The 144,179-nt window shown below is 42.2% G+C and overlaps 2 protein-coding genes across 3 annotated transcripts; both read right to left on the bottom strand.

The window, feature by feature from the left end:
• Nucleotides 1–46,620: 46,620 nt before the first annotated feature.
• On the bottom strand, nt 46,621–100,300 carry Mccc1 (methylcrotonyl-CoA carboxylase subunit 1). Its single transcript, XM_048347036.1, has 19 exons — nt 100,139–100,300; nt 94,452–94,498; nt 93,141–93,277; nt 90,255–90,350; nt 82,207–82,328; nt 81,453–81,600; nt 81,244–81,365; nt 80,002–80,113; nt 77,369–77,450; nt 73,838–73,965; nt 70,246–70,429; nt 65,418–65,527; nt 63,486–63,702; nt 60,911–60,997; nt 56,467–56,516; nt 52,556–52,693; nt 51,122–51,232; nt 47,183–47,254; nt 46,621–46,946 (listed from the first exon to the last, which is right to left on the bottom strand). The coding sequence occupies exons 1-19, from the start codon at nt 100,219–100,221 to the stop codon at nt 46,818–46,820; spliced, it is 2,175 nt and encodes a 724-aa protein (XP_048202993.1). The 5' UTR covers nt 100,222–100,300; the 3' UTR covers nt 46,621–46,817.
• Nucleotides 100,301–108,897: 8,597 nt separating this feature from the next.
• On the bottom strand, nt 108,898–141,087 carry Lamp3 (lysosomal associated membrane protein 3). Of its 2 annotated transcripts, none has more exons than XM_048347039.1 (6): nt 140,900–141,087; nt 133,444–134,168; nt 131,781–131,909; nt 122,973–123,030; nt 120,733–120,900; nt 108,898–109,650 (listed from the first exon to the last, which is right to left on the bottom strand). In XM_048347039.1, the coding sequence occupies exons 1-6, from the start codon at nt 140,946–140,948 to the stop codon at nt 109,517–109,519; spliced, it is 1,263 nt and encodes a 420-aa protein (XP_048202996.1). In that variant the 5' UTR covers nt 140,949–141,087; the 3' UTR covers nt 108,898–109,516. The 2 variants fall into 2 exon arrangements, with proteins under 2 accessions (XP_048202996.1, XP_048202995.1); XM_048347038.1 differs by lacking the exon at nt 108,898–109,650 and adding an exon at nt 116,709–116,946.
• Nucleotides 141,088–144,179: the final 3,092 nt, after the last annotated feature.

Here is a 144,179-nt window from a genome sequence, read left to right as displayed (position 1 = left end):
TATTTGTTAAAATTGTCCTTATTTTTAAAATGGAAGAGTGTACTGAAGATAAAACATAAATTACAATATTTGATTAACAGAGAGATACTCATTAACAGGTTCCTGTTACTTTTTTTCATAGGGTTTCAAATATTTGACTTAAGGCTTTGAGTTTTCAAAGTACAGAATTGCTAAAGATTACCTTGTTTTGGTTTTTTTTTTTTTGGTCATTCGTGAGGCTTGAACTCTGGGCCGGGCACTGTCCCTGAGCTCTTTTGCTCCAGGCTAGCACTCTTATCACTTTGAGCAACAGCACCACTTTCTGTTTTGAGTGGTTAATTGAAGATAAGCTTCTCATGCAGACTTCTGCCTGGGCTGGCTTTGAACTGAGATCCTCAGATCTCAGCCTCCTGAGTAGGTAGATAACAGGCCTGAGCCGCTGGTACAGGGTGAATACTTTTTATAATAACAATCTCAATACAATAAGAAGATAGACACGCTGGGAATATGGCCTAGTGGTAAAGTGCTCGCCTCGTATACATGAAGCTCTGGGTTCAATTCCTCAGCACCACATATATAGGAAGAAAGCCGGAAGTGGCTCTGTGGCTCAAGTGGCAGAGTGCTAGCCTTGAGCAAAAAGAAGCCAGGGACAGTGCTCAGGCCCTGAGGCCACGCCCCAGGACTGGCAACAAACAAAACAAAAGAAGAAGACAGACACTGGTAGCTCTCCTGTAATCCTAGTTACACAGGAAGCTGAAATTTGAGGATTGAAGTTCCAAGCCAGTCCAGGCAGGAAAGACTGTGAGGCTTCATTTAACCACCAAAACATTATTTTAAAAAATGCAAGTTGCTCACTGAAAAAACAAAACAAAAATGCAAGTAGAGTTATGGCTCAATTGATAGAGCTGAACAAAGCCTGATATAGGTTCACAGTCTCAAGTTCCCTCCAAACTCACAAGAACCTTGAGTGAAAAAGCCAAGTGAGCACCAGGCCTGAGTTCAAGCCCCAGTATACATACACACACACGCACACACACACACACACACACACACAGAGAGAGAGAGAGAGAGAGAGGAATCTATGTGCTGGTGGCTTATGCTTGTAATCCTAGTTAGGAGGCTGAGATCTGAGGACTGTCAGCCTGAGCAGGAGTCTGTGCAACTCTTATCTCCAATTAAACACACACACACACACACACACACACAAAAAAAAAACAAAAAACTGAAGTAGACCTATGGCTCCAAGTGGTAGAGGACTTGCCTGGAGCACGCAAAAGGTCAGGGACAGTGCCCAGGCCCTTAGTTCAAGTCCCAGATCCAGGAGAGAAAAGAAAAGGAAGAAAGGAAGAGAAGAAGGGAAGGGAGAGGAGGGGAAGAGAGGGGAGGGGAGGGGAGGGGAGAGGAGGGGGAAAAAATAAACAATCCAGCTGAAATCTATCCTACCTCTGTTTACATGCACATACACTGTACCTATAACTATACTGAAAAATGTAGAGTATTTCTACATATGTGCTATTTTATAGTAAATCATTTAATCTGAAAATAATTATTGCTGCAAAAGCGTAAAAATTTATGTACAGATGAATATTCACTGATAAAATAGTTCTAATTTTGTTTTTTTAAGAAAACATAAAATGAAAGATCCTATATTTCTAGATTCTGTCTTTAGCACAAAGAGCACAAGAAATATGAAAGGACAGATTGCTAGCATTCCTGGTAGATCATCGAGCTAAAATTAAACCAGGGTAACTACATATAGGACTACGGTTCAAAGGCACTGTTTAAGATGTACAGCCAGCAGCCTCTTGCATTTAATGAGTAGTCTCAGTTTTGTCCAATATTTACATATCAGGTTAAGCTTGCCTATTTATACATATGTAAATTAGTGTCCAATGCATCCTATTTTGGTTTGAATTAAACAGGGCTTTCAGAGCTGTTATGTATATGTGTGTGCCGGTACTAGAGTTTGAACTCAAGGTCTTATGCTCTTGTTTGGCTTTCTTGCCTAAGAATGCCACTCTATGTCATGAACCACACCTCCACTTTTAGCTTTTTTCTGTTAACTGGAGAGAAGAGACTCTTGGATTTGTCTGCCTGGCCAAGCTTCAAGCAGTGATCTTCATTCAGATCTCAACCCCCTGATTTGCTAGGACTATAGCCTGGCAGGCACCTGGCTTGTGGTCAGTTTATCTGTCTAGAATTATGAAAAAATTGTGTCTCTGCTGGCAGTTGAATCCAAGGCCACATGCATGCTAAGCACACACTGTGTCACTGTGTTTTACTCCCAACCCCCAGAATAAAACAATTTAAAAAAATAAATAGATAGGATTAGGCATCAGGATTACACAAAGTCTAAGGTTGGGGCTATGGTCCCAAGTTCACTCCAAACTCTGAAGAGTTTCGTTTAGACATAAAAGCTTTCCTTTTTCCCCCACCCCAATAGACATTACCAGTGAAGCTGAAGGAATGACTGCCTGGGACTCTTTCCTCCACATTCTGAACCATTCGAAGAGGGCTCCTTAATCAGGACAAAGGGAAAAACCTCAGGGACTGTCCCCAAGAAATTAGGCATCATCAACCACTTCATAATATAAAAAGCAATATTCTCATAGATCAATTCTAAATAGCAAAATCAGAATAATCACCAGAGCCAGTCTGTCACCTCAAGGTACATGTGGATATGTTGATTTTAGTTGCTCCACACTCATGGTAGAGGAATGGACTTGCAGTAACAGCCAGGAACTGGAGGGCCAGCCATGGGCAACTATTGGAAACCATCATTGATGACCTCACAATGTCCCAGAGAATCTATCCTGAACCCTCTTGCCAAGCCCAGTTTGGTGATAACTAGATGAGACCACAGCTCAGCTTGAGGTGTTTATTCTAAACAATTCTGTTCAATAGCAAAAAAAAAAAAAATTACTGAAACAATAGTGACTGCGATAGATCCAAAGAGCAAGGTAGATGACACCTTCTAATCCCCCCAATAGAATCTGGGGTATTTATCCCTATATACTTTTGTTAAATTACTGAGACATTTTCCACTAATGGTGACAGGAATTCTGGAACTGAATCACTCCCTGCTTTCCTGTCTTAATCAGTGGGTACAGTATAGAAGGCATGAAAATTCCTCTGGGACTTGATATTCTCAATTACAAAATGAAACAGTTGTGTTGAGTTATAATACATATTCCATCAAACCCTAAATTTGTTGGCCTCTTTCCTACTAGACTATTGTGAGCTGCCCTCAAGTATCAGGAAATAGCACTCCTGTAATTCCTTGGGAGGCTGAGGCAGGAGGTCCTACTCACATTGAAAGCCAGCCTGTCAATAAATATATAAGTAAATAATCAGGTTAGAGTCAGTTATATTCACTTATTCTCAGTATACAAAGTCTCTAGGCTAGCAGGGATTGCCAAATATAATACAACCACAAACTCAGACTAAATGTAAAGTTTCATAGTGCCTAATAGTGACATTTAAATACATTTTAAAAAGGCCTTGTATATTTTTATTAACACAATTTAATCCAAAGTAGCTAAAATATTAGCATTTGAAATATTAACATTTCAACAGAGATTCAATGTAAAGTATTTCTGAGACATTTTTCAACCACTTCTCATAGTAAGTCTGAAATTTGATGAGTATTTTCTACCTAAAGTACATCAGAATTGTGGCTGGCCACATTTAAATGCTCAGTTGTCACATATAGGAGTGGTCCCTATAATAGTCTGCACAGTCTTAGGCAGTAGCTCTCTTCTTGAAGTAGATGCTCAACAGTTAGCTCAACAATAAATATTCTTACCTTCAGGAAAGAAAAGAAAATTGGAAAGTAAATCTGAAATATTAGTCAGGCCACAGTGGCTGATACCTATGATTCTAGCTACTCAGGAGGCTGAGATTTGAGGATCACAATCAAATCCAGCCTGGACAGAACTCTTATCTTCAATTAACCACCAAAATACCAGAAATGAGCTGTGGCTTAGGTAGCAGAGCACCAGATTTAAGCACAAAAGTTTTAGGACAGTGCTCTAGGCCTCAGTTCAAGTCCCAGTACTAGCATTAAAAAAATCTAAAGTGGGCTGGGGATATAGCCTAGTGGCAAGAGTGCCTGCCTTGGATACACGAGGCCCTAGGTTCGATTCCCCAGCACCACATATACAGAAAACGGCCAGAAGCGGCGCTGTTGCTCAAGTGGCAGAGTGCTAGCCTTGAGCGGGAAGAAGCCAGGGACAGTGCTCAGGCCCTGAGTCCAAGGCCCACGACTGGCCAAAAAAAAAAACAAAACAAAAAAAATCTAAAGTACTTATATATAACCACTAGGAAGCACAATAATGTTTAGTACTTGGGACATTTGCTTAGTTCAATTGGAACAAAACATTTGGTAAATGGAAAATAAGGAGTCTTTTTTGAAAAAGGTATTTCTGGGATGTTTTCAGGATATAGAACAAACCAGGAAAGCCATCTGTGGAAATCTAAAATGTCTTTGATGTGCAAATAATCTGCCTGACCTCAAACACAGAATTCTGCTAAATGTGATTCCTACCTGTGGATTTTTCAGTCAAAATAAGATATATGATGCAGTAAAACACATTTCACAAGCACTTCAGGACTATACAGGAAATAAATATCATTGGAAAATTTTAAAAGAAATTTCCCTTTGTAAACAGATGAGTGAATCCAGAGAGTATGGGAAAAGAAGAATTTTCTTTGCCAATATTAAACAACTGGAAAATAGAATGTATATAGTATATGTGTGTGTGCATGTGCACACACATATATACAGAAAGAGAAAAATCAACAGAGAAAATGTGAAGCCCTAGCGAGGCACAAGCAGCTCATGCTGGTAAATTGTAGCTACTCAAGAGCAAGAGGCTAAGATCCAGAGATCAAGGTTTGAACCCAGCCAGGGCAGTCAAATCTAAGAGACTCTTTTTTTTTTTTTTTTTTTTGGCCAGTCCTGGGCCTTGGACTCAGGGCCTGAGCTCTGTCCCTGGCTTCTTCCCGCTCAAGGCTAGCACTCCGCCACTTGAGCCACAGCGCCGCTTCTGGCCGTTTTTCTGTATATGTGGTGCTGGGGAATCGAACCTAGGGGCCTCGTGTATCCGAGGCAGGCACTCTTGCCACTAGGCTATCTCCCCAGCCCTAAGAGACTCTTATCTCTAATTAACCAGCAAAAAGCCAGAACTGGAAATGTGGCTCAAGAGGTAGAATACCAGCTATCTATGAGGATAAAAAGCTAAGCAAGAAAGTAAGGCCATGAATTCAAGCCCTAGTACTGGGGGAAAAAAAGTGGAGTCCACATAATTTGACAGATGTTTTGAGAGACCAGGGAAAATCCTCCTGTGACAGAAAAGAAACCACTATGGCCATAGATCACCAGGATGGCCCAAAATATTAAATTTTAGAGAAATTGAACTTCATTTGTTTGTTTGATTTTCAGTAGCGTAGAAGATTGCTTGATTTTATTGGCAGCCTGACTGCAGCTAAGACATGTCAGGTATGGTGTTGAGTGGGGCAAAAACAAGCACCAGGCCCTTGGGCAGGCCTGCCAGGTGAGCTCCAGGGAGATACTGGTGACAGCACAATTGGCAGATCAGGTCCAGCTGGAAAGAACAGCCAGTGGGAGAGGTTAAGAGACAGATTATTTTCATTCTTGATTGATGGGTTACAGCCCTACAGTGTAACAACATAGCTGTGAAGTGTGTAAGAGAATACCTCACTCAGTTTGTGCAAAAGTGACAGGGAGACATGCCTGGGGTAAAGTCTAGGGCTCAGAGTCTGAAGACATAGTCCACCACTTAGGGCCAGGTATTCTGTTTGGTTGGTTGATTTTGTTCCTGAAGAGGGCTGACTTTATTTCATTCTTTCTGATGGAGGAGCGTGTGTGTGTGTGTGTGTGTGTGTGTGTGTGTGTGTGTGTGTGTGTGTGTTAATTCTGAGGCTTGAACTCAGGGTCTGGGTACCGTCCCTGAGCTTTTTAGCTCAAGGCTAGCACTCTACCACTTAAGCCACATCTTCACTTCTAGCTTTCTGATAAGAATCTCACAGACTTCCCTGCCTTGGCTGGGTTCAAACTTTGATCCTCAGATCTCAGCCTCCTCAGTAGCTATAATTATAGGCATGAGCCACCAGGACCCAGCAAAATGGAGAAGTTTTCCAAAGAATGAACAAATAGTATTGATATTCAGCTATAGAGTCACTATAGTCACTACAGTTCAATGTTATTTCTATGTTATTTGAAGTCCAGATCCCTTGATATTCTCTTTTTACATTTTTATCTTTAAATTACTCATATGTTGAAGGATACCATCAGTTTTTGTAACTTCTCAAATGGGCCTATGGGTTAAATGATAGCCTAAAATTATTTTAGTTTGGCTTTCACCAGATGACCAGGCAGATCATACCTGCCTGCTTTTGTCAGTCCTCTTGACTGACAGCAAAAGTAGCTTGGATTCAATAAATTCTTGATTTCCTTTCCACTTCAGTTGCAATCATCCCTCAAAATTCCAGGACATTGTCATTGTTTACATTAAACTATCTAATTGAACATCAATTGAGCACCTTTGTGTCATCAGGGTGTGCTGTGCATGACAGAATCACATAGGCTTCACATCTATGTCCAAACTCCTCAATCCAGGGACTCCAGATCAAACAACATGGGAGCTATGGTAGAAGAACAGGCCTCTGAGAAGCCTACACAAGAGCTACCTATAGGGAGCCCCAGAAAACTATAAGCTGAGAGCTGTGTTTAGCAAGAGGGGACCTTAAAGACATCCAGAGCTCTGTTTGAAACATACTGTGATATTGATTTATTATGAAGGTGGTAATGACGTGTGTGCGCGCGTACATGCATGTTTGTACTTACACTAGGGCTCAAACTCAGGTCTCCTCTGACTTTCTTGGCTTTTTCACTCTAGGTTAGCACTCTTCTCACTGGAGCCACACCTCCACTTCTGGCCTTTGCTAGCTAATTGGAGATAAGGCTCTCATGGACTTTTTTCCTTTTTTATTGTTGTTATAAAGGTGATATACAGAGTGGTTATAGTTACATAAGTCAGCTATCATACATTTCTTTTTGGACAATGTCACTCCTTCCCTCACTCTCTCCCAGTTTTTCCCTCCCATCACCCCCCCCACAAGTTGTTATAGTTCATTTTCAACATAACGTTTAGTGAGTCTCATAGATTTTTGAACCATGATTCTCAAATCTCAGCCCCCTGAGTAGCTAGGGTTGTAGGCATGAGCAACCAGTACCCAGCTTTAACCTCTCTGAGCCCTATAATCTTCTGTTAAAAAAAAAAACAAACTACCTCATAGACTTTCATGTAAAGTAAATGGCACCTTCCATGTAATGTTTGTGGTAAACACTGGACAAGTAATAGTTGCTCATTTAGAAAAGGTGATAAGTAAACAGAGTTCTGTGAATGAACCACAGTAATTGTTGAGCTCAAGTGGTTTGATTCCATTTTCAGAAAAGGAGAACAATTTGAAGAATTACACCTTACAGCCAATTAAACGACTTGGAAAGAAACAATTCTTTCCATTGGCACCAAGTTCTCTTTCAAACAATTTGGCACATTCAGGTAGAAGCCCACTGTGCTTCATAGACTAAAGAATAACCCATATCAGCCACAAGCATAACAAGGCTAATGTTATACAAAGAGGACTATACTGACCAGATCCTCTCTCTGATCCCTTCAAACACCATGGCAACATGGATTCTTCTGTCAGCTGATGAAGCTCTGGCCATCTAGAGACACTTGACCAGCAGAGGCCATTTAATTAGCCATAATATCTGCATGACATTATCACATTTCTTTCCCTGATATCAAGGATGTATCAGAGAAGTTATGGTGCCTATTGCTAGTGACACTTAGGAAACATTTTAACCCCTCCATAACGCAGAAGAGAAGGAGAAGGAGGCACTTCCTCCTTTCCTGTTGGTTGGTGGTCAGAGGAGCAATTTCCCTCCAAGGCACTTAAGTCCTAGCATGCCACCTTCTTGGGTTCTTGTCTGCAACAAACATTACCAGCAGACAACTATAGACAGATTTTTCAGATGATGGACTGATTATGCAATGGTCAAAGTCATTGATACAATCTGTTTTATTCTCTAAAAATAATTTATAAAAATTGCTTCATACGAGGAAAAAGAAACATTAGCAACAGCAGAAAATACAGTGATGCTAATTTTCCTTACATATGCCTGAAGAAGTAAGGCAGATGTTGTCATTCTAAGAAGACAGTATTTTCCAGATTCCAATGCCAAAAAGAAAACATCAAGGAATTAAAGCCACAGACTAGCATCCTTCTTCAACATAGATGTAGGAAGGAAGAAAACTGCTTTAGAGATTATCAAACTGGGTGCTAGTGGCTTATAACTATAATCCTAGCCTTTGGGAGACTGAACACAGAAGGATCACTGAGGCCAGCCTGGACCAAAAGCTCAAGAGACTCCCTTCTGACTTGGAAAAAGTTATACTAAGTAAAGTGAGCCAGACCCAAAGAAATATCGACTCTATGGTCTCCCTCATAGGGAATAATTAGTACAGGTTTAGGCTAGTCACAGCAGAGGATCACAAGAGCCCAATAGCTATGCCCTTATGAACACAAAAGATGTTAAGTGAAATGAACTCCATGTTATGGAAACGAGCATTATATCAGTCTTGTAATTATTTTCAACATGCCATATGAAACTGTAGTTATTTTTTTGTTGATGATCCTCTTGTATCCCCTTCTTGGGGTTGTCCCCATGCTATCACTGTATCTCATCTGAGTACCCTGGATAATGTATATACTGGTATTAGAACTAGGGAAAGGAAAGGGAATATCAAAATCGAGAGACAAAGGTTAAAAAGACAAACTACTCCAAAAGCAATACTTTCAAAACCATTTGGTGTAAACCAACTGAACAACTCATGGGGTTCTGGAGAAGGAAATGGGGAGGGAGAGGGGGAAAAGAGGGAGGAGGTAACATTGTACAAGAAATGTACCCACTGCCTTATGTATGAAACTGTACATCACTTTGACAATAAATAATTATTTAAACAAAAAAAGAGAGAGAATCCCTTCTTTAATCCATAGGTGGAATCAGTGACACATGCCTATCATCCCAGGCTATGTGAGAGGCTGAGATTGGGAGGATTGATATTCCAAGACAGCTTGAGCAGAAAGTCCTTGAGGGTTCATCTCCACAGAAGGAAGTGAAACACAATGGTACACGACTTTAACCTCAGCATTTACAGGAAACGTAAAGTAGGCAAACTGTGGCTCACGCATCCACCTAGGTGGGAAGTAAGACTGTATCTCAAAAATAATGAGTAAATACAGAACGATAATGAAAATGTAGAATGAGGACAGACAAGTTCTACCAGATATCATGGCATATAACCCTGGGGCGGGTTAGTTGAAAATTTTCTCTATGTGAGTCTCAAAATGCAAAGCTCTCCCCTGGATTTTCCTAAGTGAGTAGAAGACTCTTAGAGAGAGAGGAAATAAAATTACCTAATTAAACTTTAACACATCATAAAAATAAACAAGTAAAGACAGAGCAAAACAAAACAGGGATAGAACCAGACATCCATGGCTCAGAGACTGCAATTTGAGGATGGAGAAGATTGAGAGCCAGCCTGAGAAGAAAAGTCCATGGAACTCTTTTTCTCTTTTGTCTTGTTGGTTGTGGGACTTGAACTCAGGCCTGGGTGCAATCCCTGAGCTGTTCTGCTCAAAGCTAGAGCTCTACCACTTTGGGCCACAGTGCCACTTTCAATTCTCTGGTGATTAATTGGAGATAAGAGTCTCACAGACTTCCTTGCCTGGGCTGGTTTCTGTGAGATTATCTCCAATAAACTACCAGAAACAGTAGAGCACTAGCCTTGAGCAAAAGAAGCTCAGAGATAGCACCCAGGCCATGAGTTCAAACCCCTAGACTGGCCAAAAACAACAAACAGGGTTAGAGAAGTGGCTCAGATAAATGGAGTGTCAGGCTTGAGGCCCTGAGCTCAAACACCACTGAAGAAGGAAGAGGAGGAGGAGGAGAAAGAAATACAAGACACTATGTTGGAAAATGAACTTTACAAATTGGGGGGAGGGGAGTCAGGGGGAGAGAAAGTGGGAAAAAGGAGAGAGGGAGTAACACTGACAAGAAATGTTCTTATTACCTTATTATTTTTTTTTTTTGGCCAGTCCTGGGCCTTGAACTCAGGGCCTGAGCACTGTCCCTGGCTTCCTTTTGCTCAAGGCTAGCACTCTGCCACTTGAGCTACAGCACCACTTCTGGCCGTTTTCTGTATGTGTGGTGCTGGGGAATTGAACCCAGGGCATCATGTATACGAGGCAAGCTCTCTTGCCACTAGGCCATATCCCCAGCCCCTCTTATTACCTTATTTATGTAACTGTAACCACTCTGTACATCACCTTTATAATAAAATAAAATTTAAAAGAAGAATTTCTTTACCATGTGCCTGAAAAGGAGTTATATCCCGAGTATATAAAGAAGTCTTACAAAATGGAAAGATAAGAAATTTATCCTTTTTTTTGCCAGTCCTGGGGCTTGGATTCAGAGCCTGAGCACCTTCCCTTGGCTTCTTTTTGCTCAAGGCTAGCACTCTACCTCGTGAGCCACAGCACCACTTCTGGCTTTTTCTGTTTATGTGGTGCTGAGAAATTGAACCGAGGGTTTCGTGCATGCTAGCAAGCGCTCTACCACTAAGCCACATTCCCAGCCCAAGAAATTTATCTTTTTTTTTTTTTTTTTATGTGTGCTGTTCCTGGGGCTTGAACACAGGGCCTATGTGCTGTCATTGAGCTTTTTTTTCCCCCTTAAGGCTAGCACTCTACTGTGTGAACTACAGCTTCACTTCCAGCTTTTTCAGTGGTTAATTGGAATTAAGAGTCTCATGGATTTTCTTGCCCAGGTTGGCTTTAAACTGCAATCCTCAGATTTCAGCCTCCTGAGCAGCTAGAATTACAGGAGCAAGCCAGCACCAGCAAGAAACTTATTTTTAAAACACACAAAAGATTTGAAGAGGTATTTTACCCAGAAAGATCTAGAATATTTAATGTGCATAGGGAAACAAAAAAAGCTCATTAGCTACTAGGAAAATGTAAACCATAACTCCAAAGAGACATACATCTTACATCTACATACCCACAAGAATATTCTTCCAAGTCTTGTGAGGACATAGAGAATCCAGAACTCTTAGACATTGCTGGTGGAAATTTACAATAAAAAGTGTTCTGGAAAAGTTTGACAGTTTCTTTAAAATCTTAAAGTTCCCCCATGAGACCTAGAAATTCCACTACTAGGTATTTAGCCAAGAGAAATGAAGGATGTGTACAAGTATGATTGTAGCATTGTGTATGGTATACAAAAACTGGAAACTATCCAAACACTTATCAGAGTGTAAAGAAAACATGGTCAACATCATACAATGGAAGACTGGTCAGTAATAATTGTGATTCTGTGTGGCTACTGTTCCTTTCCTTTTGCTTACAGATTGGAGTCTTCCTAGCCTAAACGCAAGTCAGGAGCGTGAACTACTTACTGGCTTTGATCTGGAATGGCAGACTCATAATGTGGAAAGTTCTTCAAACACAGAAAAGATATTTGGGTATCCTTAAAAAAAGACAAATCACTGACATTCTCTCCTTTAAAACCCTGTGATCCAGTTTAAATTTGCTAAGCTTACAAGATGAATGGACTGGACTATAGCTCTGTGGAAGAGCACTTGCCTAGCATGTATAAGGTCTTCAAGTATCCTACTCCCCTCACCTCAAAAAAAAACTTCTCCAGAAAAAATACACCAAATGGCGCAAAGGTACCAATGTCAAGGACAGTGGGTTACAGTATATAGTGCTATGTTGGGGACTCAGTTTTAGCCTTGGTGGGGAAGGGTGGCAAGAGCGAGATGCTGCCCTTCCCCTAGCCCTGGGACAGTGTGGGAGGGAGCCCCTCCCACCTTCCGGCCTCAACCAGAAAAGAAGCGCCCCGCCCCTGGGGGGCGAACACGTGCGCGCCACCATGATAGGGTTGTCCAGCCCACAAAGGAAGTTTCATGACATCATCTGATGGGCAGCTTAGCTTAGCCAATGGCCCAAGTCCTTCCCTTTCCCGCCATTACCACTATATAAGCCCCCCTCCCAATTAAAGCCTTTGAGACTCATTCAACCATCCAGCCGTCTCCCCGTTATCTTTGTCTTGAGGTTCCTGACACATTATGGGGGGCCGAGGAAGGGATGTCGGCATCCCATTTCAGCCTAGAGCAGTCCAGAAAGGACACGCCTTACTCCTTCTGCTGGTATGAGGGGTAGGGCGGAGTTTCTTCCATAAAATCGAGGTTCAGGCATTTCCCCCCGGGAGATGGGGGGGAAGGGGTCCTCGAGACCCCGACATTGGAACATCTCCTCCGGGGAAGGGAGGAGAAGGGGTCCTCAGAGATCCCGACAGTGCTATCTTCTTCCCTGAACATACAAAAGCAAACTTTAGGCACTGGACAATAGCCACAAAATTTCTACACATGGCTTTGCCACTTTCCTATCCACCCTGATCTTCCAGATTAACATGGTATTACTCTCCTGATATTCTGAGCAAAACAGGCCCTTGATCAGTTGTGCTTACCACCATGGTCCTCAATGTCTTTAAAGTCATTTTCACTTCCCACTTCTGACTCTAAAATTCCAATAGCTACTCATGGTCTGCATCATCCAAATGCTTTGACTTGATGTTTAGTAAATCTATTCTCTCTGACCATGACTTATGTTGGCTCAGAATGCATCTGAACTACCTCTCCCTGACTTCCCTTTTCTGTACTCTGCCTATCAGGGTGGACCACCACCAGAACCCGTTTGTGGCCCACACACATTTTGGCTGAACTGCAGATTCACTTCATTGCAATAATCATTTGTGTGTGTACACCAGTCCTGGGGTTTGAACTCCAGACCTGGGAGCTGTACCTGAGCTTTTGTGCTAAAGGCTAGCTGTGTACCATTTGATCCAGAGCTCCATTTCCAGCTGTGTGTGTGTGTGTGTGTGTGTGTGTGTGTGTGTGTTTAATTGGAGACAAGAGTCTCACAGATTTTCCTGTGGCTTTGAACCACAGTCCTCCTATCTCACCCTCCTGAGTAGCTAGGATTGTTGTGCCAAGTCGCAAGACCACCACCAAGAAGACCACCAAGACTCAGACATTCCAAAATGCAATAGCAAGGCAAGGCTTTATTTAAGCGAGCTGCAACTCGGGCCTTGTCCTACCCACCAACACAGCGGAGGTTAGGAGGGAGCCTTGAGCTGTGATTACATAGGGCTTATAAAGGCAAAGAACAAGGTTACAACAATCAGGTGTTCAAGCAAGCAAGATTAGGGCACAGGTACAAATCTGGTTGGCTCAGGGTTCAATTCTAAAATGGGGTTCACGTGGTAAAATGGGGTTCACGTGGTAAAATGGGGCCTGACTTCAAAGTCTGGCACTTCATTTCCCCCTTTTTCTTTTTGGTACCTTGGAAGCCAATCATGGCTCCATTCTGTCCATTTCAATGGCTTGCATGTCTAGGGGATGATATAGAGGTAAGGCATGGGCCAGTAGGGCCCAATGTAGTAACCAAAGGGCCTGTCACCATTTCTTACAAGTATAGTCTCTGTACTTCTGTTTTGCATACCTCTGGTTTATCCTGCCTCATCTTCCCAAAAACAACTCTGGTCCCTCGGTTTTAAAGGGGGGCTGATGGGTGAAGCTCATCCATCTTCTGTAACTTCTTCAGGCTGACTCAGGGGCGTTGACCTTACCTAGCCAGGAACCTATAACCTTATCTACTTTACCAAGGGACTGCAGGATTACTGCAAACTGAAAATTAACTGTCAGCTATACAGACTTACCATTAGCTGTATAGTGTTTAGTATCCAAATGTAAGCAACAAAATAATACATAAACTTCTCAGCTGTGCTCCAAGGGTCGGGTGGCTATACCCGTATTCCTGAGCAAGCCCAAAACTACCTAAAATAAGGGGCTCACCTCACTTTGGAGTGAGCTGCCAAAATAACATCAACACTAGCCAGGGTAGTAAGGAAAGAATGCAAAAAGAAAATTATAACAATATTCAGTCTAACTTTCTTTTCTTGAGGCGAAGGCGAAGCGGCTGAGTTGGGTGCTTGGAGACCTCCCATGTTCCACCACGGTAGTTGTCATCCAGGGCAAAGGGGTCAGCTAGCCTGGCATGGAAGCAATGAACCCAAGTAGCGATGCCGTCTAGGGTTCCTTCCACCGTGGTTCTAAGGATTTCAGTCCCCTGGTTTTTGAGACAAAAGCCTGTCTGTTGTCTGACCCAATGGTGGATGGGAAGCCATACCTGGGTAGGATTTCTTCCAGGATCTTCTTAGCCACTACATTCGCAGTCTCATGCTTTGTTGGATATGCTTCAATCCATTCTGAAAAGGTATCTACAAAAACTAGCAAATATTTGTAATTTCTGTGAAATCTACTTCCCAATACACGCCTGGCCTATTCCCACAGAGGCGAGCTCCTTTAGTAATCTGTTGATTGGGGGCACTGGCAAGCTGACAGGCCTTGCAATTTTTAAAAATATCTTCAATAAGTTGATCTCCTTGTCTAATTTTCACTTCGGAGTGTTGGAGCAAGTCCTGCATTTTTCAGGTTCCCATGTGAGAAGCTCAGTGGATTCTCTTAAGGATCCCCTTAACCAGCCCTTGTGGCAAGATAAGTTTCCCTTCACAAGTTTTCCACCAGTCGTTGTTTCCGTCTCTGTTCGGGGTTTTGTGGGCCATGGAATTTTTCTTTATCCACTCCAAGTCTTCTTGGGAATACTGGGGCACAGGAGGCAAAGCTCATGGCCCTGGGTCTACTGAAGTCTGTTCCCAGGTACTCTGACTTGTCTGGCTGATTTAGGCACAGGGATTTTCAGCACAGTCTACGTGCATCTGACAGCCAACGCTTGCCCTCTCTTAATATGAAGCCCAGATAGGTGACTTCAGGTTTACAAATTTGTGCCTTTTAACATTCTAGTTTGTAAAAGCATTTTCCTGACTGGCTGGGGAACTAATCTCTGATGACCTAAAAAAATTACCTATGCAGGCCTTTAACAGATCTCAATAAGGACACAATCTTAGGTCTACAAGCTTTCTTTCCTGAACAGGTGTACCAGCTTAAAATTGTCACTGCCAGTCAGAGTTTTGAGTAGATGTGGGGGTTGGGATTTTAAACTATCCTCTCATTTGACAAACTTACCCTTACTAACCACTATCACAGATGACTGGCAAGTTCCTGCCCAGTAGACAGACATGGGCATTAGAAAGGCATGCTTATGAACTATTCTTCTAGGACTTCCCAGCTTTGATTAACTTTTGAAAGGCCAAACAGGAGTGACTCTAGGATCTGACACCATCTCTGCCATCCAAGCAGTCGCTTACTGCCTCTGGATGCTCCATCACTTTTGTCCCAGGAGGAGTGACTTTCCACTGGACTTGAACTCAGGGCCTGAGCGCTGTCCCCCAGCTCTCCAGCTCAAGACGAGCACCCTACCACTTTGAGCTCCACACAACTCCGTTCCCAGCACTCTGCTGGCTACTTAGAGAAAAGTCTCTCACAGGGACCTTTCTTTGCCCGGGCTGGCTTCGAACCACAGATTCAGATCAGTGAGTCTTATAAGGGGCCACTTTACTCCAATTATAAGCAACAAGGTGGTCCACACAGAAGTAGTTTTTAAGCATGCTCTCTTACCTGGAACTTATTAAGGGTCAGTATTATATCTTGACAAACTTGTAGGAATCACCTGTGCTTCTCTGTGGGCCTGCTGGAAACGGTTACAAAAAACCTACAAAGAAGCTGGAATGGCAATTAAACATTTTGGTAGCCATAATTCTCCTTTTCTCACTTTGCAATAATTATTTAGGACAATTTTACTTCCAAATTTCTTATCTAGAAATGTATTCTTGATTTCCAAAGCCTTTTTTAGGTTTTTTTTTTTTTTTTTTTTTGGCCAGTCCTGGGCCTTGGACTCAGGGCCTGAGCACTGTCCCTGGCTTCTTCCCGCTCAAGGCTAGCACTCTGCCACTTGAGCCACAGCGCCGCTTCTGGCCGTTTTCTGTATATGTGGTGCTGGGGAATCGAACCTAGGGCCTCGTGTATCCGAGGCAGGCACTCTTGCCACTAGGCTATATCCCCAGCCCCACCAAAGCCTTTTTTAACACTAACACAACACTTTAGCTTTTATCTGCATCGGAAAAACTGAAGCTCACAGGCATTCTGAAACCAGGTGCCGACTTTGCCTACGAGCTGCTTGTTTCAAAAGAGCCTCTTTTTTTTTTTTTTTCTTCAGTCCCAGTTACTGCATGGCATGAAGACCTTCGAACTTTTCCTTAATGCAAGAATTACAATTAGAAATACTTATCCATTCAGCTTTCCAATATATTAGTGAGAAACATTGACCCATTTTGCCATTTCTTCCTACATACATAGAGTTAATGAGAGTTTACTTCTATCCCCATTAGTTTAGTATATATATATCCTTTTAAATCCAAATCTCTGACACTTAGCTCAGATTTTTTTAAATTTTAATTAAAGAACCCTGAGAAATCCTTTAAAGCATTTAGTAATGCCCAAACTTGATGACCCTTTGACTTTAAACTTAAACTTAGTTTTGCATCATACTGCAGTCTTGAACATGTTCACACTCACACATGCACACACACATACATTTTCAAAAGATCTTAAATCGCGCAGAATAAGCATCGGCCATACATTTTAAGACAAAAACCTTTAACAAATGATTTTAGCATTCTCCAGCCTCATTTTCCGGGGCTTGATAGTTATAGTAAAACATTTTTAGTCTTAGCAAAACATTTTAGCACACCAAACAATTTTCTGCTTAAGAAGGCTGGGTGGGGGTCCCCCTAGAGTTCTTTTTTGCGGACACTCTCACTGATTGACTGATTGTGGGCTGTCACCTGTACGTCTTTCCAGTGAGCTAAAGTCAAGTCCAGGGGAGTGGAGGGAACGTTCCCCATCATCCGTTTGTCAGTCAGGCACAGTGCAAGAAAGAAACACACAAAAATAATCACAGGCACAAAGACCAGACAACACTTACAGACAGACTTAGGGAGCCGCGGCTTACAGGTTCGACTGTGTTGCTCCTGCCCCTGTGAGGGGGCAGACCACACAGTCTCACTGAGTCTCTCCTGCCCCTGTGAGGGGGCAGACCACACAGTCTTGAGGCTCTCTCCCGTTCCTGTGTAGGAATGGACCAGACAACCCGAATATAGAGTGGACTAGACGGGCGCCCGTTAGAAGGGCCTCCCAGTCCAGTCCTTCAGGTTCAGGGTGGTAGTGGGAAGCCTGAGCCCCCTGTGGAGGGCTTGAGGTGTTTCCCAAGTCCTCCAGGACTGCCCATACGAGCGTGTCCACTCCGGCTGGTCCTTCACTACCTTCAGATTCAGATTCAAGTGGCTGGCCTAAACAGAAAACAAAACTACAAATCACGCCGACACAGACACACAGAATGAACAGCCCTATTTTCTTACCTTCGGAGTCTGGGGTCTCGGGGGTCTCTGGGGCCATCCCGGACGAGCCCCCAAATGTTGTGCCAAGTTGCAAAACCACCACCAAGAAGACCACCGAGACTCAGACATTCCGAAATGCAATAGCAAGGCAAGGCTTTATTTAAGCGAGCTGCAACTCGGGCCTCGTCCTACCCACCAACACAGCAGAGGTTAGGAGGGAGCCCCGAGCTGCGATTACACAGGGCTTATAAAGGCAAAGAACAAGGTTACAAGAATCAGGTGTTCAAGCAAGCAAGATTAGGACACAGGTACAAATCTGATTGGCTCAGGGTTCAGTTCTAAAATGGGGTTCACATGGTAAAATGGGGTTCACGTGGTAAAATGGGGCCTGACTTCAAAGTCTGGCACTTCAGGATTACATGAGTAAGCCATTGGTACCTGGAACCATTTTCAATATATAGAAGTCTTATAGAAATAGTTTAGTTAAAATTATTTCCCTTTACATATGATTATTACATTTTAGCCTGGTTTTAAATGTTATTCCAAACTAATTTTCAACTCTGTGTTTTTTTGTTTGTTTTTTTGCCAGTCCTGGGCTTTGGACTCAGGGCCTGAGCACTGTCCCTGGCTTCTTCCCGCTCAAGGCTAGCACTCTGCCACTTGAGTCACAGCGCCACTTCTGGCCATTTTCTGTATATGTCGTGCTGGGGAATCGAACCCAGGGCTTCAAGTATACGAAGCAAGCGCTCTTGCCACTAGGCCATATCCCCAGCCCAACTCTGTGTTTTTTTGTGTTTGTTATTTTTGTTAGAGTCTCTCTCTCTCTCTCTCTCTCTCTCTCTCTCTCACACATACAGACAGGACTTCTTAATATATACATTATATATATACGCATACATTGTAATGTACACATTACAGTGATCACTCACCTATCATGGAAGTTGTGTTTTAGAGAGCCCTGAAATAGATAAAAATCTGCAAAGTAGCAGCATTATATTTATTTTATATTTTAAGGCTTTATAAACCCCCGCAATCTGCTATAAACCTTTCCCACTCTCTTATTAACCTTTCCCACCTCTTATAAACACTTCATATGCTCTTAAACACCTTTTATACTCTTAAACCTATGTAATGTTAACAACATATACAGTACTGTGGCTAGGAATGTGGCTTAGTGGTAGAGTGCTTGCCTAGCATGCATGAAGCCCTGGGTTCGATTCTTCACTACCAAATACACAGAAAAAGCAGAAAGTAGCGCTTGTGGCTCAAGTGGTAGAGTACTAGAAGCTCAGGGAACAGAGCCCAGGCCCTGAGTTCAAGCCCCAGGATGGGCAAAAAAAATCTATATGGAGGGCTGGGGCTATGGCCTAGTGGCAAGAGAGCTTGCCTCGTATACATGAGGCCCTGGGTTCAATTCCCCAGCACCACATATACAGAAAGCGGCCAGAAGTGGCGCTGTGGCTCAAGTGGCAGAGTGCTAGCCTTGAGCAAAAGGAAGCCAGGGACAGTGCTCAGGCCCTGAGTTCAAGGCCCAGGACTGGCCCCCCCCCCAAAAAAAAATCTATATGGATACTTACCAGTATACTACAACTTGCAGGATGAAGATTGTGAGTTATGTCGCTGTGCAGTACTGATGGTGATGAAGGTGATGATGATGAATGTACTGCCCAGCCAAGAAGAGCGTTGCAGCACTTCTGAAGGCACCACTTCATCAGCTGCTTCATCAGGTGGTGTAGTATCTTTCCCCGGGCCATAACTGACCTCTTGTCTGAGTGATGAGCATAGTTATGAGGAGTTGCTGGCGCTGCTTTTCCTTCTGAGTGAGGTTTTTACAAACTGACATGCCACTCTTGATTGTATTTACGAAGTGTAGAATAAAGCATCTGGGGATCCCATTCTTCAGCCACTTGCTGAAGTTCTTTGTCCATGCTGACCATCGCTGCAAGATGATCCAGTGTTAGGCCAACCTCCTCTAACCCATAGTTCATCTTGTTCCTCATCCTCTTCTTCACTTGCTGACTTGGTCTCATCCATGTTAAAAACACGTTCAGCCTTTTTGCCCCTTCCTCAGTGCCATAGAACTAATATTCTTCTTTCTTTATGTAGTGAACAATAGATCTTTTTTTTTTTTTTTTGGCCAGTCCTGGGCCTTGGACTCAGGGCCTGGGCACTGTCCCTGGCTTCCTTTTTGCTCAAGGCTAGCACTCTGCCACTTGAGCCACAGCACCACTTCTGGCCGTTTTCTGTATATATGGTGCTGGGGAATTGAACCCAGGGCCTCATGTATACGAGGCAAGCTCTCTTGCCACTAGGCCATATCCCCAGCCCTGAACAATAGATCTATTGATCCCATAATGGTGACCTATAGCTGCGTAGCTTTTGCTTTCCTTTAATATGTCAAGAAGTTACACTTTTTCTCTAATGATAAGCATCTTCCTCTGGCACTTGGGTTCACTGCCAGAAGCCTTAGAAGGTGCAGAATGTTTGGGTGGCATTGTAGGGCTTGAAATAAATTCACACTTTTATGAAAATTTCACAAAAACAATACAGAGCAACACTATGTGCAGCAATCAGACATCGATGTGGACAAGGAGAGATGCTAAACATGTAGGCATAGTGAGGGAGAACAAACACACCGATGGATGCTGGGCTGGCAATATGGCCTAATGGTAAAGTGCTGCCTCGTATACATGAAGCCCTGGGTTCGATTCCTCAGCACCACATACATAGAAAAAGCTGGAAGTGGTACTATGGCTCAAGTGGTAGAGTGCTAGCCTTGAGCAAAAAGAAGCCAGGGACAGTACTCAGGCCCTGAGTTCAAGCCCCAGGTCTAGCAACAAAAACAAAACCAAACAAACAGACCAATGCTACAGTCACTGAGTCAATCAGCGCCCAGGATACAGGACAGTGCTGTGGTTGGTTGTCTTCCATTTCATCAGCCAATAATGTGCCATGTATAATCTCACATTGACAAGCTTGCACAAGAATAGTGGTGTACTGCATTTCCATTGGGTACAGTATGGTATTCTTCTGCTGATGAAATACATACTATATTTTATTTCAGTTTAATATTCTTTCAGTATGTTTGAAATAACCTTTTTATATTTTATATTGTTTTAACTTTTTAGGCAACAAATAATTACAATCATAACTATTATATAAACACCTATATACAGCAAAATCCTGTGATATAGCAAAAACTCTACAATACAGAATTGTATGTGTGTGTATTTTAAACCCCAGATACAGTAAACAATAAGTGAACTGTGATATAGCGAAGGATGACTCTGAGTATAATATATACGTACATACGCACACATATATGTAGTATGTAGTGTGTTGAGTGGAAGGTCTCTTAATAACAAGATCCCTGTTGGTAGAAATACAGAGATGTTACAGGGTGAAGAGGATGTGAAGCTGTAAACTAATATGTGTTAGAATAAGATACTAGAAATGACTTTCAAAGTATCAAATATTTCTTTCTTTCTCATATATAATAAACCTAGAATCATGTAATGGTGGCATCCATTTACTGTTTAGTAATAATGACTTGAATAATTGCAGAGATGAATGAGATGAATTGGAGAAAACAGTCTCAATAAAGAGAGTGTATAAAAAATGCTTTCTGGGGGCTGGGAATATGGCCTAGTGGCAAGAGTGCTTGCCTCTTATACATGAAGCCCTGGGTTCGATTCCCCAGCACCACATATATAGAAAATGGCCAGAAGTGGCGCTGTGGCTCAAGTGGCAGAGTGCTAGCCTTGAGTAAAAAGAAGCCAGGGACAGTGCTCAGGCCCTGAGTCCAAAGCCCAGGACTGGCAAAAAAAAAAAAAAAAAATGCTTTCTGGAGACCAAGCTAGATGTTACATTCCTGAAATCACTGCTACTGAGGAGATGGAGATGAGAAGATCACATCTAAGACTTTCCTGAGCAAAAGACAAGACCCTATCTGAAAAAGGAAAGCAGAAAGAATCAGGGGTACAGCCCAAATGGGTAGAGTGCCTACCTAGCAAGTGCCAGATCCTGAGTTCAATCCCCAGTATCACCAAGAAGAAAATATCCTCCTAGTATTTCATTGCTCCCCACTCCCCTCAGGGCTTCATTCAAGGACTGGCATCTACCACCAAGGGACCCTGCTGCTCGCCTTCTCCAGGAGGGGCCACATTTCTGCCTTTTACCCCTAATGCCGACGCCCCTTGCCAGCAGGAAGCAGCCAGAAAGAGTCTTCACCCTTTTTCATAACTATTAAAAGGCTGGAATGTTAGGTCCTCTCCCTGAGGCTCCATGTAGATGCCCCCACCTCATTAAGTCTCGACCCAGTTACCTGGGTAACCTGCAGACCTGGAGGCAGTTACCTCCCCTTTCCCTGAGGTCACATCCTAATCCACCTGGCCACACCCCTTGCCCCTGCCTTAGCTGGGTGGGCGTCACGCTCTCTCTCTCTCTCCTTTCTCTCGGGCCATGGATCATCTTGGCCACAGGCCAGCAGTTTGGTAATAAACTTTCTCTCCTGCCTGAATACTGAGTGGCATTCTCCTTTACCAGCTACCTACTTTCAAAACCTAACATTTCTGAGCTACACAAACAGCAAATATCTAATCAGATTTACAAGATCAATTTGATTGATAGATATTTTCAAAATTCTTTAAAAAGAAATAACTTCTGCCTTACTTGAAAAACTGCCAAAAATTCAGCTTTCATTTTGTAATTTTTCCATTTGTTTTACCGGAAGATTTTTTTTTTTTCTTGGCCAGTCCTGGGCCTTGGACTCAGGGCCTGAGCACTGTCCCTGGCTTCTTCCCGCTCAAGGCTAGCACTCCGCCACTTGAGCCACAGCGCTGCTTCTGGCCGTTTTCTGTATATGTGGTGCTGGGGAATCGAACCTAGGGCCTCGTGTATCTGAGGCAGGCACTCTTGCCACTAGGCTATATCCCCAGCCCCTACCGGAAGATTTTTGATTTGGTTATTTTCTTATGCTAGTTATATAAAGTCTGTCGATTAATTCAACCCAATGCCAGGGAAGGCAGGAATGAGATGCTGGCACAAGTTGGTGCTTTTTGCAGTTAGAATAACATATGGGAAGAGACTAACTGGTGGCTTCAATTAGTGCTTAGCATGAGAAAACTCATCCCAGAGAATGCAGATTCCACTGGCCAAATAAGCATGGACTTAAACTTCAGGTAGGAGTCAAGCAAGCACAATCTCTAGAATAACCAAACCTTCCTTCTGATCAGCATTTCCTTCCCAGTACAGGCACCTAAGACACAGGGCAGACACTGAGACTTCATCATGCAGTTGGCTCAGAGGCAGGCCGGATGGGGACCTGAAGACTGAGAGTTTCAAAAGGTGTGTGGGCAATCACTGAGGCTCCAGGAATATTTAGTGTTTGGGTTTCACAAGTGAAAACAAAATAAAGTGTAATTATTTTTATCCCAAAAGTCTTCAAATGTGTCCAAAAGTAGACCAAATAATGTAATTAACCCCTAAACATAGAGCTATCACTGAACTTCTAGAACTGCCTTCTCTCCTCTATACCCCTTTCATTCCTAAGATCTGTGTAATTTTGATGTAAATTTTACATGTTTCACTTGAAAACGCATAGTTCCAGTATTAGCTCACTTCAAAATTAATCCTTAATATTTTCAGATATCTAGTTTGCTTTTGTATTATTTTCATGGGGCATACGTGTGTGTGTGTATACGTGTGTACGTGTGCACGCATGCACATGCTCGTTCTGGGGCTTGAATGCAGGGCCTTCGTACTGTCCCTCAGCTTTTATACGCAAGGCTAGCATTCTACCACTTGAGCCACAGCTCCACTTCTGGCTTTTTTTTTTTTTGTGGTTAATTGAAAATAAGAGTCTTACAGGCTTTCCAGCCCAGGCTGGCTTTGAACTGCAATCCTCATGTCTCACCTACCAGGGTAGCATGAGCCACTGGTGCCCAGCTACTGACATATATTTTTTTTGTTTTACACACACACACACACACACACACACACACACACACACATTTTAGGAGATCTCTAAGTTATCAAAAGGAGGACAGAATATGCTTCTACAGATCAATTCTGAAGCACAATCGTCTCAATTCTGTTCCTTCTACAATGTTACTGACATATACCTTATTTATTTTTGCCAGTCCTGGGCTTGAACTCAAGGCCTGTGCACTGTCCCTGGCTTCTTTTGCTAGCACTCACCACTTGAGCCATAGCACCACTTCTGGCTTTTTTTGTTTATGTTGTGCTGAGGAATCAAACCCAGGGCTTCATTTATGCAAGGTAAGCACTCTACCACTAGGCCATATTCCTAGCCCGACATGTACTTTTGAAGGACATAAACTTCGAAAATTGATTCAAGTTTATATTTTTGGTTTTCCAATAAATGACAAACTACTTGAGCAGAGGGACCATGTTTTGGGTACAGTTATTTCTGAGTGTTTTGCCCACTTGTATGGCCAGACTTCACAGCAAAGGGAATGAGATTTATAATAAAAGTATCTTTTTAGTAACTTTCACAAATGAGAACAAAAATCATTATATCATCTGTTCAGAATTTTGGCACAGAGATGGGGCAATATAGATCCTAATTTTTTTGCATTAAATTGGAATGAAAATGGGGTAGCATAATTAGGTCATTGCGAATCTGAGAGGTTAGGCTGTTAAAAATCTCTCTTGAAAGTTACCATTGTAATGGGGTCCTCCCGAGGGAGGGGACCACAATGTAATGGGGTCTGAGGGTGGGGGGAATCCCCCATCCCTCCAAGAGTCCACCACTCAGAGATAGTCTCAAGTAAAAAGATGGATTTATTGGGGAAGAAAAAAGTATACTGACCAGCCAGGGTCACCAGACCGTGCGCCCTGGGCCACACTCAGGGTCGGGTTATAAAGGCAAACACCACATGGTCAGGCCTGCCACACACAGGTGGCCAATGAGGTTACAACACTTACAGAGCATGCCAGGTCACACACAGGTGGCCAATGGAGTTACAATCTGCCTCATAGCAACTGTTTGAACCAACCTATCATTTTAGTTAGACTTGGTGCTCAGATTTGGTGGGGCTCACATGATGCGGATACGCCTACTCATGGGAGGGCACAGGTTTAACCTTGAGCATTTCACTACTCAGATGGTCAAGCAGTTTACACAATCTTATCACAGCGAAGGGGAACTAACTTCCCTCGATAGGGCTGGGGAGATCTTAGTGAAGATGGAGTCAGCTTCTGCTCTTTAACTAATCTGAGATGGAATCAATCTGACATCCCTCAACAGCCAATGATGGTGATGGCCAGATCTGACCCCCATGTTACAACCATAATTTCTAACTATTTGAAAAATAAGCATTCTTATGTATGTTCATATAAGACTACTGTCGACATATTGTCTAATATCGACATTGCATTTAAAGCCCTAGGCGAATTTTCTTGGGCGCGGCCACGTGGCTACTGCATATGTTCTTGACACATTGTATATTGCATATATGTCTACCTGACCTAGAGAAGGAAAAGAAAAACAGGGCGTAAGATATCACAAGAAATGTACACACTCCCCTACTATGTAACTATACCCTTTTTGCACAACACCCTGTCCAAAAAATTTGTGTTCAATTAATAAATAAATTTAAAAAAAAAGAAAAATAAGCATTCTGAAGAGTAAACTGTTAGGTTTTTAAAGTAGGTAGCCGGTAAAGGAGAACGCCACGCGGTATTCAGGCAGGAGAGAAAGTTTATTACCAAACTGCTGGCCTGTGGCCAAGATGATCCATGGCCAGAGAGAAGGGAGAGAGAGAGAGAGAGCGTGACCCCCACCCAGCCCTGCCTTATATCTAGGGCAGGGGCAAGGGGTGTGGCCAGGTGGATTAGGATGTGACCTCAGGGAAAGGGGAGGTAACTGCCTCCAGGTCTGCAGGTTACCCAGGTAACTGGGCCCTCCTGGAGAAGGCAAGCAGCAGGGTCCCTTGGTGGTAGATGCCAGTCCTTGAATGAAGCCTGGAAGAAGTCTCATGAGGCAGGGGCTGGACAAAAAAAAAATATTAAGGCAAATGGAAGGGCTTAGGGCACAAAATTAAAAACTGGATGACTTGGATAGTTCTTATACTCAGGAGGTATAGACATTAGATTGATCCCTCGGCTCTGATTAATTTTGAAAGGGTGAGACAAAGCGACTCCATTTTGGATGCGATCATTTTCCTCTTACTCCACTCCATGGTACTTGTTCCCAGAACTGGCTGAGTCCCAGGGGTCTAGGTGCTTGTTGCTGGGATGGCTTGCCCCCACTGGCATTCACGAGGGTTGAACTCAGGGCCTGGGCACTGTCCCTGAGCACTTCTGTTCGAGGCTAGTACTCTACCACTTGAGCCACAGCTCCACTTCCAGCATTTAGCTGGTTAGAGATAAGTCTCTTCAGCCATGCTTCCAGCCTGGCTCTTCGCTGGTTAGTTGGGAGATGGAGTTTGAGAGATATTTTCTGCCCGGGTTGGCTTCGAACTGCAATCCAAGGCGTCTTTGCCACAAAAGCCCTTTTTGATTTCCAATTAAAACGACAAGGAGACCTGTACCTTGTCAAGAATTGACCAAATACTTGCCAGAATTCTGCAATGACAAAACTCAGTAGATGTGATAAGTTTTAGCACAGATATGTAGCTAGATGGACATATAAAGAATGGCATACTGGTTTTACATCAACAATTGTACAACAACTTAACAATCTTTGTCTTGTATGAATTTAAGACATACTCATACCATCTTCTTCCTACACTGTTTCTTCAGTTCCCTTTTCTAAGACTTCACTAACAAATGACGTTTACACAGACATACACACATGGAACACACATACACACTGTGCACATAGGTTTTGCAGCATGCAAAAATGAATTTCAGCAGTAGACTCTTTTGGAATTCCAATAGTAAATGACATTTTTTTAGAAAAACAATTTTGCTATCAAACAACAATTTTCAGATTATAAAATGGAGAAACCATATTTTGATAAACTCCAGTGGGATGCCATGTTGAGGGGGGTGGCAGGAGGACACAAACACACTAACAGAACAGGTAGCAAGGCATAATGGTGCCTGAGCTGGTGCCTGTGTTGTGCCAAGTCGCAAGACCACCCCCAAGAAGACCACCGAGATTCAGACACTCCGAAATGCAAAAGCAAGGCAAGGCTTTATTTAACGAGCTGCCAACTCGGGCCTCGTCCTACCCACCGACACAGCGGAGGTTAGGAGGAAGCCCCGAGCTGTGATTACACAGGGCTTATAAAGGCAAAGAACAAGGTTACAACAATCAGCTGTGCAAGCGAGATTAGAACACAGGTACAAATCTGATTGGCTCAGGGTTCGATTCTAAAATGGGGTTCACGTGGTGGGGCCTGACTTCAAAGTCTGGCACCTCATTTCCCCCTTTTTCTTTTTGGTACCTTGGGAGCCAATCATGGCTCCATTCTGTCCATTTCAATGGCTTGCATGTCTAGGGGATGATATAGAGGTAAGGAAGGCATGGGCCAGTAGGGCCCAATGTAGTAAACAAATGGCCTGTCACCATTTCTTACAAGAATATTCTCTGTACCTCTTGCATGTCTCTAGTTTATCCTGCCTCATCTTCCCAAAAACAACTCTGGTCCCTTGATTTTAAAGGGGGGCTGATGGGTGAAGATCATCCATCTTCTGTAACTTCTTCAGGCTGACTCAGGGGCGTAGACCTTACGTAGCCAGGAACCTATAACCTTAGTCTCAGTCTAACTTTCTTTTCTTGAGGCGAAGGCAAAGCGGCTGAGTTGGGTGCTTGGAGACCTCCCATATTCCATCACGGTAGTTGTCATCCAGGGCAAAGGGGTCAGCTGGCCTGGCGTGGAAGCAATGAACCCAAGTGGCGATGCCGTCTAGGGTCCCTTCCACCGTGGTTCTTAGGATTTCAGTCCCCTGGTCTGAATAAATGGGGGGTAGGGACAGAAGCAGAATCATATAATGCCTTAAGTTGGGGTCACATTCTTGTACACGAGCTGCAAATAATCGAGTTTACACAAAAATCCAGCATTATCCAAATCAGCAAGCAATTCAGTCTGAAAGCTAGGGATAATGGGTGGGGGGTACCCATACATTATTTCTAAAGGAGTAAAGCCAAGCTGATAGGGAGAATTTCTTACTCTAAGCAGAGCAAAAGGAAGGAGTGACACCCAGTCTGCGCCAGTCTCTAAGGCCAGTTTAGTTAAGGTCTCTTTTAGAGTCCGATTCATTCTCTCCACCTGTCCTGAACTCTGGGGTCTATAAGCACAATGCAATTTCCAATCCGTCCCCAGTGCAGCGGCTATTCCCTGACTTACTTTTGAGACGAAAGCCTGCCCGTTGTCTGACCCAATGGTGGATGGGAAGCCATACCTGGGTAGGATTTCTTCCAGGATCTTCTTAGCCACTACATTCGCAGTCTCATGCTTTGTTGGATAGGCTTCAACCCATCCTGAAAAGGTGTCTACAAAAACTAGCAAATATTTGTAATTTCTGTGAAATCTACTTCCCAATACACGCCTGGCCTATTCCCACAGAGGCGAGCTCCTTTAGTAATCTGTTGATTGGGGGCATTGGCAAGCTGACAGGTCTTGCAATTTTTAACAATATACCTTTGTAGGCCTTTAACAGATCTCAATAAGGACACCATCTCAGGTCTACAAGCTTTTTTTAAACACATGAGCTTAAAATTCTCACTGCCAGTCAGGGCTTTGAGTAAATGCGGGGGGTGAGATTTTAATCTATCCTCTCATTTGACAAACTTACCCTTACTAACCACTATCACAGATGACTGGCAAATTCCTGCCCAGTAGACAGACATGGGCATTGGAAAGGCATGCTTATGAACTATTCTTCTAGGACTTCCCGGCTTTAACTTTTGAAAGGCCAACAGTAGTGACTCTAGGATCTGACACCATCTCTGCCATCCAAGCAGTGGCTTACTGCCTCTGGATGCTCCATCACTTTTGTCCCAGGAGGAGTGACTTTTGACTTGGACTCAGGGCCTGAGTGCTGTCCCTCAGCTCTCCAGCTCAAGACTAGCACCGTACCACTTTTGAGCTCCACACCACTCCGTTCCCAGCACTCTGCTGGCTGATTACAGACAAGTCTCTCACAGGGACCTTTCTTTGCCCGGGCTGGCTTCGAACCGCAGATTCAGATCAATGAGTCTTATAAGGGGCCACTTTACTCCAATTATAAGCAACAAGGTGGTCCACACAGAAGTAGTTTTTTAAGCATGCTCTCTTACCTGGAACTTATTAAGGGTCAGTATTAGATCTTGACAAACTTGTAGGAATCACCTGTGCTTCTCTGTGGGCCTGCTGGAAACTGTTACAAAAAACCTACAAAGAAGCTGGAATGGCAATTAAACATTTTGGTAGCCATAATTCTCCTTTTCTCACTTTGCAATAATTATTTAGGACAATTTTACTTCCAAATTTCTTCCAAAAGGCTACAAAAATAAAACAATTAATACAAAAGGAGGAAAACACACAGGCCTAAGAAAAGTTACGAGTTGGAGATCTCCCAAGCTGGCCCACAACCTCCTACAAGGGTGCAGAAGGAATGGACCCGAGTTGGCCCACAACCTCCTGTAAGAAGGAGTGGACCCGAGTTGGCCCACAACCTCCTGCAAGGGTGCAGAAGGAGTGGACCCGAGTTACGAGTTGGAGATCTCCCAAGTTGGCCCACAACCTCCTGCCAGGGTACAGGAGGAGTAGACCCAAGTTGGCCCACAACCTCCTGCCAGGGTACAGGAGGAGTAGACCCAAGCAAAAGCAAAACAGACAGACAAATTACAGGACAAGACAAATGAACAGCGCTGTTTTCTTACCTTCAGAGTCTGGGATCTCGGGGTCTCTGGGGCTATCCCGGACGAAACCCCAAATGTTGTGCCAAGTTGCAAGACCACCCCCAAGAAGACCACCGAGATTCAGACACTCCGAAATGCAAAAGCAAGGCAAGGCTTTATTTAACGAGCTGCCAACTCGGGCCTCGTCCTACCCACCGACACAGCGGAGGTTAGGAGGGAGCCCCGAGCTGTGATTACACAGGGCTTATAAAGGCAAAGAACAAGGTTACAACAATCAGCTGTGCAAGCAAGATTAGAACACAGGTACAAATCTGATTGGCTCAGGGTTCGATTCTAAAATGGGGTTCACGTGGTGGGGCCTGACTTCAAAGTCTGGCACCTCACCTGTTAAACCCAATATCCACCACGTGGTCAATGCTAGAGAAAAGAACTTTTAGATATCTTTGCTGACAAAGCACATTGGTGGTCAAGCCTCAGTATCGGAGGTCTGTGAAAAGAGGCAGCTTTGTGAGCAAGGCACGTTATCAGGATGGTACGACTTGGAGTTTTTATGAAGTAAGCAAGTAAGCAGGCAGATGAGAGAGGGAGAAAAAGGAAGAGAAAGAGAGGAAAAGAGAGAAAGAGAGCCTGAATATAAGTGACTTCTGACCATTTACCATTGCCGTGGCAAAAACTGTATTTGTTTGAATATTTCGAGCAGGCCTCATTGCACTGTCAAGAGGCGGGCTAGCAGTGTCCCGGCTCCGGCGTGACTGTGATGTAAAACCCAAAAAGCATGGGAGGGAGGCACCTGGTGAGTGGATGAGAGCTTACCGGGCAGAAGCGGTGGACGGAGCAGCAGGGAACCGGAGCAGCAGCAGTTTCACTCACCAGGGTAGACAAGTGGTGTGGATGTGGAGGTCAGCAATATTAGTGAGAAGTGCCACATGGCATCTCGCAGCAGTTCGGTTCGTGGAAAAAGGGCCATCAGGACTGGGGATTCTCCCAGGAAAAGGAGAAAAATAGAGGGGAATTCTGCCTGTCCTGACTCTTAAGCCCTATCCGAGTCACGGCACCAGGTTTTTAAAGTAGGTAGCCAGTAAAGGAGAACGCCACGCGGCATTCAGGCAGGAGAGAAAGTTTATTACCGAACTGCTGGCCTGTGGCCAAGATGATCCATGGCCAGGGGCAAGGGGTGTGGCCAGGTGGATTAGGATGTGACCTCAGGGAAAGGGGAGGTAACTGCCTCCAGGTCTGCAGGTTACCCAGGTAAACTGGGTGGAGACTTAATGAGGTGGGGGCATCTACATGGAGCCTCAGGGAGAGGACCTAACATAAACTACTTTGCTATTTTTAGTAAAACACACAGTCATTGAAGAAAAGTAAGAGAAAATCTCTAACAAGAGAAGAATGAATGCTATGAATTTCAATACAAAACCTAAAAGTTGGGGCTGGGAATGTGGCTTAGTGGTAGAGTGCTTGCCTAGCATGCATGAAACCCTGGGTTAGATTTCTCAGCACCATATAAACAGAAATAGCCAGAAGTAGCACTGTGGCTCAAGTGGTAGAGTGCTAGCCTTGAGCAAAAAGAAGCCAGGGACAGTGCTCAGGCCCTGAGGCCAAGCCCCAGGATTGGCAAAACAAAACAAAAATAAAACCTAACACTTTGTCTGAATTAAATTAAGATTATAAATTTGGGTATCTATCTGTAAGAGATTTTTTTGGTATATGTGTGCCAGTCCTGAGGCTTGAACTCAGAATCTGAGCACTGTCCTTTAGATTTTTTTACAAAAGGCCACATTCTCACTTCCAGCTTTTTTGGAGGTTAATTGAAAATAAGAATTTCAAAGAATATCCTGCCTGGATTAGTTTCCAAATTTTATCATCAGATCTCAGCCTCCAGAGTAGCTAAGATTATAGACATATGTCCCCAGTGCCCAGCTGAGGTTTCTTTTTAGACTCACTATTTGTTTCTCCTATTTCTATTCCAGTTCTAGCTCTTTTGTAGAATGGATCAATGTAGTCATGAGTTTGGATAAAAAAAAATTGAGAGTAATGTGTCCTTGGGCATATGAACTCAATATGAAAAAGCAAGCAAAAGATGCCAAATTTTATAGAGCTGTATTATTTTATATTAATAAAAATTTAAATATTCTTAATGTGTAAGTATAGGAGAATGATAGTATTAATTAAATATATTTCCTACAAACTGCTAAGAAATAGTTCTGCAGGTTTTTTTGTTGTTGTTGGTGTTCTGAGGATTGAGCCTCATGAATGCTAAGCATTGACAAACTATGGGATTTGAGGGAATAGTTTATTGGCAGAGTTGGTGCCTAGCACACTACAGAAATTTTATAAATTTTGCTAAAGAAGTTGAAACCTTGGTGGGTACTTTCACAGCTAATTTTATATTTATAATTTCATTCATTTGTTTGCTTGTTTGTTTTGAGGCCACAGTCTTACTATAAGTCTAGACTAGCCCAGGCTAGACTCAAACTCAAGATGTTGCTGCCTTAGCCTCATGAATGTGGAGATTGAGATTATAGAATTGTGCCACCATGTCAGCCCACAAATTTACCTTTTCCCTTCTTTCTTCTTTCTCCTTCCTTTCTTCTATCTTTTGCTCAAGGCTAGCCTCTACCACTTTAGGCACTGTGCCACTTCCAGATTTTTCTGAGTAGTTCTCTGGAGATAACAGTCTCACTATACTTGCCTGCCCTGGCCAGCTTCGAACCACCATCCTCAAATCTCAGCCTCCTGAGTAGCTAGGATTACAGGCCTCAGCCAATGGTGCCTGGCTTTTCTTTTCTTTTCTTTTTTTAATTTAATTTATTTATTAATTGAACACAATTTTTTTTTGACAAGGCGTTGTGCAAAAATTTCCTTTTCTTTTATGTCTGTCTTTATATTCCTTTTTTGGTCTTTTTCTTTTCTTTTTCTCTCTTTTCTTTCATTCTTTTGTTTTGTTTTTTGTTCTTTTGCCAGTCCTGAGGCTTGAACTCAGGGCCTAAGCACTGTCCCTGTGTTGTGCCAAGTCGCAAGACCACCACCAAGAAGACCACCAAGACTCAGACATTCCGAAATGCAAAAGCAAGGCAAGGCTTTATTAAGTAAGCTGCAACTCGGGCCTCGTCCTACCCACCCACACAGCGGAGGTTAGGAGGAAGCCTCGAGCTGTGATTACACAGGGCTTATAAAGGCAAAGAACAAGGTTACAAGAATCAGGTGTTCAAGCAAGCAAGATTAGGACACAGGTACAAATCTGATTGGCTCAGGGTTCGATTCTAAAATGGGGTTCACGTGGTAAAATGGGGTTCACGTGGTAAAATGGGGCCTGACTTCAAAGTCTGGCACTTCATTTCCCCCTTTTTCTTTTTGGTACCTTGGAAGCCAATCATGGCTCCATTCTGTCCATTTCAATGGCTTGCATGTCTAGGAGATGATATAGAGGTAAGGCATGGGCCAGTAGGGCCCAATGTAGTAACCAAAGGGCCTGTCACCATTTCTTACAAGTATAGTCTCTGTATTTCTGTTTTGCATACCTCTAGTTTATCCTGCCTCATCTTCCCAAAAACAACTCTGGTCCCTCGGTTTTAAAGGGGGGCTGATGGGTGAAGATCATCCATCTTCTGTAACTTCTTCAGGCTGACTCAGGGGCGTTGACCTTACCTAGCCAGGAACCTATAACCTTATCTACTTTACCAAGGGACTGCAGGATTACTGCAAACTGAAAATTAACTGTCAGCTATACAGACTTACCATTAGCTATATAGTGTTTAGTATCCAAATGTAAGCAACAAAATAATACATAAACTTCTCAGCTGTGCTCTAAGGGTCGGGTGGCTATACCCGTATTCCTGAGCAAGCCCAAAACTACCTAAAATAAGGGGGTCACCTCACTTTGGAGTGAGCTGCCAAAATAACATCAACACTAGCCAGGGTAGTAAGGAAAGAATGCAAAAAGAAAATTATAACAATATTCAGTCTAACTTTCTTTTCTTGAGGCAAAGGTGAAGTGGCTGAGTTGGGTGGTGCTTGGAGACCTCCCATGTTCCACCACTGTAGTTGTCATCCAGGGCAAAGGGGTCAGCTGGCCTGGCATGGAAGCAATGAACCCAAGTGGCGATGCCGTCTAGGGTTCCTTCCACCGTGGTTCTAAGGATTTCAGTCCCCTGGTCTGAATAAATGGGGGGTAGGGACAGAAGCAGAATCATATAATGCCTTAAGTGGGGGTCACATTCTTGTGCACGAGCTGCAAATAATCAAGTTTACACAAAAATTCAGCATCATCCAAATCAGCAAGCAATTCAGTCTGAAGGCTAGGGATAATGGGCGGGGGGTACCCATACATTATTTCAAAAGGAGTAAAGCCAAGCTGATAGGGAGAATTTCTTACTCTAAGCAGAACAAAAGGAAGGAGTAACACCCAGTCTGTGCCAGTCTCTAAGGCCAATTTAGTTAAGGTCTCTTTTAGAGTCCGATTCATTTTCTCTACCTGTCCTGAACTCTGGGGTCTATAAGCACAATGCAATTTCCAATCCGTCCCCAGTGCTGTGGCTATTCCCTGACTTACTTTTGAGATGAAAGCCTGTCTGTTGTCTGACCCAATGGTGGATGGGAAGCCATACCTGGGTAGGATTTCTTCCAGGATCTTCTTAGCCACTACATTCGCAGTCTCATGCTTTGTTGGATAGGCTTCAACCCATCCTGAAAAGGTGTCTACAAAAACTAGCAAATATTTGTAATTTCTGTGAAATCTACTTCCCAATACACGCCTGGCCTATTCCCACAGAGGTGAGCTCCTTTAGTAATCTGTTGATTGGGCAATTGGCAAGCTGACAGGCCTTGCAATTTTAAAAATATCTTCAATAAGTTGATCTCCTTCTCTAATTTTCACTTTGGAGTGTCGGAGCAAGTCCTGCATTTTTCAGGTTCCCATGTGAGAAACTCAGTGGATTCTCTTAAGGATCCCCTTACCCAGCCCTTGTGGCAAGATAAGTTTCCCTTCACAAGTTTTCCATCAGTCATTGTTTCCTTCTCTGTCCAGGGGTATGTGGGCCATGGGAATTTTCTTTATCCACTCCAGGCCTTCTTGGGAATACTGGGGAACAGGAGGCAAAGCTGTGGCCCTGGGTCTACTAAAGTCTGTTCCCAGGAACTCTGACTTGTCTGGCTGATTTAGGCACAGGGATTTTCAGCACAGTCTACGTGCATCTTGACAGCCAACGCTTGCCCTCTCTTAATATGAAGCCCAGATAGGTGACTTCAGGTTTACAAATTTGTGCCTTTTATAAAAGTATTTTCCTGACTGCCTGGGGAACTGATCTCTGATGACCTAAAAAGTTACCTTTGCAGGCCTTTAACAGATCTCAATAAGGACACAATCTTAGGTCTACAAGCTTTCTTTCCTAAACAGATGTATCAGCTTAAAATTCTCACTGCCAGTCAGAGCTTTGAGTAAATGCGGGGGGTTGAGATTTTAATCTATCCTCTCATTTCTTCAGTCCCAGTTACTGCATGGCATGAAGACCTTTGAATTTTTCCTTAATGCAAGAATTACAATTAGAAATACTTATCCATTCAGCTTTCCAATATATTAGTGAGAAACATTGGCCCATTTTGCAATTTCTTCCTACATACACAGAGTTAATGAGAGTTTACTTCTATCCCCATTAGTTTAGTATATATATATATATATATACTATATATATATATATATACACACACACACACACACACACACACACACACATGTATATATCCTTTTAAATCCAAATTTCTGACACTTAGCTCTGATTTTTTAAAAATTTTAATTAGAGAACCCTGAGAAATCCTTTTTTAACTGTAGTTCTTCTTTAAAACAATGCAATAATACCTTTAAAGCATTTGGTAATGCCCAAAGTTGATGACCCTTTGACTTTAAACTTAGTTTTGCAACATACTGCAGTCTTGAACATGTTCACACTCACACATGCACACACACATACATTTTCAAAAGATCTTAAATCGCGCAGAATAAGCATCAGCCGTACATTTTAAGACAAAAACCTTTAACAAATGATTTTAGCATTCTCCAGCCTCATTTTCCAGGGCTTGATAGTTTTAGTAAAACATTTTAGCATACCAAACAATTTTCTGCTTAAGAAGGCTGGGTGGGGGTCCCCCTAGAGTTCTTTTTTGCGGACACACTCACTGATTGACTGATTGTGGGCTGTCACCTGTACATCTTTCCAGTGAGCTAAAGTCAAGTCCAGGGGAGTGGAAGGAACGTTCCCCATCATCCGTTTGTCAGTCAGGCACAGTGCAAGAAAGAAACACACAAAAATAATCACAGGCACAAAGACCAGACAACACTTACAGACAGACTTAGGGAGCCACGGCTTACAGGTTCGATTGTGTCTCTCCTGCCCCTGTGAGGAGGCAGACCACACAGTCTCACTGAGTCTCTCCTGCCCCTGTGAGGGGGCAGACCACACAGTCTTGAGGTTCTCTCTCTCCCGTTCCTGTGTAGGAGCGGACCAGACAACCCGGAATATAAAGTGGACTAGACGGGCGCCCGTTAGGAGGGCCTCCCAGTCCAGTCCTTCAGGTTCAGGGTGGTAGTGGGAAGCCTGAGCCCCCTGTGGAGGGCTTGAGGTGTTTCCTAAGTCCTCCAGGACTGCCCATAGGAGCGTGTCCACTCCGGCTGGTCCTTCACTACCTACAGGTTCAGATTCAAGCGGCTGGCCAAAGCAGAAAACAAAACTACAAATCACACAGACACAGACACACAGAATGAACAGCCCTATTTTCTTACCTTCGGAGTCTGGGGTCTCGGGGGTCTCTGGGGCCATCCCGGACGAGCCCCCAAATGTTGTGCCAAGTCGCAAGACCACCACCAAGAAGACCACCAAGACTCAGACATTCCAAAATGCAAAAGCAAGGCAAGGCTTTATTAAGTGAGCTGCAACGCGGGCCTCGTCCTACCCACCAACACAGCGGAGGTTAGGAGGAAGCCTCGAGCTGTGATTACATAGGGCTTATAAAGGCAAAGAACAAGGTTACAAGAATCAGGTGTTCAAGCAAGCAAGATTAGGACACAGGTACAAATCTGATTGGCTCAGGGTTCGATTCTAAAATGGGGTTCACATGGTAAAATGGGGTTCACGTGGTAAAATGGGGCGTGACTTCAAAGTCTGGCACTTCACCTGGTTCTTTTGGCTCAAGGCTAGCACTCTACCACTTGAGCCACAGCGCCACTTCGGGCTTTTTCTATATATGTGGTGCTGAGGAATTCAACCCAGGGCTTCATGTATATGAGGCGAGCACTTTGTCTCTAGGCCATATTCCCAGCCCCCTCTTTTCTTTCATTCTTGTATACGTTCTGAGGATTAAAATCCAAGGCCTTTGGCCAGATGCTAGGGGCTCATTCATGCCTGTCCTCCTAGCTATTCTGGAGGCTAAGATCTGAGTATCATGGTTTGAAGCCAACCTGTGCAGAAAATTCCATTAAAGAGTGGAAAGTGAAGATTTGGCTCAAGTGGTAGATTAGCCAGCCTTGAAAGGAGAAAGCTAAAAGAAAACTTAAGGCCCTGAGTTCAAACCCCAATACTGGCACCAACTGCGTGTGCATACATACACACATACATATTTTTCCAGGTCCTCAATCACACTCCATCACACCCAAGTTCTGACACTAACTTTCATATGTAGGGTCTTCTAAACTTGTTTCAGCTTCAAGACCCACAAAACTTGACTATATCCCTGGAACCAGTTTCCTGATGACTGGGTAGTTTTGCTTACAGATGGCTCCACAATGTAAAACTGCCCATTTCCCAGTATAAAACGTAATTATTTCCATGACTGCTACCCTCAGCTGCTCAGGGAGCTACTTAGCAGAGTGGGCCAGCCTGTCAGAGGGGCAGGAGTGGTTTGGATTTCTGATTCCCGGCTGCAAGCCACCAGGGCTGGGGTAGTGCCTCAGCATGGTTTGCTCCTTTGGGAGCAGATGGCCCATAGAAGGGCCTGGGCTGCCTCCAAACTAGAAATGCTCACCAAAAGCCAGCTCACTTAGGCCCACAAAACATTTATAATGAATTGGAATAGCTTGCTGAAGTGTACAAATCACAAGATTCCATGCAATAAACTCGAAGATATGACTACCATGGGCCCATAACCTTTCTTGGCTTGGCCTAGCACTAGCTGAGTAAAGCTGAGGAGCAGCTGTCTTTTGAGGTCTACAGGCTCCAAGCCTGCTTGTCAAGCTCTCCCTACCTCCACATTACTTCACTTGGAGGTGGAGTGGAATCTGTATGCTTAATCCCATTAGGTCTTTGCATCTGAAAATCTAGTGCTGACTTAGTATCTTGTATTAATAACAATGTTATTAGAGAGAATCTTATATTAATAACAAAATTATTAAATATAATTATGTCTATGAATTAAATTTGGCTGATCACCAGTGGCTCATGCCTGTAATTCTAGCTACTCAAGAGGCTGAGAGCTAAGGACTGAAGTTTGGAACAGCTTGGATAAGGTGAACCCCAGAAATTCTTATTCCCAAGTAATCTGCAAAAAGCCAGAAGTAGAAGTGTGGCTCAAGTGGTAGAGTATCAATCATGAACAGAAAAAGCTGAGAGAGAGAGAGAGAGAGAGAGAGAGAGAGAGAGAGAGAGAGAGAGAGAGAGAGAGAGAAGAGAGAGAGAGAGACTGAATTCAAGCCCAAATGAATGAGTGAATGAATGAAATCTGCAGCTAATAAGGACTGGTCTCCTTACATATACTCCAAGATGATTTTCTTGGCAATATTTTGTGAGCAATTTACAAAGGTCCTAGCAAGACACTTCCTCCTCAAAAGGTGTGAAAACAATGTAAATGTACAAAAGAAACAAAGAAGTTAGCAATGTTTATCTCAAATGAAACAACTTTCCTAGCCAAAGGTGTAAGAAGCAGCCAAGCATAACTACCAACTACAGATCTGCAGTTCTGGACATTTTGTATACCAGCACCTCACTGGGAGGCCTTGTTAGAACAGATCACTGAGTACTGGGAAGGTGGCTTAGTGGTAGAGTGCCTGCCTAGCATGTATGAAGCCCTGGGTTCAATTCCTTTGTATCACATAAACAGAAAGAGCCAGAAGTGATGCTCTGGCTTGAGTGGTAGAGTGCTAGCCTTGAGTAAAAGATGTTCAGGAACAGAGCCCAGGTCCCAAGTTCTAGGCTCATGGCCAATAAACCAACAAACAAGTAAAAAATTAAAAAAAGAAAGGAGAATCCCTCTAGCTCAAGAAAGAAAATTTTAATAAAATGGAGATGAACAAATGAAACAGAAAAAATAAGGCAAACCCAAGGGACAAGAACTGGTAGGATATCTCCAGCCACTCTGGGTGTCTGCTGTAGCAGGCCTGCATTCCACGTGTAAAGACAGACATCTCAGATCGCCCTAGCTCCCACAGCAAAGCATGCCACTGTACTCTATTGGTCTGGGTTCCTGCTCTTTTTCTGGATGAAGAGACTATATTCTTTAAGTGCTATAAATGGAACATTATACAGCTGTGAAATAGTCTATTGGCATAAATTTCTTTATTTTTTATTTTGCCAGTCCTGGGGCTTGGACTCAGGGCCTGAGCACTGTCCCTGGCTTCTTTTTGCTCAAGGCTAGCACTCTACCACTTGAGCCACAGGGCCACTTCTGGCTTTTCCCATATATGTGGTGCCGAGGAATCGAACCCAGGGCTTCATGTATTCTAGGCAAGCACTCTTGCCACTAGGTCACATTCCCAGCTCAATTGGCATAGATTTCTAAAAACTACTATAGAATAATAATTTTTTTAAAAAGCCGTTTAGAAGAGTGGACATAGAATTCTACTTTTTCTGTGAAAAGAATTCAGACTGTATAATCGTTCTTTTATTTGTTGTTGTTGTTTGTGTGTGTGTGTGTGTGTGTGTGTGTGTGTGTGTGTGTGTGTGTGTGTGTGTGTGCCATCCTGGGCCTTCTATTCAGGGCCTAGGCACTGTCCCTGAGATTGTTTTTTCCTCCAGGCTAGTGCTGTACTACTCAAGTCACATTCCACTCCACTTTTTTCGTAGAGTTTAATTGGAGATGAGAGTCCCACGGACTTTCCTGCCTGGGCTGGCTTGGAATTGCAATCCTCAGATTTCAGCCTCCTAAGTAGTTATTTTTTTTTTGTTTTTTTTGTTTTTTTTGGCCAGTCCTGGGCCTTGGACTCAGGGCCTGAGCACTGTCCCTGGCTTCCTTTTGCTCAAGGCTAGCACTCTGCCACTTGAGCCACAGTGCCACTTCTGGCTGTTTTCTGTATATGTGGTGCTGGGGAATCGAACCCAGGGCCTCATGTATACGAGGCAAGCTCTCTTGCCACTAGGCCATATCCCCAGCCCCCCTAAGTAGTTATTGTGAGAAAAATATCTCTTCTATCAAAATAGTCTGACTCCTTTCTGTTAATCTTGTGAGAATTGTTTTTCTGAAAAGTTCCTGCTTTGGCCCTTGTTAATTTACATTTTAGTTACTTCCTTTTCCTGCTGCACTTTAAGATATCCTGTTAGAAGCTCCTTGAATTTTACTTCCATCCTGTTAATTAGGCCATTCTTTTTCAAAATATGAACTTGAGTTTAGTCAATGGGAATAGAGGGGCAGATCCTTTTGTATTAGGGATAAAAAGGGAGCAGCCTGCCTGCTTCTGATGGCACATCTCTGCAGCAGTGATGTGTGTGTGTGTGTGTGTGTGTGTGTGTGTGTGTGTGTGTGTGTGTGTGTGTGTGTGTATGCTGGTGCTGGAGCTTGAACTCAGGATCTTGTGTTCTACCTTGGCTTTTTTGATTAAGGCTAGTACTCTACCAACTGAACCACAGCTCCACTTCTACTTTTTGGTGGTTAATTGAAGATAAGAGTTTCATGGGCTTTTCTGACAGGGTTGGTTTCAAACCATGATCCTCAGATTTCAGCATCTTGAGTAGCTAGAAACAAAGGTCTCTGTGTTTTTTGTTTTTGTGTGTTTGGTGTTTTGAGCACATAAACACTGGAATGTTGCAAAAGAATCAAATTAGAATGCTCTTTTGCTAGAGGGATGGGAAGCCTGGATGTCTGAGAAAGGAATTAATTACTGTACACCTTTTAATATATAGCTTTAGATTTTTTCCTGAATATTTGTATTTTCTTTAGATTATTTTGTACATGCGAAATAAATTAGTAACGAAGTTCACTTCCTTTTGGTTTCTTAGATAGTTTTACATTTTCTACCCATGAGATCATAGTATCTATTTAACAACACTTAGTTGGGAAGTGACAAATACATACTTACTAGCACAAGGAAGGAAATACTTTGCATACAGTAGATTTTCAGGAATGATTTGTTGCTTTGTGCTCATGTGACGTGGCCCCATGGTGAAGGTCTGACAGATGACCCCTGTGAGAAGAGTAGGGAAGACTGAGGGTAAAGACCACCATAGGCCATGCTGGGTGGGGAAGCAGGTTCAGACTGGCAGTTGAAGAGTGGAAATGAGACCAGATGGGCAGCAGGGCAAAGACTTAGGAAGGATGCCAGGCTCAACTACAGTGGGCATAGAGCCTTCTTTCAAAATGGAAAAAAACAAAACCAAAACAACCAAAACCACAATGTGTGTGTGTGTGTGTGTGTGTGTGTGTGTGTGTGTGTGTGTGTGTGTGTGAATCCTGGGACTTTAATTCATGGTCTGAGAGCTGTCCTTGAGCTTTTGTGCTTAAAGCACTCTCCCACTTAAGCCACAGCTCCACTTCTGGCTTTTTTGGTGGTTAACTGGAGATGAGAGTTTCACAGACATTCCTACCTGGGCTGGTTTTGAAAGGCAATCTTCCTATCTCAACTTCCTGAGTAGCTAGGATTGCTGGTATGAGACACCAGTAACTGACACAATTATTATTATGCCTGTAATATTTTATGATACAGTTCATAACTGAGTTGTGTCTGCCTCCATCTTCTGTGTGTGTGTGTGTGTGTGTGTGTGCATGCACATGCATATGGGGTGTGTGATTAAATCCAAGGCCTCCCACACATGCTAATTGAGTTCGGTACCACTGAACTACACTCTCAGCCCAAGTTATCTTCTTGTTAGTCTTTCTGTTTGTTTTGTTTTGGGTTGAAGATTGGTTTTGTTTGTTTGTTTGTTTGTTTTTTTGTTTTTTTTTTGGCCAGTCCTGGGCCTTGGACTCAGGGCCTGAGCACTGTCCCTGGCTTCTTCCCGCTCAAGGCTAGCACTCTGCCACTTGAGCCACAGCGCCGCTTCTGGCCGTTTTCTGTATATGTGGTGCTGGGGAATCGAACCTAGGGCCTCGTGTATCCGAGGCAGGCACTCTTGCCACTAGGCTATATCCCCAGCCCCATGAAGATTGGTTTTGAAATGAAAAATCTTTTTTCTTTCTTGGATGGTACTCTAATTTTTTTTCTTTTTCTTTTCTTGTGGCCCACAACAGAGGTTGAACTCAGGCTTTGCACTTGCTTGACTGATGTTCTAGCACTTAAGTCATACCTCCAGTTCAAGTTTTTGCTAGTTATTTTGGAGTTGTAGTCTCATAGACACACTCTCTCTCTCTCTTTCTCTCTGTATGTATATGTGCGCGCGCGTGCGCGCTGGTCCTAGGGCTTGAACTCAGGGCATGGGATTTCCCCTTGAGCCTTTCTTTCCTCAAGGCTTTTTCCAGCTTTCCAGTGATTGATTGAAGATAAGAGTCTTATCAACTTTCTTGCCTGGGCTGGCTTTGAACTGTGGTCCTCAAATATGTGCTACCTGAGTAGCAAGGATTATAGACATGAGCTACTGGCACTTGGTATCACAAGATTTCCTGCCTCAGCTGGCCTCAACCTTCAGTCCTCCACAGGTTAGCCTCTGGAATAGCTACAATTATAGATGTGGGCCACAGGCACCCAGCAAATCTTTCTTTTGTAGAATGTGCTAGGGGTTAATCCCTGGGTCTCACACAGGCTAATCGCAGACTCTGCTACTGAGCAACATGCTCAGCCTCTGCAGAAAGATCTAGCAAAAATGATAATGAGGGATCATATGTGCAAAGAATGGGATCTGCCACTCTTCAGAGGGAAGGCACTCCTGTCAGTGTCTGGCTAAGGCTGACGCAGGAGTGCACTCTGTACCCAGAACTCACCATGGGAGGCTGAACTTGTTGGAAGCACAAAGACACTTGATTCCCTGGGGATCCAGCAGATGGGAAACAAATGCCAGAGTGGCAAGGTAATCATGGGTATCAAAGCTATAATCTACTGAAGGCCGGGGCCCCCCGTGGTCCTCAAGGCAAGGTATCCCTAGAGTTATTGAGGGGTTTTGGGAGACAATCAGAGAGACTGCCTATCTCTTGCCTACCATTTGAGGGCTGTAGCAGGGCCTCCTGAGATGGGCTTTACCACTCAGTGTCAGCTGGGGAGGAACCCCAAGGCCTCAACACACAGCATGGCATTTGCAGAGAAGAGCAACGACCTTTTAGCATTCCTTTTTGGGGACCTTCATCTCCTCCCCTTTCACCCACAGCTTAAATCATGTTTTCCTTTCTTCCTGGACATTTTGAGGCTTAGTGTGAATACTTAACAGTATTTTCCTAAGATCCTGTGAGGAAAGAAGGTGCAATCCAAGTACAAAGTGTTACTGTCAACACTGTAAATATTTTAACAACGACAAGAAACTTGCCATGGCTAGGCAGTGTCCAGGTATGCGGTTCGATTTCTAACATTCCTATGAGAGCGACTTGAGGAGTAAGAACAGCGAGTACACAAGTGAGGCGAAAAGCTGGGTGGGGAGGACAAAAAAGTGAGCTAGGCTAAGAGATGGCTCTGAGCTGCTGCTCAGCTGAAATTGTGATTTTTTTTCACTGATACTGAGGTGCAGGTGACACAAATCCCTTCCTCTAGCATCAACTACACACGGACAACAACTGATTAGAGCAGATGGAACAAGCCTAAGTCCAGCTTTACTGCAAGAGGAGTTGCCCCTGGCCACATTGCTGTTCTCTCTGCACACAGGCTCTAGTGATACGCCAGGTTGGCATGCAGGCTTTCCCTGACAGTAACACAATCTGCCTGTGGTTGACAGGTGCCATGGAGACACTGAAACAGGCTACAGCTGGAGAAGGCGAGAAGGGGACTGGCCGCTGCATGTCCAGGCAGAGCTTCCATCACCCAAGGACCTGCCTGGCATGTTTATTTTCAAGAGAAACCAGCCAGGTTGAATTTAGAATCCCTCCCCCTACAGCCCCCCCCCCTTTTTCTTTTGCAGATCTGGGAATTAAACACAGGACTTCACCATGGCAGGCAGATAGTCTACATCTGAACTACACCCCCAGTCTGGAAGAAGTACTTTTACATTACAGAGATGTACATCCAGATCTGTCTTTCCCAACCTACCCACCCATCTAAGGCACCATACTTGGTGTCTCCTTTGGACTGTCTCTCTGCTTTCCAATCTGCACTCTACACTGTGGTCATTACACAACTTGAAATGCTTAAGCTGTTTGAAAATCTCCAGGGGCTCCCCCTACTGCATCTAGAACAAAGTTTGAGGCAGGAAAAGCCCCTCTCCCTGCTGGGCAGCTGTTCCCCAGCGCCTCTGCCAAGCCCCTTGTGACCCCAGTCTATGCTGGAACGCTCTGTGCCCCAAATACACTGGGGCTTTCATGTCGTGCTGTTATTATTAGCTTCTGCTTAGTCGCTCTGCCCGCAGTGGCATGGGCTTACCACCTCCATCTCCATTTGGTTGGCAAAGGTCTGTCTTTCAAAGCTCAGCTCAAATATCTTTTTCGTTTTCATCTTTTTCCTTTTTTTCTGTCTCCTTCCCTTCCTCCCTCCCTCCCTCCCTTTCCTTCTTTCTTGTGCTGATTCTGGGTCTTGAACACAGGGCCTGCATGCTATCCCTCCGCTTTTTTGCTCAAGGCTGGCACTCTACCACTTGAGTTGTAGATCTATTTCCATCTTTTTGCTGGTTAATTGGAGATAAAAGTCTTATGGACTTTCCTGCCTGGGCTGGCATTGAATTCTGATCCCCAGATCTCAACCTCTCAAATAGCTTACAGGTTCGATCCACTGGCTTCCAGCTTTCCTACCTTCTTGACTCAGAGTGCAACCATACCACCTATCTGGCCCCCCATGCATCTAGTGCATGGCTAATATGTAACAATTACTTTTTATGTGTGTTGGTTGTGGGGCTTGAGTGCGGGGCCTGCATGCCATCCCTGACCTCTTTTTGCTCAAGGCTAATGCTCTACCTCTATGAGTCACAGCACCACTTCCAGTTTTCTGGTGGTTAACTGGAGATGAGTCTCATAGACTTTCCTGCCTGGGCTGGCTTTGAACTTTGATCTCAGCCTCCCGAATAGCTAGGATTACAGGTGTGAGCCACTGGCACCCAGCACAATTACTATTATATTACGTTTTCCTATACAGCTGGATCCCTTTCTCATTGGCTAGCTTGAGTTGGGCACAAACCATTTCTTGGTAATCTTTGGCCGTGGTATGCAGCAAATGCTCTCTAAGTGTTTGTAGAAGAAGCATGCATTTATGTACAGAGGAACTCTACCTGTTAACCAACTCTAGTCCAGCTGTTCCCCACATGGCAGGCCAACTGAGAGGCCAGAGCAAGAAAGGTGACTTTATTTTTAAAAGTTGACTGGAAAAGGGCACGGAGGACTCCTGTCATAAAGTCTATCCTGTTAGAAAGCTGGTTTAGAAGTGGTTTACATGGGTGATAGGTTTATTTTTAAAAGCTGACTGGACAAGGGCATGGAGGACTCCTGTCATAAAGTCTATCCTGTTAGAAAGCTGGTTTAGAAGTGGTTTACATGGGTGATAGGTGTTCCCAGATTGGAGTATACGTTCTCTCATAACGGGCTAGATGTTGCACATCTGATCTTAATCACCTATTCATGAGATGCTTTGCAGTTTGCAGATCTCAAAAACAAGGGTCATTATTTCCATGGGCGATCCTTGTTACTGTCTGGTTTACCCATACACAGTTCCTGACACATTCATTACACAAGGGACAGGCTAGTGGGGAGTTGCCCTGAAGCCCTCTTGCTGACTGTCACACTCTGCTAATAAAATAATTCAAAGAAAACGAACTTGGCTTGATTATTTCTATGGGTCAGATAGAGATACGAATTCCAGGTTGCCTTCTCAGGTTGGAGAAATGGCCAATCTAAGGAAGGACTCACCATTTTCAATTTTAGCATCTGGTACCTTTCTTACTTATTTTCTTGTTGGGAATAGCTGCTTAGCAGAGGATATATCCACTTGGGCTTTGATATTTTCCCACATAATATCACCTTTGACATGATGTTTTATTCTCCAAATTAAATTATAGGCATATTAAAATAGAGACTTTTTATATTCCTTTGTATTTTCCACAGCATTTAATATAGTCTTATGTATTTGGCAAAAACTACAATTCATTTTCAATGAATCTATGGAAATGCACGGGACTGAAGTCATAGTAACATAAAACCTAGACAAAGGAGGAAATAAAATTGAAATAAAGTTTTTTCTTTGTAATAAGAAAAAGGTTTTCCAGATAAAAGTCTACAGAAGCAGCTAGGTGCTGGTGGCTCATGCCTATAATCCTCATTATTCAGGAGGATGAGATGTGAGGATCATGGTTGTAAGGCAGCTTGGGCAAGAAAGTCTGTGAGACTCTTATCTCTAGTCATCCAGCAGAAATGTGATAATAAAGGTGTGGCTCAAGTGGTACAGCACCAGCCTTGAGTAAAAAAGCCAAGAAAGAGTATGAGACCCCGTGTTTAAGCCACAGTACTGGCACCAAAATACAAACAACAACAACGCCATGTATAGAGAAGTAGAGCCTTTTTTATACCCTGTGTAAAATTCAAATTTATTCAAGTTAATATTAATGGACATATCCTCATATAACACACATTTTTTTTACAAGCTGAAAAAGCATAGTATAATAGATGTCTAGAGAGAAACCAATCATGAAGATTAGAGGTAAAATAACATCCTAACTGCCTATAAGTTACTCTTTGCCAATTAAAATCTTGGTTGATCTGAGAGCTTTATGGCATCTGTATCTGAGACACATTACTCTGTATTTTCATCATGATTGTAACTGGGAAGTAATTCCTGGACTTAGTGATTCCTTCTCTTTCAAGAATTCTTTTGAGCAAGTTGTTGCTCAGCCCTGTTTGTAAAGAATGTATATTTGCTACAATGTATAAAATGGTAAGGCAGATACAAATAACACTGGCTTCAAATACAAAAGTAGAATTCAATTTATCAGTATGAAAATCTTTTAAGATAATTTATTGTATTTGTGATCCAAGTATACGATTCTCAAATACGAAAGTTCTTTCCTGCCCCATTGGGCTTCAAACTGAATGAACCTTGATTGCTCCTCAGATATCAGCCTCCTGAGTAGCTAGGATTGCAGGCATGAACTACCTTCTATCAGCTAGTACATGTGTTCTTTATGAGATCCTGGGACCAGTGGGAGGGCCTTTGTCTTTACACCACAGGTTAAGATACTGCTCACTTGGCTTCTTCTTTGATGTTGTTTACTGTGATTCATTTTTATCAGATTTCTCCTCCTCAAACTCCACTAAAGGAGTGTGTCTGCTGGCCTGAGAACCTTCTTTGTAGAATACCTTCTTTATTGTGCCATTCTTTGGAGCCTTTATGGTATGCTGCAAAGACATAAGACCCAACAAACAATGGTGGCCCTATTAATGAGGGCTGGATATACATCATCAGGAAAACCAGACAAAAGTGACAAATGAACCAATTGTTTTGATGTTCTCTCTCTCTCTCACACACACACATATACACACACAATGGTATTGTTACTAAATAAGGCAAAAGAACAATTGGATCTGATAGTTCACAAAGTTTACTTGGCCAATGAACTTGTGGTCTCACGTACCTCCATCTTCATGGCGATCATAACAATCAGAGAGTCCCCAGCTTTCACTCTGTCCCCAACTTTCACTAACACCTAGAGATTCAGAGTGACAGGTTAATATTCTAAAACACAGAAGTCTTTCTGGCTAGGTTGTCTGCCAAAGACAAATATGCTGGTGCAAACTAGAGCTCGTTAGCCACTCTGGCATGAGGCACAAAAGGGTTAGTCAGCAGCACTGCCCAGAGCCCTCCTTCCCCCAAACCACTTAGTTTGCTTGAATAAGAAGACTATGCTCTATATATTTTGCATTCTTTTCATGATAAGATAAGCAAGATATACCATGCACAGGGAGGGACAAATGTATGTAAATGTCTTCACAGAGTGGAGGGGTGATTGTCCTGGTTTTCTAGTTCTGGAATTGTCTAGGACAGGATGTAAAATCAGAACAGCTTTCTGCATTGTGTAGGCAACCCTTGCATAAAAGAAATAATTTATTAGAAAGTCCACAAAATGTTTCTATTTTCTTTTTTACACGAGACAAACTGGTATTTTCCATATAGGCTCATCATCCTTTCGGTTAACCCAATTACCAAAGAGTTTTGGGTCCCAATGTAGTGGCACCTATCTATAATCCCAGCTACTTGAGGAGTAGGGGGTCAGAAAGATCATAGTTTAAGGACACTTGGGCAAAAGAAGTTAGAGACCTCTATCTCACCCAGTAAACTAAGCAGTGGTGACATACACCTACAATCTCAGCTCCAGGGGAAGCTTATGTAAGAGGACTGTAGGCCTGGGCAAAAATGTGAGGGAAAATGTGAAAAAAAGAGGGCAAGGGGAAGCCGGGTGCTGGTGGCTCATGCCTTCAATCCCAGCTACTTAGGAAACTGAGATCTGAGGATCACAGTTTGAAGCCAGCCTGGGACAGGAAAGTCTGTGAGCCTCTTTCCTCCAATTAATCACCAGAAAACTGAAATGGAGCTGTGGCTCAAAGTGGTAAACTGCTAGCTTTGAGTGAAAGCGTTCAGTGACAATGCCCACACCCTGAGTTCAAACCCTATGACTGACAATTGAAAAAAAAGAGGACAGCAAGTGGAGTGGTTTAAGTAGTAAAGCACTTGTGTAGCAAATGAGAGGTCTTGGATTCAAATGAGAGAGAGAGAGGGAATTAGAGAAAGAGAGAGGGAAGGAGAGAGAGGAAAGGAGGGAAAGGGTGATGGAAGGAGAGAGAGAGAGATACAATCAATATAATCTGGGAAGATAGGAAGCATTTTTGAAAGCCCCACAAATCACCTGAGCCTGATGATGCCAGTAGTACAGTGCAGTAAAACCAGTGCCTTATCTATATTTAAATGCAATGCTCTCTGGAGGAAGCCCTATTTGGAGGGTTCATAAACTTGGTCTGTAAACCTACATACACCTGGGTGCTGATAGCTCATGTCTATAATCCAAGCTACTCAGGAGACTGAGATCTGAAAATCATGGTTCTAAGCCAACCCAGGCAGATAAATCTGAGAGACTCTTCTCCCCAATTAACCAGCAAAGAGCCAGAAGTGGTGCACTTCAAGTGGTAGAATGCCAGCCTTGAGCATAAAACCTAAGGTACAGCACCCAGGCCCTGAATTCAAGCTCTAGTACAAGCACGAAAAACAAAAACAAACATAGGTAGAGCAGGTCTTTAGGTTCACCCTTCCTTGGTGAAAATGTTTTCAGAGAACAGTGGGTGATTCCAGTATTGAACTTCCTGCATTCTTTGTGGGTTCTAAGAACACATAGCTATTTTTTGTGGTACTGGGGATTAAACTCAGGGCCTCATAATATATTAGGGAAGCACTCTACCCCTGAGTTGCAATCCTAACCCATAGATGAATTTTTATGACTGACGTATATTTGAAAGGCTCTCCTGTAATCAAATGAATAAAAGCTGACTGATGATCTTTCCCCATTTGAAATTGTCAGTCTGTGTTATAGGCTGAATGGTGGTGTCCTTGGAAATTCGTATATGAAATCTGAACCCACAAGGTAACAATATTTGCAGTTGGGGCTCTTGGGAGTCCATTAGGTCATGAGGTTCTGTATCATAAACAGGATCAGAGCTCTTATAAAAGAAACTCAAGGGAGGTCCTGTGCTCCGCCTGTCATGTAACAGTGAGATCATTCTTTTCATGAAACCAGGGAACAGACACCAGATTGGCTGGTACCTTGATCTGGGATTTTTCCAGCCTCCTGAACTTTGAAAGTAAATTTCTCAGATATAAGCCACATAGTCGATGATTCTGTTACAGTTGTCAAAATGCACTAAGATAGTTTGGATCAATTCTGAATAGGTCTTGTATTCAACATCCAACCGCAGTCTTCTTCACCAATACCAGCCTTTCAAATTTTACTTTGACTAAGATATGAATGTGTATATTAGAGAAAATGCTTTTATTTCAGGATAAAATTGTCCCAGTTAACATTAAAAACCTGTCTTTTGGGATAATGCTTACTGAGTACTCCATTTTAACCCATAAAAATTATTTGAGCTGGGTTCAGTGACATTCCCTTGTAGCCCAAAACTTCAACATCAGCCTGGGAAATAGGACACTGTAATAACAACAACATCAGCAGTGGCAGCACCCAGACAATTTGAACTTGCTTTTTGGTGCTGGGGCTTGAACCAAGATCTTTGTGCATGCTAAACACATGCTTTATCACTGAACTAGACAGACTTCGGGTTCAGGATTAGCTTTATTTACACATACAAACACAGACACACACACACAGACATACACACACATATAAATATGTGGGGTGTTTTTGCTTTTTGAGAGTCTTTCTATGTTTCCTAGGATGGCTTCCAACTTCTGGGTTCAAGTGATCCTCCTGCCTCAGCCTCTGGGATAGCTGAGAGCACACCTGTTCAATCCATCACACCTCACACAGGTGTACTCTGCTGTAAATTTCACTTTCAAAAATAGCAGTCTCAGGGGCTGGGAATATGGCCTAGAGCCAAGAGCGCTTGCCTTGTATACATGAAGCCCTGGGTTCAATTCCCCAGCACCACATATGCAGAAAATGGCCAGAAGTGGCGCTGTGGCTCAAGTGGCAGAGTGCTATAGCAGCCTTGAGCAAAGAGAAGCCAGGGACAGTGCTCAGGCCCTGAGTCCAAGGTCCAGGACTGGCAAAAAATAAATAAATAAATAAATAAATAAAAATAGCAGTCTTAGCCAGATGTGGTGGCATAAATCTGTAATCCCAGCATTAAGGACAAGGCAAGAAGATCATGGGTTTGAGGCTAGTGTGGAAACCCAATGAGTTCTAAACTGTACAGGGAGATCTTGTCTCCAAATCCAACGAGCCAGCCAGCCAACCAATCAAGTTCCCTTCAAAGAGTAAAAATGAAACAAAGCTGGGTGCCGGTGTCTCACTCCTAGCTACTCAGGAGGCTGAGATATGAGGCTTGTGGTTCAAAGCCAGTCCAGGCAGGAAAGTCTGTGAGACTCTTATCTCCAATTAACGACCAGAAAACCAGAAGTGGAGCTGTGGCTCAAAGTGGCAGAGTGCTACCTTTGAGTGTAAAAGCTCAGGGATAGCACTAAGGCCCTGAGTTCAAGCCCCACAGTTGACAAAAAGAAAAGGAATAATCAGCAGTCTTGGGCTCAGAGGATAGCTCAGTGGTAGAATACGCTTAAGTATGCAAAATGCCTGGGTTCAATCCCCAGTACACACACACACAGACACACACACACACACACCCAAACAAAAACAGTAACAAAAATACCCAGCAATTTCTTTCTCACAAATTATCTATATAGGTATTTTCACTTAAAACTAACTGAAACTTAAATTTATAACCAATCCTCTCATCATCTTGAAATGTGCTTTTACTGAGCAGGATTATCAAGGAAGGGATGCATGTGAAGTTCAACAAAGACACTTATTGGGCCTCTGGACACGATTCTACAGATGTCATATGCTTACCTTTTCAATGGTTCCAGTCATTGGAGCAATGGCACCTCCTCCTTGGATTCCTTCTGAGCTTACAGAAGACAAGTACTTGGGTACTGGAATGTCAATCTCAGTACTACCTTCCTACACAAAGAAAACAAACTGAAAATGGAATCAAAAGCCCCCCCACCCCACTGTATTTTTTTTAATACATCTGAGCTGATACTTCTCAAGTTACCAATTAACTATTAGTCATCATGGATGCCAGGGTTCTAATCATGCTTTGTAGTCTTGAACAAATTACTAAATGCTCTCAGTTTTGGTTTCCCATTAAAAGGAGTAACATTATATATCCTCATAGAGGGTAAGAGTTGAAGTGAATACTAGGGTAACAGAGGCACTGCGTGGAAGTGGTTTTCAGAAGTATCCCCACTAGCTAGTGCTTAATTTATGCCAGGAACTTAACATTTATATTTACTATATCACCATATATAATATCTATATATATTATATCATTAATCATAAAAACAACTCTATGAAGTACATACTGCTAACATTCCTATTTCTAGATGGAGAAGTGAAGCCCAGATAGTTTAATGATGGGGAAGCCTGCATGTAGATGGTAGATGGCAGGGCCAAGATTTGAACCAAAAGCAGTTCTGCATTCCAGAACTCAAGCTTTTCACCACTCCACATAGGTGTCTCCCACTATATTGATACAGCAAGGTTGGCTTTGAAAGGGAGCATTTGGTAATGTGGATTCATCTTTGACTTCACCCTATGGGATATTAGAGCCCTCTCATCACAAAGCACTTGGATCTAAAAGATGGCTCCCAGATATGAGAAGACCGCAAAGAATCCACAGTTTAATCCATTGTTCTTCTGCCTGGGAAGAAGGACTCATCAGTCAGCAGGCTCCTAAACAAAGCCATGATGTCCTTTGATCATCAAGAGATGCTTGTAAGCCCACTGTTCACTGCTGGCCCACAGAATCCTTTCCCAGAGGTCACCTCCCAAATCCCATAGGTCACCAACTCCCAAATCCCAGATTCCAGATGTCAGGAGTAGGGTGGCTGGGGGAAGTGTGCCAGCATCACAGCCCAGGGAACTACCACTGAGTAAGGCTCTCTGACAGGGACAGGGTAAGTCTTATTTCAGAAAAGGGAAAAAAATGGCTGTGTGTCCAACAATGAGAATCTGTGTGAGGAAGAGAGGTGAATGGAGAAGAGGGGAAGGCAGGAGTGTGGCAGAGATGTGGAATGGAGAGGAAGTGAAGGGAAACACAACCAGAGTAGTGGAAGGAAGAAGAATCATTTGTTTTGTTTTTGCCAGTCCTGGGCTTGAACTCAGGGCCTGAGCACTGTCCCTGGCTTCTTTTTGCTCAAGGCTAGGAAGTAGGATCTTATCATCTCTTTTAGTGAAATGCTCTGGTGGGCTTTCCCTCGGCACCCCGAGAAGACACAGTACCATGGAAAACAGGTAAAGCGTGTTGTCCAGGATAACCAGCTTAGCTTTACTGGCCACACCATTGATGGAACACTTGAGGTATGTGCAATCTCTCTCACTGTGAAGCTCACCAAGGACTTGGAAGGTCTTATCTTCAATCTGAAACAAACAGAAAAGAGCTTTAAAATGAACAATCGCCCAGAATGAATAAAATCATAACTAGTCTTCACTCTAAGTAGTTTCAAAAGGTAACATATAAAATACATTTTTAAAGCCTCATAGGAACTTTCCTTTAAGATTTCTTATTAAAATACTTTAGATAGAAACAGCAATAAGACTAAAAGCAAAAAAAGTCATATAACCTGCCCTTAGCCTCATAATGCTACAGATAAAAGTTCATTTAAGAACAGAAAGAATAGAAATACAACTGCTTTGTTAAATGGCAGTTCCTTTGTACAACTACTTAAAGACAATATTTTTTAAAATCACATTAAGCTAGTTAATTAAAAAGTACTCAAATTAATTAAAGTCATTAAAACTTATTAAGGGTATATTATATGTTAAAACACATTTCTCTCTGTGTGTGTGTGTGTGTGTGTGTGTGTGTGTGTGTGTGTGTGCCAGTACTAGGGTTTAAATTCAGAGCCAGGGCTTTTTCACTCAAGGCTGGTGCTGTACCACTCAAGCCACAGCTTCCCTTCCTGCATTTTTGCTGATTAATTGCAAGTTAAGACTCTCGCTAACTTTTCTGTCTAGGCTGGCTTTGAACCACCATCCTCAGATCTCACCTTCCTGAGTAGCTAGGATTACAGATGCAAACTATCAGTGCTTGGCTATTAGTTCTTATTTCTGAGCACCTCAATTAAAAAAAAAAAACACCCAACAAATCCCAAACCTTAGTTTTCCTGTGCCAATGTTGATAATGAAGAAAATCAGAATCATATGATTAGGTGGTATGTGTTCTTTTATATCATTAACATATACAGATCAAGTTCATATGTTTAGGTTGTGATTTAAGAAGGTAAGTTAGCTGGAGACTGAACGCAATATTTATTCTGGGAGACTGAATGCCAAAGAACAGATTTTACATTGAATGTTTTGAGGAAGCTAATAGAAACACATGAAACTTTTGTGTTTTGAGGATATTTTCTCATATACCCACTTAAGAAAAAAATTTCCCTCATCTGAAAAAAAGTCTATTTTAAATCTTCTTTTTTTTTCATTTAAATTCTTTTGTTGTTAGTGCCTAAGTTCTGTGGCTATTCTTTTCCTACACATTATATAGGCTAAGGCAAAATAGGTCACACTGCAATCTTTAGACCTTGGTTTTCATCTATTCTAAGTTCAATGTGATATTTTATTCTACCCTGTAGCCTACTAAAACAAGCATTAGAATGTCTGTGAAATTCTCAGGATATAAGGGTTGGATTGGAGATAGGTTTGCTTAAAGATTCACAAAAGCATTGTGAATTTGTGAATTTAGTTCAATGAGCTAATCAGAACTGGCAACTTACTTTACTAGTTACCAGGAACACAAAAGGACCCCAGAACCAAAGTCACTAATGTAAATGCTAAAGCTGGTAGATGTCCATGGTTCTTCAAATCGCAGGAAAAGAAAACCATCTTATCTCAAAGTCTTGAAGCCTACTATCACTGATAATTCTATTTTACAGGACTTAAAGTCTCTAAGCTCTTATAAAGATGATATATTCTATTTCTTGTGTTTGTTCCTTGCTATAGGAATTTGATCAAATTCCTATAAGTTAAAACCTTCTTACTGTTTCATTTTGCCAATGCAATGGCCATCTTTTAATTGAGGGCTATCATAAACTTTACACTAGAGGTTATTAAATATGATCTTCAGATTCCTTGGGATTCCTAAGAGACATTTAGAGATCCATGAAGTCGAACTATTTTTCCTAAACAATGAACATTTTATTTGCCTGTAAAACCCTCATTTTCTCAGGAATATCTGGTGGAATATTCTAGAACCTACTGGACATTTGGTAATGCTATTCTTCTGACGGCTGATGGAATGTGAACTTGTATAATCTTAGCTTTTCAAATCGTCTCCATTTATCCTATAACTCAATAGTAACAAAATAACTAGGTTAAAAAACAGACAAAGAATCCAGGTGCTCATGGCTCATGTTTGTAATTTTAGCTACTCAGGTAGCTGGGATCTGAGGTGCATGGTTCACAGCCGGCCCAGGTAAGAAGTCTGTGAGATTCTCATCTTCAATGAACCACTAAAAAGCCAGAAGTAGAGGGGGAAATAAAGCCCTAAGTTCAAGCCCTAGAACCAGTATTATTTATATATATATCTCTCTCTCTTTCTCTCTCTCTCTCTCCAAAGAAATCCAGGTGCTGTAACTCATGCCTATAATCTTAGCTACTCAGAAGGCTGTGATCTAAGGATCTTGGTTTAAAGCCATTGGTTTGAAGCTAGCCTGTGCAGAAAAGTTTGTGAAGCAAAGGATTTGAACGGACATTTCTCCCAAGATATACAAGTGGTCAACACCTATCTAAAAACATGTTCAACATCCTAAGTCATCTGCAAATCACAGTCATGATGTGACACCACTTCCACCCACTGGATGGCTATTACTACAAAGCAGTAACAACGAAACAGGAGCTAGAAGTGGGTGAGATGTGGGGAGCCTGGGCCACTGGTGTGCAGCTGGCGGAGTGCAAAATGACACCACTGCTGTGGAGAACAGTACATGGCTTCTCCAAACCTAAATAATGGAATCACACCATTATCTCACAATTCTACTTCTTGATAGAACCCCAAAGCATTTAAAACAGGGCTTCAAAGAGCCACCTGTATTCTCATCTACCTAGTAACATTAATTCACAATAGCCAAGGGTAGAAATAACCTGTGTCCACTCACAGATGAGTGGATAAGGAAAACGTGATATATACAAATAATAAAATGCCTTAATGAAGGAAGAAAATTCTGACACACACTACACTGTGCCAAGCAGAATATGTCAGGCACACAAGGAGAACTACTGAATGACCTCAGTTATATCAGGTAGCCAGAACAGTCATACTCAAGACAGCAAGTAGACTGTGATTAGTGGGTATCAGGAACAAAGGAGAAAGAGAGTTGGAGTTAACACTACTGAATTTTGGTTTTAGAAGGTAGAAGAAGTTCTGGAATTGGATGGTAGTGATGACTATGCAACAGTATGAATGTGATAACATGGATCTGGGTTAAAAATTACTAAATTGCTTCATTTTATGTGTATTTTCCCACAACTAAAAAATACGAAGTGCTGATGGCTCACACCATCAGGAGGCTGTCATCTGAATGCTGCAGTTCAAAGCCAGCCCAGGCAAGAAAGTCTGTGATCTCCAATTAACCACCAAAAAGCTGGAAGTGGAGCTGTGGCACAAGTAGCACAGCACTTCCCCTGAGCAAAAAGTTAAAGGATAGTGCCCCGGCCCTGAGTTCAAGCCCCATGTCTGGCAAAACAACAAACAATTTTTCTCAGTTAACTTTTCTAAATGCTAAAGAACTTTACTTGAAACTGATTATTGTTCTTTGGCGGAGGTACAAGTTCCTCAATAATTTTTAAAAGTGTACAAGGTTTCTAAGATGGAATACCTGGGAACTGCTTTTTGATGTAAATACACAGACATACTTGAAAGGCCTTGTTAGGTACATGATTCAAAGCTATTTACTGTTTGCCAAGTTTTTATTCTCGAGGGAACCACAACCACATCCAAAAGGAGTAAACAACGTGTTAGAAACTACATAGGGGGTAATTACAGACTAGTCTCAAGTAAAAGCACATGACATTCTCCTAACTACAGTTACAATAGCCCAAGCTTACAAGAAACTAGAGAGTGAAAAGAGACCCTATTCAGGATGAGAGAGATCAGATTTAGCTCCAAACTAAAGAACAAAAGCCGTAAGGCTTACCTGCATGCTGTATGACCCATCTGGGTTATATGTTACAGCGATGGCCACATCTTTACAGAAGAAGGGGAAACATTGAAGAAAAATTAGAAGACATTCAATTATTTCATAACTGAGCTGCCAAAAATCTTCCTTTCAATCATCTTCTGGTTCCCTGGGGGTACACTCTTTTCCTTAGGAAAACATCTGTCAGGCAGGTTTCAATGAAAAGTGAATTTTCCCCATCTTTATTTAAAAGAATGGACTTTTAGATATTTTCACAAGTCTCTAATTTCTGAACTATTAAATATGTATGAGACTTAATGATGATTAAATAAATGCTAAAGCCTTCCACAAACTGTAACAGACCATACAAACCAAAGAAATCATTCAAACTATCCAAAGAAATATGCTGACGATTATTTTAGAAGTTGGAAATCAAAGTGTAGCTCAGTGGTAGTACATATGCAAAGCCTGAGGTTCAGTTCCTTTCTTTCCCCAGCAAGAAAGGAAGGAAAGAAAGGAAGGAGGGAGGAAGGGAAGCAGGGAGGGAGAAAGGGAAGATGGGAAGGAGGGAGAGTAGGAGGGATGGAAAGGTAAAGGAGAGAAGGGGAGCAGAAAGGAGGAAGGGAAAGCAGAGGAAAGGAGGGAAGGAGAAAGAGAGCACAAGGGAAGAAGAGAAGAGAGGGAAGGAATGTGGGAGGGATGGAAAGGAAAGGAGAAAGTAGAAGAGGGAGGAAAGGAGAGAGGGAAGAAAGGAAGGGAAGGGAGAAGAAGAAAATGAAGGAAAGGAGGGAGGTAAGGAGCAAGGCAGGCAGAAAGGAAAGAAGGAAGGAGGGAGGGAGGAAGGAGGGAAGGAAGACAGATCACATGTTGTGTGGCAGAGAATCCAGCTCAACATTACTTAATCATATGTCACCTCCTGATACTTCAATCATCATTTTGATGCTGCCAACAAAAACTTTTTTGTAGCTCCAACTTCCCTTCTCTAAATTCTGAATATTCATTCCTAGCTGGATGCTGGAATGGCACTCACTCCTTTACTACACTGCTCTACCCAGCAACAATGGCACAGCATACCTCCTCCACGCATGCCTACTGTTCCTGGGAATTATCTGCCTAGGAATTCACTCTCCTTTGGACATTTATTCTTTTTTTTTTTTGGCCAGTCCTGGGGCTTGGACTCAGGGACTGAGCACTGTCCCTGGCTTCTTTTTGCTCAAGGCTAGCACTCTGCCACTTGGGCCACAGCGCCACCTCTGGCCATTTTCTGTATATGTGGTGCTGGGGAATCGAACCCAGGGCCTCATGTATATGAGGCAGGCACTCTTGCCACTAGGCCATATCCCCAGCCCCTGGACATTTATTCTTAATGCTAGCTACTTAGGAGAATAAGGTCTTAAATCTTATTCTTATTATCTTATGGATAATAAAGTTGACAATAATAACATTGGACTGTTCTGAAAATGCAAATGAAAAATTCTATGGAAAGTGTTTTCACAAAGTAAAATATTCAACAAATCTTAGCCATTTTTATCATAGCAAGTCAGGCAGGGCTTTGTGAAACAAGCCAATAGTAACAAAGTAAAAAAAATAAATTCTTAAATACAGAGCTTAAAATATCTGCCACTCTCATTAAGATCTGAAAGGGCTGGCTCTACTTTAGAGTCACAAATGCCTCTGGGATTCCTGTGTGGTGTACTCTTATCTAACCAGACCCTGTTGACTCATGTCAGACTCACTGCCACATGCCTGAAAGCTATGATAGCCGAACTGCATTACTTTATGGAATACTGTCATTGAATGTTGTAAACAGCAACTATGTTGGCTTTTCAATTCTATTTGTCTCTTTATCTTTATAAATACAAACATACACACATGTATATATGTGTATATATACATTTTTTATTTAAAGTTATTTATTTTTGTGCCAGTCCTGGGGCTTGAACTTGGAGCCTGAGCTGAATTCAGATGTGAGTCATCAATGTCTGACTTTTTTTTGGCCAGTCCTGGGCCTTGGACTCAGGGCCTGAGCATTGTCCCTGGCTTCTTTTCTTGCTTGAGGCTAGCACTCTACCTTTGAGCCACAGTGCCACTTCTGGCTTTTTCTGTATATGTGTGCTGAGGAATTGAACCCAGGGCTTTGTGCATGGTAGGCAAGCACTCGACCACTAAGCCACATTCCCAGCCCTGACTATTTAAGTAATTTTATTTTTATTATTAAGGTGCTATACAGAGGGTTACCATTTCTTGAGTCAGGTAAGGGGTTTAAAAATACTACTCATTACTGAAGATTTATGTGAGACAAATAAGAGAATTGGCTCATCTTAAACACAACCACATATATGATTCTTTTCCTTAACTTAGGTTGAAGATGCCACTGAAACTTTCTTGCTTCTGATTACCTGCATTCATATAAAAGTGTCTTCGGTGTAATGTCCCTACATTTTGGAGGTATGGTTTTAGAATGAAATGAGAAAACACCTCAGCATACAATGCACTTGTGGAATGCCACTACATAAGGGATATCCTCAAACTTTCTTTAGTTTTTTTTTTGGCCAGTCCTGGGGCTTGGACTCAGGGCCTGAGCACTGTCCCTGGCTTCCTTTTGCTCAAGGCTAGCACTCTGCCACTTGAGCCACAGTGCCACTTCTGGCCATTTTCTGTATATGTGGTGCAGGGGAATTGAACCCAGGGCCTCATGTATACGAGGCAAGCACTCTTGCCACTAGGCCATATACCCAGTCCCCTCAAACTTTCTTTAAGAAGGTGGAGAGATCTGGGAGCTGGTGGTTCACACCTGTAATCTTGCTTACTTAGAAGACTGAGAACTGAGGGTTGTTGTTCAAAGCCAGACGGGGAAAGAAAGTCCATGAGATTCTAATCCCCAATTAATCAGCAAAAAGGCTAAAATGAAGCTGGAGCTCAAGTGATACGGCATTAGCCTTGAGTACAAAAAGCTCAGGGACAGTGCCCAGGAGCTTGGAAACATACCCAAGGCACTAAAGGTATTGCCCACGTGGCCTTTGGATAACAAAAAAGCTTCTTGAGAACAAGTTGTAGGTACCTCTCCCTTTCCACTGCTTTCCTGTATGCTGATCCAGGCTTGACAATCTCAAGTCTGGTTGGCTCTGTGCAAATACTCCAGGATGTCCTGCTTCCTGTCTCAACCCTTCTAGGTATAAATCAACTGATTCCTGTGAAGGGAGAGTTTGACTCCAAGTGAGTAGGTATTTAGAGAGCTGAAGTAAGGAAGCTCCTACTCTGTTCAGAGAAGAGGGTGCAGGGATCAAGTTGGACACCTCATGGTGAAGGTTATCCAGTCTCAAGTCTGCCCATCTGGCTTCCTATGTAACCTGCCCTGCAGCAGAAGGGCCATGCTCATCAGCGCTCACAGGATTCTGGACCCTGTGGTACACGGCACAAGTCATAAACTGCATTTTGGCTTAGATATCCTTCTGACTACAATTAAAATAAAAATGAGCTTCTACTTTGGGCCTATGCAAGATATTTTGTAAAAACAAATGTTCCATAGGGTAAGTGGGAGAAACAGCATGAAAGTCTGTTAAAAAGGAGTGGGTATCAATAAGGCTCTATCAGATTCAGGCCATTGAGTAAGTTACTTCACCTCCTGTGCCTGTTTCATCACCCATGGGTGGGTGTAACAAGGTCTCCCCCTCATTAAGCTGTTGTGTGACAAAACCTGACATATGATAAGACATACTAAATTATAGCTCTTTACTTTAGTGACCTACTTCCACCTGAAACATCTGAAACAATGCTTGAGCGATGGCTAATCTGCCCTTCCTTACATAGTTTTGCATGTTGTTTTTCTTATTGAAGATCAATACATTCTCAGCCAGGCATTGGTCTCATACTTGTAATCCTAGATACTCAGGAGGCTGAGATCTGTGGATCATCACAGAAGTCCATGAGACTCTTCTTTCCAGTTAACCTGCAAAAGGCTGGAAATGGAGGCATGGTTCAAGTGGTAGAACACCAGTCTTGAGTAAAAAAGCCAAGTTAGAGCATGAAGCCCTGAGTTCAAGCCCCAGTAGGGGCACACACATGCATTCAGTGTGCGCACCGCCCCTGCCCCCAACAAGCAATAAATCCTTATTGCAGAAAAATTGCAAAGTAAAATAAATACCAAAAATTGGAAAAAGAGAATGCCTTCCATCTTACCACATATGGTAACTTTGCTAACACTCTGGCATTTTTCCTTCAGTTGTTTGCTGGGTATATTTTACAGTAAATTTTTAAAGTATTTATAAAAGGCAGAAAAAGTGTAAAGAAAAATACATATAATTAATTCTATTACCCATACCCAATCAATTCTAATTTTGATATATTCCCTTCAAACATTTAGGATTGAAGAAAATGACTGACTAGGCTATAAATTTCTTTTTCAGTTCAATGTGATCGATTTCAATGTCGCATATTTCTCTTTCAATAAAATATTACTTACTGTTTTTACCATCTTTAAGAGTCATATTTCTGGTATAACAAATGTTCAATCTTCTTCCACTGCTGAATGAAAATGGAGAGAATTGATCTGGAAAAAATTTAAAATTCAATAACTAATTTACACACATCAGATCTACTAAACTTGTACTTTACAAAAGGAAACGTAAGTTCTGGGCCCAAAACTGGCAGCTCAAACGTGCTTTCTTTGTTCTCCCTGTTGTGTTAAATTTAGTTGTTTATTTTTGTGCTGATACCAGAGCTTGAACTCAGGACCTGGGCATTGTCCCTTAGCTTTTTCACTCAAGGCTGGTGCTTTACCACTTGAACCATACTTTTGGCTTTTTTCTAGTTAAATGGAGATAAAGTCTCATGGATTTTCTTGCTTGAGCTGTCTTTGAATTGCAGTCTTCAGATCTCAGACTCTTTAATAGTAAGAATTATAGGTGTGAGCCACAGGCACCAAGCTGTGATAAATTTAAATGATATATTTTCATTTAAATTTCAGGAAGTCACATATACAATCTCTCTCCTTCTGTGGAAGAATTAGATCATTTACAACTTACTCTTATTCTCTGGTGGCAAAAACTATTCTGAGGTCACCCTTTTCATAGGGCAGATACATTCAAGAACCCTCCTCTACCCACCCCCCCGTCCAAATCTCCACCACTATTTCTCTTACTTGTGGTCACTTTTACTCTTCAGTGTTAATGGTCCATCCACTACAAGTGTTTAGGTGTATACCCTCTGTTGAACAAAATCCAGGAGCATAACTAAACAAAAGCCATTATCATGAAGCTTATAACTGTAGCACTTAAAAGCTTAAAAAGGGGCTGGGGATATGGCCTAGTGGCAAGAGTGCTTGCCTCGTATACATGAGGCCCTGGGTTCAATTCCCCAGCACCACATATACAGAAAATGGCCAGAAGTGGCGCTGTGGCTCAAGTGACAGAGTGCTAGCTTTGAGCAAAAAGAAGCCAGGGACAGTGCTCAGGCCCTGAGTCCAAGCCCCAGGACTGGCCAAAAAAAAAAAAAAAAAAAAAGTTTAAAAAGAAAGTTGTTAGCAAGAGGACACTCCATTCTAGAAATGTTGTTTCCTTATTTGAGAAGAATACATTCTAAGGTCTGGTAGCTTATGCTTATATTCCTAGCTATTAAGGAAGCTGGATATGAGCTGGAAGCTGGAGATGAGGGTCATCAGACAAGTCCATGAGACTTACTTCCAATTAACCAGCAAAAGTTGGAAGTGGAGGCATGGCTCAAGTGGTAGAATATCAATCTTGAGTGAAAAACTAAGGCACATCATAAGGGGGACATTTCAATGAAATTCTACTTATGGTAAAAGGACAAAATAAGCAGAGCACAGCTGGCACTGGTGGCTCACAACAGTAAACCCAGCTACTCAGGAGGTTGAGATGTGAAGAGCACCATTCAAAGTCAGCTCGGGCAGACAATTCCAGGAAACTCTTATGTCTAATCAATCAGAAAAAAGCTGGAAGTAGAGGCATAGCTCAAGTGGAAGGGCCCTCAGCCTTGTGTTTATTTGTTTTGTTTTTGTTGCCAGTCCTGGGGCGTGGACTCAGGGCCTGAGCACTGTCCCTGGTTTCTTTTTGCTCAAGGCTAGCACAGTCACTTCTGGCTTTTTTCTATATATGTGGTGCTGAGGAATCGAACCCAGGGCTTCATGTATACGAGGCGAGCACTTTACCACTAGGCCATATTCCCAGCCCCAGGGCCTCAGCCTTGTGAATAGGTCAAGTGATGAGCTAGGAATATGGCCTAGTGGTAGAGTACTTGCCTTGTATACATGAAGTCCTGGGTTCCATTCCTCAACACCACATAAACAGAAATAGCCAGAAATGGCGCTGTGGCTCAAGTGGTAGAGTGCTAGTCTTGAGCAAAAAGAAGCCAGGGACAGTGCTCAGACCCTGAGTTCAAGCCCCAGGACTGGCAACAACAACAACAAAAGAAAGGAAGGAAGGAAGGAAGGAAGGAAGGAAGGAAGGAAGGAAGGAAGGAAGGAAGGAAGGAAGGAAGGAAGGAAGGAAGGAAGGAAGGAAGGAAAGGTCAAGTGAGAGGACAAGGCCTTGAGTTCAAGCCTCAGTATTGGCAGACACACAAAAAGTAGTGTTTATGGTGTATCCATGATATGTGAAGAATTCTCCTTCACAGTAAAAAAAAAAAAAACACAGAAAAAAAGCTGACTGTCAGGGACGCAGATCTGTGCTACTCAGCTACTCAGGAAGATGAGATCTGAGGATCTCAGTTCAAAGCCAGCTCAAGCAAGATAGTTTATGAGATGCTTATCTCCAGATAACTAATAACTAATAAAACGCCAGAAGTAGACCTGTGGCTCAAGTAGTAAAGTGCTATCCTTGAGCAAAAAAGCTTAGGGATGGTGGCCAGCTGCTAAGTTCAAGCCCAGGACTGGCACCAAACAAACAAACAAAAACAACCAGAGAAGAATGTCAGCTGCTGACAGCAGAAAAGGGAGTCCAGGATGGCTTTTAGGGAGAGAAGGCTGTGTAACAGTGACTACACAGTGTCCCAGGCAGAGAGAAGAGAAAAGCATCCCATACCTTGCGTCTGAAGTTTGAAAGCATCGGTCATAGCTTTCTCTTTGAGTATGAGGCCCAGAGCTGCCTGGCATAAAGACTCTTTGGTTGTGGCCCTCCCAGCAGGCAGCAAGTCCTTGTGGTGTTGGGGGATGAAGTCAGTGTGCACATTCCCAGCTTCAAAGTCTGGGTGGCTGGACAGGCGGAGCAGGAAGTCAATGTTGGTGCGCAGTCCAACAATCTGGGAAGAGAATTAAGTTCCAGTTCCTACTAAGTGCGCAAAATAACATATTCACAAAAAGCCACCTGCTTTCTTCCTTTAAGTATTTTCTGACATGTATGACTCATGATAAATGAAAAATCTATTATTCCAGGTAAAGGCCACAACTGTTTCTGTATGCAGCACTGTATGTCTGGATTTAACATGTGATACTCCCTTCCAATAAAAGAGAATGGCAAAGCTGGGCACTGGTGACTCACACCTGTAAGCCTAGCTATGCAGGAGGCTGAGATGTGAGGTTCCTGATTCAAAGACAAAAGCGGGAAGAGTCCCTTAGATTCTTACCTGCAATTAAACACAAAAATCCCAAAGTGGAGCTGTGGCTCAAGTCGTAGAGCACTAGCCTTAAGCAAAAGATCTCAGGTATTGTGCCCAGAGTTCAAACCCCAATACTGGCACCAAAAAGGGGGGGGGGGAGGGGAGAAAATTACGTTATAGAAGGTAGTGTAAAACATTTATTGACTCGAGTTAGGGAAGTGGTAAATGCTGAGATAAGTGAATTCACATGCAAGACACTGAAGATATAACTCAGAGCACTATTGCAAAATAGGGTGATGACAAGGATCAGATTGGAGGCAACAATAAGGAGAAAATAGGATCAAAACACCTCAGAAGTGCTACCTGCTGGACATTGGTGGGTCAGCCTGACACCCTAGCTACTGAGGAGGTTGAGATCTGAAGCCAGACTGGGCAAGACAGTCCATGAGACTCTTAGCGCTCCAATTAACTATCAAAAAGCCAGAAGTGGAGTGGAGGTGCAGCTCAAGTGGCAGGGGCCAGCCTTGTGCAGAAAAGCTGAAGGACAATGCCTAGGCCCTGAGTTCAAACCCTAGTACTGGAATACGCACACACAAACACACATATCCTACTAGTTAGAAATATTAAAACCTGAATTTTATAAATTGATATGAAAATTTTGTACAGTGATATTATTTTTTTTTTGTCAGTCATGGGCTTGAACTCTGGGCCTGGGCACTGTCCCTGAGCTCTTCAGGTCAAGGCTAGTGCTCTACCACTTGAGCCACAGTACCACTTCTGATATAAAAATTTTATACACTGATATAAAAATTTATACAATGATGTAAAAAGAAAAAAATTAACCCAAATCCAGATGACTAATGGGATCAGAGGTAAAAATAGCTATTTGAGCCTCAGGTTCATTCAGGCATTGATTCATCCATCCATTCACTGGGCACTTTTAGGTGTCAGTCTCTGATCTAGGTCTGGGGACAGTGAGGAATGAGCAGACAGACAAGGGCCCTGTCCTCTCAGAGCTTATATTCTAGGGAGACAGGTATAAAGAATATCTCTATGCAAATACTTAATATAATGTCACATCAATGAATAAAACTAAGGCTGGCTAAGGCAACAGAGAACAGCAATGGGTCCTATTTCAAATAGAGTGACTGGGGAAGGACTCCAGAAGTAAGCAGGGCTGAGGATGATGAACTGGGAGCCCTGCGATCATGAGAGGGAGACCATTCTGGAAGGAAGAACAGGACCATAACTCCATGCTGGATGCATCTGAGGAAATTCTCTAATGCAACATTATTGTGTTTGTGACATATAGGCAATTGGTGGAAATAGGCTGGCAACACCAATGTCTGATAAGGGAAAGGATAACTCTGATGCACACCAAAGGGATGAGGATCACTGATGTACCGCAGATCACTCACGTTGTACTGAAGAAGGCTGTACCTCAGTTTCGACAAGGCCGCCTGCCGATCAGCAGCCCAGACAACCAGCTTTGCAATCATGGGGTCATAATGAACTGAAACTTCATCCCCTGAAAGTGAGAAACACAGGAAACTCTTACAGTCAAAAACTAAAGGGACGAAATATAATTACCAAGATACTTTGCTTAATACATGTCCCACTTAATCCTTATAAACTTCTGAATTACCACTGTTGGACAGATAAGGAAATGGAGGCTCAGAGAAGTTTGAAAAAGTACCCAAAATCTAATGAGGATGTGACCACCCAAAAGCACCTGGCTCTAACATAGTAATTTAGGGCCATACCAACTGGTTTTCCCAATCCTATCTTTTTTTTTTTTTTTGGTGCCAGTACTGAGACTTGAACTCAGAGCCTTCTGTTCTCAGCCTTTTTGCTCAAGCTATACCTATACTTCCAACTCTTACTTTAATGCTAGTCCTAGGACTTGAACTTGAGGCTTGGGCACTGTCCCTGAGCTCAAGGCTAGTCATCAACCATTTGAGTCACAGTTCAACTCCTGGCTTTTATTCTGGTTAACTGGAGCTAAGACTCTCATGGACTTTCCTGCCCGGGTTGACTTTGAATCCACAATCTGAGCCTTCTGAGTAGCCAGGATTACTGGTGTGAGCCACTGACACCTGGCTTCATCACCAACTTTTTGCTTGCTAATTGGAAATAAAACTCTCAACAGATATGTCTGCCTGCACTGGCTTTGAGCCACAATCCTCACATCTCAGACTCCTGAGTAGCTAGGATTACAACAGGAATGAGTGACTAATATTGAGCTCATCCTATCTTTTCTTAAGCTTTCTTTTCCTCATTTTGAAAGTCAGGGCAAACTCCTATCCTTGCACATTCCACTTCCTTCTGCTCTTAGCATCCTCCACCCTCCACTTCTCAGTTTCCTCATCAGTAAAGACAATAGTTTCTGCATCCTGTAGAGTTTATAGGAAGAATACTAGAAAGTGCCAAGGGCCATATATAGCAGTAGCCATCATTACTACGATTGCAGTCTGAAGAAATAAAAATCTGAGCCATGACACATTCTACTGTTTACAAACAGTGAAGTATCACCAGGAAGATTGTCCTAGGGACTTTTCACAATTGTAGCAGATCACTTGACCTCTCAGACCAGAGGATCCTCATCTCTAATGTCAATGAAGTATAATACACTCACATCCATTTGCTCACCTATTCATCCATCAATACATCTTGGACACCTACTAGGCCTAGGCTTGAGCTACAGGTTGAAAATGCAACATGGAAGACAGTCTTCCTGAAGTGTCTCACAATCTAACAAGGAGATGACATAAAGACTGCAGGATTGCAGCGCTTTGCCTACAAAAGAGGAGTCTGGGAGAGCTTCTTTAGCTCACATCTCTGCTATCCTTTCCCACTTTGTAGATGCTTTGCTTATCCTATAGAAAGAATAATATTAAAGTATTTGCAAAGAAATGATGTACATGGAAAAAATAGGTTACATGAAGGAAGTTAGGCCCAGAGAGACACAGGGCACATGTTTTCTCACATATGAGGAAGCTAGAACTAATTTATAAATGGACAAATAAACACATATGGTGTTGTATGCAAGTGTACACAGATGTATTAGTCTTAGTATGATATTTGCAGGGGAGAATTCAAATGGTGTAATTCCTTAGAAAAACTCAATCTAACAAAATGAATACCAGGAAACTGGCACTCAGAAGGTACTGGGTAGAGGTCAAAGGGAGTAGAGTAGACAAAGAGAGGGTGGGGAAGAATAGAGTAACAGTATCAATGCATATCCTATGAAATTTAAGAAAACTGAAGGGTGGGGTTAGGTTGGGAGGGATAGGTAGAATGATGAAAGGGTGACTTCAACCAAAACGCATTATACTTATAAACTAATTTGTTGTGTGATGACTCCTTTGTATTAAAGATAATAAAAATATAATTTAAGCCAGGTGCTCATGGCTCATACTTATAATCCTACCTGCTCAGGAGGCTGAGATTTGAGGATCACAGTTCAAAGCCAGCCTGGGCAAGAAAGTCTGTGAGATTCTTACCTCTAATTAGTCACTAAAAAGCTTCAAGTGGAGCTGTGGCTCAAGTGGTAGCACTGGCCTTAAGCAAAAAGCCTAAGGGCAGTATGCAGGCCCTGAGTTCAAGCCCCAGGAACAGCACAAAAAATAAAAATAATAATTTTTTTTTTTTTTGCCAGTCCTGGGCCTTGGACTCAGGGCCTGAGCACTGTCCCTGGCTTCTTCCCGCTCAAGGCTAGCACTCTGCCACCTGAGCCACAGCGCCCCTTCTGGCCGTTTTCCATATATGTGGTGCTGGGGAATCGAACCCAGAGCTTCATGTGTAGGAGGCAAAGACTCTTGCCATTAGGCCATATTCCCAGCCCTAAAATAATAAAATTTTGTTTAAAGGTTCTTGCTTTTCTATTGCAATGTCTTTGTTTTTTTTTTTGCCAATCCTGGGACTTGAACCCAGAGTCTGGGCACAGTTCCTGAGCTTCTTTTGCTCAAGGCTACCACTATACCACTTGAGCCACAGCACCACCTCTGGCTTTTTCTCTGTATGTGGTACCAAGGAATTGAATCAAGGGCTTCATGCATGCTGAGCAAGCACTTTACCACTAGGGCACACTCCCCACCCTGTCCTTTTTTTTTTTTTTTTTTAATAAAAATCTTGGCAAAGCTTTATTGAGTAAACAAGTAAGCAGAGAGACAAGCAAAAAGGCAGAGGCACACTAAGTCCAGAGTATGGATGCTATCAAAGAAATAGACCTGCAGTGTCTTCTTTTGTTGCTTACATGCTCTACTGAGAAGTTAAAATTTTTCCCAAGTACCAATCCTTCTGCCAGTGCTCTCAAAATGCTGTTAATTTGTGATTTACAAATGCTAATTCTGGTTAAGTGCTAGTGGCTTATGTCTACCATCCAGGAGCTATCCAGCTATCCAAGCTATCCAGGAGGCTGAGATCTGGATGATTCCATTTTGAGGCCAGCTAGGACAGAAAAAGTTCACTAGACTCCATCTTCAAATTAACTAGCAAGAAGCTGGGCAGCAGGTGTGGCTAGACTACCAGTCTAGCAAGTGCAAGGTGCTAAGTTCAAACTCTAGTATAAAGAAATAAAGTCCTAATGATTCATTTTGGCTTTCAAAACAGTTTTTGCAAATATATAATTTGTCTTCAACCTATGTCTCCAGCTGTATCTCCAACTACACACTTACTGTGTGTGTGTGTGTGTGTGTGTGTGTGTGTGTGTGTTGACAGTGGGATTTGAAAAAAGGGTCTTGAGTTCTTGATTGGCTTTTATGCTCAAGATTAGTGCTCTACCATTTGAGGCACATATCCACTTCTGGCTTGTTGGTTCACTGGTGGTCTCTCCAGTTTATCCGTCCAAACTGGATTTGACCTAGGATCCTCCAATCTCAGTCTCCTGAGTAGCAAGGACTACAGGTTTGAGTCATCAGTGCCCAGCAGACTCTTTTCTTCATTATACAGTGTCTCACAGTTCTCTTTTCTTTGCTCCTCTACCACTGTTAGATTTGCCTACTTATCCCATGCCAGACTTCCTCTTATACTCCAGTTCAGATGATGTCAGCATTAACATGACTTCTGATTCTTGAGAACTGTTGCATCCCATCACAGTGTGGGACTGCCATTAAGGAGGTAGTAAACAGCAAGATGACCTTGGCCAAGTCACTTTACTCATCATCCAAAGACAGGACAATCATGTCTACACATTGTGTGATTTCATGGTTTAAGAAACCCTCATAGGAATCATACGCCAAGTTGTATGGCACTTGCACTACTATCTTTTAATATATTCTATTTATTTTATCATTGTTTAGTCTATACTGAATTTATATCTTAATCCTTTAACTTGACTTTTAAGATACCCTCATTTCCTTAGATACTTTTAGCATTTGGCAACAAATAACATACACAACACAACACAACACAACATACATACCTTGCACCTTAAAACAAGTTTGTATTATTTCAAATGGAAACATGTTTTTTGTTGTTGTTGTTGATGATGATGCTATTTGTGGTGGAGGCATCATTTTTGTGGGGTTTTTTTTTTGCTATTATTGTTGCTTTTTGTCTTTTTATGTCCTGTTACTCAGTATATCCTATGTGGAAAATGAACTATGTAACTTGTATGCAGGGATGGGAAGGGAAACTGGGGGAAAGCAAAGGACGGGGTAATACTGTTTATATATACACATATATATGCGTATATACACATTTAAGTTTGTATTATTTCAAATACTAGCTATGCTTTAAAAATATTCCAGGAGGAGCTGAGCAGTGGTGACTCATGCCTGTAATCCTAGCTACTCACTAGGCTACTCAATCATGGAGGATTTTAGTTCAAAACCAGGAAAGTCTAGGAAAGTCTATCTCTAATCAGCAAAATGCTAGCCTGGAGGCATAACTCAAGTGTTAGAAAACCAGTTGTAAGCAAAGAAGAGAGTCTGAGGTTTTAAGTTCAAGCTCCAATACCAGCACACTGCCTCCCCTGCCCCATAATCGGAAGGAAAAAGAATAAACATTTATGAGAAATCAATTGAATTCTCTATTTTAAGACATCCCTATGTCTCAAGGATATGACTGTATCCCCAAATAAATAATGCACTAACGTAGGATAGCGACACATAAGTATGTAGTTGTAGCTACTCAGAAGGCTGAGGCACCAGGATCACTTAAGCTGGGCAACACAGTAAGACCTAGCCTCAAAAAAGAAGTATTGAAAGTTTAACAAGAGTGAGACTTGGTTTTACTTCACTTCACCTTGCCGTACTCCAGTTTCGATCCTAGTGGAAAGGTCTGCTTGAGGGGAAGACAGGTGCACCAATGGGCCAGCTCCTGGCATGAAGTTGTTGTCAGGATCTTCTGCATATATTCGAGCCTCAAAGGCATGACCCTGCAGACATATTTCTTCCTGGCTCAAAGGAATCTTCTCTCCTGCTGCAATCTGGCAATAGAGGAATGCTTCTTATGAAAATCCACCACACAACAGCTATGAGATTTAGCCAGTCATGCTTTTCCAACAGAAAATATACATTTGGATTTTGTAATGCTGCCAGATAAAATCTGTGCCTTTACCTATTTGCTGGAATGCTAGGAAAAACAAACAAATTAAAAACACAGTTTTGGAACAGTCTATTAGTTACAATGGATTTCTCAAGTTTTTTTAATAAAGAAAATGCAAATTCACAATCTGATGACTACTTTATAAATATAAAAATCAGTGTTTTTAAAAAAAAAATCAATGTTGGGCTGGGGATATGGCCTAGTGGCAAGAGTGCTTGCCTCGTATACATGAGGCCCTAGGTTCGATTCCCCAGCACCATATATACAGAAAATGGCCAGAAGTGGTGCTGTGGCTCAAGTGGCAGAGTGCTAGCCTTGAGCAAGAAGAAGCCAGAGACAGTGCTCAGGCCCTGAGTTCAAGCCCCATGACTGGCCAAAAAAAAAAAAAAAAATCAATGTTTGGGCTGGGAATATGGCCTAGTGGCAAGAGTGCTTGCCTCGTATACATGAAGCCCTGGGTTTGATTCCCCAGCACCACATATATAGAAAATGGCCAGAAGTGGCACTGTGGCTCAAGTGATAGAGTGCTAGCCTTGAGCAAAAAGAAGTCAGGGACAGTGCTCAGGCCCTGAGTCCAAGGCCCAGAACTGGCAAAAAATAAATAAATAAAAAATCAATGTTTGAGCTAGGAACTGGAGGTTCATGCCTGTAATTCTAGCTTCTCAGGAGGTTGACATATGGGGAAGCGGTTTGAAGCCAGCCTAGGCAGGAAAGTGCATCAGACTCTTATTTCTATTTAGCCAGCAAAAAGTAAGTCAGAAGTGGTGGTGTAACTCAAGTTGTAGAACACCAGTCTTGTGCAAAAAAGCTAAGAGACAGTGCCCAAGTCCAAGTTCCAGTCCCAGTATTGACACACACACACACATACACACACACACACACACACACACACAAATTCATGTTTATTTAGTATAATGGAAATAAACATCTTATTGGCAAGATATTCTTTTCATCTGAGGTATTAGAACTCAGTTCTCAAATCCATCCTTTCTATAGTAAAGTATTAGCTTGTGTTCAGTCATGAAGAAGATGGAGCTGGCCTTAGCCATCCTACAGTGTCTCCATCAGGAGGAACCTGAAAAGCAACAGGAAAAGGGGAACTATACTACAGAGGCAAAAGTCTCATCACTTTGAACATATAAATAGGAAATATCAAGAATCACAATAGCTAGGAACAAAACAAGTAACTAAGTGAAATGCCTCCTTGGCATGATATTCTCAGCCTCGAAGCCATCGTGCCTGGTTCAATTCTGTCTCTACAGTCACTGAACCATGCCAAATCCTCCAGCTCTCCATGTTTTGAGAACAGCACCGGGTGTACTGTAAGTGCATGCAAGCATTAGCTGATACTATTTCATCCCTATTCTTCACAATGAAATTGTCTTTGATGTTTTAACAGATTCTTTTTTGTCTAAGATGGAAACTCAAACTCAGTACCTGACACTTTCATTCATTGGCCTACACTCTACCAATTGAACCACACCTCCAACCTCAACAAACAATTTTATGTGTACAAATATTTTTAAAAAATTGACCATGTACCCATATTGCAAAAGGTAAGCTTACTTTTAACTACACAGACCCATTGCAAACTGACTTGTCTTATTTTCCTGGGCCAACTAGGCCTGTGGTTGTTGGGAATTTGGTACACCTGGGTTCTCTCAGGCTTAGATGCCAACTCTTCGAAACCCTAACCTCACTTCTCGGGTCACAGCTAGCCATCTGCACCTGTGTCTGGAATACATGAACACATCATTGAACCCGCTCTCTAAGTTGTCTGGCTCCACAGGCGTATCCTGGAGCTCAAGTTCTTGACTCATCAAATGAGGAGCTCCCTTGCTTTTCCTCTGCCTGGAAGACACACTCCATATATACCTAGGTACAGCAGTTTCCATAACCTGTGGAGTCTCTTCACACATGATAAAAGCTTGTTTCTTTTTCTAAAAAGCAGCTACTAGAATCTATTTTCCTTCTTAATTTTTTCTCTGCTAGTCCCAAGGCTTGACCTCAGGGCCTGCCTGCGTACTGTCTCCTTTCACTCAAGGCTGGAATTCTGCAACTTGAGCCACAGCTCCACTTTTGGCTTTTTTTTTTTTTTTTTGCCAGTCCTGGGCCTTGGACTCAGGGCCTGAGCACTGTCCCTGGCTTCTTTTTGCTCAAGGCTAGCACTCTGCCACTTGAGTCACAGCGCCACTTCTGGCCATTTTCTGTATATGTGGTGCTGGGAAATCGAACCCAGGGCTTCATGTATACGAGGCAAGTGCTCTTGCCACTAGGCTATATCCCCAGCCCCCATTTTTGGCTTTTTTGGTGCTCAATTGGAGAGGAGAATCTCACAGACTTTCCTGTCCATGCTGGTTTTGAACTGTGATCCACAGATCTCAGTCGCCTCAATAGCTAGAATTACAGATGTGAGCCAGTGGTGCCTATCCTATAATTTATTGAGTTCCAGAATAAAAAATGTCTATTGTTTTTGGTCTTGTTTTTGTTTTGGTGTTACTAGAGTTTGAAATTCAAGCTTGTTGGGCATGCCTTCAAACAAATTCTCATGCTCTGGGAGGCCACCATCACCACCTATGAGCTAGGAGGACACCAATCTGCTCAACGTCATCAACTTCCATTAGCTCTCAGAGTTATAGAAGAATCTTTTGGTCCAATTAAAATCACTTATCACTCACTAAAGGAACATCATATGATTGTCCACAGAAGTTCAAAAAAGACAAAATTCTTGAAATGATTAAGACTTCAAGCTGGATGTAAGTGGCTACACCTGTAATCCTAGCTACTCAGGAGGCTGAGATCTGAAGATGATGGTTCGAAGTCAGCCCAAGCTGGAAGGTCTGTGAGACTCTCAGCTCTAATTAACCACCAAAAAAGCCAGAGGTGGAGCACAAAACCTCTAGGACAGTGCTCAGGCCCTGAGTTCAAGCTCCAGTACTGCAAGAAGAAAAAAGTAAAAAAGAGTGCAATCATAGCATGGCCCATAACACTTTGGTCTTGAGGCTTGGTCTCACAAGCATGCATTAGGACAAGCCTTGGTGACAGCAGCTCACCTGTTGGCTGCCCAGTGCCTATGGGTAATTGAAGGTAAGTGACAAATGAGGAATCAGAGTCCCTAAGGTGCCATTAATATCATAGCATCAAATGTAAGCTTTATTTTTCACCTTCTGTTTTCCTGTTTCCTTCACAACCACTAAAAAATGATTCCTGTCCAAAGTGACATGTCTGTTAAAAGGAAACTAGGAGGTAACCTCTGCTCAAGATTGATCTTTAGCAGAAGAATTCTCACCCGGAGCTGCCACTCCACCAAGTCCGTCCCTGTGATCATCTCAGTAACAGGGTGTTCCACCTGCAGCCTTGTATTCATCTCCATGAAGTAGAAATTGTGCATTGCATCCATAATAAACTCCACAGTTCCTAAACAACAAAATACCATGGTCAAGCAGGGTACCCATGGCTCACAGCTGTAATACTAGCTACTCTGGAGGCTGAGTCCTGAGGATCATGGTTTGAAGCCAGCCTGGGCAGGAGAAATCCTTGAGGCTGTATCGCCAATTTATCAGCAAAAAGGAGGAGGTGTGGCTTAAGTGGTAAAGTACCAGCCTTGAGTGAAAAGTCTAAGGGAGAGGACTTATGCCCTGAATTCAAGCCCCAGAACTGGCTGAAGAAAAAAAATACAATGGTCACATTCCAATTGCAAATAATCAGTATCAAGTCAAGGTCTTCCATGATGTAGCATACTGAGTTCTGCTGCTGAGTTCACTTAATGCTAAACATTTTGCAATTCATAAGGAAAGCATCTCACATTTTATAGTAGAAAGCCTTGAGTAAAAAAGGCTGAGTGCATGAGTCCCTACCCTGATATCATGATACACACACACACACACACACACACACACACACACACACACACACACTACACCAGCAACAACAATGAAAACTTATACATATTTTTTTTTCTTTTCCCTCATGGGGTTGGAGATAAAACCTAGAACCTCATGCATATTTAGGCAAGTGTCTACTAGCTTGGTTAAGGTTTAATTTTAGAAAATAAACTATTTCAAGTGTAAGTGTGCTCATTTTGTCAGTTTAATATAATTAGGATACCTGTCTTGCAAAAAATGTGAAGTTCGCTGGGAATGTGTCTTAGCAGTAGAGCGCTTACCTTGCATGCATGAAGCCCTGGGTTCAATTCCTCAGCACCACATAAACAGAAATAGCCAGAAGTGGTGCCTGTGGCTCAAGTGGCAGAGTGCTACCCTTGAGCAAAAAGAAGCCAGGGACAGTGCCCAAGTCCTGAGTTCAAGCCCCAGGACTGGCAAAAAAATAAATAAATAAAGAAGTTCTTCAGAGAGAAGACAAAAGATAGAGCTCAGCATTGGAGAGTGAATCAAGTGAGGCTAAAGAAAACCTTAATTTTCTTATTATTGACTGATTTAACAAAAAACAAATAGCTTATGTGCACCTTCGTATATATGCTTATTTATGCATGAATGAGATTCATGATGACAATAACAGAAAGGACAAGAGGAAAAGTTAAGGCTCTTTGTTTTTGGTGCTGAACTCATGTTCTTGCACTCATGTGAGTCACACCTCTAACTTTAGCTTTTTGGTGGTTAATTGGAGCTAAGAGTCTCACATACTTGCCTGCCCAGGCTGGCTTTGCACCTTGATCCTCACACCTCAGCCTCCTGAGTAGCTAGGATTACAGGCTTGAGCCACTAGTGCCCATTTCTCCCTGAACCTCTTTGAGGGAGAGAGAGATGACTATACTTTTTTTCTTATTACTAAAAAATCTAGCTGGGCACCAGTGGCTCAGAACCAACAACTACTCAGGAGGCTGAGATCTGAGGACTATGGTTCAAAGTTAGCTGGGGCAAGAAAGTCCATGAGACTCATATCTCCAATTAACCACCAAAAATCTGGAAGTAGATCTATGGCTTAAGTGGTAGAGTGTTAGCCTTGCAGCAAAAAGCTCAGGAACAGAGCCTTGACCTTGAGTTTAAGCCTAAGACCTGGCATGAAAGAAAGAAAAGTAAAGAGAGAGAGAAAGAGACAAAGAAAGAAAAAAAAGAAAGAAAGAAAGAAAGGAAGGAAGGAAGGAAGGAAGGAAGGAAGGAAGGAAGGGAGAAAGGAAGAAAGAGAGAAAGAGGAGGAAGAGGGGGAGGGAGGAAAGGAAGGAAGGAGTTCAGTTCTACGACTGTCATGAAATCTAGGCTCTGAAAGTTAACCATGCTCCATTCAATTTTCTGGTCACAGCACTGTCATTGCTTCTGACCTCATATGAAGCCTTAGATGTATGAGTTTTCACTACTTCTGGAAAAAGCCAAAGATATCTGTGTAGGGGAAATTTTTAGAGAAGACAATGACTCTGTCTTCCCAAAAGATGAAACCTCCACTTTCCTTTATGAGGAAGATAGCAGCCCCAAACCACAGGCAGGTTGGGGCCTGCGCAAACCTCAGTGTTTTGTTTTTTTTTTAATCTTTATTTCTTCTTGTAATATCAATTTTGCTTTCTTTTTTCCTTTCAAACTTTTTCCTGTTGTTGTTGGTTTTTGGGCTTGAACTCTGGGCTTGGGCACTGTCCCTGCGCTCTTCAGCTCAAGGTTAGTACTCTACCACTTTGAGCTGCAGCACCATTTTTTGAGTGGTTAATTGGAGGTAAGAGTCTCACGGGGACTTCCCTGCCCCAGCTGGCTTTGAATGGCAATTCTGGCATTTTGCTATTAATTGGAAATGAACTCATAGATTCTGTGTGTGTGTGTGTGTGTGTGTGTGTGTGTGTGTGTGTGTGTGTGTACCAGGCTTGAACTTAGTTAGGGCCTTGTGCTTTCATTCAGCTTTCTTGCTCATAGCTAACACTACCACTTAAGCCATGCTTTTAGTCTGGCATTTTGCTATTAATTGGAAATGAACTCATAGATTCTTCTGCCTGGGCTGGCTTCAAGTCTCAATCCTACAGGCCTTAGCCTCTCAAGTAGCTAGGATTACAGGCATGAACCACCATTAAAATTAGAACTTTTAGGGAAAAATAAGGGACCAGTAGAAAAGAGTGAAAGGAGGACAGGAAAAGGTGGAGGGGAGGGTACACATGGTCAAAATACAATACATGACTATATGGAAATGTTACAGTGAAAACCACTAGTTTGAACAATTAATATAGTTTAATAATGACAATTAAAAATAGGCAACATATAGTATCTGTTCTCAGAACACAAAAGATGTCAGTAACAGAAAGGTATCTGAAAAACCAGTATCAAGAAAAAATTTTATAATATTTTTAAATTAAATGAAATTGAAAATACAACATCAAAAGTTTATGAGATACAGTAAAACCAATGTCTAGAGGGAAATTTACGGCTCTAAATAAATATATCGGGAAAGGAGACAAAATCAGTAAGCCAACCTTCCAACTCAGAATACTAGAGAAACAACAGCAAATTAAATCCAAAATAAGCAAAGGATAGATGAAATTTTTTTAAATAGAGCAAAAAAAAAAAAAACCAAACCCCAAACCCAATGCAATTGAAAATATAAAGTCAGTAGAAAAAGTCAATAAACCACAAACTAGTTCCTTGAAAAGGAACTGGGCTGGCCTCAAACTGGCCTCAGATCACAAGCCTCCTGAGAGCAGCTAGGATGTCAGGAATCAGCCCCTGGAGCCTAGCTTGCAATTGGTCTTAATATAAAATTTATTTTTTCTTGTGAATATGGTTAAAAGGTGGAACACTACTGATTGTAAAGCTATATACATCTTTTAACTTCTGAAACAAAGATACACTGATTTCTTCTCTTCTGTTAGAACTGAAATTTAACATACCTGCTCCAACATAGTTTACGGCTTTAGCAGCTCTGACGGCAGCTTCTCCAAGTTTTCTTCTTACTTCAGGTTTAATACCAGGCTAGGAAAAAGGATTAAAACACATGTGCATTACTATTTTGACTTTCTAGAAATCTCCATCAAATGTAATATTATATTTTAGCAGGCATGGTACTCAGCAGACACTATGTAGAAAATGAACTATATAACTTGTTGGCAGGGACTAGAGGGAAAAATGAGGAGAGAGCAAAAGAAAGGGGTAATATTGTCCAAAAAGGAATGTACTCATTATCTGTCTTATGAAACAATAACCCCTCTGTTCAAAACCTTAATAACAATAAAATTATATATATATATATATATTTTTTTTTTTGGCCAGTCCTGGGCCTTGAACTCAGGGCCTGAGCACTGTCCCTGGCTTCTTTTGCTCAAGGCTAGCACTCTGCCACTAGAGCCACAGCACCACTTCTGGCCGTTTTCTGTATATGTGGTGCTGGGGAATCGAACCCAGTGCCTCATGTATACGAGGCAAGCTTTCTTGCCACTAGGCCATATCCCCAGCCCCAAAATTATATTTTCTTAAAGAGAAGAATTATAGATATTCAGGAGGTTGAGGGCTGAGGATTGTGGTTTGAAGCCTGATGGGTAACAAAGTCCCTGAGACTTTTATCTCCAAATAACCACCACAAAACCGGAAGTGGAGAGCAGGCTGAAAGTGGTAAAGCACTAGCCTTGAGCAAAAAAGATCAGGGTCAGTGCCCAGGCCCTGAGTTCAAGTCCCATGACCAACAAAAAACAAAAAACAAAAATAAACAAAACCTCCAATAAGGATTAAAAAGCTAATATTAAATACTTCAGTAAGAAATACTATTCTGCATCTTAACTGTCACTATCCCGAAGTTTAATGTTTTAATGTCTGTATTACAGATACTAATTGGCATTAATTACATCCTTATCCTTTGTGTCTAGTTAGTAACTTTCATAACTATATGATAAATATAAGAATCAGTAGGAAACTCACTGATCTCACTGATCTCCATTTTCCTTCAGGATGATATAGAACAAAGGGACTTCTTGAGATTCCATCTTAAGAAGTAAGGTTCAGGGCTGGGGATATAGCCTAGTGGCAAGCAAGAGTGCCTGCCTCGGATACACGAGGCCCTAGGTTCGATTCCCCAGCACCACATATACAGAAAACGGCCAGAAGCGGCGCTGTCGCTCAAGTGGCAGAGTGCTAGCCTTGAGCGGGAAGAAGCCAGGGACAGTGCTCAGGCCCTGACTCCAAGGCCCAGGACTGGCCAAAAAAAAAAAAAAAAGAAGAAGTAAGGTTCATAAAAAGAAGTGTAAATAAGTAAAATGTTTAGTATTTTAAAAGAAAGCTCAATGGATATTTAAGCAATCCCTGTTTATTGAAAAATAAGCATTTGCCAATTGCTGGCGGCTCATGCCTATCTACTCATGAAGCTGAGATTGGAGGGTTACCGTTTAAAACCAGCCTACGCAGAAAAGTCCAGGAGAGTCTCCAATTAACCAGCAAAAAAGCTGGAAGTGGAGCTGTGGCTCAGGTGGTAGAGCATCAGCCTCAAGTAAACAAGCAAATAGACAGTATGAATCCATGAGTTTAAGCCTCAGTACTGGCACAAAAAAAATAAAAATAAGTATTCACTGAAATTTTACTGTTGACAAATACTTCAAATAGTACACGGTATACTATGCAACAGGAGTTACACTTGAACTGACAAACTGATTAACCTCAGATCCTTTCTGTTTTAGAAATACATATTGAAAAAGAACATGGATCTATACCATGGCAGTAGCATGCCAAAAGAAATATAAATCTTGGCTCAAGGACAGGACTACCAACTGGGTGCTGGTAGCTCGCACCTGAAATCCTACCTACTCAGGAAGCTGAGATCCAAGGATCATGGTTTAAAGCCAGCCCGGGTAGGAAAGTTGTGAGACTCTTATCTCCAATAAAGTAATCAGAAGAAGCTGGAAGTGGCTCTGTGGTTCAAGTGGTAGAGCACTAGTCTTGAGAACAAAGAGGCTCACAGACAGAGCCCAGGCCCAGCAAAAAAAAAAAAAAGAAAGAAAGAAAGAAAAAAAAGAAAAAGAACAAGACTACCTAAAACAATTAAGAAGATTCAGAGAGACATAACAATTAATGTTAAAGTACCAAGCAAGAGTGACTCTCTGCTACAAAATGATCAAAGATGGGGAGATACCTAATGCATTGTAGAAATACCAGAAACAGTTGTTAAAAACAAGTTTTTGCTGTAACAAAATACATCCAATTAATCTGATCATTCCATTCCACGCATGTAACTAGTTCAAGTCAATTATAATTTAAAATGGGCAAGAAAACCTCACTACCCAGCTAGTACCTCTTCAGCTGACAGATGGGACTAGATTTCCTGAGAGTCTCTCTGGAAGAAACATGGTCCTAAGGTGCCTGGCCTTGGGAGCATCAACCAATTCCACATCCCCAGCCCTGAGATAAGGTCTCATGGTTCCACTGCTGCTGGCAAACTGGTGTCAACAGGACTCTGAGGGGTGGGAGGCACTTCCCAGACTGATGGGAATAAGGTGTGCATTCCAGGGAAGTTCAGAAAGTTTCATTTCTGGATTCTTACCGCTGGGGCCTCCTCAATGATCTTCTGATGTCGCCTCTGCACGCTACAGTCTCTCTCAAACAAGTACACTGCATTGCCATGGTGATCGCCAAACACCTGGACCTCCACGTGCCTATTTAAAAAGCCAACACACAGGTAAGAATCCTTGGTTAAGGGTGATAAATATCCCATTGCAAATGGTCAGCCCTGGTGATTGGGATTCCTCCATTTTCATGTTTGTTTCTTTTAGGTTAGAACTGGTATTCTGACTTCAAAATAGACTTGGAAACAGAACTATAATATTGTCAAATCTCAATGTAAAAGTTTTCATTTGTACAACAAACATTTGAGAGAAAAAATAATATTTATATATGACATGACTGGAAAACTAAAGACTGAAAATGTAGAAAACTCAAAATACAAGTGAGTCATATAAAATTCAAATTGTTAAGGGAGACTGGCAAATTTGACTACACAAAAATTACAAATTACAGTTATCTTTCATATAACCACAAAGGATCTATGATAACTTTATAAGCAGCCTTTAAAATTCTTTTTACAACAGATTTCATAAACCATGGAAAACTGTAATCAAAATGTCTCATCCACAAAAAATAGCTAAGAAATAAATTAAGTGAAGCAACAGATAAATATCGACTACTTATTATTTTAAGAATATGCTTAACCTGGCCATATGAGTTTACTATCACTTTAAGAGGTTGGATTTGAACATATGACTTTTGGAAAGACCCAAGCATTCCAGTCGTAGAACATGGTAGTTAGGGTGCAGGGGAGGAAAAGCAGTCTTATTATAAATTAGATTAAATCATAGTCTTCTTGTGGGCCTGTGCTTGAACTATAACCTTCAGTAGTGGTGCCTAATTTTTTTCATTTTTCTCCCTTCAATGAGCCAGGAAGTACAGAGGAGGTTACAGCTGACTAACTTCCTCCAGGGCAGAAAGGGCTTTGGTGGATGTTTCCCAGGGAATGAGGACTTAGTGATCCTTTTGTTAGGAAGAACAGAACGTTCCCCATCTATTGCAAAACAATTACTTTCCTTCTCACTGGATATTCCTTGTGAGAATCTAGCAGAGTTTCTGGAGGTAAGACACCACTAAGGAGAGTGAGCCAGCCCAGATGAGTAGCTAGGTTTAGGCGTGAGCTACCAGCACCCAGCTCCATTTTTATACTTTACAGAAAGCACATGTGCATTGCTTTTGTCATTTAGTTTGAGAACGCAGAATCAGAACTAAAGCTGTCTACCTTGGTGTGTCCACAAACTTCTCGATTAGCATGGCATCATCATTGAAAGACTTCTTTGCTTCTCTCTGAGCGGATTCTAACTGTTCTTGAAATTCTTTTTCTGATCTAACAATCCTCATACCCTAGGAGAGAAAGGATGGCTATGACTGCAACATAAGTAAAAAAAGATGACTTGGCTGAATTTGCAAAGGTAAACACCCACCCCTCACCTTTCCTCCTCCCCCTCGGACAGCTTTAACCATGACTGGATAACCAATTCTCCCAGCATGCTCCTTCAGGCACTGGGTGGACTGGTCCTCGCCGTGGTACCCTTCTACAACAGGCACTCCAGCAGCAGCCATGATGGATTTGGATGTGCTGTAGAGTGAAAACACCGAGACACCCTGATCTATGAATTCTTTCATATAGGAGAAACACAAATACAGTCCAGCCCATCAATTTCAATGAACTCTAAGGAAACCATCCCACAGGCACAGAAGACTATACATAGTCTGAGACAATAAATACTAATATACCCACTAAACTTGCTTGTTACTTTTTCTCACATTTTTTGGTGTTTTTTTTGTTTGTTTGTTTTTGCCAGTCCTGGGGCTTGGACTTAGGGCCTGAGCACTGTCCCTGGCTTCTTTTTGCTCAAGGCTAGCACTTTACCACTTGAGTCACAGCTCCACCTCAGGCTTTTTCTATATATGTGGTGCTGAGGAATCTAATCCAGGGCTTCATGCATGTAAGGCAAGCACTCTACCATTAAGCCATATTCCCAGCCCCTCGCATTGTTTACTCTACAAACTAATTAGTGTGCAGATTAGAATCCCTAAGTGAATATTTTCTGTAACTTAATGGTGTTTTCTTATATGGGCAGGTAATTCACTTATATCTATGACAACAAAATGGTATGATTATGCCCATTGTAGGTAAAGAAGAATCTTTATGTACTATACTTAAAAAGATATAAACTCATACCTCTTTATTCCCATGTCTCTAATTGCAGAAGAAGGAGGACCTACAAAGATAATCCCTTCTTGCTTACAAAGTTCAGCAAATTCCATGTTTTCTGAAAGAAATCCATATCCTGGATGGATAGCCTAGAGGGAAAAATAAAATGACACCATGGTCAGTTTTCAATAGGCCCAGCTTTGATACCAGTAAAGCTGCCTTCCTCTAGGGAGGCCTCTTCCCTGGAAGACACATTATGGCTGCTCAAAATCTGCTTCCAAAGATGCCTGAAATTTCCCCCAATAAAGTGCTGAAACCTGGCCAGAAGAAGACTTCTTTGGGAACAGGGAACTGAAGCTCAGGGCCTTTGCACAGGCTAGGCAAGGAGGCTACCACCGAGCTACATTCTCAGCTCTGTATTTCTTTTTATTGTTATAAGATATACATAACTTAAAATTTACCTCTTAACCTTTTCTCCCCAGTACCAAGCTTTGAACTCAAGAGTCTCAAGCTCCTGTTTGCCTTGCTCTCTCACTGCTGGCAATTAGGCCATGCCTCTGGCCTGCTTTTGGCTGGTTGTTTTATTTATTTTTTTATTTAATTTTTGGCCAGTCCTGGGCTTGGACTCAGGGCCTGAGCACTGAGCACTGTCTTTGGCTTCTTTTTGCTCAAGACTAGCACTCTGCCACTTGAACCACAGTGCCACTTCTGGCCATTTTCTATATATGTGGTGCTGGGGAATCCAACCCAGGGCTTCATGTATACAAGGCAAGCACTCTTGCCACTAGGCCATATTCCCAGCCCCTTGGCTAGTTGTTTTAGAGATGGAGTCGCTTTTTTTTTTTTTTTTGTCCCTGCCCTAGCTGGCCTTGACTTACAATCCTCCAGATCTCAGCCTCCTGAGTAGCTAGGATTACAGACATGAGCCACTGGTGCCCAACAACACTCACCCTATGAAGTACATAATTCAGTGGCATGGAGTACATTCATACTGTCGTATAGTCACCATCACCATTCATATCCAGAATATATTCATCATCCCAAACAACTCCCATTTCCTTCTCTCTCTAGTCCCTGGAAATCTCTATTTTACTTCACATCTCTATGAACTTGCCTAGTCTGGGTACCTCATACAAATGGATTTATACAATATTTGTCCTTGTGGGTTTGGCTTATTTTATTTAGTATATTGTTTTCAAAGTTCATCCATGTTGTGGCAGGTATCAGAATTTTATTCCTTTTTAAGGCTGAATAAATTTCACTGTCTGTATATAGTCTACATTTTATCTATCCATTCATCTGCTGATAGACATATGGGTGACTCCTACCTTTTACCTACTGTGAATAATGTTGTGATGGACAATGGTGTACAAGTATCTGTTGATTCCCTGATTTATATCTTTTTAGATACATAACTAGAAATGAAACTACTGGGTCACATGATCATATGGTAATCTAGAGCAAATCTGTATTTTAATTAAAATAATACTGCTATTAGGGAAGAATGCCAAAGAGCAAGAGCTTCAGAGTGCTAAGCGTGATGTGTTTGCTCTGTCTCTGTTTGTGTAAAACTAGCCTGAAATTGAAACCATAGTATCTAAAAGCTGAAAAGAGCACATTGGGACAGTAATGCCCTATTTTCTTCAAGTCATAACCTACAGTTATCTGTCTAGAATATAGCCAAGAAGCCAATTCAATAAGTCATATATACCACATCACACATACACAGAGGGCAGGAGAGAGAAAGAGAGAAAGGGCTTAGTGAAAGAGGAACCTAGTCACCTCTAATTTACTTGGAATTTTAACAAATCTGCTTATCTGGCTCTGAAGGGAAAGCAGAACCTGAAGGAGAGAAAAACTTTGAAAGAGTAAAGGCACCATCAGCAAATAAGGATTAGGCAAAGAAAGGAGGGAGCAGAAGTGACTGTCATACTTTAATGAAGGATAAAAATTTATTCTTTTACAATAATACGTGTATTATAATTATAAACAGAATGCAAAAAGAAACCAAAGCTTAGCCAACAGTTAAGTTCAAAGAGCATTTCAAAATTAAGAGGGTAAGCTTCAGATGTGGGGTAAACTCATGAACATAACAACACATAGCATTCTTTTGTGTGTGTACACTAATTGTACAAGGAGGGGGTGTCATACTATTTCCCTAGTCCACAGACCTTATTTTAACTTGATTTATCCCCTCCATTGTTCTCTTCCCTATCCCCCTATTGTTCAACAACATTCACTCAGTTCCCTTATGTCATCATCTCAGAGGCATTGTATTTCAGTATTATTCATTCTCTTTCATTTTCCTTTCTTCTCCCTCCACTTTCATGTGCTCCAAACTGTCCCACAGTTACATTCTATTACAGTTATATTCTATTACATGCATAAATATATATATGTATTAATATTTGTATAAATCAGTGAATACACATATCTTTCAATCCTAGCAAAAATCCAATATTTGGCTTTCTGGGCTTAGTTTATCTTGCTCAACACAATCACCAAGCCATGCTCTGGTGGCTCAGACCTGCAATCCTAGCTATTCAGAAGGCTAATATTGAAGGTCTGTGGTTCAAAGCCAGCTTGGGCAGAAAAGTCCTCAAGACTCTTATCTACTATTAACCAGCAAAAACCTGGAAGTGGAGTTGTGGCTCAAGTGATAAGAGTGCCAGCCTTGAGTGAAAAACTCAAATGAGAACAAAGCCGTGGAGTTCAAGTCCCAGAACTGGCACAAAAAAGCAAAGTAAAACAAAAGCAAGATCTACAGTTCCATCCATTTTCCTACAAATGACACCTTCTAGCGGGAGTGGGAACAGAGGGATGAGGAAGGAGGGAAGGAGGAATGAGCATAAATATAGTTGAAGTATTTTATACGCATGTACGAAAACAATAAAGTTTGTTGAAATTATTTTAAGAAGGGCAGTGGGGAGAGGGCAGAAGTGAATTACATGAGGATGCAGTGTGTGCACGGATGGAAGATGAACTCCCCTTGTACAACTAATATAATCAAATAAAAAATGTAGAAAGAGCCAGGCATTAGTGGCTCATGCCACTAGTGAAATCTGAGGATTCTAGTTCCAGGCAGGCAGGAAAGACCATGAGATTTATCTCCAGTTAATCACAGAAAAAGCCTGAAGTGGCACTGTCTCAAGTGGTAGAGCGCTAGCCTTCAGCATCAAAGAAGGCTCAGTGACAGTGTCCAGGCCATGAGTTCAAGCCTCAGGACCTGCCAATAAAAAGGGAAAAAGAAAAGAAGGAACAGAAAGAACAGGAGGGCTGCCAGCATAGCTCAAGTGGTAGAGTGCCTGCCTAGCAAGTAGAATACCTTGAGTTCAAATCATAGTACTGAAAAGAAAAAAAGAAAAAGAAAAACTTACATCCAAGGGACAGCAAAAACAAACAAAATACAGATTAAAACTTCACATTTTGCTGTTGGGGTTTCAACTTTTCTATTTTTATGTAAAACAGGTCTACACAGGCCTCCCTGGTTATGTTTCATTTTCTGTCTCTTTGAAGAATAATTCACCAATTTATAAGTTGATAAATTTAGTAAATTCACAAAACTGTGCAACTATCACTATAATCCAGTTTTAGGACACTTCCTTTATTCGAAATGTTCTCCTATAGCCACATGCCTCTGACCTACATTTCTCTCTGTTTTTGTTTTTTTGGTGCCAGTATTGTGTCTTGAACTTAGCGCCTGAGTGCTGTTCCTTAGCCACTTTGCTCAATACTGGCACTCTACCACTTGAGCCACAGCTCCACCCTTCATTAGTTAACGGGAAATAAATCTCTTAGACTTGCCTGGCTTCAAACTGCAGTCCTCAGACGTCAGATGCTTGAGTGGCTAGGGTTACAGGCATGAGCCATCTGTGCCTAGTTCTGCTTTCTTTTAGTTTTGTCTTTATAGCATGTGGTGTGTGTGTGTATGTGTATGTGTGTGTGTGTGCGCATGCGCTCGCGCGCGTGTAATGGTCCTGAGACTTAAAAAGGGGGCCTGGTCTGGGTGTTGTCCCTAAGCGCTCAAGACTAGCACTTTACCACACGAGCCATAGCTCCCCTTCTGGCTTTTTGTGGTTAACTGGAGATAACCAATTAGAACCCCAATTCTCAGATCTCAGCTTCCTGAATACCTAGGATTACAGTGTGAGCCACCAGCACCCTGATAAAATTTTTTGAGGTTCATGTTTAATAAATGCCAGTAGCTCATTTCTTTTTATTAGTGCAGATTATACTGCATGAATACATCCCTCTTAGTTTGCCCTTTTATTAGGACTTCTTTCTGATATTTGTACCCTTTGATCTGAACTTTTCTCCACTGCAGGCCCTTTGCAATCACCTAGAACTCCAGGAAAGAGTATCTCAGATGAAAAGACAAACAAAGCAATGTCTACTTTTCTTTTTTTTTTTTTTTTGGCCAGTCCTGGGCCTTGGACTCAGGACCTGATCACCGTCCCTGGCTTCTTCCAGCTCAAGGCTAGCACTCTGCCACCTGAGCCACAGCGCCACTTCTGGCCGTTTTCCATATATGTGGTGCTGGGGAATCGAACCGAGAGCTTCATGTGTAGGAGGCAAACACTCTTGCCACTAGGCCATATTCCCAGCCCCCAATGTCTACTTTTTAATCATCTTAATCCAAGCTACCAAAAAACTCTGTAGACACCCACCAGGCAACTAGTTTCAGTTCTCAACCAAAGGTAAATAAAATGTTAAGAATTCTTCAAAAGTCTTCAGAGGACGAAGACTGAGCTAAAAGTCAATCAGGCCACACCAGTAACCTGGGACTGTTTTTAACTCTGCATAGCTTTCTCACCCCTCAGCCCCCAATATTTTACTTGAAGCCAATGTCTGTATCCCTGAAGATGGCTGAAGATGTATACTGAAGCGCTGACTTTCCATGGCTGCCATGTGATAAATCTCCTTACTCTGCCCTTCCGCATGTCTTTTTATTTGGCATATGAGGGCACTTGGCTGGATCTAATTGCTGAACTTTGGGCTTGGGATCTATAAACCCTATTTCGCTATTATTACTTTTTTTCTTTTACTGTATGTAGATTTTGTAAACCATCTGAACTATTGACTATTAAGGCAAATGCCTATTTTTAAAACTACTTTATAATACTTCCTAATACGTATTATCCATGTTATTGTTTAATCTAAACTACTAATAACCTAAATAGATACAGAGTTGATAGATTCATTTAGAGAAGAAAGTAATAGTAAAATATGAAGGAAGCTGAATGCCCTATAAGAAATCATTTTTAACTAGCTGTAATTTCTAATTAAACAACTCTCCCCTTTCCTAAAATGCAGGGCAAGGAGGATTTTCTGTTTAGTCAAGTCTGATGAACAGGGAAACAGGGCTGTGAGTCGGGAAGTTTTTCTCGGTACCCAGTTCCGGAGCTTGAATTCAGGGTTTGTGTGCTGTCCCCTCCCTTAGCTTTATTTGCTCAAGGCTACAACTCACACCTCCTCCATGTCAGGCTCTTTAATGGGACATGAGAGTCTCAAGCACACTCCTTGGCTGGCTTGGAATGTTGATCTTCAGATCTCGGCCAAGAGAGAAGCTTAATCTTTTTTTCAGTGGTTTCAAAGCAACTGGGGATCTTAAAAACTCAAACTATACTCCGTAAAATGGAAACAATAGGTTTTTTTCTTTGTTGTTGGTTTCTTTTTTTTTTTTTTTTTTTTGGTCTTGTCAGTTTCTTTCAGAGGGTAAGGGGGTCATGGAAATGGAGGGACAAAGGACAAACAAATGCAGCAGTGGTCCTCACTAGACACTATGTTGAAAATGAACTATACAACTTGTGGGTGGGGATGGGAGGGAAAAACTGGGAGAGCCTGAGAGAAGAGGTGATGCTGTCCAATTGTAACCCCTCTGTACATCACCTTTATAATAACATAAAACTTTTCTTTAAACACAAACTCCATATAAAATTTAAATCACAGTGGGGCCTATAAGTCTGCATTTGTAAGAAGCTCCTAAGTGGTGGTTGAAGAGGTAAACACCATTTTCAGGTAGCCCCCGTTTTGTTGTCTGTTTAAACTATGAATAACCCAGGCCACCAATTATCCTGGCTAGCAGGACAAGCTTATTAGGACCCAGCTGGTCAGGAAACTCCCTGCTTAACTCTAACTGCCTGGGAATGCTTAACTCTAACCGCCCCGGAATACCTTGAGCCCTGAGCCAATCAGATTTGTACCCGTATCCTAATCTTGCTTGAACACCTGATTGCTGTAACTTTGGTTTTTTTGCCTTTATAAGCTCTGTGAAATCTCAGCTCAGGGCCTTCCTCCTAACCTCCACTGTGTTGGTGGGTAGGACGAGGCCAGACCTGCAGCTCGCCTGAATAAAGCCCTGCTTTTGCATTTCGGAAGTCTGGCTCTCGGTGGTCTTCTTGCGACTTGGCCATAACAGTGGTAAGAAGTGTTATTCGAACTACATGACATGGCAAGAGACTTAATGAATTTTGAATAATATCATGCAGAACTTTTTGTGTATTAGATTTTACATCTGTCTTTGACATAGTTGTACCATTGCTAGACACTTGGGAAGAAGAGAAAACCCTGTGCTGTATTTCTTAGCACATTTGGGGATTTCTGCTAACATGAAGAAGTTGGAAATTATCTCAGTGGAAAGGATATTGAAGGAAGGGATGGCCCAAAGTATGGGCTGAATATCTTCCCACCTATCAAAAACTTCATCCAATGTTCTGGTTTAAACTTCATGATAAAAAGTAGAACAAAATAAATGTCAGGTCTTCTAAAAAAAAAAAAAAGATTTTACATCTGTAAAACAGATAATACTGTGTCATGTAATTTATATTGAAGGACATGGATTTCTACCAATAGGTATTATCGTCTACTTTTCAGCCTAAGGGTCTTTGACTCTATGTATTAAGAAGCCCTTAAAAGTATACACAAAAACCTGTGTTAAAATTATGCCAAAATTACTTAGTTTACTACTGCAAAGTCTACCATACCAATCAGATCAGTTACCTGCCGAAATCTTCCAATGCAATACAAACTCCTTGCCAATGTCCTAACTACATAGACTCCTTTAATGTCCTAAAATAATAATGCTACCCCATCTTGTGCTTCCAGCCCCACTTGTCAATTTCTTCCTCTGAGTAGATTTTCTCGGCAACATGCTCAACCTTCCATTCTGGGCTTTGAAGGAGGCTCTGAAGTTTTGCCAGGCGGGTTTGGTTGGGTTCTTTACCAATAACCATTGGAAATGGTCAGTTTTCCTATACCTCCATCTTGGGCAGAAGCAACTGATCCCAATCTTCAGCTTTATTGAAACTCCTGATAGGAGTTAGTAGAAAAGCCTGGGGTCAGAGAATTGTAGCCTAAACTTGTAGATGACAGGATAGGCTGGTAAGACAAAATGATGCTAGAAAAGAATGAGGAAGTGTTTGTGTGGAGTTAACTTTGCTTAGCATCGTCTTATGCAACTGTTTGAACCAACCTATCCCTTTAGTTAGAATTGGCGCACAGATTTGGTGGGGCTCACATGATGCAGGCAGAAATGCCTACTCATGGGAGGGCACAGGTTTAACCTTGAACATTCCTTGATGGGAGGGCACAGGTTTAACCTTGAACCTTCCACAACTCAGGTGGTCAAGCAGCTTACACAATCTTATCACAGCGAAGGGGAACTTCCCTGGATTCCCAGCAGACAGGGCACACTCCCAACCCTGAGGCTCAGGGGTGGGGAGATCTTAGTGAAGATGGAGTCAACTTCTGCTCTCTAACTAATCTGAGATGGAGTCAACTTCTGCTCTCTAACTAATCTGAGATGGAGTCAATCTGACACCCCTCAACAGCCAATGATGGTGCTGGCCAGATCTGATCTTTCTATTACAAGACCCTCCCTCAACTTATTCCCAAAGACCTAAAGAGCTCAGGATGTAAGGAGTATAGTAGAGCAACTGAGGACTCAGAAAGGTCACACTTAGTATAAAACGATAACTCAATCATCACATATAAAAATCTTGTCTCAAAAGAACTTGTATAAGTAACTTGGAATACACTTACTCCTTTTACATTATAAAACTTCCCACAACTCTTACCTGTGCAGCAGAGATCTTGGCCACTTGAATGATCTTCTCCATAGACAGGTAACTCTGTTGTGAGGGAGCTGGGCCTATGGAATACGCTTCATCTGCCTGTTTAAGAATATTACATGCTTAAAAGATGACATGGCTGGTACACACTTGGAGGCATAGAGAACTGCTTCTGGGTCATTCTGTTACAAATGAAAAATGCTGTACACGAGGATAAGAACAATGAACGACAATGAGCAAGGCATTGGGAAGTAGATGCACCAGCTCATAACTGTTATTAAAAGTCCAGCTTCGGAGCCTTTAGTATGAACAAGGTGCCCAAGCTGGATAATTCACATAAAAACTACACTCTAGAATAAAATTAAAAGATTCACAGACTTTTTAAAATGGGCATTAGTCATGACATTATTTGAAACAATAATAATTCAGATAGATTTACTGCCCAAAAGTTACAATTTAAAAACAGACAAAATGTACCAGATATAAAGAAAAAAAGTTAGAAATGTTATATAGAATGTAATAATGCTCCTTTCATACATTTGAGAAATATTCTATAGTATCCTTTAAAACTTTTACAGTCATAACATTCCTTGAAGTAGATCAGAAAAAAACCCATACATTTATTCATGTATTCATGTATTCATTCAAAGACTTACTAAATGCACACTATATGTCATGTGCTTTGAGGCAGGAGCTGTCTGTACAGCAGTAAACAAGATCATGCCCCTGACTAAGGATGGGACAGACATTACACTCACACATTTTTTGACAGCTGTGATAAAGGTTCTAAAGGAAAGTTAAGCTAACGATGTAAGAGGAACACAAGAGGAACACACGAGATGGTCTGAAAACCATCTGAGAACAGCTGAGAGGAAGGTTCCCCAATGATGATCAGGAATTGGCCTGGCAAATGGAGAAGCTTGAATGGGGGACAGGAATGGAGATGAAGAGGAGCCTTCCACAGAGAGGAAACAATGTATATGGGAAAGTTCTGATGACAAAAGGAATCTGGCCCATTTGGGCAATGGACAAGAGGAGAGATGGGGCTGGGTGGTGGTAGGAAGAAGACACTGTATAATTGGGGGTAGGTTAGAAAGTGTTGGGTTTTCTCCTAAAGAAATACAAGGTATTTTCTTAAAGGGGGAGGGACAGTTTAAGCCTTTGATTTTATAAAGCACAAATCCAATCCATTCACATTCTAAAGAATATGAATGATGGTAAGAAGGCAAAATAGCCTTCAGTGCTGCCTCTTCCCTTCCACACACTTCATTAGAACCAATTTTTACATTTAAAAATTATTTTTAATCTAACAAGTCACAGAAGGGGTTACAGGACTTAGTGCAGAGGAATAACAAGAGCAAAGTTTTCTATTAAACTCTCAGTCTTGCTGAAATGTAAGAAGGGGCCAAAAGAGGAAGTAGGAAGATGACTTTGGGAGGGCAGGCCAGAGGTGACTGTGGTTTTATTGGGGGTACAGGTAGTTTGAGAAGCAAGAAGAAGTGAGCAGAGGTGTCTGGGATAGAATTAACAGCACTGATGATTTTCTAGATAGTAGGAGGGTGAAGGATAGAGGGGGGGGAAGATTTTAAAAGATGCTCAGATCTCTGGCAATACTCTTTTTAAACAAAAGTTATTGCCTACTGGGGAGGAAACTGGGAGTACAGATGAAACAGCAGGAGTTCAATAATAGACATATTAGTTTGGTACTTGTGATATACAACAAAGTGGTGATGTGAAGTGGACATCTGGGTGAACAGAGAAAAGAGTGGGAGAAAAGAAAAAGAGCAGCACAAATGATTCTTAAGTTGGTGATAAATGTGGAAAAAAGAAAGCAATGTGGATAAAAGGTAATGTAGAAGCAGCAATCGTTACGAAGATGGACGATTGATACTCTATTAAAATGCTTTTAGGAAAAATCCAGTGGAGAATTATTAAAGACACATCACTGAAAATGGAAATAAAATGAGGTAAGGATATACCCTTTTCTTTAATGATTAATATTTTAAATCAAAAAACCATTAATTGCATATATGTCAAGAAAATCAAGACAATTCACATATCACCTGGCTTTCTGACTTTTATGGTTAGACATCTGAAATCCATGTTCTTAGCTATCTGAAGAAAATTCATTCTTTTCTTTCTTTCTTTTCTCTTTGAACTGGGATGCTGGGGATTTAACCCCGGACCTGGATGCCAGTCACATGCCCTACCACTGAGCAGCACCCTGAGCCCAGGTGAATTCTTACAAAGGCAAGGAGAAAATGCCTCTAGAGCCCAGGCAGAGGCCATCCAAGACGAGAACAAGATGGAGACAGAGACAGATGGGCCAGCAGATTCTGCACAGGAAGTTCAGCTCTGTGAAATCAAGATTGTCTGCTGAGAACAGGTGGGTAGAAGGAGAATTAGTGAGATTGGAATGAATCAAAACAGGTTTGAAATAGTCACTGCAAAGAAGTGGCCAGTGGGCTCCCTGGGCCTGCGACACAGATGAAGCTGGTTCCCAGGAATGGAGGCTGGTGCTTGGAATCTCAGTAGAGATGCACAGAAGGCCAACAATCGAATTCATCGAGGGTTGCTGTTGTTTGGAGGGTAAGAACCAACAATAACCCCAAACATGCAAGAACATCAAGGAAGGTGGGTCTTCTTAGTGAGAATTGGACATGTGCCACCCATTGGGTGACCTGGCCTCGCCTATATAGATCAGCTATGCCACTGAGCACATTCTGGTTCAACTACTATTGTATTTTCAAGTGTTGCCAAGTGGGAGTAGTTTGAGCTTACACCCATCTTAAACCCTGTTAACTCTAGCAAATATCATCATCAGAAAGAAGTCTGACATAATAAACAAATAAGTGATCACTTACAAGACTTATCCCACTTTTAATAACATACCATATCTACATGCATGGAATTCCGGTCAGCCTCACTGTAAACAGCCACCGACTGTACACCCATTTTTTTGGCTGTTCGTATCACTCTGCAGGCAATTTCTCCTCTGTTTGCAATCAGGACCTTGGTAATGTTTCTTCCTGTTCAAAATACCATAAAGACCATACACATGTTACTGAACAGCAAGAAATAAGAAGGAAAATGTTATAAGGATTTGTTTTGGTAAAATTCACATAATGGAGCCTAAAATTAAATACTAAAAAGCTCATTTTTTTGATTCATTAAAGTTCAAAATATCCTTACTAATATAAACTCTTTATGTGTGTGTGTACACACATGTAGCACTCTGCCACTTGAGCCACAGCGCCACTTCTGGCCATTTTCTATATAGGTGGTGCTGGAGAACTGAACCCTGGGCTTCATGTATACGAGGCAAGCACTCTTGCCACTAGGCCATATTCCCAGCCCTGCTTTAAGTCTTATAACAAAGACTGAGCCTTGATTTTAACCCTTACTTATTATTATTATATTATCTTCTTTTTGTGCTGGTATCAAGGCTTGAACTCAGGGCCTGAGTGCTGTCACTGAGGTTTTTAGCTTGAGGCTAGTGCTTTACCACTTAAGCCCCAGCTCCATTTCTGGCTTTTTGGAAATTAATTGGAGATAAGAGTCTCCTGGACTTTCCTGCTTGGAAGGTTTCAAACTTGAATCTCAGATCTCAGCCTACTGAATAGCTAGGATTACAGGCATGAGTGACAGGCATTTGGCTCCTATAATTTTAGTGTTTTCCAATGAGGATCTATACAGCCCAAGCGTTGTCACAAGTCATAAGGGGCTTCTGAGATCAAGCATTTATGTGTGTTTTGGGGGAATGGAATAAACAGGGTTTACAGATAAATAGTCTATACTTTTAGTGCACTTTCCTAGGTCTTATAATTTGAGTATTCCATCTAAAATTTTATTTGAAAAAAAAGACTCTGCTACTTAAAAGAAATTATTTTATAAAAAATGATATAGACCATCCTAATTATGTTTTTCTAATTAAATATATTATAATGTCTAACAGAGAGAAGTAGTGATATAAATGGAAGATATTCTTCATTATTACCTTTTATATTTTAGGCTCAATTGTAAGAGGGATTTGATATAAAAGAGATAGAAACTATGACTTAATAATTAGCAAGAAAATTATTGTGAAAATCTAATGATTCAAAAGTAGGTTTATGAGAAAAAATTCAATTGCATACAAATTAAGGATTAAACATTTCTCTACTGCACAGTCTGAAGCAGTCCGAGTATAATGTCTTTCAGTACCTGTGGTTGTGGCATACTTCATGGTTCTTTGCTTCAAAGCACACTTCCTATTAAAAACAAATCCAAACAGAATCATTATTAATCAGTATATCCCCCCAAAAAAACATTCATTGTTTTAAAAACAATGACTTGAAACTTGAAACCAAGGCCAGGTATAGCCTAAGTAAGCCTCAAGCCCACTAACAAAGTAGTTTATTAACAATGTCATTGGTGGGGGGGAGTGGAACCAACAAATTAAGAATAAAAAAAATTAAGGTATCCTCCCAGCTGTTTCCCTTTGTGCTACAAGTCCTTGAATAAGTCACCTAACCTGTTTAACACTTGAGGCTGGCATTTGACCAGAGTAAGAAATGATTAAACAGCCAAAGTTCTCCAAGATCATGTACTTATATAGTTCGTAAGATCATGTATTTCCAAGTTTGAAAAGGCTTTTTGAAAACTTTTTTGAAAAGGGTTTTAAAAACTTTTTTGACTATAAGTCACAGTAAAAACTACCCAGTATGCATCATGAAAGATGACTCACCCATCATTTTGACACTGTTCTACTTATTAAATCAAACATACTTGTCAAACTACAGTTTGAAAAAAAATCAATTGAATTCAAGCTTCTGATAAGGTTTGACATTACAACCAAAGAGTAAAGGGAAGAGAGCTGAGCAGGGGAAGCAGAAAGAACAAGTGCAGCTGTGAAGCAGGAGGACCTGAGTTTTCCCCGGAGAGCCCCTGCCATTGCCCTCCCAATGAGAAAGCTTAAGTACTAAGGGATAAATTCTAGATACAGTTGAGCTCCAGAATGATAAAGCATGATGATATCTAAGCGTTTTTACATTTTATTTACTTTTTTTTTTGCCAGTCCAGGGGCTTGGATTCAGGGCTTGAACACTGTCCGTGGCTTCCTTTTTGCTCAAGGCTAGCACTCTACCACTTGAGACACAGGGCCACTTCTGACTTGTTCCGTTTATTTTATTTATTTATTTATTTATTTTGGCCAGTCCTGGGACTTGGACTCAGGGCCTGAGCACGGTCCCTGGCTTCTTTTTGCTCAAGGCTAGCACTCTGCCACTTGAGCCACAGCGCCACTTCTGGCCATTTTCTGTATATGTGGTGCTGGGGAATTGAACCCAGGGCCTCATGTATATGAGGCAAGCACTCTTGCCACTAGGCCATATCCCCAGCCCCTTGGTTTTGTTTATGTGGTGCTGAGGAATCGAACCCAGGGCTTCATGCATGCTAGGCAAGTGCTCTACCACTAAGCCACATTCCCAGCCCTTGTTTTTACATTCTTAAGAACTTTAATGGGCAATGCCATCCCAGCTGAGAATGATACTTTATGTCTTGATTCAGTGTTCGTACACTAGATCTTCAAGATCCTTCAGTTTTAAAAATATGTAACTTATTCCAAGTCCTTGTACTAAAAGAATGGCAAAACGACTTGCTGGACATGTCTGAACTAGGAAGAAGAATGTGAGGGTACAACAATTTAAAGTTCTAAAATAGCTATTTATGCGATAGGTCAACATTGAAATGTCAACCTACAACTAATGGAAAGCAGAGCACATCTGCTCTGGTAATAAAAAAAATTATATCTATTAGAATTCAAGAATTCAACTGAAAATAATACACTGGCATTATCAATCAGCTGGATGAACCCCTTTTGCTCTATCTTGATACAAATCATGAGGAGAAGCTCTTTCTGGAAATACTAGAGCCTTGAGTACCCAAGGCCTATATGTGGATTGGCAAAGCCAGCAGATTCAAGCCACAAACCCTGAGAGCCAGGGGCTTATTGATCCAGACTTTAGAAGCCATAGATGTAGGTCTCTAGGTATTCAGGTTGGAGACTTATTGCTCTGGGGCTTAAACTACTAGAAGTCCTAGCTCTTGGTAGCTACTTAATCTTCAGTTTCCAGCAGCAGTGAGTAGTGGTCTCGGACAACAGCAAGCAGAAGCAGGTGATGCCCGCTGCTGTTACAGCTCTTGAATAAGCCTCAGGTATTGGGATTCTCAGTCCCACACAGACAAGTGTTACAACCATTGGGTTGCTACTGTTAGAGCTCTTGGGTCTAAGATGTCTGAGGCTTAGCAGTTCTCTGGAACATTCTAGTGACCAGGGCCTGTAGTTTCTCCTGTTTAGCTCCTTTCAGCCCCCATCGTCTGCTTTGTTCCAAGTGGTTTCTGCCCATTTGCTCTCTGGAATTTCAGGTGCTGCTCACTGTTATTGCTGCTGTTGCTGCTGCCTCTGCATCACCTTTGCTATTACTACTGCTCTGCTGCCATTTCTTCCCCCTTCATGTTACCAGTATTCTACTAGTGGTAAAGATCAAAAGTGAGTGAGAAAATACCACTGAAGGAATCCTTTTATCTGGTGTAATGTTACAACACCAGGGGCAACACAGGCATGTGTTTCCAGCCAGCTTGAAAAGTGAGTCAAACATCCTGCCTCGCTAGAAAGGGTTATAGCAAGGATGTATGCTCTCTGGGCAGATATTCATGTAAATGAGGGGCTGTGCTTGCACCAATCACATCATAGCCCATCATGTAAATAAAACATTACATTTGCATGAACCACAGGCCTTCTGCAGGAAGTGCTTCCCCAGTGACCTAGGTGGAGATAATTGCAGGGTCATCTAGGGTTGTCTTGCTTAGAGTGCCACCTACACAGCCAGTGCAAGTTGTTTGGGACATGCCTTCAGTCTTGGTTACACTTGAATTCTGCAGCTGCTAGAATGTCAGGGTAATTACAAAGTGTCCAAAACAGCCAGGTTGGCTTGAAGTCAGTCTAGCAAGTTACCAGTAACAGGGCTGAATGGCTGACAGTTCTCTATTTAAGATAGCCAGAGGGCTGGGGATATGGCCTAGTGGCAAGAGTGCCTACCTCAAATACATGAGGCCCTGGGTTCGATTCCCCAGCACCACATATACAGAAAATGGCCAGAAGTGGCGCTGTGGCTCAAGTGGCAGAGTGCTGGCCTTGAGCAAAAAGAAGCCAGGGACAGTGCTCAGGCCCTGAGTCCAAGCCCCAGGACTGGCCAAAAAAAAAAAAAAAAAAAAAAGATAGCCAGGGCATCAGGGAAGGGTCTAATAGTGCTCATTCAGGGAGTCAAATTTTCCTGGTCCCCAGTAGCTTAGTTTATTTAAAATAAAAAAGTAAACATTAAAATGGGTGCTTACATGTCCGAAACCACCTTGTACAACAAAAAAGTAATAAAAGGGGAGCTTACAATAAAGGCCTGCCATTAATAACACTGACTTAAAAGTGTTCTAATGTTTAACTCCTGTCCCAGTGCCCCAGGATAGAGTGGGCTCCTCTAATCTGCCTTATTGGGAAATCACCAAATTGCAGAATCAGTTCCACCTTATTTCTTTTCCATCTCTATCTGGAAGATGTGGCAAAGCCATGATTATGAAGACTGACAATTTAAAATCATTCACAAGGCACAAAATAAAAATCACTCTGTACACTAGTACAATGCAATTATGTAGCAATGTGTATATTTTGCACATAACTAGGCAACTGAGGAGGGCTTTTTCACGGTGGGGGGGCGGTATACGGGGTACAGAGTCACCATAATGCTTCTGTGCACTCAATCACATGCCTCCATCCATGAAGGGAGGACCCACAGCTACCAAAATGCATTCCATAAAGCAGCTTCTGTAGGAGGCTGCTGTCTTTCAAATCCTTTCTATTTAGCAGATGGAGGAAGTTAACTTCCTTACTCTTCAAGAAGAGAATTATTTTTCCTGAGCTTTAGAAAGTGTTTTCTAGCTCATAGCACCTAATTCCTTCAAACTCTTCAGGCAGGTATCTGATAAAATTAAGGCCTGTCTGGGGAAGATGTGTTTATAAAATGATTGATTTTTGGTAAATCCAGCTTAAGACCCTAGTATCCAAGGTCATTGTTGACCTAAAACTTTCTTTGGCTGTCTTCTAGTAAAGACACACGCACGCGCACACACACGAAGTTGCTTCTAAGAAATGTACTCACTGCCTTACATACGAAACTGTAATACCTCTGTACATCACTTTGACAATAAATAAATAAAATATTTTAAAATGAAAAAAAAGAAGTTGCTTCCATGAGATAACTATACTGATTTTAAAAAAAAAGCTTCAGTTTTCATGCCCATAAACCCAACATTAAAGACTCTTTCCTCTGAGCTATTAGAGAATCAGGACATAAAAGGAAATGTAAAATCTTGAATTTTTAAATTCTACAAATTATTAGTGATAGCTACCTCAGAATGATTCATAGACAATAGATGTAAACTTTGAGGGAGAAGAAAGAGGATTTGCAGTAGTTTTCTGAAGAACCCAAGACAAGTAAGGAGAAAGAGAACACAAACATTACTTTCGGGAACTTTCTTATTTGGCTTGGGGATAGGCCTCTAAATTGAAAATGCAAGGTGTAAGGTCCGTCCAGGAAGGCTCCATGTAGATGCCCCCACCTCATTAAGTCTCCACCCAGTTACCTGGGTAAACAGCAGACCTGGAGGCAGTTACCTACCCTTTCCTGAGGTCACATCTTAATCCACCTGGCCACACCCCTTGCCCCTGCCCTAGATAAAGCAGGGCTGGGTGGGGGTCGCCCTCTTCTCTATTCTCTCCCTTCTCTCCAGCCATGGATCATCTAGGCCATGGATCATCTCGGCCACAGGCCAGCAGTTGGGTAATAAACTTTCTCTCCTGCCTGAATACCGCGTGGCGTTCTCCTTTACCGGCTACCTACTTTAAAAACCTAACACAAGGCTTCTATAATCCCTTGCAGAAAGTCCAAACAAACAAAAAGTTGATCTAAGTGCTTAGGTCTGCAAAGTCTGCTTTGTGGGTTGTCTCTCTCATGGACCACATTCAATTTAGTGTCCTTATTCTTCCTAAATTAGGAAATTGAGAGATTAAGTAAGTCAGCCAAGGTCACATCTAAACTGCAGTTTGTGTCCTTAATCAGGAAGCCACATTGTCTCTGGAATTGTGGTACATGATGGTAACAATTAAGCTACCAGAGCTACTCAAAAGTCTGAAGGTATTTTCACAGTAACTGAAGCTTAGAGTCCAAAATTTGGCTCTGGAGTCAAGTTACTATAGTGAAACAAAATGGAACAGTAGTTCACTGAGAGTTCTTGACACAACTTCTCAGCACTCTAGAGGGAAAATTTGCTCTTGTTAATTAGATTCACTCCAACAATGGGAAAGAACCCCCAAGAGTCTGCCTCCGAACTGGGGAATCGCTGAATGTAAATACACACGGAGGGGGTCCTGGCTCCCAGTTCTTGGTCAGATTTTGGATTCCACTTTATCAGAGTCCGGATTGTAACAGTGCACGAGCATTGTTAACGAGCATGTGCAATGTAACAAACACGAGAGCAATAAACATGAGCCATGCTGGGGCCTGTCAGGGAAGAGGAGGGAGGGAAGGTGGGGGACCTGGCAGGCCCAGTCCCACCTCTCCCCCAGTCTTCACTCAGGAAAAAACGAGGCAGGAGCGGGCTGAAGACTGGGAAGCGGGAAGGCTGGGCGAGGGGACGATTCCTTCCCGAGGACAGGGCGGACCAGAACCGCGGTAAAGGGGGGGTGCTCCGTGCTCCCCTCCCTCCCCCAGCCTTGGTCCTTCTGCACCTCGCACGGCTCACGCGAGTCTGCGAACCCTAGCCCAGGCGCACAGACCCACCAGCCCTCCACCCACTGTTACCTCGGGGGCAGCAGAATCGGGAGACGCTTCCACCGGTTCCTCTCTGCTGCCAGCAGCAGCACTGACCCTGCCGAGGCCGCCATCTCCTGGAGTCGGACGCGGATGGACCGGAGGCGCCGTCCCACACACGTAGACTCTAGTCTCAGCCCCGCACGCCCGCTGTCCTCTGCCGGCCACCGTCCCACCCAGGCGGGAGGGGGCGTCTCCGCGAGAGCCAATCAAAGCACAGAGGCGGGTTTCCGTGGCGGTGATTGGCCAGTAGGCTCCTGCCCACGGGGGCGTGGTCTCTTCCTTCTGTGTCTAGGGTCTAGCGGGTAGGGAAATCCTGTCTTCAGTCTTTGCTGAGTTTTGCTCTGGGCTGACATCAGAAAGACGCACCCCCGCCACCTTTAAGATAAAAAACCCGAAACCCTCCACTAACAGAAAAGTTGCAAGACCAGTGTTTTGGCCTAGATTTCTCAGAATGTATTTTTTGCTTTCTTTCTTAGATCTGCCCTTTCTATGTGTCTATCTATCAATCATCTATCTCTACCGAATCAGAATGAAAACAAAATTTAAAGAACTTTTAAACTGTTAGGAAGCAGGACTTACTCAATGCTCACTTGCTGACTAGGAAGGTGGCAAGCATCTGGAACAAATGCCCAATTGCATTGTTCAGAAAAGTTAAAGATGTAGGCACAGTGGCTCGTGTCTGTCATTCCAACTACTTAGAAGACAGAGATAGAGAGGATTCTAGTTTGGAATCTGTCAAAAAGATAACAAGAAAAAACTGAAAAAAACTCAGAAAAAAACACTGAAAACATAAAAACCTGGGCATGGGCTAGGAATATGGCCTAGTGTGGCAAGAGTGCTTGCTTTGTATATATGAAACCCTGGGTTTGATTCCTCAGCACCACATATACACAAAAGGCCAGAAGTGGTGCTGTGGCTCAAGTTGGAAGAGTTCTAGCCTTGAGCAAAAAGAAGGCAGGGACAGTGCTCAGGCCCTGAGTTCAAGCCCCAGGACTGGCAAAAAAAAAAAAAAAAAAGAAAGAAAGCACAAAAAACCTGGGCATCAGGTGACCCTAGGTATTCAGGAAGCATCAGTAGGAGGATTACATTCTGGTCTAAAAAAGGTGAGAACCTATACAAAAATAACTAAATTTAAAAGGGTTGGAGGTGGAAGAGCAAAAAGAAAGCTTTCAGAGCCCATCATTTGGGACCCTTGGTTAATGACACATGCTTTAGCTGAAAGTCTGCAAGGCACATTCTCATAGTCACCACAGGCCGAAGCACAGGAAACAGAACTATTCTCTTCTGGGCTCTCTTTCTCCTCATTTCATCATAAAATGAATAGAACGGTTAGAAAACAGCAGGTGACTAGTGTTGTGAAAGTGAGCAAGGTGCTGGGATCCAGAGTGACTAGGAGACAAGTGCTGGTGGTTCACATCTGTAACCCTAACTACTGAGGAGGCTGAGATCTGAGGGTTATAGTTCAAAGCCAGAAAGTCCATAAGATTTTTTTGTTGTTTTTGTTTTTGTTTTTGCCAGTCCTGGAGCTTGGACTCAGGGCCTGAGCACTGTCCCTGGCTTTTTTTTTGCTCAAGGCTAGCACTCTGCCACTTGAGCCACAGCGCCACTTCTGGCCATTTTCTGTATATGTGGTGCTGGGGAATCGAACCCAGGGCCTCATGTATATGAGGCAAGCACTCTTGCCACTAGGCCATATCCCCAGCCCCGATAAGATTTTTTTATATAAAATTCTTAACGAATACTTTTATTGTTATTATTCTTTTCATTTTTGTTTTTTGAGCTTTTTTTCTATGTCTATTTTCCATTATTTTTTGCAACAAAGTTTTTTTTTTTAACACTTCATGACATCTTCTATTAGGTCCTTACATTTCTCTCCAATCTTTAGTTTCTGATTGTGGGATTATTCTGCATTCCAGGTATTGAAATAGCTGTTGATAAGGGGAACTAGATGGTTTGTGTTTTCACATTTCAGTTCATAATTCTTTTGAACTCTTTGGATTTTAACTACTTTACTATCATGAGAGTCTGTTGTGGAGTTTTGACTTCTTTCAGGAGTTGTTGAGGAGTTAGTTTCCCTTTTTTCCATAAATATTGTGTTTCTATGTTGAGATTTGTATATTTGAAGCCACATCCTTAGTTGGTTTTTTCCTATATATGTGGTGCTGAGGAATCAAACCCTTCATGTACACGAGGTGAGCACTTTACCACTAGGCCATATTCCCAGCCCCTGAAGCCACATCCTTAGTTGGAAATTCTAATCATTTGTAGTGTTCCTGTGAGGTCTTCTCAATATTCAGGCAGGACTGTTTTACTACATATGGTGGAATACAGTTTCTCACTCCTAGCCTGGCAGTGCTCAATAGCCAAATATTTGCCCAGAACAGCAGACTGGGTCCCAGCACCACCCAGAGGAACTGAAATAAAGTGGAGTCTCTTTTCATTCCTAGTGTATGAATGAAATGAAGTGGAATCTCTTGTCATTCCTAGTGTATGAATGAAATGAGGTAGAGTCTCTTGTCATTCCTAGTGTATGAAATGGGGAGACATGTGGCCTGGCAGGAGGCCAGGTAAGGGCCAGCTCTCTATTTCTGGTTGCTCTCACTTAAGATGCCTCCCTTCTTTGTCTGTCAAGACACCAGTCTCTGTCAGTTTTACAGTCTGGAAACAAGGCAGCTTCCCACTTGGCCTACGAGATGCCCAGTTTGTGCCTCCAGCAAGAACAAATATCAAGGACTTGTGTGTTTCACAAACACCTTGAAGAGTCAAAGGAGCAGTCAGTTCTGCAATGGTGGGAAAAAACTGAGGAACTCAGACTCTTCTTGTTGTTCTCTTTGATTTTATTTACCTTTATTTTTTCATTTCTTTTTTTTATTTTGAAGTACCAGGGTTTGAGCTCAGGTGTTCTTTCTCACTAGTTAGGTGCCCTATCACTTGAGCCATACATCTACCTTCAGTGTTTTGGCGCCCCCTTCTAGAAGTTCACAACCAGTGGGAAGGAGGTAATCATGTGGTATCTCAGGTCCTTGGTGTGGTAAGAGATATGAAGTAATCCCTCCACTCTGTGAGGCTGAGGCAAGAAGATCATGAGTTTGGGTCCAGCCTGGTTTACGTAGTGAGGCACTCCAGCACGCACCAGCGATTAGGACAGAAATCCTCCAGATGGCAGCAGACAGATGCAGTTCACAAGCAGAGAACCAGAGGAAGCGTGAGTACTCCACAAAAGACAATCTCGCTGAGACTGCACCCACAGAACGCCATTGGGAAAGTAGCCCTTCCTCTCATCCACCATAGTGAATCGCCATCTTTGTCCCTGGCATAGAAGACCCCATGAGATTCTTATCTTCAAGTAACCACCAAAATTCCCGAAGTGGAGGTGTGGATCAAGTGGTAAAGCTTTGGGTAAAAAAGCTAAGCAAGAATAAGAGGCCTTGAGTTTAAGTCTCAGTACCAGCACACACACACACACGACCTCGCACACACACGCATGAGTGGCTATGTAAGTCAAGACCCTGCTTGCTGCACCTTGAAAACATAAGGCTGGAAGCGGGCAGGGCACAGCTCCCAAGGAGGCTCCACCCAGGATGGATGGGAGTCCACACAGCTTGTGTGGTGAGCCAAGGGAAAGAATGGGTGGGGAGAAGGGAAGATAGGACTGGAATTGGCTGGTTCCAGAAAATCACAGTGGAAAACCATTGAAAGATGTTTTACCAGAAAGAAAGGTGTCAGGATCTGACATGTTTTTAACAGAGGACTCAACGGGGCCAGAGGGCAAAATGGTCATAGTAGCCTGGTGGAGAGATGATTGTGGCTTGTGACTGGAGTGGTGGCAGCACAAGTGTAGGTGGTGAAAGAGACCAGATTCTGAATTTGCTGACAGAAAAATGGTGAGGTGATGAGAGGGATCGGGTCTGATGCTTAGGATTTTAAAATCAAAATAAATGATATTAAAGTGGGAAGAAAGGAAGGGAAGGTTTGGAGAGTGAAAGGTTAACTAACTTTTATTTGCAACTGGCCAGGTTTGAGATCTGTCTCTTACATGTGAAGCAGCAAGAAAAAGATGGCCAAGGAGCCAGGCACCAGTGGCTCACACCTGTAATCCTAGCTACTCCGGAGGCTGAGGGCTGAGGATTGCTATTTGAAGCCAGCCTAGGCAAGAAAGTCTGTGAGAGTCTTATCTCAAATTAACCACAGGGAAAAAAACACCCTGGAAGTGGAGCTATGGTTTAAATGGTAGAGTGCTAGCTTTGAGCCAAAAGAAGCTAGAGACAGTGCCCATGCCCTGAGCTCAAGCTCAGAACTTGCAAAAAAAAAAAAAAAAAAAAAAAAGATGGCCAAGGACTTGGAGGAAGACTTATGCTTTAGTTTTACTCCAAGTATATGTGGTTAATTTGTCTACTTAAGTAATCTAGCTATTCAGTCAAGCATTAGTCCCAAGAGGCATTGTGTTCATAAACTGATTTGTTGAGTGGTAACCCATTTGTAAAACTAAAGTTGAGAAAATCATAATTTAAAAACATTAATCTAAGTGTGACTCTGAGATATTTTATAGATGTGTTTAACATCCACACATAGCTGAGTTTGAGTAAAGGGGATTCTCCTTGATAATGTGGGTGGATCTCACACAAATAGTTGAAGGCCTTAGTGTTAGAACCCAAAAGGCACAGAAAGTAGGCAAGCAGAAAAAACTGAGATGAGGGTTGGGGGAGTATCCAGCAAAGAACTTGATCCTGCAGCCATTTATGGACTGAAGAGTTTTATAGGGACAGGCAAGCAGGTCATGAAGGAGGGAGGGGGCTAGCTGCCCAGCAGTAAGAAGGAAAAGTGAGGTTCAGGGTTGTTATGAGGGTAGCTAAGGATATAGTCTGAGGTCCCTTGGGGCACAGAATGTCACCTGTGGTACAGGGTGTTACTTGTAGTCTGGGTCAGTGTTAAGCTTACTGAGTAACTCCTGGAGGTGGTGAGAGGAAAAAGGGAAGTTTTCTATTTTGAGCAAAACCTCTGGGCAGTGGCCTCAAGATGGAGGTAACTTGGCTAAGCAGATTGACACTTGATGCTAAACACTGAGATTTTTTTTCAGAGAAAAAGTGCTTCTGTGTTAAGACTAAAAAACCAATTCTTTTCTGAATTTCAATATATCTATATGTCAGTCCTCTCTCCACCTATCATCTTTTTCTTTCTTTCTTTCTTTCTTTCTTTCTTTCTTTCTTTCTTTCTTTCTTTCTTTCTTTCTTTCCTTTCCCTTCCTTCCTTTTTCTTTCTTCCTTTCTCTCCTTCGTTCCTTCCTCTTCCCTCCCTCCCTCCCTCCCTCCCTCCCTCCTCCCTCCCTCCCTCTCCTCCCTCCCTCTCTCCCTCCCCCACTCTTATTGGTTCTGTCTTCAGGGAAACTCAGGGTAGTACAGTCTATATTTAGCATCCTGGAGAAGGCATGGGGACCAGTAGAGAGTAGAGATGAGTAGAAGGAAGCAGAGATTGGTCTCTGGAGTGTGGTGGACAATGAATGACAACTTCCAAGAAGGCCTAGTAAACAGTTTCAAATCATAGAAATAAACAAAGAGTGAAGCTGGAAATTTGTGTCCAGAAAAAATTTACCTGTAAATATCTGCCTATTATTTACAGCCCACCTGTTATGAAGGAATTTAACCATCTGATTAAGCGTGTCCATCAAATGCAAAAGGAGTTACAAAGGTTGTGTGGAATAAATTCATAGCCACAGTTGTCTTGTTAGGAGGTATGGTCAGAAGCCTCTGACAGGTAGGTGGTGGGAACTGATGATAATATCCTACTTCCTTGAGAGATTTCTCTTGTTGTCTTTGTTCAAGCTTTAAAACCTCATCATCAAAGCCTTCTGACTTTTGAGTTAAAGGTGTGTTATGATAAGATGCCAGTGGCTTTGGGGAAGTCCATAAGCAGCCACTAACATATGATATATCAACTAAATGAGATTTAGGAAGATCAGCTGAAGCAAGTTGGAATGGGTTATGAGGTTGATGGAGATCTGATGAAATCAGTACAACCTATGGACATGGTTTCCTCAAGGGTTCTTGTGTTAGAGGTTTGAGTGGAGATGTTGGGAGATGTTATAGATTTTTAGTAAGTGGAGTACAAAGGGAAAATCTTAGGTCATGGGGGCATTGCCCTCAGAGAGGATTTTGGTAGTTCTCCTAAGATCCTGAGTTCTTATAGTAGTCAGTTGCTATGAACCTCAGCCTGATGTCCATATTCTTCTTTGGCTTCCTGTTAAGGTAGCATCTCTCAGCCAGGCACTGGTGGCTCATACCTGTAATCCTAGCTACTCAGAAGGATGAGAGCTGAGGATCGCAGTTCAAAGCCAGCCTGGGCAGGAGAGTTTGTGAGAGCCTTATCTCCAATTATTCACCAGAAAACCAGAAGTGGCACTGTGGCTCAAGTTGTACAGCACTAGCCTTGAGCTGAAGAGCTCAGGGACAGCGCCCAGGCCCAGACCAAAAAAAAAAAAGAAAAAGAAAAAGAAAAAAAGATGGCATCTCTTCCATCCACACAATCCTACATGATGTTATCTGTCATTAGGTTTTCTCCAAAGGTAAAAACACTACAACTGCCTGATCTTTGAACTTTCTATCTCTACAATGGAGTTAAATGACCTCTTTTTTATTTTAGAAAGTAGGCAGCCTCTGGCATTTTGTTATAGCATTAGAAAACTAACAGAGTGAATTAACAAATAAGTTTGCTAGGACAGACAAGTGGCAATACCTAGAAAGCAAGAGGGTTAGAGAATTTTAACAGCAGAGTTTGTTATGACTCCTCAGTTTTGGAAGTTCCAGTTCCAGACATTTAAAGAGATGGCACATGTTTGGTGGGAGCGTGTGGTGCAGCAAGACTGCTCACCTCATAAATCTGGAAGCAAAGAGATAGACTGGAAGGAACCAGAATCATACAATTCCCTTCCAGAGCCTGCCCCAAGGCCTATACCATCATCCAACAGCAAAATCCCAGGAACAAAGGTTTCAAACACACTGACCTTTATGAGACATTTCATCTGCAAACTATAATAAAATGTATGTCATTTCTATGACTGAGTTATAAAAAGCACTATCTCCCTCTGTTTTTTGCATCACTACAGATAACTTATCCTAGATCTCTTCTTATTTATCAGAACCTCTACTACAGTATCAGGCATCAGTGCTGGCTGAGTGAACGAATGAATAAACCAATTAGGGAAGCACTTAAGTCAGACCACAATGTGGTCATTTATTCTAGACTAAGAGATGGGAAATTGTATCTCTAACGTTAATAGGATTTATTTTCTCAGGAATTCCATTCCTCCCACCAAAGGTCTTTTTCTCTAGTAGTGATAAGGCAGTAGAGAATAGAATAAAATGAATTATTTATTTTAAAAAGATGACTGAATTTATTGCTTCAAACCAAGACCTCCATCTAAAGGCCTAACATGAAAAATTCATATAACACAAATAATTATATGAAAGAAATGACACAAATCTCCAAAGTAAAAGTTTATTATAAGAGTTTTTCATACAATTCAATATTCCATTAAAACTAATGTCACGACCGTATCAACTCTACTGATTCATAAGGGCACACGTCAGATCAGTTGATGTGTTCTCTGGGTTAACAAGAATTGTCTCTTTACTAAAGATGCTGGATTCGTGTGTCTTCTGCTGACATCCTGACCTAGTTCCTTCCTGGAGTGGTGGAATCCAACAGGAAATACAGGCTGCTCTGCAGGATGAAGAGCACTACAACAGGAAATGTGATGGGAAAGTGTAGAGGCAGCAAGTTACCACAAGAGGGGGGAATCTACATTCAAGAAAGAAAAGTTGGTCAGTGGGTCAATAGATGACTTTTTTTGAAGGAGGGGAAAGGAAAATACACTTTAAGAAGTCCTTTCCTTCATTTTAGAGTCACAGTTAAGCACTCTGAGGAAAGTAAGAAATGAAATTTTACAGAGCTCCAACCTTCAAGAGAGTGGGGAAGTGCATTACCATTTCATTAAGTCTCAGTTCATCTGCCCTGGCTGCTGTTCTGGATGAAACCACCCCCTGCAGAGGTGAAGTGAGGGACGGTGGGGGCAGCACTCAGTGTCACTTTTCTGGTAGGTAAGAGCAGACATTTGAACCAGAGCTACCTGAGTTCCTGTTCTGGCTCTGCCTTCCATTAGGTGTATGAAATTTGGGTGATTTAATCAAATTAGCAAGAGCTGAGAGCTGGCCATGCCCATGCTTGTACTCCTAGCTACTCAGAAGACTGAGGGCTAAGGATCCAAGTCTGAAGCCAGCCTGGACAGGAAAGTCCCTGAGATTCTTATTTCTGATTAATCACCAAGAAACCAGAAGTAGAATGCCAACATTGAGTGAAAAAGCTAATCAAGAGCACACGCCTGAGCATCGCATACACACAAAATTCCTTTAGCTCTCAGTTTACTCACCTTTACATGTAAAGTGATTAAATGAGATGTATATAAATTGCCTATTCTAGTGTTTTACATACTGTGTTCAATAAGTAAGAGCCATGATTATTATTGTTTCCTTATTATTTAATTATATTGTCTGTAAGCAGCAATTCTTAGTCTTTAATAACTCCGGATGGGAAATTGTATTTGTGTGTATGTGTATACATGTACATATATACATATACATGTAGATATGTATTTGTAGATATATACGCATAATATTGTAAATACCAGGAATTGTGTGTACATATGTATAAAATGTATATACACATATATAGAAGTTATATGTGTATATATAGGTACATTTGTACATATATTCATGTATGCTGGTTTGTTCTTCCTGTTAGTTTCACAGCAAGATTTAGATAACCTGAGATATATTGCTCTTTTCCGTGGTTAAATAAAAACAAAAAGCAAACTAAGACAAATAACTAAGTAGAAGTAGAAAAGGAGGTGTCATACTAGGCATGTGTACATCAATAAAAGTATTGAAAGGCCAGTTGAAAGACAAGGTAAAGACTTTTTTTTTCTTAAACGGAAAAGGTCAAGGGTAAAACATAAAATTCTTAATGTAAACACAGGTAGCACAAATTACAACTAACTCTTTACTTTATACTTTGGAGGGACCATGCTACTTTACATCTATTATATTCAATTTATCAAAGATGTTGACTTTGATTAAGATGATCTGTAGAAAATACTCTTCAATCACTAAGTCTTTCATAAGATGAGCAAAAAGCAGTTGGAAATTGGTGTGCTGCTTGAACTTGCCTGACTTGACAAAGGCTTACTTGGTTTTAGCGGAAGATGGTGCATCATTTAATGGAAGATGGCACATCATTTGAAGGACCCACACTTTAAAGGAAACCCCAACATTCCGGAAATCATGAAAGATTTTTTTACACTTCACTAGGCACTGGTTAGATTCTCTGGTATCCGGATAATTGGCGCCTTAGGCGGACTGTGTAGACCCCCAGGCCCACAATGCAGAGGGCAATCAGGATGAGCCCAATCACAGGAAGCACAATGGTGTAGTCAGATGAGCACTCATTCACTAAGAGAGAAAACAAATGCAAAACAGCAGGTGAGATTTGGTGATGACTGGCCAGCAAACAGGCTGGAATAGAACAAATAATGTGGGAGCTTTGGAGTCAAGACAAATCTGCTTTGACTTTTAATGATACCAATTAACTAGCTGTGAACTCCGCATAAGGTAACAGATAATATATACAAAATGATTGAATGCTTAAGTAAAATAGTCATTTTATGTTCTCAAAGTTAATAATGTTCTAAACATTAATAATAATTTTCTCAACATTGATAATGGCACTACTATTGTTAGCCCAAGTTTGTGAACTGACCAAGACCTTCAGAGCTGCTCTCTGAAAAGTGGGGTGTGGGGGCTGGGGATATGGCCTAGTGGCAAGAGTGCTTGCCTCCTATACATGAGGCCCTGGGTTCAATTCCCCAGCACCACATATACAGAAAATGGCCAGAAGGGGCGCTGTGGCTCAAGTGGCAGAGTGCTAGCCTTGAGCAAAAAGAAGCCAGGGACAGTGCTCAGGCCCTGAGTCCAAGCCCCAGGACTGGCCAAAAAAAAAAAAAAAAAAAAAAAAAGTGGGGTGTGTCCCTAGATCCCAAATGACCCTTCAGGGACAGGTTGTCTGTCCAATTTATAAAAGATTTTAAGGCTTGAACTCAGGTCCTGGGCACTGTTCCTGAGCTTTTTTGTGCAAGGCTGATGCTCTATCACTTGAGCCATACCTATATTTCTGGCTTTGTGGTTGTTAGAGATAAGAGTCTCATGGACTTTTCTGTCCAGGATGGCTTTGAACCATGATCCTCTGATCTCAGCCTCCTGAATAGCTAAGATTTACAGGTAAGATCCACTGGTGCCAGATTCAAAGGTTTTTGTATATTGCTTTTAGCTAATATTTTTGTTTTGTTTTGTTTTGTTTTGCCAGTCCTGGGCTTGGATTCAGGGCCTGAGCACTGTCCCTGGCTTCTTTTTGCTCAGGCTAGCACTCTGCACCTTGAGCCACAGCGCCACTTCTGGCCGTTTTCTATATATGTGGTGCTGGGGAATCGAACTCAGGGCTTCATGTATGCAAGGCAAGCACCCTTGCCACTAGGCCATATTCCCAGCCCTTTAGCTAATATTTTTGAAAAGACCAATTATTCACCAGAGCTTAAAATGTAAGAGTTTAGAAATTGCCCAAACTGGCTCTTCTTTATTTCACTAGAGAGCACTTAATTTAACTCATTTAAAATGAAATTGGTTGGATCAGAAACTGACCAATCTTCTAAAAAATTGCTTTAAAAATATTTCCTTTAAAATTATCTAAGTAGTTGTCTAGGGGGATTTCAATTCAACTTGACATTTTATAAGTACAATGCATCTTGGTTGATGTCATGCATTTCATCAGTCTTTCCCGCCCCTATCTCCATCCCTTCAAGTTGCTTGGTTCCATTTTCATATATGTACATTGTATATAATATAATGTATTTGCTCACACTCCTTTCTCCATTTGTCTTCCCCTTCCTCCCCTTGACCTCCTCCCTCTGACAAAATGTACTTCAGCTTCCTGGTATTCATTTTGTTAAACCAAAAGTTAGTTATTTAAATAAGTTATACCATTGGAATCCTCCCTTACATATACACTACTTTAGTCAATTTGTTTGTGTATATCCATATGGCTCTGTTACATGCTTTCATGTATGTTTATAATTTAGCTCTAACTTCTACATATGCGAAAACATGTACCCTTTGTTTCTCCAAGCTTGATACTCACTTAATGGAACTGTTGCTAGATCTATCATTTCTCTGCAAATAACATAATAATATTCTTCCTGACAAATGAGTAAAATTCTACTATATATATTCTATATATATATTATATATATATAGAATATATATTATATATTCACTGCAGCCAAGTTACAGAAATCTGGGCTGTGGTGAATAGTGCAGCAATGACTATGGATGTATGTCTGAATTGTAATAGCTTGGATAGATGTCTAAGTGGTAACATTGAATTATAGAATAGTTTTGTTTAGTTTTTTGAGGAATTTCCACAGTGGCTACACTAGTTTACATTCCTACCAACAGTGTAATAGGGTTTCTTTTTCCTCACATCCTTCCTAGCATTTGTTAAGAAACTAACTGATTTTAACTGGAAAAAGATGGAGGGACCTTAGGATAAAGGAATCTCAATGGAAAAAAGAGCAAATACACAGAGGAAAAAAATCTTCCACCCATAGATGTGAAGATCTATGTGTATGAGCCAATATGGAAATTTTCTCCTGAACCAAGGACTACCACTGACTCACTCCTGTGTACCTGAAGTTGAAATGGCAGGCAAGGCATAGAGCATGGCAATTAGAGGTACTAGAAAAAAAGAAAATTTATGTAAGAAAGGATCTAGACTTGTGGTACATCATGTAAATTGGCAGGGAGCAATATTTTCCCTATTTTTTCCATAGGCCTATATAGAGCTTGCATGATATTCTATGGCCTATGTCAGATATGTCCCTGAGTTAGACTTTTTTGTATCAGTTCTTCTCTGTGGCACAGTGTGTGAACTTTCAGTCCCATCTTCATCTTCAAGCATTTATCTCATGGAAACTCTCCAAAGTCTTCAAATATATCTTCATTTCATGTTTCAGCTCCTGACTTCAGAGGCACTATGTCAGAGGTTCAGAATGACTTCTAGTGCTAGTAGTGTCTCTATAATGCTTTAAAAAAATTGACATTACTTGTGATTATTCCAGTCGTTCTCCATATAAAAATAATATAATTTCAGCACTATTTTGCTCTTGTAGTTTCTGTATAGTATGTGACAGTACTCTGATACTCCACAGTCCCACTTCTATTTTTTTTTTAATTTTTTTTATTGCCAGTCCTGGGACTTGGACTCAGGGCCTGAGCACTGTCCCTGGCTTCTTTTTGCTCAAGGCTAGCACTCTGCCACTTGAGCCATAGTGCCACTTCTGGCCATTTTCTGTATATGTGGTGCTGGGGAATTGAACCCAGGGCTTCATGTATAAGAGGCAAGCACTCTTGCCACTAGGCCATATTCCCAGCCCACCACTTCTATTTTTATACTTAGTATTTTTTTTTTTTTTTGCCAGTCCTGGGGCTTGAATTCAGGGTCTGGGCACTATCCCTGAACTTCTTTTGCTCAAAGCTAATACTCTACCACTTGGGTCACAGAGCCACTTCTGGCTTTTCTATTTATGTGGTACTGAGGAATCAAACCCAGGGCTTCATACCTTTTAGGCAAGCACGCTACCATTAAGCCACATTCTCAGCCCTGATACTCTATTTGTTTTCTTAGATGTAAATGCTTCTATTAGCTTACATTTCATTTAACATCTTATCTATGTAACTTCTAGTTAGATGAAATTCATTCTTAGCTGGGCGCTGGTGGCTCACGCCTGTAATTCTAGTTACTCAGTAGGCTGAGATCTGAGGATTGAGGTTCAAAGCCAGCCCAGGGAGGAAAGTCCATGAGACTCTTATCTCCAATTAACAATCAGAAAACTGGAAGTGGTACTATGGCTCAAAGTACTATAGCACTAGCCTTGAACTGAAGATCTCAGGGACAGTACCCAGGTCCAGAGTTCAAGCCCCAGGACTGACAAAAAAAATTCTTATTAGGTGATACTTGGCATAAAGAAAGTTTCCAGGATTTCTTTCCATTCCTTGGCTTCTCTTAATACTGTTTCATATTAACTGTGTTGATTTACAGCTTTCTGCTATAAGCTAATTGTGCCCTTCTAAAATTCATAATTGAAATCTTAATTCCTAAGGACTAGAGAACATGACTGTATAGGAATCCAATGTCTCTAAGGAATGAAGTAAAATGAACCATTCGGGTTAGTCACCCAATATGAATAGTCCTTATAAGAAGAGGATATTTAGACATTGATAGGTATACAGAGGGAAAACCATATGAAAACCTGGACCATTACATCCAAGGAGAGAAGCCCCAGAAAAAAATCAATGACTCCAGTGTGCTGATCTTAGATTTCTAGCCCCTGGAACTGTGAAATTAAGTTTCTGTTGTTTAAAGCCTTTAGTCTGTTGTACTTTGTTATGTTACTCCTAGCAAACAAATACACCCTCCCTTCTTTAATCAATTTAATTTCACAACATTCTTATAGTTATTTTACCATACTTCTTTCATAGAAGACATGCATTTGGTTTTTATCTTGATTGTTCTTGAGCCTGGAAGTCCAGAGATTCAATTTCCTACAATACCATTTGGGAAAATTATGATGATTTTTTTTCTCATTGTATCTGAAATCTATCAAAGATTCCCTGTAGATCAGCATTTGTGTCCTATCCCTTTTTGGTAGCCTCTAGTTTGGGGTTAGTTGCCAAATGCTCAGGAGCCACTGAGCATCGGTTTCCTGCTCATTCCGCAAAGCCTCTGCTCTGTGTGGTTACAAAATGTGAATTCAAAGCCATTTTAAGGCGAATTCGTGTTGGTGGTGGGAAACATCATAAGTGTCGGCAGTTGCCATCTTGCCAAAGAAATCCCAGAAGATCCAGGTGCTAATGGCTCGCACCTGTAATCCTGGTAACTTAGGAGGCTGAGATTTGAGTGAGGTTTGAAACCAGCCCAGGCAGGAAAGTCTGTGAGACTCTTTTATCTCCAATAAACTACTCAGAAAAAGTTGGAAGTGGTGCTGTGGTTCAAGTGGTAGAACACTAGCCTTGAGCAAAGGATGCTCTGGGACAGCACCCAGGCCCAGAGTTCAAGTCCCAGGACCAGCACAAAAGAAAAGGAGAAGAAGAAAGGAAGAAAGAGAGAAAAGAAGAAAGGAAGAAAGAAAGAAAGAAAGAAAGAAAGAAAGAAAGAAAGAAAGAAAGAAAGGAAAGTCATTGAAGATAATAGAAAAAATTAAGATTATATTCATCCTTATTCCTCTACTCTTGAGGTTTCCATCAGCTCTGGGAGATTTCCACATACTAGATAAATTACCGTAGTCATTCTGCACACGGCCAGTGGTTTTAACAAACACCTCATGCTCTGCCCTGTAGAAATTTTCAAGTGCCCTGAACACTGCACACATGAGAACCCAGAGAAGGTGTGTGTCTGAGGGAGAGGAAGAAAGAATTAACATCTCTCCAAAGCTAAGCCCTCACTATTAGATCTGAGTTACTTCGGGGAGCACAGGGGCCTCACACCCTAACTTACATCAATGCCTCTTGTGTTTTCAGAGGGAAATAGGCATTTCCTGACACTGATGTCTTCAGGGGCTCTTAGCGCTCTTGAGCTGCTGAGTGTCCTCCAGATCCCCTCTCTTCTAAGGAAATGGAGAAAGCTAAAGTGCTGCCAAAGAAAGCTTGTACATTTCTAGATAAGCAGTGGTTAGAGTTGTTGCCAAATTTCTCAGGTTTCCTGTTAAAAATAATCAATGGCACCTTTGGAAAATACAGAAAACAAAATTTCCTGTGAGTAAAGTCAGATAAGAACATTCGGAAGAAGCCAGGGCCAGTGGCTCATATTTGTAATCTTAGCTACTCAGGAGGCTGAGATCTGAGAATTGTAGTTTGAAGCCATCCCCAGTAGGGAAGACTGAGACTTTTATCTCCAATTAAACAGCAAAAAGATGGAAGTAAAGTTGTGGCTCAAGAGGTAGATTGGCAATTTTGAGGGGAAAAAAAAAGCTCAGGGCAAAAACAAATAAGGAAAAAAAGAAAAAGATCTGAAAGTCCATTTTGCTTCCTTTTCTCTCAACAGTAAAATCCCAGTTCTCACATTTAAACTGGCAGTGTAATAAAACCATGAATAACATCCTAAGCCATATTTTAATAGAATATTTTCCTCCAACTATCCATCACACCCAACCTGGAACTTACTAAATTACAATTTTTTCTTTTTCTTTTTCTTTTTTTTTGCTCCAGTCCGGGGGCTTGAACTCAGGGCCTGGGCTCTGTCCTTGAGCTTTATTTGCTCAAGGCTAGCCACTCTGCCACTTGAGCCACAGCACTACTTCTGGCTTTTTCTGTTTATGTGGTACTAAGGAATCGAACCCAGGGCTTCATGCATGCTAAGCAAGCACTCTACCACTAAGTCGCATTCCCAGCCCTAAATTACAATTTTGTGGTGAATGAGAAATAGGAAGGAGAGACCCAGTGTGTGCAGGTCTTCCTACATCCCCTTCTGCAATGGTCCAAATCAACACATTTTTCAAGGACAGAACAGCATTAAAGAAAAACAAGAGACAAGTCAAAGAAAAATGTTAAGAAAACAAACAACAAATGAGGTTGAAGGAATTAAGAACTAACATTTATTGAGCCTTTGATTTGTTTGCCAAAAAAAATTTAGTTTGTGCTTTACATTACAAAAATGAAATACTAGCAGTGTTCTATTTTTTTTTTTTACTAATAATGTATTACAATACCATATAATCTTTTTAAAATGATAGTATGTTAAGGCTATGTAGAATTTGAGTAAGAATTTGAATAAATCCAAATCATTTCATGATATATTTTGAAATGGATTGAGTTTTCTAAAATTATATTCAAAAGAACACTATGTAGTAATACTATATATACGTGTGTGTGTGTGTGTGTGTGTGTGTGTGTGTGTGAAGCCAGACACCAGTGGCTCATTCATGCCTGTAATCTTAGCTACTCAGGACTATGAGATCTGATGACCTCAGTTCGAAGCCAGTCTGGGCATAAAAGTTTGTAAGACACTTTCTTCTGATTACCCAGCAAAATCCTGGGAGAGAAAGTGTGGCACAAGTGATAGAGCCCCAGCTTTGAATGGAAAAGGAGAGTATCCAACCCCTGACTTCAAGCCCTAGTACGGTGTGTGTGTGTGTGTGTGTGTGTGTGTGTGTATGCACACGAGAAAAATCATTAGTCTAAAATTGACTTCTTTATGGTTCCCCCTGTGGGGTTACTCTCTCCACCTCACAAGCACCCCCACGCATGTCTCTTCCTTTGCCCCAAATTCTCACAACAGTCTTGTTTATACTTGTGAGGAAGATGGCATCCAGGGCAGTGTGTCATAGACCCCTCCCAGCCCACATCAGGAAGTGGGTGTGGTCTGCAGGGGAACTCCATGTCCTCCCCAGTTTAGGGACGATGTGGGTCTGGCAACTAGATAGGTCAGTCCTTTCACTTCGGGCTGAATATGAAGCCAGAACCCCAAAGGCCTAACCTCACACATTTTGAAGAAGGCAGTGCTTTACACGCGTTCATATCCTCTCCTGGGACTCTTTCTGGCCACCAGATATGCTGTTAGCAAAATGACAAGCAGTCCTGTGATACTCAAGCCCATGGCCACAGGGATTTCTCTCCTGTTTCTGTCACTGAAGCATTCATCTTCTGTAATTGAATTCAGAGTAACAGGTGTTAAGGCTGACCACAAATGCTGGGAAGTGATACTGCATCTGTCTGCCTGTTTAGGAGACAAGGAAACTGGGGTTGGTGAGGGAAGGGGCTGGACCTCCCACCTGCTGCCTCAGTCCACAGATGGGTGAAACTGGGGAGGCAAAGGCTCCAGACAGTGGATTCCAAACTGGTTGAGCTCTTAAGGAGAGTATTCAGCTACAGATCTGTAGGCTGCATGCCTGAAAATTTGTGATCCAAAGGGTCTAAGGTGAACCTGGGGATTTGGGTTCTATTCTGGCTCTATTCTCAAACTCCAGAGACCAGGTCTCAGAGCCCAAGTTTTCTATCCAAACTGCTTCTTAAAGGGGCTACTGGGCAGAGCACTGGTGATTCACGCCTGTTAGCTACTCAGGAGGCTGAGATCTGAGAATCCTAGTTCAAATCCAGCCTAGGCAGACAAATCTGAGAGACTCTTACCCCCTATTAACCAGCAAAAAAAAAAGGAAGTGGAAGTCTTGCTCAAGTGGTAGAGCAAGTCAAGTCAGAGTGTGAGGCTCTGAGGTCATATTCCAGTGCTGGCACACAATAAAGAAAGAAGGTGGCTACTGGGACAGTCTTACGTGGTGTGAGTAATAAGGGAAAATAAACAGCATAGCAAAAGAAAATCCCAGGCAGCCCACACAGAGGAGCTGCGAATCCAGTTATAAGCCACTGTCTTTGACAAGGCTGAGCATGTACATTTGCTGGATTCCTCTCTAAGTTCTTTGAGCCTATTTAAATGTCACCATTACAGTTATTACAAATGAAGGAAACCATGCAGCCTATGTTTCTTTGGGTCTGGCTTACTTCATTTAATATAATTTTTTTTTTCAAGTCTTTCCATTTCCTTACCAATGGGGCAATGCCATTCTTTCTGATGGAAGCATAAAATTCCATGGTGTATATATACCCCAATTTCTTGATTCATTCATCCACTGAGGGGCATCTGAGTTGATTCTCTATCTTAGTTATGGTAAATAAAACTGCAATGAGCATGTTTGTGCTGGTGGCATTAGTAAGGGCTGGTTTGTGGTCATTTGAATCCAATGGACAGTAAAAAACAGATAATTACACTTGGACATAATTAAACAGCACTCCAAGCAGTTGCACCCTGGGAACAAAGGAAGATATTCTTAGGAGAGGCTCCTAATGGCTCAATAGCTATATGCATATGACCATATAAAATGATGCTTATTGAAATGAACTCCAAGAAATGAAAACAGGAGGTTTTTTATGGTACTGTTTGCAGTTATTTCTTTTTTCCCCCTTTGGTTTATTCCCTGTTGTCACTGTTTTTGATTCCTGTACCCTTTGACTTGTATATAAGTGTATCTGATTTGGGGAAGGAAAGGGAATCATAGAAATGATAGGACAAAAGGTGAACCAGTTCAACAGTGATACTCACTAGACACTATGTTGGAAAAAAACATTACAACTTTGGGGGAGGAGAAGGGAGAGGAAGTGGAAGAAAAGGAGGGAGGGGCTACACTGTTAATAAGAATATACTCATTACCTTTCTTATGTAACTGCAACCCCTCTGTACATCATCTGGACAATAAAATTTAAATAAAAATAAAAAAGTCACCATTTGCCAGGGCTTCTCTAACACACCTCTCTCCACCAACACTGTGTTACTTTCACCTTTCTCTGAGCTTCCAGAACCTTGCTCAAGCCTGCTTAACACCACATATTGCCCAGTGGCATGCTCCTTGTGACCATCATCTCTTATAGGTAAAAATATAGTTAACAAGCTGGCTGTCAGTGGCTCACACCTGTAATCCTAGCTACTCAGAAGGCTGAGTATCTAAGGATGGCAGTTCTAAAGCTAGCTCAGGCAGAAAGTCTATGAGACTCTTAGTAAAAAAGCTGGAAATGGAAGTGTAGCACAGGGGAAGTACCAGCCTTGAGTGAAAAAGCTTAGGGATAGTGTCCAGCTCCTGAATTTCAGCCTCAGTACCAACACACACACACACACACACACACACACACACACACACACACACACACACACACACACACCCCAGTTTAAGAATGATAGAGTGATCTGTTTTCATCCCATGTGATCAGCAAAATCATGGAATATGGAGCCCAGATGAAGCAGTTACAGTGGAGTGAACAAGAGAAGTCTTTTGGCAGAAAGATTGGTAGGGCTTTGTAAACAGAGGGTGACAAGGAGAGAGAGGGGGTAAATGATAACTGATTCATCTTGTATGAGGACTCTCCAATGAAAGATGTATGTGCATGCACATACTGGTGCTATTGGGACTTGGGTACTCAGTGCTTCTAGCTCTGAATGCTTTTTAAATCAAAGCTGGCACTCTGCCACTTGAACTATACCTCCACTTCAGGCTTCTTACTAGTTAATTGGAGAGAGCCTCCGGGATTTGTGTGCTCCACACCACAATTCTCAGATCTCAGCCTACTCCGTAGCTAGGATTATAGTCATGATCCACCAACTCTTGGCTTAGTGCCCAGCTAAATGGTGACTTTTTTTTGAGGAAACAAGATTTTTAAAAAAGAGCTTTTCTGCATCTACCTGTGAACACTAGCAGTAGCTACAAATGTGAGAAACTCTTATTCCCCACCTGCCTACTTCCCATTTCACAAAACTTTTGATGGGGAAATGAACTAGTATATGCCTTGTTTTAAGATCATATGATTAATTTCAGAGGTTTTTCAAACCTTCATTATGATTTTTCAAAGAAGTATTTTCCAACATTAGAAGCTTTGACACCTACTGATGAAGTTGGTCTTAATACCAAATCTTAATACTGAGCCTGAACGCTGTGTCAAAGGCCCAAATCAAACAAAAGCCAAGTCTGTAGACAGGAACTCTCTACAGAAACCAGGGACTCAAGGCAAAGCAGTATCTGGCTCCTCTTTTTGTTAAATGTTTCCATTAGGTCAGGAGAGTTTTCTGCTACATGCATCTTTAATTTTACAATGGAAGCCAGAGCAAAATCCAGTTCACAGTATGAATATATTTAACCACATGGCCAAGCTTCCAGCTAAATCAACTTTGGGTAGTTGAGAAACACTTAAACTATTTTTGAGTTCTTATGAGTGCCTATTTTAGAAATTGAAGTTCATGGTCTTCCTGAGAATGTGTAGAAGTCCTTATAATGCTGTTTTCCTGGCAGAGAAGAAAGGACTTTTCTGGAAAGTCACTCTGCTCTATGCCTGGCCCATATCCAAGGACCAAGGTCCCTCCTGGGCAGCATCGGGAGAGCTCTGCCCTTGGTGGTCAACTCCAAAGCAGTAGTCAGAGGGAAATGAATGCTGACTGTTAGGAAAAGCTGTCAGATGCAACAGTTTATAAATAAGCCAACGCAATAGAGTTGATTTCTTTCTTGAATTATTGCATCTTGCTCTTTTCCTTCTGCAAGTGGGAAAGATTCTATGCTGAAATCTTAAGTCACTAATTCTTAGGATCTCTTTAAAGTGTTCTCTGAACATACACAGACTCCCCACTGCTCATCAGCATGTATAAGTGAGGTAAGTAATGGTGTTTTCTGACTGTTGCATTGTGTATCTCAATGAGGGAGAATGTGGGTTTGGGTCAAATGAAGAGATCAGGCACAGGAGAGCTGAGGGGGCTGAGGAGCCTGGCTTTGAGGTGTGGGGGTGACACGCTGTTCTAGAAAGCCATCTGCTTCCTGCCCCTTGACCCCTTCAGACCAAACACTGCTTGCAGCTACCCCCCTCAAAGCCTGTGTGCAATTTAATGAGCCTTTAACTTACCATTTCCAAAGCCATCTCCTTCAAAGTCGAAGGCCTGAAGTTGGAGATTCATTGTCTTCAGTTGAAGCTGGTTTGACAGCTGGAGGCTTTGTTCACTCACACACTTGAAGGAATGCCCCACAGCTGTTTCAAACATGACAGCACGCTTCATTCCCTGGTAAGTTTCCTCTGAAGAGAAAAAGTGAAATGTAGATGTGTAGGGATCCTGACCATCTTCACCAAGCTGCTGTTGGCTGCCAGGAGGGCTTCCTGAAGGAAGTAGCTTCCATGCCTCTCCATTCATGCTTGGGGTTGCTTCTGACTTTATTGCCCTTTGTGAGTACAAGTTAGCTGTGTGCTTCCTTCCAGAATGTAAGCTCCATGCAGCAGTTCGGGTGCTATCACTTTGAACAATTATGTTGATTTTGTCTTTATTTTTTGGTGCTGGTACTGGGGATTGAACTCAGGGACTTTTTTTTTTAATCAATGCTGACACTACCACTTGAGCCACACCTTCACGTCTAGCTTTTTTGCTAGTTAATTGGAGATAAGAGTCTCATGGATTTGTCTGCATGAGCTGGCCTCAAACCAAAATCCTCAGGTCTCAGCCTCCCAACTAGCTAGTATTATAGGCATGAACCAGCAGCGCCCAGCTCCACTTTGGATAATTGAAGAGGGGATGCATATTTTTAAGGCAGGATGGAGTAGCCTAGTACATGCTGCTGTATAGGCCTTCAGATAACAGCCCCTCCAATTAGGGGAATAAGTTTCTGAGACATTCCATTCCCAGACCTGCTTAGGATGGGTGGAATATTTTAGTGTCAATTGGTTCTGATAAGCAGAGTGGTGGTTGACTTGACCCGGTGAATGTTATGCTACACCAGGTTGCTGACCCAGCAAATGTTGTATAGTAACAGGCTGCACCTGCAACTAAAGGATAAGCTCTGTCTCATTAGTGTTATCTACCCCTTACTTTGGAAATGTTATTCTTGAGTTCTGTCCCCTTATCAATGCCTTGCTTTAGTCTTAAGTTTTCATTATTATTAGCCTCATTAGCTGCCTAGATTTATTATCTTACTTTGAAGGTGTTATTCTTCAACTGTCAAGATATAGATTTTCTCCTATACTGTTATTGCATACCTTACTAAGCCAGCTGCAGCCTCCTGTGTGTGGTTTTTGCCTATATAAACCCCAGCTTGAGGACTGTTCAGGGTCACAGTGTTAGCTCCCGAGTCTGCACTGTGTCCCTGGCTATTTAGCTTTTGTGCCTGCAATAAAGCTTGAATTCTCCTGACTTTGTTCATGTGCTAGACTTATTTTTCTCGGACCCCGGTACATCTTAGAGTGGGGCTAGTTCCCCTAACCCCCTCCCTACTACATAATTATGAATCCTCAATGCCTAATGCAGGCAGGGCTCAGCACCTACCTACATTTTTTGTAGAGTGAATATATGTTTCCAAGAGAATAAATTGCACTATCTACAACAAATCTATTGAAAAGCCATTAAACGCTGGTGGCTCATGCCTATAGTCGTAGCTACTCAGGAGGCTGAGATCTGAGGATCACAGTTCAAAGCCAGCCTGGACAGGAAAGTCCGTGAGACTCTCCAATTAACCACTAGAAAACCAAAGTGGCACTGTGGCTCAAAGTGGTAGAGCACTAGCCTTGAACTGAAGAGCTCAGGGACAGTTCCCAGGCCCAGAGTTCAAGCCCCAGAACTGACAAAAAAAAAAAAAAGAAAAGAAAAAGGCCATTGAATTTGTGACTATTGCTGATCATGTGCGCTCTGACATAAATTACTCTCATCTGTGAAAAGATGAAGAAGTGGAAGCACACGGAAATAACCCCCCCCCCCCAATTTAATTGCTGGCTGTCTCCTCTATTCTGTTTCTTAAATACACTAGGCTCCACTAGCTCATGCTGGTAATCCAACCTATTCAGGAGCCTGAGATCTGAGGATCTCAGGTCAAAGTCAACCCAGGCAGACAAATCCAAAAGAGACTTATCTCCAATTAACTACTAAAAAGCTGGAAGTGGAGGCATGGTTCAAGTAGTAAAGTGGCTGCCTTGAGCAAAAAATCTAAGCAAGAACATGAGGCTCTGAGTTCAATTCCCCTACCAGCACACACACACACCCACACACTCAGCAGCAGCAGCAGCAGCAGCAACATCAAATATCAGCAGGTCCAATGAAATGAAAAATGAGCTAGCCACAAATACATTGCCATCATTGGTCAAACAGCTGTTCTCGAAGGACTAACCTGGATTTGAGATGGTCAAATAGGCTCCGACTTCACTGATATAATATGAATTTTCTTCCTATAAAATACCAGCATGTTAAAGTTTAGATACTCTCTATTTTTATGCTCTGATCATGACTTACACATTTGTTTAATGATGATCTCCATTATTAACTTCTTGCTATGAGGGAGAGTTGAGGTATATGGGTACAGAGCCACAGTTGGGCTTGAAATTTTCAATAAAAATAAACATGCCACACAAAATATTCAAAGTAAGAAATACCTTATCCCTGTTCCTAAATTCCTCTATTATTTACTTGTTGCAATAAACCAAATTCCATCAGAACAATTTGAGTCCCTTCATGGGCCACATTTCTTTATTGTATCCCAGAACTTCGAGAATATTGTGTTTTTATTTTCATTTGTTATGCCAAGAACCTCTTGGTTTCTTTTTTATTTCTTCAAAGACCCAACCATGTGTTGGCCAGTCCCTGCATGTTTAAATATTTATTTTGCAGTTGAATGCTAGTTTTAACTCTAGAATGGTCTGATGAAACATGGGGAATTATTTTAATTTTCTTATATTTGCTAAGACTGACTTTATGTCCTAGAACATAATCTATTTTTTTCAGAAAGTTCCATGGGTTTCTGAGAGGAACATATGTCTGTTAAGTCCGTTTGGTCCATGGTGTCCACATTTCCTTGTTAAAATACAAGTTCATCTGGAGGGTGGAGGGGTTGGAGAGCCTTACATCAGCCTTTGCAAGTAATTAACATCCAAGATGTGGTAATTCTTAACCTGAAGTTACTTATCCTCAAGAATATGTTGGATAGAATGAATGGAGTGGACAAACCCTCTGTGAAGAAACAATGAATGCAAAACCAGATGTGCATTTTTCTGGGTAGGATGTCAGTTGCTTTGAAGAGATTAGTAAACCCATGTTTCTAAACTGTTTAAATTGGGCCACCAGGAGGGATTCTGGGGAGAAACCATTTACCACAGAACAAGACCCATTTAGAAACACAAAGCAGTGCCCAGCACTTTATTTAGAGATTATCCTTTTGGAAAAACAAAACAAACCAATCACAAAACAGCCCTTTAACTTATTTGGTGATTGGGGACATAAAACCTTCAAGGGAACTAAACTGGGTGTGAAGAGTAAATGGAAGACAGAATTTCTTTTCTTTCTTTTATTTTTTCTTCTTTCTTTTCCTCTTTCGTTCATGCTGGATATTAAACCCAGGGCTATAGTCATCCTTCTTCCTTTCCCTCTTCTTCCTCCTCCTCCTCCACCTCCTCCTCCTCTTCCACTGCAGGAAGTTTTTCTACTAGTTTATTGTCTAAAATCTAGTCATGAAATTGTCTCTGTCCCCAGAGCTTAGCCTCTGTTAAATTTGCGCTCAAATTTTAGTGTTCTCACACATGATAAGTACATACTCTATATCCAAGCAACACCCCAGCCTACTTCTGATTTTTAAGTTTGATGGTCTACAGTATTTTCATGAGAAAGATGTGTGGGAAAAAAAGAGTAACTAAAATTATAATCTGAAATCAAATTAGTTATAGAACTTCAAATCTGCTCACAAAGCAAATTTAACAATAATAATCTTGACCATGGTATAGTCCATGTTATATTATTTATGGGTGAAATGGTACTCATTGCGCAATACAGCCTGTTTTTGTATGGTCTTTGATATAGATACACTGAACTCTAGGTCATCCAATTCATTACCTATCACAGGCTGGTTAACCTTGTGTGAGGCACTGTAGCAGGCACTTCCATATATTTTCCTTATTCAATCCTTCCCAACTGTGAGAGGAAACATAGGTTCAGTGACTTACCTAATGTCACAATGTAAAGACTAGTTGCCTGTCCCACAGTCCCGGATATATGTCTTTTATTTACCTTCCATGTTAGGATTGTTTCCAGGTCCTGGGAGGGGACCAGGCTAGGCTGTCCTTCTTCAAGGCATTCAGTCTTGGCAATTTTGAAGGCAACTTGAATAATGTGCACAGGCCATGCATGAGCTTTAGGGAAAACCAGCTGTGACTCAGTCCCTTTTTGGGTTACTTTCACATACCCTTTTTTGAGAGTTATGATTTGAGTTTCCATTTAGCATAAAAAAAGATTTGAACTTTAGGGCCCACAGTCAAGGTTATAAGAGCCCTGCTCCATCCAAAAATCAAAGAGAACCCATTGAAGCATTTGAAGCAGGGCTTTGTGTTTGGGAATTGCTTCGCCTGCACTGTGAGACTGATTTAAGGGGCATTGCTATAGATCCAAGGGCACTCAGCCTTTCAGAGGCCTCCTGGCATCTTCCCTTCCCCCTGACATCGCCCTGGTCTTCTGCACCTATGAAAAACTGGCATTTCTACAAGGATCTCACAGTTGAAAAAACTTATCTGAATATTTTCAATCAGAGGTTGGCAAAAGTATAGATGTGGAACTGGTGTAGATTAAGAGAGTTGGTTGTAAATTCCAGACAGAATTCCAGAAGAATGTTCTAAAACAAACTGTCAGGGCAGGAAAGAAGTGGTGAGGAGATGAGGGTATATTTATCTTGAACTTGAAGGATCTGAAGAACTGTAAGTATGCCACTTTAATCAAATAAAATACAGACAGGGAAAGGTTTTCAGGTCTTAAAAAAAATGAAGCTAAACTAGACACTAGTGGCTCACACCTATCTATAATCCTTGCTATTCAGGAGGCTGAGATCTGAAGATTGAGGTTCAAAGCCAGCCTGGATAGGAAAGTCCATGAGACTCTTATCTCCAACTTATCAGTTAAAAGCCAGAAGTAGAGCTGTGGCTTAGGTGGTAGAGCACCAGCCTTGAGCAAAGTAAAGCCAAGGGGCAGTGCTTAGGCCCTAAGTTTGAGCCCCAGTACCAGCACAATAAATAAAGAGATGATAGTTGGATGGATAGATAGATCAATAGATAGATAGATAGACAGACAGACAGACAGATAGATAGATCCATTGATAGATAGATAGATAGATAGATAGATCGATCGATATAGATAGATAGATAGATAAATAGATAGATAGATAGATAGATAGATAGATAGATAGATAGATAGGGTTGATGGAAAAGAGAAGAAACTATCCTTCCCTCTACTCTCTCCCCCAACTCCTGCCATGACACTTCAAATATTATGCTCAGCACCTGTATATTCTCCCAGAAACCTAACAAATTAGACCTGGCTGGCCCCATTAAAGTAAACTTCTTGATCGAGATGGAGAGAACTTTGAAATACAGAGTTTGTGAAGCCATTACAGATGCTAGCCAGGAAAAGGAGCATTTCCAGGGACAATGTCTCTCAATTTCCAGTCCCAGGGATAGAGAGAAGTTGGAAAAATGTCCGCCAGGCTAAGCACTAATAATATTTCCATAATGATCTTTTTTTTTTTTTTGGCCATTCCTGGGGCTTGGACTCGGCCTGAGCACTGTCCCTGGCTTCTTTTTGCTCAAGGCTAGCACTCTGCCACTTGAGCCACAGCGCCCCCTCTGGCCATTTCTTTCTGTATATGTGGTGCTGGGGAATTGAACCCAGGGCCTCATGTATAGGAGGCAAGCACTCTTGCCACTAGGCCATATCCCCAGCCCCCCATAATGATCTTTTGAGGAAGGAAAGCATTAGCTGTTTCTATAGAGGCTGCAGTGGCTGTTGAGGAGAGGGGCGGGACAATGTGAGGCAGGCAAGCATTGGGATAGGATGGTCTACAGGCCTCATTGTTGCTTTTGTCCTGCTGGGACTAAAGCAGGATGTGGTGCATCTCTAAGAGAACTTTGGCCAGGATTTTAACATAAGTTCAGGAATGCAAAACAACGTTGTTGATTTGACCTGCAGCTAATAACTGGCCAGTGTCCTTCATCTCTCCTCTTCTCCAGCATGCAGCCCATGTAATCCTGGGAACTATAGCCTAGTGGTCTTTTGTTTTTCCCATCTGCCTAGCTCATTGTCAAGGTCTGTGATAGAGCAGTGGATGTTTTTCCAACATGAAGCATTGTGGAGCTGAAGGTAGCTGAGAAGAGGCATCTGTAGAAGCGTGCTCTTCCCTCTCTGCTTATCTCGAGGCATCCATCCCCTCCTCTTCTGTCCATCAAGAAGGACAGAAATTAGTCACTGGGGACATTGGAGACTCTTGTCTTCTGGAGACCATACCAGAGAGCCTACCTGCAACTCTACTTATCAGCCTTCATCTACCATTAGTTTCCCCACATCTTTGCTTTTCTACCCTTGTAAGCCAAAGGCTTCTTTGTCTTGCTACTTCTCTAAAATGTATTGCTCTTTGTTGAAGTTGTCACCTAAGCCAGAGTTCTATGTCATTGCTTCAAATCATCTTTCATGGAGGTTTCTGCCAAGTAAGGTGTGCTGTACACACTTGCTCGTCTTTTCTCTTATGAGTCTGTGTTTTGTTATAGGAATCTCCTTTGTAAGTCGGGGAGAGGACTTGTAAGGATTAGAGAGAATTATATTTCTTCCACAGTAGGTTGAAACTTGGTTGAAGCCAAGTGCTGGTGATTCATGTCTGTAAGCTACTCAGGAGGTTGAGATCTGAGGATCATGGTTCAAAGTCAGCCTGCATATGAAAGTCTGTGAGACTCTTATCTCCAATTAACTAATAAAAATCTGTAAGTAAAGCTATGGCTTACATGGTAGAGTGCTAATTTTGAGCAAAAAAGCTAAGGGACAGTACTCAGACCCTGAATTCAAGCCCTAGTACTAGCACAAACAAGCAAACAAACAACACAAAAAAGTAAAACAAAAGGTTGAAGTACAGAGCTCATTTCTCTTTTAGAAAAATTTGGGAGGTTTCTCCTGTCTGAATGTATTTCATACATTGTATCTGTTAAGGCAGAAGCCACAGAATCAAGGTCCTATAGGATAAATCTGGTCCACAGCTGTGTTTTGTTTGGCTAGCAGGATGTTCTGTTCAGATTTTAAAATGTGTTACTAACATTTACAATAATGTGCTTTTCTGAAAACATTGGATTTCTGACTTTGATTGAATAATCATACAATCTGGAAGCATTAGCTTTGTATTATGAGAACTATATAAGTAATTTATTTAACAGTTGATACCATAGACAGCCACTCCGAATGGACGCTGACCTTCAAGAATAATTATCTCCATAAAGATCATGACAATCCCCTAGGTTAGTCATCAGCCCAGCCACTGGCCCCATGGCTGTTGCTGAGGACAGACCGTGGTGTGTGTGTGTGTGTGTGTGTGTGTGTGTGTGTGTGTTCACTATCCTATCCTTCCTTTGTGTCTGCACATTACTAACCATTGTCATTTGCTATGTTCTATTTCAGGCGTACCTACTACTTTTCTTAGATCAGAGGGCAAAACAAAATCTTGTTTTCAATTTCTGAGGATGACCATATTTTTAAAAAAACTGTGCCATGTGCAAGTGGCTTACATTTGTAATCTTAGTCATTTAGGAGGCTGAGAACTCAAGGCTGCAGTTTGAAATTAGCCCAGGCAGAGAAGTTCTTGAGACTCTTATTTATCTCCAGTTAACCAGCCCAAATCTGGAAGTGGAGGTGTAGCTCAAGTGGTAGAGTGCTAGCCTTGAGCCAAAAGCTTAAAAAATAGTGTCCAGGCAGTAAGTTCAAACTATAGTAGTGGCACACAAAAAATTAAAATGTATACTAAAGCAATTAAGACTACTGTTTCAAGATAAACAGTGTGTGTGTGTGTGCGCGCGTGTGTGTGTGTGCATGTGCCAGAACTAGGGCTTGAACTCACAACCTAGGTGCTATCCCTTAGCTTTTTCACTCAAGGCTGGTACTTTACCACTTAAACTACAGCTCCACTTCCACAAGCAATGTTTTTACTAGCCTGCTTTATTCATTACATTGCAGGCTTAGCTCATGTAACCCTTGAATTTATGGCCTGTTTAATTTAAGTAAGTCCTCTGAAATGCAGAAAGTCCCCAAGAGGATAGTGGTGGACAGGGATGCTGACTTTCTCAGAGACTCTCTGCTTTCCTCCTGTTCTAGAACCTGAGTCAGCTGTCTGGACAATTTGTGCTGGAGAGTGGCGTGACTAAGTGCGCTTCTTGGGCAACACTAGAGATGAGGGAATTCAGGAAGGTGGATGGGGAAAGGAGGAGGGAGGGTCTGCTGGGGTGTCTAGATCCTTCTGGACCCTCCTTTCCAACCCATGTGTGTGAAGGGAGTAAAAATTGAGGACATCCATTTTTTACAAAGGCAGGAGTACATGTGGGTAGGGCTTGATCAGAGTCCAACTTGAAGGTTTCAGTTGGGCAGGGTGGGAACTTGGGGAGGCAGAGGAGCCTCACACACAGAGACTTTGGAAAGCAGCTAAAGAAACTCCAGTCTGAAGTTCTGCCCAAGGCCTCCTGACAGCAGCCATGGTGTGTTGCAGACAGAGGTTTCCCATGTTTACCAGCTTCCATTGCTCACTTAGGGCTTGGGAAAGGCTCCAGGTGGAACTGGGCCCTGAACTGAATAAATCTGTGTCCCCTGTTGTAATTTTTTTTGTTTTGTTTTACTTAAAAACTTGTTTTTGTTGGTACCAGCGCTTGACAGAGCCTGGACTCTGAGCCTTAGCTGTTTTGCTCAAGGCTAGTGCTTTATTACTTGAGCCACAGCACCACTTCCAGTTTTCTGGTGGTTCATTGGAGATAAGAGTCTCACAGACTTTCCTGCCCTGTCTGGCTTTGAACCATGATCCTCAGATCTCAGCCTCTTGAGTAGCTATGATTACAGGGGTGAGCCACCAGCCCGGCTAAAGGTGGGTTTTTAAAGAAAATGTGGACCCTTTTATGATTTAGCTTTAGTTGTCCAGAGATAGAGCACTTTCTCGGCTCTGAATGGGTTCTAGGTGAGGGATTATGCCTGTGACTCCTCCAGTGTATCTCCTCTTTTCAGAGAAAAGTGTGCATCACCACTACTCTTTATTGAAGGAACTAAGCTGTCAAATAAAATGTACAGAAGGCCATTGCTGGGGTTGGGAATGTGGTGGTAGAGTGCTTGCCTAGCATGCATGAAGCCCTGTGTTTGATTCCTCAGCACCACATATACAGAAAAAAGCTGGAAGTGGCACTGTGGCTCAAATGGTAGAGTGCTAGCCTTGAGGAAAAAAAAAAAAAAAAGACCAGAATCCAGGGACAGTGCTCAGGCTCTGAGTCCAAGCCCCAGAGCTGGAAAAAAAAAAGGGCTATTGCTTTGGATTGAGCTCCTGAATTAGGCCCAACAGACAAATTAAAACTAGGTCACTCTCACTGAAGTTCCAGGTCACCAAGCCAAAACTCACTTGCTTATCTGAGCTGCCCAGAAGTCAGGAGGGGGGGGGGGAGAAAGGGAGAGGGAGAGGGAGAAGGAGAGGGAATGGGAGAGGGAGAAGGAGAGGGAGAGAGAGGCCAAATCGCCACACAAGTTAGTTTTAGCTCACATTATAAGGAAGTCCCCTCTGCCTTAACTTTACAAAGAAGGGAACTTTGAAAATTTGGATCCATCTCTGTTCTGCTTTCTTTACCTTTCTCTGTCTGTAAAACCAACCTCCTGTGCTCAGCTCATCAGAATACTTGTTCTGCTACACAGAATAAAGTATGGGTCAATCTAGAATCATGAATAAAGTCTAATGGAGACCTTTAAACTAGATTTCTTATAATTTTATCCTTTGTAACAAGCACTGTGCTAGCAAGTGTACTCACGTGTGTATGTGTGTGTGTGTGTGTGTGTGTGTGTGTGTGTGTGTGTATGTTGGTAGTATGGCTTGAACTCAGGACCTCACACTTTCAGTTGACTTTGTGCCTAAGGCTGGTGCTCTGCCACTTGAGTCCTATCTCCCCTTCCAGCTTTTTGCTTGTTAATGGCAGATGCCTTGTCTGGCTTTGAACAGGGATGGTCAGATCTCAGCCTCCTGAGCAGTGAGGATCATGAATGTGAGCTACCAGTGCTCAGTGCCCAGTTACAACACATTTCTACAACACAGTCCTAGTTGGTAGGTGTAACCATTTCCACGTCACAGGTGATAAAAATGGCCCCACATAGCCTAAGTCATGCAGCTGGGGGAGCTGCAAGAGGCCTGAGTCTCAGCACAGGCCACATAGGCAAGTCTCTCCCAGGAGGGTGGGCTGAACAGGCTCTTAAGAGTCCCAAGAAGTGTGTTTGTTCTGGTTACTGTAATTATAGCTATTACTAGTAAGTACCCACCATTTCCTGTCTATTAAGCATACTCTTTGTAGAGGTGATATTTTTAAGTGATAAAGCAAACTTAGACAGGTTAAGGAGGCTGCCCACAGTCAGCTGCAAAGCCAGTGGCAGAATCAGATGTGCTGCCGACTCTTACCTCAACACCCACTTTCCACTTATTTGGTTGTCTACCCACATATACCCAGGATATGGTCTGGAAAATCCAGTTTTACTAGCCTCTGAATTTTGCCTTCTAGGTTTGGAAATAACCCATTCTGACATTTGATCTTCAAGTCATCCTTTTTATGTGATGTCCACTGGGAATTTCTACAATTTTTTAAAAAAAAATTCTATATATAACTTCCTCTTTCGGTGGTTTGCAAAAGGGCACTAGAGATCAGGTTCCTCAAAAGCCAAGCTCCGTATAAGAGCCCCTGGAGGCCTTCTTGGCTTGCACAGAGAGGCTGGAAAGGGAAGAAAGTAAACAAGGCGTCCATACTTCCCTCTCTTCAACACCCAGCCCTCCATCCTTATCAGAAAAGATCTGAAGGTTCTTCCCCAGGGCCCAGGCTGAAGTGGAGCCCTGTATTGCTGGTCCAGGGTGAAGAGAGATCAAGCCAAGCCAGAGCCAAGCAGGGTGAAGGAGATCATGCCTCACCTTAGTAAATGTGAGATTCACAGATCCGCCTGGGAAATTCAACAGAAGGTTCGATTTTCGGAACTCACATTTCCCAGAGGTTTGGGTTACATTAGGATCGACATTGAAGTATTTGTGAGGTGAAAAAACCTAAACCAAATGAGAAAGACAGATTGGCTCCATGAGAAGCAGAATGAAACTCAAGTTGGGGACGTAGACGCACAGACTAGCTAAGTGAATGTTCACCTGAGAACAGTGAAGTCCCACCAGACAGGTGACATCCTAGTATTTCCAAAGTCTTGCTCACAGGTTTTCTTCTAGAAAGAGTGCCCCCAAAGAACAGCTCCTTGATAGGTAACTAACACACGCAGGTATGTTCCTGATAAGCCACAGAGAGCTTTTTTTGTCATTGCTAAGTTAAATGTGTTGAAAGGTTCTAAGGGAAGGGTTTAACTCTGAGGCACTTCTGTCTTAAATAAAAACCCAAATATGTAAGTTTCCTCTAAAATCATAAAATACTGTCTAGTATTATTTTGATAAATCAGACACTCAAAACCCTCTATTTGATGTTCTTATGGCTTTATTGTTGTTTGTTTGTTTTGTGCCAGTACTGAGCCTAAACTTAGGTCCTCATACTCTTGCTTGGCCTTTTCTGCTCAAGACTGGGGTTCTACCAATTGACCCACATCTCCATTTGCAGCTTTTTGCTGACTAATTGGAGATAAGAGTCTTATAGTTTTGTCTGAGTAAGCTTCAAATCATGATCTTCAGATCCCAGCCTCCTGAATAGCTAGGATTACAGATATCAGCCACCAGCGCCAGCCTGGAGTTCTTGTTAGTCTGAATTTTCATACTAATATCATAGCAGGCTGGACCCATGGAGAACATTAAATTCCAACTTCTCATTTCACAGGAGGGATCTGAGATTGGGAGGTTACACAGAGAGGCAGGGCCACTCTCTATCAATCCTGGCTAGATGGGAGAAGGGTAACAGATTGAAAGTTTCATTGTGTGCCTGCCTCTCTTTTCTATTTTTACACATCCTCTTAAGCAGATTCACCTTGAAATGGAGCACCTTTGAGAAAGATGAACTCACAGCTATCTGTGTCATTTAAAGACAGGTACAAGGGCTGGGAATGTGGCCTAGCAGTAGAGTGCTTGTGTAGCATGCAGGAAGCCCTGGGTTCGATTCCTCAGCAACACATAAACAGAAAAAGTTGGAAGTGATGCTGTGGCTCAAGTGGTAGAGTGCTAGCCTTAAGCAAAAAGAAGCTCAGGGAGAGTGCTCAGGCCCTGAATTCAAGCCTCAGGACTGGCAATATAATAAAATCAGAATTTCTTTTTTTTTTTTTCAATTTTTATTTATTTTATTTTTTTTTTTGGCCAGTCCTAGGCCGTGAACTCAGGGCCTGAGCACTGTCCCTGGCTTCTTTTTTTTTTTTGCTCAAGGCTAGCACTCAGCCACTTGAGTCACAGCGCCACTTCTGGCCATTTTCTGTATATGTGGTGCTGGGGAATCGAACCCAGGGCTTCAAGTATACGAGGCAAGTGCTCTTTGCCACTAGGCCATATCCCCAGCCCAAATCAGAATTTCTTAAAGACAGGTACAAGGAAATTCTCATTCCTACCAAACTCTGTTTAAACTTTCTGAAGACAGTGTTACAGTCCTATGACCCCAACTTACCAAGTTCTTTTCTTGAACAATCAGCGCTATCCCCATCTCTGCTTTTATACAGAGCTTGCTTCCATTTAGAACTTGGTAAGTTCCTATCTTGACTGGTGATGGCTGAGGAGCAAGGGTGGGCCTGGGAACTGTGGGAGGAGGGGAAGCTGTTTGAGTGGCATGGTGTGTGGTTGTAGGTGTTCCTGGGCCAGGGGTAGATGAATTAGGCATCTGATAGGATGTGCTTTGGGGTGATGTTGTAAGCAACGTTTTTGGAAGAGTGGTCTGGCCACTAGGTGGGGGGGTTTGCCCAGTTGTATGGCTGATAGTAGATGGACTAGCTTCAGTTGTAGGGGTTGGTGAGGTGATGGGTTGATGTGAATATGGAACTGAAGCAGGAGTAATGGTAGCTTCAGTACTTATAGAAGCAGTATAGGAATGATTAGATGTGGCCAGTGTATAGGTAATTGGGTTGGTGGATGGAGGGCTTTCTGTAGTTACTGGAAGTGTGGTAGTTAGGACTTTTATGGTTGTGTGTGTTGAGACTTCAGAGCTGAAATTTCCACCAGCTGTTCCAGAGGTGAGATGACTATCCATTGATATTGTTGCTGAAATTTTGTGAGGTACTTGGCTAGTTGGTTGCTGGAGAGGTTTGGCTATGGCCTGCCCTGTTGGATTGGGTTGAAGATAGCTTCTGGTTTCTGAAGATACTTGTGCTTGTATTTGATGGCCATCATGCAAAATTACTGTAAATTAGGAAACGAAAGTGTTAAGGTACTAACCAATCACTAAACATTTCTCGTCCATTCTTGTTTTAATGTTACTTCATTAAAAATAATAACATGCAGATGGGTGTCAGTAACTGATGCTTTTAATCCCAGCTACTTCAAGGCTGAGATCTGGGGATCGCAGTTTGAAACCAGTTTGGGCAGGCTACCACCCAGAAATGGAGCTGTAGCTCAAGAGATAAGAGTGCTAGCCTTGAAAAAAAAAAAAAAAGCTCAGAGACAGTGCCCCCCCACACACCCCAAAACACCAAAACTAAAAAACAACAATGCAAGGCAAGTGCTGGTGGCATACACTTGTCATCCTAAGTACTGGAGGCTGAGATTGTGGGTCACCGGCCCATATAGGAAAATCTATGAGCCTCTTATTTCCAATTAACCACCAAAACCTGGAAGTAGAGCTGTGGCTTAAGTGGTAGAGATGAACAACAACAACAAACGTGCTAAGTTACTCAACAGTTACTGCAAGGAAGTTGGAGGTTGGGTTTGTTTTGTTTTTGTTTTGGCCAGTCCTGGGCCTTGGACTCAGGGCCTGAGCACTGTCCCTGGCTTCCCTTTTGCTCAAGGCTAGCACTCTGCCACCTGAGCCATAGCGCCACTTCTGGCCGTTTTCTGTATATGTGGTGCTGGGGAATCGAACCCAGGGCCTCATGTATACGAGGCAAGCTCTCTCGCCACTAGGCCATATCCCCAGCCCCTGGAGGTTGAGGTTGGGTTTGGTTGACTCTTTAACGGGTCCTTTCAAAACCCCTCTGAGGCAAACTATATTTATGTTTCAATTGAGGAAAGTCAGGGTACAAAATTCTATCAACTTGAGTAAAGGTACATGACTAAACTGGTCATTGTACTTGAGGCTTGAGTTCCTGTTACTGTAGATCAGTCTGCTATTGCATTTGTGGGAAGAATGTAGTGGAGTGTGTTCCTGGGGAAGTATGGTGAGGAACACACAGGCAGAAGGGTGAGAATTAGGAGGGTGCTCTCCAGGGATTCGAATTCACTGAAAACTCACAAAGGTAGCCATTGGTGAGGAATTCAAAAGGTCATCTTCTAAAATGACCTATTTTCCAGAAGAAAAGTTCTGACCTATAAGTTACTTCTGCACACAAGAAAACATTCATTTAAATTGTGTTGGAGCTCCTTTCTAAAATGAAATGTTATGCCAGATTCTGGTGGGACACACTTCTAATCAAACCAGATCTGAGGATCATGGTTTGAAGCTAAATTGGGCAAAAAAAGTCTGTGAAACTCTTATCTCCAATTAATTAGCAAAAAGCTGTACGTAGAGCTGTGGCTCAAGTGGTAGAGTGCCAGCCTTGAGGGAAAATGCCACGCAAGATCATAGGCTCTGAGTTCAAGCCTCAGTACCAGTAGACACACACGAAAGAATTGTTAATGACATTAATAATTATGTGAGATCATCAGTGAAGAGTCTTTTGTATAGCTGAAATATGCACTTTAATAAGATAAATACATGATCTCAAAAGTTGCAGATTTATGTCTGTATGTTCTATTTGATAAACCTTTATGAAAATCTTTACATGTGGGATATGTATGTCTGGTTGTAGAGCTTCAAGAAAGACTTTTCACTTTAAGATTGTGGCAGAGTTCAATGTTGTTGAAGATTTATTTTCATAATTTATGTGAGCCAAATCTGAGATGGTTATTCCTTGGTCAAGAATTCAATAATAACCCGAAATAAGTTTATATTATCCATATGAAGAAAGAAAATTAATTCCCAGATGTGGTTTCTATGAATTTCTGGGGAAAAGAAGTGATAACTATGACAAAGAACCCCAGGAGACTGGAAATCACCTGCCTGTTCTCTTGGGGTGCTCACTGTGTCCTTGTTAAAATACCCCTGTGAATGAACTCAAATAGATAAGAAAGAAGATGTGTTCCTCTACAAATGAGCAGCATTCTAAGAAGGCTCATGGTCTCCTGCAAAGCATGCTTGAGGTATGTTGGAAGTCTTAGTGGGGTGGTGGTTGGTATGGTCTCTTGATTTGGTGTACAGTTGTATCTTTGGGAGGAGGAAAGTGAGTAACTGGTACAATTTGGTTCTGAGGTGGCGTCCTCCAAAAGTCCGTGTGTTCTAGGCTTGGTGCTCAGCTTGTGTTATTGGAAGGTGGTAGAACCTTAGTAGATGGAGCTTAATGGAAAGTCCTTATGAGATTGGTGTGTGCTCTTAAAGACATTGTGTCTCTTTCTTCCTTTCTAGCTATGAGATGAGTGGTTTTGCTATATCACACAATTCCATGATGGTGATAGCTTTGCCAAAGTAATAGGACCAATCAATCATGGACTGAAACCTCTGAAACCACAAGCCAAAACAAACTTTTCTTTTCATTTACTTGTTTGTTGTTTTGAAGTGCTGGGGACTGAACATGGAGCCTACTATGTGCTAGGCAAGTACTCTTTTTTTTTTTTTGTCAGTTGTGGGGCTTGAACTCAGGGCCTAGGCGTTGTCTCTGAGCACTTCAGCTCAAGGCTAGTGCTCTACCACTTGAGGCACAGTGTCACTTCTAGTTTTCTGGTGGTTAATTAGAGATAAGAGTCTCACGGACTTTTCTGTACCTGCTGGCTTTGAACTCAAATCTCAGCCTCCTGAGTAGGTAGGATTACAGGCATGAGCCACCGGCATCCTGCTAGGCAAGTACTCTTGTATCTAGCTGTATCCTAGCCCCAACCCTTTTCTCTTTATAAGTTGATCATCTTAGATATTTATTATAGTGACAGAAAGCTGACTAACACAGTAATAAGTAGAAGGCCGGGCAGCAGGTGGATGGACCAAAAGTGCTATATTTCCAGTTCTGTTACAGATTGACCCACTGTATATAGTTCAGTATTTCCCTTCTCCTCTCCCACTCTCCCTCCCTTCCCTTCTCTTTTAGGAATACGTGGTATAACTGCCATACTGGTGATTAAGTCAGAAGAAAGTATTTTATACATCCTAAAGTGTCCCAGAAAGCTCATGTGTGTGAGAGATACTCAGTAAATCTGGGACAAAACAATCTGTTTTTACAAAGCCTTCCTATATGGCCACACTTATATCCAACTTTTGTCAAAAATCTGGCAGAGTTTTAATCTCTGAGAGTCTTTAGCTCTCAGAGATTTAGTCAAGGTCACTATCACAGGGAGGTCAGGAGGCAGAAGGAGAGCAAAGCATAGCTCAGAATTTTGACTCTCCCTTTATTCTAAACAACATAGCACTACAGTTTACACAGTGATTGAGCAGCCCCATCCGCATCCCAGGATCTGCTGTCCAGGATCACCAGATTCAGAAAATACGTGTCCCAGGCCTCAATCCATTGCTCAAACTCCTTTAAATGCATCAGACCAGAAGTATGAGAAGAAGTGGTTCCCTTACAACCAGCAGAAGGAGCTGAGAGATGAATCATTGCCTAGTTCTTGGGAAAGTCAGTGGCCACAAGGGCTCGAGTTGACCTCTTAAGTTTTCCCCTCAAGTTTCCCTTCAAGTTTCCCAAACTTTCCTGCCCCGGTCTAGCTTTGAATCTTGATCCTCTGATCTCAGCCTCCTTGAGTAGCTAGGATTACAAGCACCAACCATAGTATGAAGCTCCAAGTGCTGTATTTAGGATTCCTGCTCATCCTTCTGACTAAAGGACTTTTCTCCCTGTTGACAAGAGTCTCCGAGCTTACAAACATGTGCCCATGCTGTTAGAGAATGAGGAGAGCCAGGTTATGAGAGCAAGTGCTGTCAGAGACTCTCCATTTCTTGTGGAGAAATGGGCCCCACCTGGATCCCCGCCCCTCAGAAACAGGACAGGCAGAGGTACAAAGAGCCACTTGTGGTTTTCTTCCCTGCAAACCAACCAACAAACAAAAAAGAATCTTATAGACCTTCCTACCTAAGCTGGCTTTGAACCTAGATCCTCAGAGCTACCATCTCTCAGCTGTCACTGGATCCTTTATGAAGATCCTCTCCTCTAGCACAGATCTGCATTCTTCTGCATTTCTTTTCACATGAAGGAGTATCAAGAGTGTCCTGGTTAATTCGCTGTCATTTGGGGCTTGTTGGTTTTATGTAGCTGATCCTAAACTTGCCAATTTAAATCCTTTCATTTAGGGGTGAGAGTAAAAATTTGAGACGAGGGAGGCAAAGAGCCTGGGTAAAGATTACTCCTGAAGTTTACCTAGGAACTGTGCTTCTCCCATCCTTTTGCTTATCTTAGATTCTATGAGTGTTTCCTGATACTGCATGCAGGATCATAGAGAGAGAGCTAAGTATTCTTCTGAGCCCCAAAGCTCAGCTTCTTGGACACCAGTGTTAGGGCTGCCACTACTAACTGGGGTGCCACAGGAAGCCTCTAAGCCTTCCTGTGTCCCTTCATCAGTGTGATGGGCATAAATTGAGAAGCTATGGCTCAGTGTTCTCATGAGACCACACAAGTTAAAGGCACAATCTACCATGAGAACTGGCAGATCCACAGCCCAGCCTGTCACTCACCACTTGTATGACTGTGAGCACATTTTATTTATTTGTTTGTTCAGTTGTTTATGCATATGTCTACTTCCCATACTGGTTTGAACTCAGTACCTGGGCACTGTCCTTAGATTCTTTATTCAAAACCAGCACTTGACTACTGGAACTGCAACTTTACTTCTGGGTTTTTGGTGGTTAATTGGAAATAAGGGTCTCCCTTGTTTATCTACCTGAGCTGGCTTCCAGCCTTGGTCCTCAGATCTCAGCCTCCTGAGTAGCTACGATTATAGATGTGAGCCATGGGCACCTGGCATGAGCAAGTTCTTTAGCTTCTGAGCCTCTATTTTCTCTTGAGTAAAATGAAGATGGTATCTGTATTTGAAAGGTTGTATTGAGGGTGGAGGAGTCTGAATGGAGCCTGGCACACAGCAGGTGCCAGCAAGGTCTCACCATCCCTGTGCTGTGGGCCCCAGAAGAAGGTTGCAGAGGTGAGTGCAGAGAGGGACCTGAGAGGACAGTAAGACAACTGGGACTGGCCTGACCAAGCACAAGTACCAGACCTAGTTCCCACACATACTCATTTGTCTCCCCAGCACCCGGGGAGAGGATGCCATCATTTCTCAGTGAGGAAACTGGACCTCTGAAAGGTTAAGGGGTATGTTCAGTGTCTCCCTGCTGGGGAGGGTCTGGGGAGGTTGCTCTCCAGGTATGGCCCCTCAGAGGCCCTATGACACCTCTGTCCTATAGCAGCTTCATCTACTCCCATCATCCTGTATCAATGGGAAGAGGAAAGGGCACTGCCACACTCCTCAGCCCCCATGTGTTCTGTACTTGTCAGTGCTCAGGCGCCTGAACATGCCATCCCTGTTAGCCTTTCATTTGGTGCCCACACAGCAGGTCACTGAGGGGGATAAGCAGAAATCATTTTGCTTTTCTATTGGCTTCTAATAATGACTTCTTTTCTTTCTTCTTTCTCTTCCCTTCATTTCCCCCTTTTCTTTACATTTTATCTTTTCCCTTCCTTCCTTCTTTTCTTTCCTCTCCCCTTCCCTTCCTTTCCTTCCCGTTCCTTCATTCCTCTCCTTGCTTTCTCTCTTTCTCTCTGCCCGCCCTCGCCCCCCCCCCCCCCCCCGCACCTCCCCGCTGTGGTTCTGGGGATATAATCTGTGGAAGGCCTTGTTCGTGCAAGGCTACCTCTGAGCTACATATCCAGTCCAGGTGAGTTTTTTGCTGATCCCCAAGAACATGGCAGTATAACTCTAAAAGCATGGCACAGTGAAAAACAGGCTGGCTTAGGGGAGCTCGCCTGACAGCACACAGCTTTCTAATCTCCCTATATTCACATCCCAAACAAGGGATCCCCCACTAGAACATGGCTGCTGGGCACAGTGTGGGGCTGGTCAGGCTTCTCTGACATGCTCAACTCAGTTCTACTTCTAGAAAGAACTTGAGATTGTTTGGTGAATTTGGTAACAGGAGTAGAACAGCAGAAAAAAGACTCAACATCCTGAGCAGAGAATGTTCTGGTGGGAGCAGGAGCTCCTCAGACAGTTTTTCTCAGCTGTGGTGAGATAGCAATTTTTTTTTCTTTCTTTCCTTCCCTCCCTCCCTCCCTCCATCCCTCCTTCCCTCCCTCCCTCCCTTGCTCCCTCCCTGCCTTGCTCCCTCCCTGCCTTGCTTCCTTTCTCTCTCCTTTCTTAAAAAAAACTTGGATGCTCTGATTTATACTTTTCTGCAGTGGTGCAACTGGTCAGACCAAATCTAATGCATCTTCATAGTTCCTTGTTTATATCAGACCAACCGAGCATCTGCACTGAAGAAAAACAAGGAAAATAAGATATGCCTATCTTCCCCAGATAACAAAGCAAGAGCCCTGTGTCTAAGCCCTGACTCAGTCTACCATCTCCTAAATCAAAGTGATTTCTACAAACACAGACTGAATCAGGTGCTCTGAACAAATATTGGCACCAGACAGACAGTGGCAAGGTTTCTGGAGTTGACATCTACTCTGCCTAACTAAACCAAAACAAGTCTAAGCTGTTTTTCTAAAAACAAAACAAAACAAACTTGAAAAAACAAGATGTGATCCACCCGACTAAGGTACCAGGTTAGAGATGTTTTGGAACTAAACACCCATAGTAGCAGAAGCCACATCTACAGACGGGGGACCACCACCAGAATGTGTTTTAGCTTTCACTGGACTAGAAACGTGGCAGGGCCATCACAGAAAGTGATGTATATCACTCACCGGCCAGGGACAGGAAGATCACCATCAATGCAGGGAGCTGCCGAGGCATGACTGGTGTGTTGGGGAGACCTTCTGTGCTGAGGGGGGCTCCCCTGCTCTGTGCTTGGCTGGGCACAGCTGAGACGTGTGGACGGCTCACTGGGAGTTAATTCCAGGGCAGGTCCCCAGAATACCAGGGAAGACCCAGTTCCTGGCTTTTGATCCACTTGGGGCTGAGAAGCTGAAGTCACTTAAGAGTATGACAAGTAGCCAAAAGGCCCGCCCACATGGCCTGCTGGGTTTGCAGGGAAGAAAACCACAAGTGGCTCTTTGTACCTCTGCCTGAGGGGCGGGGATCTAGGTGGGACCCAGCCAAGGCGAAGTACCCTGGGGATCATTTCCCTTACAGCAAGTGCTGTCAGAGACTAACCTGGCTCTTCTCATTCTCTAACAGCATGGGCACATGTTTGTAAGCCCAGAGACTCTTGTCAACAGGGAGAAAAGTCCTTTAGTCAGGAGGATGAGCAGGAGTCATAAATACAGCTGTGGTTGATGCCTGCCATCCTAGCTACTCAAGGAGGCTGAGATCAGAGGATCGAGGTTCAAAGCTGGACCTGGACAGGAAAGTTTCTAAAACTCTTATCTCTAACCACCAAAAAGCCAGAAGTGTCTTTTTGAGCCACTTTTTTTTTTTTTTTTTTTTTTTTGCCAGTCCTGGGGCTTGGACTCAGGGCCTGAGCACTGTCCCTGGCTTCTTTTTGCTCAAGGCTAGCACTCTGCCACTTGAGCCACAGCGCCACTTCTGGCCATTTTCTGTATATGTGGTGCTGGGGAATCGAACCCAGGGCCTCATGTATATGAGGCAGGCACTCTTGCCACTAGGCCATATCCCCAGCCCTTTGAGCCACTTTTTGAACTGTGGTTCAATGGTAAAGTGCAGCTTTGAACCAACAACAAAAAAGCAAAGGGATAGCTCCCAGGCCCTGAATTGAAACCCCAGTACCAGCGCAAAAACAATGAAACAGCAGCTGGAGAGGCATTCTGCCTCAACCCAGGAGTGCTCAGGAAGTTGTACCTAAAAGTAGGGGTCAGTCTGATGCTTCAGGGCCAGGTGAGAGGCTCTGGGGTGAGACGGCTCCCCATTGATCAGCCAGTAGTTACTAACGAAGATCTGGAATGCATCTCCTGAGCAGGTGTTGGATTTAGAATGGTTGAGGCTGGTTTTCAGGGCTTCTCCTTTGACTAAAGGAGAAGTGTCACCGTTGGGTGTTTCAGAAGCAGACAGGCCGTGGGCCTTCCATGAGCAGTTGCTGGGTTCTGGAGAGCTATGGAAGCATATTTCAAATTCTGAAATCTTCTTACAAGAGACTCAGACAAATCAATAGCTGTTTACTGTCAGGAGCAGGGGTCAAAGACCAGATGATAGAATAAAAGATTCTCTTCACACCCTGTCTGCAAGGGTTTGAGGAGTTCTGTCTTAGAAACTAGAGTAGAAAGCAGATATGTATTTCTTTCTTTCTTTTTTTTTTTTTTTCCCCAGTCCTGGGCCTTGGACTCAGGGCCTGAGCACTGTCCCTGGCTCCTTTTTGCTCAAGGCTAGCACTCTGCCACTTGAGCCACAGCGCCACTTCTGGCCATTTTCTGTATATGTGGTGCTGGGGAATTGAACCCAGGGCTTCATGTATATGAGTCAAGCATTCTTGCCACTAGGCCATATATGTATTTCTTATTATCTGACCATTTTAGAGTGGTTTATTATTCTAAAGAAGTTTTTCCTTCCATTCAATCTGCCAAATTTACTCGCACAAAGCTTTTTTTTTTTTTTACCATATTGCCTTATTAGTCTTACATTAGTGATACCATTTATTTTATTGTTATTACTAATAATTTGACATTTTTTGTGTGAGTCCTGGGACTTTAATTCAGGGTCTGGGTGTTGTCTCTGAGCCTTTTTGCTCAAGGCTAGTGCTCTTGAGCTACAGCTCTACTTCCAGCTTTTTTTTTTTTTTTTTTTTTTGTTAACTAGAGATGTCTCATGGATTTTCCTGGCTGGGCTGGCTTTGCACTGAGATTCTCAAATTTCAGCCTCCTGAGTAGCTCTGAATATAGGCACGATCCACCGGCACTGCGTAATTTGTTCTTTCTTTCCCTGATCATCCTGGATTGATGTTTATCCATTTTATTCATATTCTTAAAGAACAAAAATTTGGTTTCATTGAGTTTCTTTATTGTCCTTCTGGGTTTTTAAAAATTGATTTTTCTTTTATTTACTTGTATTTTTCTTTGTTCTTTTAATAGTGAACATAGAAGTTGAAGCCATTAGCTGCTCTTTTTCTCTAATAAACATATTTCTTGCTATAAATTCCTTTCTACTACTTTACCTGGGTCCCACAGATTTCAGTATCCTTTCTTTTTCACCTAGATATGGGTACTTCTTAACTTCCCTTTTGGTATCCTTTATTCACAGTTATTTCAAATAGTGTTATTTCATTTTTAAGTACATTGGAATTTTCCAGATGTCTTTCTCTTATTGATTTTTAAATTTAATTTCATGGTTAGAAACAGGTACAGGATCTAAATCTTCTAAAATTATTGAGACTTAGATGGGGAAAAATGGAAAGCAAGGTGCACTATACTCATAAGCTGACACATGGAGTTGAAACCTCTGTACAGCTACTTAAGATAAAATAGATCACAATGAAATATTAAATGCATTGAAACTTGTTTTCTAACCAAGCCTATGGATATATTAGTTTGCTGGGATTGTCACAATAAAGGGCCACAGGCTGGGTAGTTTACACAATCGAAGTTTACTTTCTCCCAACTCAGACCAGTCATCAGAGGTGCCCATGTCTGCAAGGGCTGGTCACTCCAGGCATCTTTCCTGGCCAGATGGGTGGCGGTCTTCTTCATCTTTTCATGGCCATCCCTCTGTGCTGCCTGGGTCCCGCCCTCCTCTTCTTACTGAACCTTGTCCCATCTCTTACAGATCCTGTCTCCAAATCTAGTCACATTTGGAGGCACTTGAGGTTAAGGCTTTGCCTGCGAATCCTGGTGCAGTCACACAATTCAGCCCAAAGAAATTACTGTCTTGTTAAACAGTGTGTGCACATTTTCAAAGAATATGTGTATTCTGTTGTTGCATCTAATGGTCCATGAACATTAATTAGGTGAAATGAATCCTGTATCCATACTGATTTTTTTCTTCTTATTTTATCATCAGTTCTTGCAAAAGAGAAACTGAAATATTTAATTGTAATAAGGGCTTTACCTGAAGTGCCAGACTTTGAAGTCAGGCCCC

The sequence above is a fragment of the Perognathus longimembris genome, chromosome 5 (assembly GCF_023159225.1).
Source record: "Perognathus longimembris pacificus isolate PPM17 chromosome 5, ASM2315922v1, whole genome shotgun sequence".
NCBI classification, from domain to species: domain Eukaryota; kingdom Metazoa; phylum Chordata; class Mammalia; order Rodentia; family Heteromyidae; genus Perognathus; species Perognathus longimembris.
This window is presented reverse-complemented; position numbering and strand designations above follow the sequence as displayed.

Coding starts and splice junctions, on each gene's coding strand:
- Lamp3 (XM_048347038.1), bottom strand. CDS start 140,948: ATGCCTCGGCAGCTCCCTGCATTGATGGTGATCTTCCTGTCCCTGGCC. Junction 123,031..131,780: donor TGAATCTCACATTTACTAAG/GTGAGGCATGAT, acceptor GGTATTTTATAG/GAAGAAAATTCATATTATAT. Junction 116,947..120,732: donor AGGAGATGGCTTTGGAAATG/GTAAGTTAAAGG, acceptor ATTCAATTACAG/AAGATGAATGCTTCAGTGAC.
- Mccc1 (XM_048347036.1), bottom strand. CDS start 100,221: ATGGCGGCCTCGGCAGGGTCAGTGCTGCTGCTGGCAGCAGAGAGGAAC. Junction 94,499..100,138: donor CCGATTCTGCTGCCCCCGAG/GTAACAGTGGGT, acceptor TGTTTTTAATAG/GAAGTGTGCTTTGAAGCAAA. Junction 56,517..60,910: donor TCTTAAAGATGGTAAAAACA/GTAAGTAATATT, acceptor TCTTCTGTAAAG/ATGTGGCCATCGCTGTAACA.